This window comes from Drosophila bipectinata, chromosome 2R (assembly GCF_030179905.1).
Source record: "Drosophila bipectinata strain 14024-0381.07 chromosome 2R, DbipHiC1v2, whole genome shotgun sequence".
Lineage (NCBI taxonomy): Eukaryota > Metazoa > Arthropoda > Insecta > Diptera > Drosophilidae > Drosophila > Drosophila bipectinata.
In genome coordinates, this window is record NC_091737.1 from 18,400,854 (window position 1) to 18,538,747 (window position 137,894).

Here is a 137,894-nt window from a genome sequence, read left to right on the forward strand (position 1 = left end):
TCAGGGAGTGCTTAGGCTGCGATAATGTCACCGTGACTTTCTCCAAGTCCGACAACGTGCACGTCCTCATCTACAACGCGTTTTATGCTCCGCCAAAGGACCAGCCAGCTGTGACTCCGGTGGCCCAGGCCATTCTCCTGTTGACCTCTCACATCTATGCCGACGCACACTTGGAGAATGCGCCTTTCCTTAAAACTGGAAATGGCTGGATCGTCTTGTGCTTCGAGATGATCCCCGAGGGGAGTGCAAATGGTGGCGAGGCTGCCGCTGAGGAGGACGAGGAAAGCGATCTGGAAATGGATCCATGCACCTCGCAGCAGGCACTGGAGCGAATGAGACAGCGGGAAGAACGGAAAGAGCGCCGACAGAGGGAGGCTGCCAGAAAGGCGCATCAATCGAACAGTATCCAGATTTACGCAAAGAGGCGCTTTGATGAGCTAGCCTACTTGGACAAGGTTTTTGTGGAGATCGATGAGGGCGAGCTGGAGATGATGACAGTCAAAGACTTTATAGACCAGTTCTTTGTGAATCCCAACCACTCGCAAACTTTTCTAGGGAAAGCCCACGAGAAGTACGGTGGCAACTGGCTAAATGTCATACGCAGCGATCGGAACGACACCAGTCACTTCACGTAAGTTTATCTGACCCTTTCTGTGAATTACCATCAGCACCTGACTCCACCTTCGTCTCCCAGTGACTCGGACAGCCCCTTTTTAAACTTTGTTAAGCTCTTTGATCGCTCCGCTGTGAAGCCTCACGACCTGACCTGCCAAGTGGGTAAACTCTACCTCGAGGTCAACGAGAAAGTGTGGGTCCAGGAGCGCAGATTCGTGCTCAACCTTTTCAACCAGGTCCGCCGCATCTTTGAGTTTATAACGAACAGCCAGCACACCGTTTGGTTTGTGTTGCCTGACCGCCAAATGAAGGATACAAGGATGCCGATGGTAAGGAGGCTTTGCCCCTAGAACACTATAATATCCACTATATATCTATCTAATTAATAATATCCACTACTCCCAATTAGACTTTGGATGATCTGGACTTTTCAGAGGTGCGCTACTCCATCCGGGCCACGTCAGACAACACGGATGTTTCCTGCACCGACTCAAATCATAGTCTTAAGGATATCTTGATGGTGTCGTTCCAATTGGCGTTCGCCTCCAATGTGCGCCAGTCTGTGGTGGTACTAAGTCATATGGAAATTGTGGGTATTCTTGAGTGGTGTGTTTTTCACAAAGATGTAAGCTTTTCTTTCTCCATAGCTGTCTGAGTACATGACCATGCAGTACATCTCGGCCCAGTACATGAACGATCTCTTCATGGAGCCCAATGAACCTGTAAGTTTTCTATTCGAATCAGCTTATCCTCCTCGGGTATTGATTATTCCTCCTGTCTTCCGATTCAAGCAATGGATATGCCACAGCTACTTGCAGCGCATTGTAAACATGGCCCAGTTTCTAAATGCCATAGTCCTGATCGAGTTTCCCAGCGCATTTACCCTTCTCAGCGGAGGTCGCCAGCTCCTCAAGTGCTACCAGCGGCAGGTTGCTGAGGAGTGTGTCTGGGACCTGTTCGAAGACATCTCCAAGGAGGACAACTTCTCCGTAAACAACATGAAAAAGCACGTCGACTTACAGAACCATACCGAGTAGCTCTAAAGTCAATATGTAAGTTGGATTTCTCCGCAGAAAGCTTGCATTAATCAGCTCTTCGCGTGCTTTTCCAGCTCAGACCTCCCTCACCCTATCCCTACATCCCTCCACACGCAAATAGGTCCATTCTTATTTTCTAATTTTGCCAAATGCACTCCGGCAGAAACCCATTCCTTAGCCGTATTTCAATTAGGGTTTTGCCGGCTGTCAGTTTGAATGCTAGTTGAGTTGGGTGCTGTCCCTGGTGCCCTTCCTTCCCCATACCCGGTTGCAACTGAAACAACAATGGCTGTCAGACAGAAGAGGCACGCGTCATTTGCCGGCGAAAATGCATTTTGCGCAAAACCGAGAGCATTTTTAGCGAAAATCAACCGACAACGACCCAGTTGGGGGGGCCGTGTGCCCGCAAGATGCATCCTGATGGAATGCCGACTGACTGGCTAGCTGACGGACTTGAATGATTGGCGGCGGTTACTGAGGCCATTCTCCGGGCGCAGCTGAGCGCAATTCATCCGAACCCGAGGTCATAGATATATGTTTGAATTTTCCATTTAATTTTTCACAGTTAGTTATCCATGGAGTCATTTAATTTCTGAAAATTTAACGTGTAATTAATATTATTATTTTGATTTTGCAAAAATTATATAATTATATAAAAAAAGACTTACCAGTTTGTCATTATTTGGAGGCTGTTGATTGAGAAATTAGTTGCTGGTCGGCTGATAATGGAATTTGCAATTTATTAGCGAAACTATGCCGCAGGGTCAGAGTGGCAAGGCAGCTGTTCGTCTACGCAGGTCATAAATAATGAAAAAATGCAACGAAAAATGCATTAGACAGGTTTCGCTCCGCGATGCGTGCCACATTTCGCACCTCGAGGAGATCGCATGCCAGCACTCAGCAAAATGACAGGTGCCCCCTTCCGCTGATAAGCCGCCCCATCCCGTGGCAAGCCCCATCCCACACTCCGCTTTAATTGCACAAGCAAATAAACGTTGTATTTTCCAGCGTGAATATATTTCCTTGAGTTTCGCAATTTTGCTGCCGCGCTTTTGGGTTTTTCTGCTCCGGCAATCGGAAAGTGCTCACAAATGGCATAATGGCAGCGGAGGAGGTAGAAGAGGCCGGGCCGAGTTCATGAACACCAAATTAGTTTCGACTGAATATTATTTGATGGTTTTTGCCAGCAGACAGCTACAGATATTAGAGCTGAGGAACTGAAATGCAAATTAAGATTTCCATGAATGCCATTACCATTACCAGCTCCTTTTTGAGAGAATTTCATTTAAAATCATTTACTGTTTAATATCACAATTCAAAATGTAGTTTATACCTTCCAGAAATATTCATAATTTAAGAATGTAAACCCTTAAAAAAAAAGGGCCAACCAGTTTTTAATAATTATAAATTAATAAGCAGCCCTCTTGGCCTTCTTGGGCAGTTTTTCGGCGGACATCTGTGATTATAAAGGACCCTGGCGGAAGCTGCTCTCCTTTCACCTCTGCTTTCTATTCTCGTCCAGCCTTTTGGGCCGGACTTGTGACCCGGACTTGAGCCCTCTGACCATTTTTTTTCACAACCCACCACTGGCAGCTGCTAAAAGCTCCAACGAGTATTAAAAACTCGTTTCGACTAAATATTTAAACAGTTTATTATGCTGGAACCTCGATGCCGTAACATGCCACACATGTGGGCGTGACACAGCCCCCACAGTCCGCCCTTCACACCACCGCCCCCTCCTGTGTAAAATGGCGCGTGCAATGCGCCAAAAGGAAATTTAAATTTGAATTAATTATGATGCCACGCCTGGATGCAGCTCCCATGTCCCCGCCTCGCCACGTCCTAGTTCCCTTTCCAGAGTCCCGGGTCCTGCCACATATTGCAATTTGCAGTGTTCTTGGTGTTGTTGTCGCCATTGTGGTTCTGGTTGGTCCACGGGTGTCGAGGGGGGCGCATGTTGCATTTACCAAATAACAAATAATAGCACTTACCGCCCCTCGAGGCGGGGCGTGTGGCATGCGGCGTGCGGCGTGTGAGTGCGGGGAGATGTTATTTAATTTTTTGTTTCAACAAAATGCAAACAACATAAGCACCCTGACGCGGGGCTTAAAAGTTTAAACCGGCAAGTGAAATGTTTTGGAAAATTTGGCCAGCAAACAAGAGCTTATGCACACCTCCGGGATAGACTGAAAGGACATTTCAAGGAGCCACCCAAACTGTCATTACCGGGCCACTCTCCAAGGCCAGCCAAAGAGCAACAATCGATTCAAAAACACACTCGCATGTCCCAACAAAAAAAAGGATTAATCGAGCTGGCTTTGAATTCAATTCGAGGAACTCAAAGAGGAGGAATTAAAGTACGGGCCAGCGTTTGGTTTTTGCATTTGGGTTTAATTGCAAAGTAATCCAAAGCGACCAGTGGACCAGTTACAGGGACTCGGCGCCCGTGTCAGTGCCAATGATCCAGCCGTGGACAGGCCGTTGACGCTGCTAACCCAATTAAACTGTCACAACCTTCGGTTCGCCGCCCACTCATGCCCACTCCCCCCCTGTTTTAACTGCATTTGGCCCGGTTTTGGCGCCTTCCGTTGCCGACTGGTTGAGTAGCAACTGTGGGGATCTGCTGCGAACTGGCACTTTGCCCAAATAAACCGCAGGAGCAAAAGCCACGCAAACGCTTCCAGAGCCGGTCCTCTGGTCCTTTTGGTCCTCCGCTTCGCCGGGCTTCAATAGCAATTTGGTGGAATTCCTTTTTAATTTCAACCGCACTTCCATTTCGCCGCAGTTGACGCCTTCGGATAAAGTCAGCCCTAAAGGATGCGATGGAATGTAAGTTGACTAACCTGAACGAGTTCTTCGAGTTTCCCAACTTAAATTCTGTTCTCTTTGCAGATGCCTCGGCTTGAATTTCAATGTTTTGTTTTAGTTAAGATGCCTTCAACGCGCAACAAAATCCCGGCACCGATTTATACTCCCGATTCCCGCGGCAGGACAATTTTCGGCGCCATAAAACGGCGCAAATTTCATTAGCATCTGGCTAGACATCCTCTGGCGAACAAAGGGCGAAAAAAGATAACGAAGCCATGAAATACAACAATTTCTTTCACTCTGTCTGGGCCAAATCAAATTTGAAGCGAATGTGCCCAGGGTGCCGGTGCGGGAAGGAGCAACTTCTGGCTGGAAGATCCTCTTCAACGGGGAGCTCTTCTAATTGTCTTGACGGAGACAGGGTCCTCCTCCCTTGTATTTGTAATGTTCAAATATGCGAATATTGTTTTTCCTGCGTATATATTTTATATTATATTGTACATTCTCCGGAATATTTCTCAACTTTCTTCGTCGACGCTGTTGACTCTGCCGACAGTCTGTGTTGGCTTTTGTCAGCGGCCTTGAGCGAGGGCGGGCCACCCGACTTGTGTTCGACTTCATCAGAGTTGGGCAAACAAATGCATTTCTCTGTTCTCTGTTCTATGCTCCGCTTATGCAATTAGCCCGGCCGAAAAGGGATTGTTTTTCTTGCCAAATTGTTTGCATAACTCCCTTTGCCTTTGCCAGGTTTTCCAAAAGCATTTTTAATTACACAGTTTCACATTCAGTGTTGGTGTTCGATTTTGTTTGAAATTTGATTGGAAACGATGATTTGTAATTGATTTTCGCATCGAGTGAAGGGCATAAAATAAAACAAACAAAAAGTCAATAAATATTGTGATTTAATTAATATAAGCCTCCTATTAATTTGCTAATCCAAATCCTTGATTCTTGATTACGGTTCTCAAATATGCAGAAATAGCAATGAGTTGCCGTGAGTTGTCACTAGCCCTTGACATTTTTAATTTCCATTAGCTTTTTATTGTTCGCCATAATATAATATTTATTAAGTGTAAATAAGCTTGAACTGAATTACGCTGTACATTTGGGAATTTAATTATCAGCTTTTTATTAATCCCGGTGGCATTTGTTTTATTTTATCACGCGACTTGCTCGTAATTGATGAAAGAGTTTGCTGAAAAAAAAGAGCCCTCTCCGGGCTATTATCAAAATAACAATTACGGCCAAATGAGTAAATAAGTTGAGCGTTAAATTGCAAAAAATTCAATTTAAATAGTTCACCCCCTGCCCCTCCATAATTTGTGCAATTTTTTTTGTGTCTCATTGCAGCAGGACTTTATTTGATGTGAGACAAACATCAGAAATTAGAGCCCGTCGGCGGCTTGGTGGAGTGGCAGCCATGGCATACTGTTTCCTCCTAGCCCGGCCCGAAGGAGCATCCTTTGTTTGTAATTAATTTCAATATAGCAAGGCATTACATGAGAAACTCGGTAAATTTCAAAGTATGCTGCGAAGCCAATAAACTCCGGCGAGAGCTTTCCAGCGAGGTTGGCTGGGTGGCTGGGAGGCCGAAGCACATGCTGGGCCAAATACATTGTGAATGTTGCACACGAGACGCGTGAGATGAAAGAAAATGCTCGAATTTAAACCTGAAACACGTGGGGCAAACATCAGAGACTGGGTGGCTTGTGGGGCATGCCCCACACTCCCGCCACTAGCGGCGTATTACTTTGCCCATAAAAGTAGTTAAATTATGTTGACTGAAAAACAGCGCCAGTACTCTCGTGTGTGTTTGTGTGTGTCTGTGGGTAGAGGGAGGCATGGGGCACGGGGCGTGGCATGTTGGTTACACGCACACAGACACACACTGATTCGTATTTTTGCGCCAAAGCAGATAAAAGTAACTCGCACTCGCACTCGCCATTTTAGTTAAAATATTTGCACGTTTCGCTGGGATTGCACGTCCTTGCCGTGTCTGTATATGTGTGTGTCTGTATGTGTGCCAACAAGGACCTTCAACTGTTTGGTTTGCTGTTCATTTTATTGAAATTCTCGTTCGCATATTGGCTGGGGAATTGTGTCGGTTCCCCGCTTTTATTTTTTATTTTTCGTTCATTGTTCGGCGAGCTGCGAGTGCTCCAGCTGCCCCACAAAATCCCCGAAAACAAAGGACAGACAAACGGTTGGAGGGCTTTTATTTTGCAGAGTGGGTGGGATTTGAAAACACGACTGGGTTAGTTTTGGAATCAGCATACACACTTGATAATCCCACGCACCAAATGCTGAGGTTTTTCAAACAATTAAGCCATGAGAGATGTGAACTAGAATCCGCACCACAGCAACCACTGGGTAATATGAAATTCCGAACACACAGACTACTCATCACAACATATTTTTTATAAAAAACTCAAATTTTTTTGTATAATATATTTTACAAAATTGTAATGAATAATATCTACAAAGGCTTCAATCCTTTCAGCGACGGCGGCGGCTTTCGGCTCTCCACGAGGTCCAAGAAGTTCGGCGATGAGGTCAAAGACTACGAACTCGGCGGGGCGCCCACGGACTCCGTGAGTGCTCTGGAGTTCTCCGGGCCCTCCTGTTCCTTTCTGGGACTGTCAGCTGCTAGCTGGGACGGGACGGTTCGATTTTGGCGCATCGATCAGGAAAAGTGCGAGGCCGTTCCAAAGGCCATGACGAAGCTGAATAGTCCTCCTCTGGACACGTCCTGGAGCGACGATGGCACGGGGATCCACGTGGGCGACTGCGAGGGGAATGTCGTGACGTGGGATCTGATGACGGACAAGGTGCTGCAGCTGGGCCGCCACAGTAAGGGAGTGCGTAGCTGCCACTCGGTGACGGGATCGGGGTCCTCCTACCTGATGACCACCTCCTGGGACAAGACGGTCAAGGTAAGCTGGCTGCTGTGCCTAGAATCAGTTATGTAGCCATTATCTGTTGCAGTTTTGGGATCCTCGGATGTCGGCGATGGTCGCCAGCCTTCAACTTCCGGAGCGTAGCTATGCGGCGGATGTGCGCCACCCTCTGGCGGTGGTGGCCTGCGCCGACAGCTCAGTCATAGCCATCTCCCTGGAGAACGGTCCCGTAGAGAAGGGTCGGTTCAAGGTGCCGCGCTGCGGTACTCTGAGCAACCAAGTGCGTTCACTGGCCATCTACAACGCTGGTCAAGACGAAGGCGGGATGGGATGGGCCCTGAGCCGAATCGACGGCCGGGTGAGTTTCCAGAACCTGTTAAATAGCCAAAACAGGGATTTCATGATGAAGTGCCACGTGGACGTCGATCACAACGAAAAAAATGACGTGTTCGCGGTCAACGACCTCAGCTTCCAGCCCGGGACTCACGTCTTAGCCACGGCGGGATCGAACGGCCAGTATAAATTCTGGGACTACAACAACCGGCGCCTGATCAAGCAGAGATCCGTATCCGACATGTCCCTCACTAAGTGCACCTTCAACGGGAAGGGCGATATGTTCGCCTATGCTGTGGGCTACGACTGGTGCATGGGGCACGACTACTTCGACCCCAATTTTACTCCGCAGATATTCCTCAAATCAGTGGAGCACGTAAGGCATCGCAAATACCGACGAACGGAATCAGACGGGGAACTTAGTGTAAGGTATTAGTGAATAATTTTTTGGATACTTTTTTTAAAAATTAGTATAGATTTACCTTGGCTATGATTTCGAACTACAAATTTGTCGATTCTATTTATAATCTTGTACATTTAATGGCTCTTTCTAAATAGGATTTCTTAATTAAATCTTGGAGTTTATTGCTCAGCTTGCTAGTTGCAACCCCGAAAGCCGCAATTGCCACCCCATTACTGATCGCAATTAGGTTAGCTTTGTGTCGGCTCAAGTTTGATTGAAATATGACAGCCAATTCCATATGCAGCTTACGCCGGCTTCCTGAAGCCGAACCTGCTGGCAGCCTGTTTCCCGTTTTCCGCTTCCCGTTTGCCAGTTTGCCAGTTTCCCAGCTTGGCATTTTGGCGACAATTAACAAACAGTCGAAACTAATGCTCATAATGAGCTTGCACGAGATTAATTTTCCACTTGAGCTGCTGCCCCGTCTTTGTCTTGGGGGGGGGGGGGGGGGGGGGGGGAGGCTGTGGAGTGCACTCCATAAATCATATCCCATTGTCGCAGAGTCAGTGGAGAGCAGAAGTCGTTGGAGTCGGTGTCGGCGTCGGTGGGTTATCTGGCCGGAGAATTAGGAGGTGGCAATCGCCCCCGAACGACGACCCATCCAGTGGCAGGAGAGATCCCTCCACTTAATACCATTTTCATGCTGCATATCAGAGACTCACGTCAGATGTCACTAATCTAAATTTATGCAAATTGCCAACTGTCTGAGTTGGCTCACATGCGATTGCCACAACCAGTGGGGAGTGGGTTAGCCATCCAGCAGCCAGCCAGCGGTAGATTCCGGAGCTCAAGCTCAAGTTGAAAGAGACTTTGCAACAGTTGTAAAAATGCAGCTAAATTCAAATTTGACATGCAGCGAAGTCAGAGTTGGCTCGCGGAGGCTGCGGCCGAGGCGGAGGCGGTGGTGGAGCTATCGCGGACTCTTTTTTTATTCCACCCGATTCATTTGGGATGCAGAGCAGCAGCTACCAGTTACCAGTTACCAGTTGAATCAGCTCGCCTGGCAAGCTCTTATTAAATTAAAACGAAGGCGTTTAAGTGCCGCCCCGAGGCTGCCATGCTGCGACTATGGTTCGAGCTTATACCACCACGCCAGAGAGATCCAGAGACTCAATCTGATATGCAAAACATTTTTGAAATAACTCAGCCGTAAATAGAAGAGCCGGAGTTCGGTCGCAGCAGCATCAGCAGGAGCAGGAGCAGGAGGATATCCATGTCTCAGCCAAGCTCAGCTCGGAACCCAGAAGGCACAACTCAAAACTTCTCTCAAGCTTAGCCAAATTAATTGAAAAAGTTACACGCATCGCTAGCTTCACTGCCGTGCTCCCATCGTCCCCGCCGCCTTATGGATGGCAGGCAGCACGCCAAAGGAGTCAGAAACATTCCAGTTGGCCAAAAGGATTCGCACTTGATTAGTCCCGGCCGGTTTGAAAGGGCAGAACGATTGCAAAACCGATTACAGCATCCGGTTGAGTTGGGTTCCAATTTCATTTTTTATTTTTTGTAAAGAGTGTGATTTTTATGGAAGCGACAACTACATTTATTTTAGATTTAATCAAAGAATGGTTCAGGATAGTAATTCAGGAGTCTTGCTAACCTGTCTAATGAATTAATAACTTCCCAATGGACTTGATATTTTTAGGGCTTTAATGTTTAATAAACATGTTTTAAAGTTTAATGTCTTCCTCCTCTTTTTTGGCAACTTTCCTTTCGAGGACATCCCATTCCTGCCTCAGTGCCAGGTTGCTACTTTTTCAGAACTCAAAGCTCATGGTTCGCAGACTGCCTTTCGGTTTCATTATCGCGAGACCGGCACGCGATGCCAGATCCAGATTCAGATTCAGAACCAGACTCCCATCCAGAACCGAAAGCCAAATCCAGCGCCAAAGTCGCACCCAGCCAGCACGTTGCTTGCCATTTACAAGTCGGCGCGTTTGTAATCGCCTCCAGTGCCCTTGCCATATCCGCTCCTCTTCGGCTCTCCCCTTCGCTGTGCTACATGCTCCATGCCCCATGCCTCATGCCTCATGCTGCCAACTGCCACTTACGTGCCCATATGCAAAGCGACAAAGTGTGAAATTTCACTGGCCCGGTGCAGTGAGAGGGCAGGCAAGCGGACGGTGATTCGCCGCCACGTGTGTCTGGAGGGGCAGACTCCAGGTGGAGGTGACCAGCTGGCCGTGTTTGCCTAAGCTCCAAATACCAGCTATGGCCAAAGTTCTCTCTGCAGGCTAATTAATGCAGCCAGGCAGATTTACGGGCTTAAAGAGTGGCTGGCAAAAAAAATGGACAAGAAAAGGTATATGAGGAATGAAGTCAAAGTTTATCGCTTATTTCGTCCCCATTTAGTTGGAAACTGTTTCTTAAAGTATCTCCCATAAATGAAAGTTGAAAAAGACCGGGAAGAGCAGAAAGTAGTAATACATTTTGGGGAGTATCGCTGGCTGCACACAGTTTCCTCGATTTTGGCCAACATTTGTCAGAGGCTTGGCCCTTATTTTATTTGCACTTGTCTTCGGCAATCCCCGAACACCCCACCATCTTAGATATAACAATTCCAACCTATAATTTATTCAGCTAAATCCTTTTCCCGCCACGAGCCTCGGAGCCGGGCCGGGTTGGGCCGGGCGGACGGAGCAGTGAAAATAAATTAAATGGAAATCATTTGTCTTGCTCAACAAAATATCACGCAAATGGGCAAAAGAGGCGACCAAGGCGGTAGGTTCTGAGGGGCAGGGCCCTCCCAGAGTGCCCCTGCCTTTGGCACCCAACAAGTGGCAGCTCGGAGCTTGGAGAAAATTTGCATAAAGAAATAATATTCATTCTGCGCGAAAGGGGACTCTGTCTCTCTCAGTAAAAAGGATTTGAACATGTCAAAATTGTCCTTGACGGACGCTAAAGTGGATAAAACGATTTCGTTTTATTCCCCTGGCGTTCGTCCTGGTATTAACTCAAGTTTCCTTCTGTCCAAAGTACCCCAGAATTAAAGAGTCTCCTTTTTATGGGGATTGATTAAAGACGCCCGCAAGTATGCAACAAATTCGGAATTTGGGAATTTCTTTGTCGGACGGTCGGTCAGCGCTAAACCTTTAGGGCTTATCACAACTTAACTACGAATATCCGTCCGTTGCGTGGCAATTTTCTCAATCCACGCCCCCCAGAAGCGGTCGAAACTATCTGAAAATCTCAGCCCGGCCAAGAAGGGGCGATTAACAAGATTAAAAGCGCCATTAAATGCTTTGATTCGACTCCGAGGCTACACAGACTACATACAGGCCAAGACCACGCAACCGCAGATACGCAAATGTGGACTAAGGACGGAGGATGTGGATGTGCGGATACAAAGATACACACTGTCGGGTAGGAGGCACCCTATAATTTATCCCCAAACCGAAAGACCGCCTTCCGAAAGTTTCCTCTTGCTCAAGGGAACACATGTTTGTGGCTGCAGCCGCAACAAGCCTGTCGATTGTACGAGTATCCCTCGGATACCCCAAGACCGAGATACCCGAACACACAGATACATGAACCGGGTGTGCCGGCTGCTCCTTCTGCTCCTTGGAATGCCATCTGTTCTCCTCGGTTAGAACGTAAATTACGCAAAATTTGCTGTTAAGTAGTTTAGCGCCAGCGGCAGATACATTTGTATCTGGCAGTCGCCCAGTGCGTGCGTGAGATTGATTTGGGTTTTCGGGCCAAGCTTAACACTTGATCCTCGAATCGAATTAGGGCCGAAACGGCCAGGTTTTTCAGGCTTAACTTTTTGCAACAAGCACATGGGAAATTATAAATTCAGAAACATAAAATGGCAGCTCTTTTTTATTTAATTATGCTTAGTAATTCCGCTAAAACAAAACAATGTTAGAAATGAAATCGCATTTCAAATGCATACAGAGTTGCATTTGTTTTTATTGCCAAACTATGCCACATAATGGGCATTTCAAATATTAATGAATTTAAAACTTTCGCAATTCGGTTAGAATTCCAACAATTTTAAATAAAATTAAACAATAGGGCAGCGGCACAAATGAGCAAAAATAATTTAATGTTGCAGTGGCATCCGAGGCTGAAGGGAGAGGCAGTGGCAACTAATTTAAATTGAAATTAAAATTGATTGTTTTTTAAACGCGTTGCACAGGCAGCGGGCGAGGCACGGAATGGGTGAGTGGGTGGGATGTGCGTGCCTGGCGAAGCCTTTGCTCGGCAGGCTGCCACGTCATTTGCAAAAATAAAAAAAAATAAAAACACACACTGTGGAACGCTCTGAATGTTCAACAAGCAAACAAATTCGTTAACAAATGTTGGAAACTGTAACGGCAGCAACAAATGGCAGAAACTGAAAACAGTTTTTAAAACAAAAGCAGAATTGCAATTGCAATTGGAATTGGCCGGCCAGCAGTGGCCAGAACCGAGTAATGAAAGGATAAATGAGTTGGCCAAAATAAACGGTCAAGACTAGAGAATGCGCTTCTTTTAGAAATACAATTTTTGAAAAAACAAGACAGAGTTTAAAAAAGGCTTATACTTATATATTTAAAATTTTTTAATATATTTTAAAAATGTTTTTTCTAAAAAACCATAATAGTATCCATTGGGCGTTAACAAGGTATGCATTTTCTAGCCATTTCCATGGCGCGTGCCGTCACACTCTTTCTGGGCCTGCTGTCTCTTTCGCCGAGCCTCTGCCCTCTCATTCGCACCCACATCCTCCACTCAATTATATTGCGTGCCTTTTGTCGCTTTTGTTTGTTGTTTCTGCCTTTGGTGGCGGTGTCTGTGGGGCATGCCCCAGCCCCTAAGTTTTGTATTTTTAGGAAATTGTTGCTAATTTTTTGCGCATAGCCAAATTGAATTTTGCAGCTGCCCCACGTTGTGGGCCGCACGTGCAGATGACCCTCGCCGCCCTCGTCGCTGGCGCTCACCCAACCCACCAGTGGAGCCACTGTGGAGCCCATGTGTATGCATAATTGGCACCATCATCGCCATCATGGGCTCTAATATGGCGTTGGATTTCCTTCTCGGCTGCGCCCAATTAACTGGCTTAATGGTGTTGGTCTCTCTCTGGCTTTTTTGTTTTCTTAATTTCTGTGTTTAGTGGCTAATTTGGGTAAATGTTGTCAGTGCAGCGGGCAGGAATTTTATTTTATTCGCAGCTAATTGCAGGTCCAGATACGAACGGGACGTGCCCCTCGCGGAACATGACAAAGCCATCAAAGGCGGCATTGGAGAAGTATTGACTGTAAAGGACAAGGTGGCTAAAACAACTTATATTATCTATTAAATAAAATAAATTTTACAGAGCTCTTAGTTAAACCCCACTACAAGCTTTAAAAAGCATGTCCCTTAGTAGAACCATTTCAGGGACTCCCCACTGTATTTCTATTCCTCTCTTCATCTTCTTCTTCTTCCATGGCAGATCCATCAATTTCTATAACTTTCGGAAAAAGCTTTTTAAAGTCAAAACTTTCCAGAGGGGATGGTGAAAAGTGGAAAAGTTGAGTCCATTGTGGAGTTTCGATTCGTTTTCGTTTCCTTTTTTTTCTGCAGCTGCAACTTTACTTCCATCAATAGTTTTTTAATAATTAAAATTTCGCCAAAGCAATTAATTTTAAATTTAAAAAAAAAAGACTACACACCGCACTCGTACCCACGCGTTGGCAAGTGGCTCCCGCTCCGGCCAGCAGGGGGCACCGCTGCTGCTGGAACTGAAGGCGACTGCGGTTAGAAAATATGAGACATGGAGACATGGTGACACGGAGCCAAGTCTGGCGAATGTCACTTGAAAAATTTAAAAGCTCCGCAGACCCTGCAGCCACAAGGTTTAGGGGGTGGGGGGAAAGGGCACTAGGTAGGTATGATTGTGGGCGGTCGCGCAATGGGGCGTATGCTTGATGTTGGCAAAGGCGAAACTTAATTAATTTGAGTAACTTGGCAGTCGTCCGATCTGGCCCTCCCACAATTTTCCACCCACCCATTACCCGCCCACCCGTGGGCGTCTTTGTGGAACTCTGGGTGTGGCATGAATTCTTAATAACTGCTGTGCGAGCCCCTTCGGTGCGAGGTTGTCGCAGAAGCACAAAAAAAGCGGGGAAGCACACGGAAAATACTGCAACCGCCCCTCATTTTAATAAAAGGGTTGAAAAGAAAGAAATTACTGAAACTGACTATGTCAACATAATTAACTTTGAAGTGAGAAAGAGAGCAGAGACACACACAGAGAGAGACAGGACCAGAGGCGTACTAGAAGGGAGAGAGTATCCTGGCATCCAGCATCCAGCACATATGGATTCATTTCGTTTGCCAAAAAAACGCGGCTACAAAAAAGTATCCACATGCCCCCCCGCTCCAGCAACAATTTTTGCAAATGGCGTCGAGTGTTTCTCATAATTAATTTTAATGTGTTTTTTAGCGCCTTTCCATCCGGGCTGAGCTGCAAACGAGTTACAGAGGCCATTTGGCGTGTTCTTGTAATTGGCCAACTTTTGCCAAAAACAGAATCTGAAATCTGGCATGAAAGTGCCTAAGGAAGGACAGGTCGCAGGACCATCTCTAAAAGTTATATGGGATATTACTATATCTTTCGTCGGAAAGTCCTTAAAATCAATCTTTGGACAACAGAACTTCCAATCAAATCTGAGCTCCTCACCTTACCTGTTTGGCAAACTTTTAGATTGACCAATTTACTGCTAAGCTTAAAAATTTAAACAGCCAGAATAGGAGGGAGGAGCTGCTAACCGCCCGAGGGGGCCACATGTGGCTGGCTCGAAAGTGGCCAAGTCAAGGCCCCTCCATCCCAGTTGGAACATCTCTATCTGCAGCTAATGTGCAACAAAATAAATGAAGATACTGACAGATAACTTGGTCGGTGAAGAAGGTGTTCCTTCAGGTGCTCTTGGGGCTTCCATGACTCTTAAATTGCTTTGTTGAGGTGCCAGAGTGTCGGTTGAAAAGTTTATTTAACAGATGCATATGTAGGAACTCCCTAGAGGAGCTACTATTCCAATCATTATGATAGTTTTCGGGTATACCCTCCAGAGAGAGCTATTTGGAACATTTTTGGTTCCTGTCACCAATTGGCGCTAAACTTCCGCCCAATAACCTAAGCAGCTCACAGGCCAGACTCAATATGGCGCACTGACATGTCCAGCTTGTCCTTTGGCCAGGACCCTGGCCCCACCACCCGAAGCCCTGAAAAAATTCCCATAAAATGTCGCCCGGAAAGCGAACTCTAAGCTTCTGTCAGCAAGGTGGGGCGAGTGCGTTGAGTTGGGTGAGGGTGAGGGTTCGAGTTTGGAGGCAGAACTCTGCTAGTTGCAACATCATCGCCCTGACCTCGGGGCATCTGAAGCTGGGAGTGAAGCCATTTACGTGCTGCGTCGCAAAGTTAATGCTCTGTCGCAGATTAAAACCAAAACATGCGAACGGAACCGCCAGTCACTAGGTGGAATGGCAGGCCAGGAGGTGGTGTGTTTCAGGTATTTTCCGGGCTCGGAAAAGCTGCGTAGCTGTGTCATATTAGCACAACAGATTTAGTTGAATGTCTCCAGGAAGCGAAGGGAAAATCCCCACAGCTGCGATAGTTTCTCTCAATTGAAAACTTTATCCTCCGCATGTATTCGAACACACATACTATATAGTTATTCAGTTATAGGGAGAGAAACGCAATTAATTATTTAGACCTGCGGCATTTTCAATTACCCAGCCTGTTTACAAATAGAACTGGAGACCCAGTTTCCAAACGGAAGCCAGAATGAAATCGATTTCGTCGCCGCGTCGTTTTTTCAATTAAATTCAGCATTTTATTCGGCGCATCAGCTCCCAGCTTCCAGCTGCTTTCTCTATTAGCTTTTTCTTCACTTTAGGCCACCACCCTCTTGGGGGCAGACTTGCCCGTCCCCTGCAATCAGGAAACGGTTATTGAAATTGTTTCGAACATTTTACGCCTTCGGGGCGAGGTCACTTGATTCTGATGCCTAGATCCTGGGGGCCAGGGTCTCTGTTTTCCCCCCCTGGATGTTTGTTAGTATTTTATTGGCAGCTCAACTTTGTCACGTGTCAATAGGGAGAGATGGGTCCTTGCCAGGACTCGAGCAGGCGGATGGCAGCGGGCAGGCAGCTCATTTAAATTTTAATTTGTATGGAAGTCGGGTCTAGGACTGCCTCAGTGCTCCTATCAATAGCTGTGCCACTTTCGTCCTGGCCCAGGACAAAGTTTTGGGGGCTTTGACAGTTGCGTCAGTGTTGCTGCAAAGTTTCTGCGGAATTTCCATTATGTTTCAAAAGCTTTTCCGGTTGACTTTACGGCCGGAGTCATGAATTCGTTTTGGCTGGGCTGTGATTGAATAACTGAATGATTTCAGCCGGGATGGGGTTTGCAACTATTTACAGTTCAATATTAAAAAACACTCTGCACTAAGCCACTAAGCCATTTGAAGTGTTGATGCCATGAATCATTATTTATAATTTATTTGTCGCCATTTAATCAAATGCATTCTGTCAAAGCGCCACTCAGTGTATTGTGGATCGATCGTAAATCCCCAAAACAGATTTCATTAGGATAGCTGGCCAGAACCTTTTATATTTATTATGGTCTGACACCCACCTCCCCCAGCACATGTTTCGAATGTTGCGCAATGCAACACAATGGCTCCAAGTGGCTCCACAAAACAGAAAATAAAACATCTTTAATCGATTTATGAATTGTTGAACATGTCCGGCAGAAACTGCATATTGATGCATTGATTGTCCTGAATGATGCCCGACACGACACACCAAACAATGGACCAATTTCATTTAAATCGCATAAATTCAAATAAATAAATGGCAAACAGAAACTGAAAACTGAATTCTGGGCGATGGACGATGGATGCTGGCTTCGAGGGGCACACCGCACGCCAGTTTGCGAGCCAGATTGGGGCAACAAAGATTTAATAAAATGACACAAAAACACGCGGAGCAAACACAAAAATCAATAAACAATAAAGTTGATTTATGCGTCAAAGTGTCAATTGGCAGTAGCCAGTTCAGTGCCAGCAGCCAGTGCCGCCCCCCGCCTGGCTTCTCCGGGCCACCATGGCGTATGCGTAATTGCATTTGGCAGTCGAACCGACGCGTCGTCGGTCATCATCCAAGCCTGTGAGTTGCGAGTCGGCCCGAAACGCATTTAAGTGCTTCATTCGATATTCCACTGATGCAGCCACGCCCCTCGCAACCGCCTCAAAAGCCTACTGCTGCCTCTTGAATTTGCCATTTATTTCGGAATATTTTCCGCCATTGAATGAATGATTGAGAAATATGCTTTTGATTTTATTCCCATTGATCGGCAACAGTGGCAGTTCGTGTTGCACTTATTGTTGCAGAACCAAGGGGGGTTGGGGCTAGAGCCGAGTCCACAATTCATCTGTCAACCAAATCAATTTTGTGGCTTCAGCCATTTATCTTTGTTAGCGCTCAATTGACGCATTTGGTTCGCGGCAGCAGTGGCATCAGTGGCATCGGCGGTGGCAGTGGCGGCAGCTGCCTCCCCAGACGCAGATACAGAGGCAGTTAGTGACTTTCAGTCCCATTCTGGATCCGTTAGCGACTAGATCGGATCGGTTTCCAACTGGGACAGCGGCTAATTGAGGCAGGGCCTCGCCGCAGCCACAGCCACAGCCGCGCCTGATTGCAATTTAATTGGGTTTTTGCAGCTTTTGTTTGCTTCCCGCACGGCCCCGGATAGCTAGCAGTTGCACAGAGTACGCTATAAATATTTGATGCAAATTATGGAAATGAGTTGCACAAATATCGGGTTCAATGTGGTGTAAATTGTCCAGCTGCCATTCAGAGTTGGAGGGCTAGAAACATAATCGGATTGAAACAAGTCATCGGCGGCCTTTGTGTTCCGTAATTCATACGTGTGTCCTGTCAATGTGTCTGCCCGATCGGATGAAGTGCTTTGTCCTGATGAAATTAGAGGTTTTCGTTTTCCAGAGTGCCAGTTAATTGTAATTGTAGTAATCGATGGAAATATAACCGCCACAAGATCATGAATTCCAACGTTGTGTGTCTGTTAGTTAAAGGAGAATCACAATGCCAGCCCGAAACTGCAATTCATCAACTTGAAATCAGAAGAGACTCTGCGCTAATCCACTACCCGCCCAAGTCCCAGTCTCTGTTCCAATCTGCATCTCAGTATGTGTCTCCTGGCGGCAGTTGGCCCGTTTTGGCCCACCCAGAGTGGGTGCAAGTCAACGAGGTGATTTGCATGCAGCCAGAGGCCCGCAGAGGCGGGTCTCCTCGGATTAGGCGCGACACTGATTGCGCCAAAACGGAGTTATGGAGGCGGGATTGAGAGGGAGATGAAAGTGAATCTATCGTAATCCTTCTGAAGCTGATATCTACTTACAAGCTCGTAGCTTATTCCCTCTAAAGTCTAATGGATAACCAAACAAACAGTAATATCTGGAGTAATATGGTTCAGCGTAAGTTGGCTAAAAGGAGCCATGGCTGGGACCATTTCACTTGACCCCCTGCCCTGCCGGCCCTGGCATGGCACAAATAACCAGATCCCAATCCATTCTCAACCCGTTTCCCATTTCGGGACCCATCCGCATGCGTTACGCAAATTGAATTCGTTGTCGAAAATTTATGCAACGTCGCGTCGTCGTCGCTGGCCAAGGGTAGCTCTGCGGAGCACTACTATGAATGGGGTCGGGTACCTTCCACGAATGTGCACAATGTACTTGGCCCAAGTCCGATATCGACAGTGTTGCAGTTGCCACAGAGCCGCAGCAGCGGCAGCTCCAACATCAGCTCCAGCCGGCCAGCAACTGAGAAATTTATGCTTTGTTTTGCCTTGGAAACATGGAACATCAATTCTCGTTAACTTTTCATGCACGACCGGGCGATGGAACATGAAACGGATACATTCTCGATTCTTTGTACAGCCACTCGACCCGGTCGAAAGCCAGAGCCCAGGAATAACAATAAAAGTGCAAATGGGAAAAGCAAAATAAAATGGCCGAGCGCTGCTCTTAAAAGTAATATTTATCCATTTCTGATTTCCATCCCCTCACTGATCTCTTACTTTAACTGATTTGACTCTGACTTCTGACCCTGTTTAGGCCAATTTATCAATTCCAGGGCCTCGGCCCGGTTTACACACAATTGAGCACTGAGCACGGCCGACTTGTTAGGAACATAAGCCACAAATTCGTTTTATTAACTCACCCACGGAACCGCGTCATATAAAGCATTTTTATTTCCGTATGCATGAAAATGGGGAGTCCTTTGAGGGGGTGGTCCTGTCGAAAAATATGCAAAGCACCGTGACCTTCGTGACAAAGAGCACGGCGACAAGTCACAACAATTGCCTGGGCCATTCAATAAAAATGTAAATTAACTTATCAATTACAACGCCCAAACAACAATAAACTGCACGGCGGCCGTTGGAGGCGTAGGATGACTAGGCACGTGCTATGTTGGACCATCCCGTCCTAACCACCGAGCCTCCCCCCCCCCCCAAAAAAACCAACAAAAAACCAACAAATTTTCGTCGAATGGCGTCCAATCTTGTGGCCACTTCTCCGGCCGGAGTTCCTTTGCGCTCTCCTAACGTTTTTCTTATGCAAATTGCCAGCGCTAAAATATTCCAGTCTCATAATTTTTATTTCCGTTATTCGAGTTTCAAGATTGTATTGCATACTTGTTGGCGCATCGCCTGGTCTCTGGCTCTGGCTCTGGCTGAGGCTCCGGCGAGAGCTCTACCAGCGCCTTTTGGGAAATTTGCCTTGCTAATATGGCCGAAAGAAGGAGAGCCGAGTGTCTGCCAGGTTGTCTGGCTGGAGACTGGAGACTGTTCACTTCCCGAGGCAATCTTCCATTCACAAAGAGGGCCAGTCGGAGTGGGCGGGCCTTCAGATAACAGCAAACATAAATGACATAAGTTACGACTGTCAGATCCTTGATAGTATCTTAATTTAGAGTCAGAGAGTGGGCGGAAGGCAGAGTTCAATGTGTCCGGGGGGCCACCCACTATCGGTCTAAGTGATTGTAATGGCCCACACAAAGCACTGGAAAATGTAAATAGTGCCACCAACTTCTGGCCAAAATATATCAACATTGAAAAAAAAACTTAGGGGCTTTAAACTCTTAGATGAGAACTCAAGTTCGAGGGCTATTCCACTGCTTCTACAGAATTTTCACACACTCTAGTTACGGGTGCTGGTTCTGGCCTTCTATCTTCATTCTTCACGGAATTTTCCCCCAATAATCAAAGGTGGGGCCTGAAAAGTGGTCGGAAGAGGTAGCCAGCACGATGATGAGAGGTTCTAGCCTGGTCCGATGGTCATGCCAGGCGCACTTTTGCATTCACACCGATTGCGATGCTTTTCCAGCAAGTCGGACAAATTATGACCACGATTTTAGCCAGTATTTCTAGCCGGTTCTGGTCTGGGGAGAGGTTTCTACTGACGACTGCCTACTGCCGACCAGGCGATAAGCGTTTGCGTGATTAATGAAATTCGATGCCCATGCCCGCTCCCTCGAAAGTCGAAAAGTCGGAAAGAAAGAGTTGCGAAAGCGACTGGCGGTTGGGGCCTCTCCATAAATAAACAATTAGGTCTTGCCACCCGCAACCGCACTTGGCCAGTGCCACTCCAATCTTGGCTTACTGGCCGGCACAATGGGCGGCCTTTTCCCGTTCTCCTGCCACCCTGCCTCCCTAATTGACTCGCACTCGCCCAATTAGAACTCGTAAGCGAGCACGCTTTGCCCATTTGAATTTATATTGAAATTTAATTTAATTAATAGAGTGACTGCGTCAGGGGACTGGGACTGCGAATTCAAACTGGAGCTGGACTTGGATGTGGATGTGGATGTGGAGTCACCCACCAGGTGTTGTATCCATTTCCCATTTTCCTGCTGTATCGCAGCGGGAAGTGTCAGGCAGTCAACTCAATAAATGTTTATTTTAGCTGGCACATTTCCAATTTCGGCCTGGGCCTAGTTTGTCTCTTACTTCTTGTTGGTTGACTCAGTTTGCATTATTTTTGGGATCCGGCTTTATAGAGTCGTATAGTGTGGCTTTGGGTGCACCAATCTCTTTGTTGGCTAGCCCATTGACTTGGATATTTATCTCTGTGTGGCTTGCATTTCATTAGCCAGGTCAGTTTAGGTCTGCCAATTTATGGCAAAATAAAGTACTTATAAGCTTCGGGGTTTTTACTGATTTTTTAATCAAACTCTTGAATAAATTAGAAAACGAAATCTGCGTCAAATGCATCTGCTCAATTATCTGCTCAATTATTAAGTAATATATAAGGTTGTCAAATATCTCCCTTCCGCCTTTTTGTCTTTTGAATTTCGCGGCTATGTACAAAGCGCTACAGAGCTCGTATCTGGCAACACTATACATAATTTAAAAGGTATTGACATAACCTACAAAACGACGCTATGCATGATTAGTTTGGATATTGCGTTCACCAGTTATAGACGTGTAAACATGGAGTTCACTAACGCCGAAATTCGCGCTATTTTAAAGATTTCCTTCGTTAAAGGCAAATCCGCTAGAGAAACGTTCCGTGAGATTAATGGGGTTTTGGGGGATGGTACTCTATCACTTCGAACCGCGGAGGAATGGTTTCGACGATTCAGAGCCGGTGAAAACGACACCATGGATAAGCCAGCCGGCGGAAGACCTGTGACGACAAATACCGATCAAATCATGGAATACATCGAGTTAGACCGGCATGTGGCTTCTCGTGACATCGCCCAGGAGATGGGAGTTAGTCACCAAACCATTTTAAACCATCTGCAGAAGGCTGGATACAAAAAAAAGCTTGATGTTTGGGTGCCGCATGATTTGACGCAAAAAAACCTTGTGGACCGAATCAACGCCTGCGATATGCTGCGGAAACGGAACGAACTCGACCCATTCTTGAAGCGGATGGTGACTGGCGACGAAAAATGGATCACATACGACAATATCAAACGAAAACGGTCGTGGTCGAAGGCCGGTGAATCGTCCCAAACAGTGGCCAAGCCGGGATTGACGGCCAGGAAGGTTTTGCTGTGTGTTTGGTGGGATTGGAAGGGAATCATCCACTATGAGCTGCTCCCATATGGCCAGACGCTTAATTCTACCATCTACTGCGAACAATTGGACCGCTTGAAGCAGGCGATCGACCAGAAGCGTCCAGAATTGGCCAACAGGAAGGGTGTAGTGTTCCACCAGGACAACGCCAGACCACACACTTCGTTGATGACTCGTCAGAAGCTACGGGAGCTCGGATGGGAGGTTTTATCGCATCCACCATATAGCCCGGACATAGCGCCAAGTGATTACCACCTGTTCCTGTCCATGACGAACGCCCTTGGTGGTGTAAAGTTGAACTCAAAAGAGGCTTGTGAAAAGTGGCTGTCCGAGTTCTTCGCAAATAAGGAGGGGGGCTTCTACGAGGGAGGTATTATGAAGTTGCCGTCTAGATGGAAACGGATTATCGAACAAAACGGCGCATATTTCAACTAAATCGGATCACTGTAACACTTTTTATAAAGCATTGAATAAAGAGCAAAAAAGCGGAAGGGAGATATTTGACAACCTTATATGTAATTGTTTTATTATATTTATTAACAGACAGTAAAAGTGACGATGACTCACATGCCGAGTGAGTAGTAGAACGGCAGCGTCGCGATAGTGTGTCATAACTTTGAAAAAATTGAAAATATTGCATTTTAATAAATTGTGGATAAAGCTCAGTTCGTTTTTAGAGATCTGTGGAAAACGTTGTTCCTATTTAAGACCTAGAAAGTAAATAGAAGAAGAAATGGAATTAATGTTTAGGCTCTCTTTCCTGCTAACTCTATTGGTGATCCTAGGAAACCGTAGAGCAAAGGCAGACATTGCTAACTGCCATTTCTACGACACCGTGAACCTCACATCCAGCCAGAGATCCCAAAATGGATCTTACTTTTACCAGGGAGTGGAGATTCCCCCCAACCAGACGGGGGAGTATAGTTACATTCTGCTGCCCGACGGGGAACGAGAACCCGTAAAGAGTCATTGGAGAGGCTGTGCCTGTAAGATGAAGACCTGCATCCGACTGTGCTGTCCCCCTAACCAGTATATGGACGAGTATAGCGAGTGCACAGATGGCCTGGATGAGGACACGTGGTCCGGCCACTATGTGAACATTACCAGCGGGACCTCAGTGAAGAGACTGGACTTCCACAAGGATTTTATTCTTCAGGGGCATCTACCTCAGCCCTGTCAAAATATGTATAATCTAGAGGAAAATGAGGGAGAACTCTTTGAGGTTTGCAGGAGACTTTATTCGCTTAGTTTTTGTAACCCAAATCCCTTCTTCTCCAGAATGGAACATTCCTGCGTTTCTTCGACACCAAGAGCCTCTCCAAGCAGGAGTACTGCATTCAGCCCCGAAAGTTGAACGATTCCATACGAATTCTGCCGTATAACTGTGCCATAGAGACCGGTCCCGATTGGGGAAAGACAGTGGGTAAGCCCAGGGAAGATGGCTCTCCCTCAATGACACTTGTTGTAACACACTTTTCTACCTACACCAGCAATCAGCACGTCCTTGTTCTGTATTATTGTCACCATCGCTATTTACTGTCTGGCAGGAATGCTTAAAAGCTTCAACAACGTATGCCTCACTTTCTACATGGCGAGCTTGGGCTTAGGAAGTCTTATGCAGCTCCTGGATTCTTGGCACGTACCGACTAACACGCTATGTGAACCCACAGGTTAGTCCAGCGCTTCGAAAATCGACTTCCTACTAATAGTTTCCTTTGCCAGGCTACCTTGGTTACTTCTTTATAATATCGGCCTTCTTCTGGCTTTCCGTGATCAGTCGGAATGTGGGGAGGAGCATTGGAAAATGCGTGCCAATGACAAACCGTAAAGCTAGCATGAAGAAGTACTTGAAGTACAGCGGATATGCATGGGGCATTCCTGCCATCCTAACAACAACCATTGTTCTGTTGGATTTTACTTTGGACAGAGATGAATACGAGAGATGGATGCCAGGCGTTGGGTTCTACAACTGTTGGGTCAAAAGTAAGTTAATAAAATTGCCTATCAAGCTCACCAGTTACAGCCTTTGATCTTGAAGGTGAGGACAAGAGCGCCATGATCTACCTCTATGGACCGATACTGATTCTGATCACCTACAACATAACCGTATTCATCCATGCGGCCAGGAATATTGTGAGAATCAAGATGAAGACAAGGAAAACTTTTGATTCGGGGGAGTCGCACTTATCGACAGGAGTCGATTCGGATATGGAAATGTGTGTACTAGGTTCTACCCGTCTTTGCGTAGTCTATATTTTACGTTTTTTTTAGATTCTTAACCTGCATTAAGCTATTTTTGGTTATGGGGGTGTCATGGAGCCTGGTGATCATTTCCTACTTGGTGGAGAACGACGGTTTGTGGAGTAAGATTTTGTTGCCGAGCGACTACATTAACTACTCCCAAGGAACTATAATCTTATTGGTGGTTCTGTCAACAAAGTCCACCAGGCGTTGTCTCCAGGAGAGGTAACAGTATTGAAGAAAGTTATTTATGTCCATAATCTATAATTGTTTTGGTTTTAGATTTCAATCAAAGCCAGCCGCCAGAACCAGTAATTATTCCAAGGTGCAAGCTTTCACTGGGACTACAGAGTCGACATCGGCCTAGGAATATTATTAGTGTAGCCTGAATAATCGGAAACTACTATGAATAGTACTTATAATGGCTTCGACTCTGACTCAGCTTTGCGAGATATAGCTTCTGCCTGAAACTGAAGCATGAGCTTATCAATACTATAATTTTTTATAAGTATATTCATATAAAAAGTAATTAAATTATATTAGTCATATGAATTAATGGCTTCTGTTAGGTTATTATTTATACAACCCGAATAATTATAGGAAACATATGCAAAGCTCCCCTTTATTCGAAAGTCGTGTACGATCTTCGCCCACCTGATGTCGAAGTGATCGATTCCCTGGACATCAATTGGTATCCGTAACAAGCTTGACTCCCAGGCTCCAACGCCTCCACGAATCCGCGTCCCAATCCCAGTCCAATCCCATTTTTCGCTATCCATCCGCCCATTTGCTACCGTTTAGCCAGATTGATTTCGGGCCAGAAGCCGCACGACTCTGCCGATCACTTCTGGGGCAGTGTTGAGAGTGGGAGTGGGAGGGGCGGCTGCATCACGCCCACCAGAGTGTAGTTTTCCCATCGTCGGGGCCCATCAATTAATTTCGGGCGCAGGAGAACGGTGGAGGTGGGGGCGCGCTCGGCTTACCTGCCAGAGAATCCACCAGGAGGACGCGAGGCTTAGGCCTGCGGTGCTTTGGGCTGTAAAAATTGTTTCGGCATCATTTTTCATATCCGTGGCCGCCAAAATAAAACAAAAAGTGGCGAAAGCCGAAGCCAAAGCTTGAAAACAATATCCAGACAAAGGCATGGAAATCGAGTAGCATCCCAACAGCAGCAGTTGAGTAGAGTGATGGGAAATCACAAACAAATCGCAGGATTTTCTATAGTCGAATTATACAATACTCTAAAAGAAAGAAAAAAATATTAATTATATTGCATTTTCTATAATTTTTTTAATGGCTTATTAGTAAAAACTTTAATATTAAATACCAAAAAAAAAGGGTAAACAAATGTTTTTATTGTGAAGCCTCATACGTGATCGCTGCATTTCTTTAGCTTTCTGTTTGCAAAGCTATCGACACTCCCCTTGCCATCCAGTTTGGGCCTTTTTGGCTCTTGGCCCTGACGGGCGTAAGAGACAGCCTCTGCCAGCGAGAGAGAGAAAGGAAGGCCGCGAGAAGGTTTCGTTGTAGCGCGAATTTGTTGCAATTTCTCATTGTCAGCAAGCGCGTTCGCCGGTAAATTTTGATTAAACGCTCCCCGGGAATTCACTTTGGTTGCACTTTTTGTTTTTATTTACCTACCGATAGGAGGTGGCCTCCTCCCCAGCGCATCGCTTTCCCCATCCCAGTTGGTGGCCAGCTCTTTCATTTGAATTTGATAAATGGAGCTCGTTCGAAAGCGATATGTTATGCAACTTGGGGATTCTTTTCGGTTGAAAAATATCGAAGCGATAACTAAATGTTTTTACAACTCGCAAATAAATGAACTTGACTTCGAAAGGGTGTAAGAGGTGAAGGCTTCGGACATCAATTTCAAAAAACTTGTGGAAATGCACCAGATAAGCTCTGATTGTCACTTGTATTTCAGTGCCCATATTTCCTGTCTAAATTGATTTCACTAAGGAAGCAACTTGCCCTTGTTGAACGCCGATTTAAAGGAAACCAGTTGTGAAACACAAATTACAGACTCCGTTGAGGACAACAAATTGATGTCTGATCGACAGGGCCAATATTAATTTACGGCCAATTATTCAGCCCTAAATTGGAGCGTCAAGATTCCCACTTAGCTGCACTCTTAAAAAAAAAAATAAGAGAATGGAATAATTCCGAATCGCTTAGGGCCAGAACAAAATCGATTGCTGGATAATCTTACTCAGCCGCGCCATGCTCTTTATTTTCAGTGGTGCCATTTGCCAATAATCGAAATGGCTGCTCGAATTGACTGGCCGCATTGGCCGAAAAGCGCACCCAACTTCAAGCTGTAGGCTAAAAATTATTTTATTACCAATTTTTTTCCAAAATGGCCAAAACAGATGGTAATATTCGCTTGGGCAAGAACGAAATCAAAAAAGTTTCAAGCTTAGCACCCCACGTTCTTCATTCAGTTTCAGTGATGAGATTTTCTAATGAACGAAAGGCAACTCTTCAAATAGCAATTCCAATTGATGGGCAGCACTGCCCCTGAAGCGCAGCCAACTTCAAGTCGTAAGCTAAAAAATCTTTCTTTTTCTTCGAGAACGCCTGCGCAGCGGACACGAGGTCCCACACTTAGCATTTTACAAGTGAGTAAAAAATCATAAGAACATCGACGACATGTTCTAGCGTAATTATATTGAATTAGAAATGAAGCCACAACCTGCCACGAAGGATGCCGCCAAGGGCAAAGGAAAAACTCCAGCAAAGTCGAAGAAAACTCCTGCTAAGGGGGGAGCTTCCACCGGAGAAAATGAAAAGTCCACTGCGCTTCCGCCAATGAACTCCAAGAAGGTGGCCAAAGCCCCGACTGCCGCATTGCGTAAACTGAGTTTGGGCACAAATGAACCAGCGAAGCCGGCTGGGAAGAAGTTGGTGCCTCACTCGTCGTCGGCTTCTTCGGCCACTGTGGTGTCCAACAAGAAAGTGAAGGCTGAAGCTCCCGCGGCTCGCAAGAGGGAAGATACCTCGAAAACCGAGGCTCTGGCTGCCAAGAAACCTAAAGCTACTGCAGCTCCAAAGCCCAAAGCGGGTACCGCAGTGAAGAAGGAGACTGCTCCGGCTACTAAAGTTGCAGCCCCAATCAAGCCGAAGACCAAGCTTAACTCCAAGAAGTTGGCGCTACGCGGAAAAAGTGCTGCCAAGAAAAAGGTCTGGCAACGGTTCGAGATCGATTGCTCGTGCGTGGTCGAGGATCAGATTCTGGACCTTGCCGACTTCGAGAAGTACATCAAGACCCACACCAAGGTGAACAAGAAGATCAACAACCTGGGCGACATGGTGACCTTAGAGCGTTCCAAGCAAACTTCTTTGATCATCAACAGCAGCGTTCATTTCTCCAAGCGTTATTTTAAATACCTATCGAAGCGCTACCTGAAGAAGAATAGCCTTCGCGACTGGGTGCGTGTTGTTTCCAGTGGTAAGGACTCCTTCACCATGTGCTACTTCAAGATCCAGAGCCAGGAGGACGACGATGAAGAAGTGGTGGACAATAAGACCTAGACCCCAACAACCAATAAAATTTCACAACCGAACAGACTACAATGAAGATGTGCTGGACACGAACACCTAGATCCTCACAATCAAGCAAAAATATCATACTAAACATTCCACCTGAAGAATAATAGCCTTCGGGACTGGGTGCGTCTTGTTTCCAAGGACTCCTTCACCATGTGCTACTTCAAGATCCAGAGCCAGGAGGACGACGATGCAGAAGTGGTGGACCTAGACATGCAGACCTAGACCCTAACCACCAATCAAATTTCACTATCCGACATACTACAATGAAGATGTGCTGGACACCAAAATCCTCACATTCAATCAAAAATATAATAATTATCTTAACATTAAAGCGGTTTCACAATCTTCAAAATTTATTATTATTCTTAGTTTTAATTGTATTATTAATCTTACCTATCATAATCTTATTATTAATCTTACCTCAATCTTACTTAGTTTATCTTATTACTAAGCTTAGTTCTAGTTACAGGTGGAAATCAAATCTCAAAAACGACACGGCTCTAAAAATCTCTATGAGTCCATTCTTATCTCTCTAGCCATCTATTCTTATCTTAGTCATTTCATTTAATTGATCCTAAATCCAAAATTAATAAGCTGTGGACTCTGCCGATTCCATTCTTATAAAAAACCTAGATGCGGTTCAATTTTGGCAACGATTGCTCTGACATCAGCTTGGGAAGTGTTGCCCCCATATCCTTATTAGTTTGTAACTCATTAGATACATACATACTTATTAGTATATTTAAAAAAAAACATAGATATACGTTACGTTTACGATTGCTCTGATATCAGCTTGGGAAGTGTTGCTTCCATATCCTTATTAGTTTGTAACTTATTAGAAACATACATACTTATTAGTATGTTTAAAAAAACCTAGATGTTCGGTTACTATTGCTCTGACATATGCTTGGGAAGTGTTCGCCCACATATCTCTATTAGTTTGTAATTGCTCTTAAAAATACTCTAGAATCTTCAAATTCCAGAGACAACAAAAAAATTAAACAAATACGGTAACGACTGCTCTGCCCATTTGAATGAGAAGTGTCGACCATCAAAACTTATCCATTGTACTAGTTAGTAATTTTAGAATAAAAGAAACCGCTTTATATCATTCCTGTGTCTTTAAACTTCGTTCAGTTACTTTTTATTGATGTGTTGCCCTTGAAAGGCTTGCAAATTTATTTGTATTTTCTTTAGGCCCTTTTTACAGATGGCCTTAACTTTTAGCCGAACGATTGACATTTCAGAGAGGGTCTGCCTCTCGAGTGGTGCTCGTCTTGTTTTGATTGGGAGGAGCCCGACTTGTTTTCTTTACCTTTTTACGCTTTTGTAAATACCTTAAATTGCCCCATTGGTTGGGATTGTTTTCGATGCCAGTCGGCTTAATTGCTTCGCTGTGGGTCTCTGCCATTTGGCCAACTGGCCAAAGGCGGAACCGGGGAAGGGGAGAACCACCAGTTCTGTCAGCGGCGGCCGTAGGTGGTCCATAACAAGCTAATGAAATGCGAATCCAACGAAATTGCGACCAACTGAGTGAGTCAGGCAGCTGTCAAAATCGGAATCAACCTGAGCACTCGGCCCAGACTGGCTGAGTTTTTTTACCAACCATTTCATCTCTTTTAGGCCATAAAGAACACAAAGCCTGGAGAGGCTAAAAGGCATTCATGACTGCCGAGGAGGAGGCGAGTACAATGCGAAAATAAACATAAACGTCATGCAAATCGTATGGTAATTGCTGTCATCGCCGGCTCTTGTCAAAACGGGTTGAAGTGTTTTGTAAATGCCAGAAAAAATTAAATTCCCGACATGCAGACGAGTACCAATAATGATAATAATAATAAGGCAGTTGGAGGGACACGCACGCGATTATTATTTTGTCAAGCCAAAGAAATCGGAAGGAGCAGCTTTCTCTGTTGTGTTGGAAAACTGACGTTTGCCCAACACTCAATCGCAAAGTCATTCAAGTGGGCTTTTTATTGCAATTCTAATTAAACTCTTGTCAGATCAGGAATCTCCTGCAGAGTTATTTCCGAGGTTTGTTAATCCCTCCATCTGGCAAAGTTAATTAACACATCGATTACAACATTGCGCGGACAGTGTCGCTTTAAATTGATGATGCCCATTAAACCGTCTACGAGGCCTTCTGGTCTTAGCCATTGGTCCTGGCCACAACTAGTTGGTTCTATTTATAGGGCCCAGACCCTAGAGCAGCAGGTGCAGTGGCCACAGAAGCACAGGTTGCACATTTATGGCCCGAAGATGATTACATTAAAGAGGTGGCTACCAACCTGTTTGAGATATCGAAGATTAGCAGATTGCCTCGGCCTACGAACATATCGCTTTCGATAACACAATGGATTCACTTCTGGGCCACTATAGGGACAAGATATTGTGTTTTTGGCTCCCCAGGCGTTGACACTTTTTCGCCATAATCTTGGCTTGAGTAGGGTTTGTTTGGCTAGCTTCGACTTGGTCGAGTTTCTGTTTGGTTTTCAGGGGTATCGTTTACACACCCGACTCTTAAGATTTTTGTATATTCTTCACAGCTCATTTACCTAAACTTTTCAACTCGAACGCCCTTGGGATCGTCCAACCTCATAATGGCCAGCGCAGAGTAAGTGATTATGCTATCTTATATTTTGAACGAATTTTGAATATTAATGTCCACAGTTCTCGAGAGGACGGCACCATGGTGGGCGTGCTATGTGACGAAGGAATTCTACTGGCCACCAATTCAAGGGACAACCTACTTTGCCACCTGGACGAGCGCGTATAGTAAGGTTATATAGTAAGGCCATTAATCCAGATTCTGATACTTTTTTTCTCACATCAGTTGCTGTGCTCCGCGTGCCGATCGCGACATCATCCAGGACGTGGGAACCCAAGTGGACTACCAAACCAATGACAGACACCAGAAGCTTACCGTGGCCCAGGTGAAGGACATGCTGTGCCGCAAGTACGAGCAGGCTGCGACTGTGGATATCCTCGTGGCTGGCGAAGATCGTAACGGCCTTCATATGTACGAACTCCAGCCAAAGGGAAAGGCAAGCATCGTCCAGCAAGCAGCCAAGGGCGGAACGAAGGCCGAGGAAGTTCTGTTTTGCCTAGATGTATACCGAAAGGATCCAATGAATCTGGCAGAGGCCGAGCAACTGGTGCGGGAGTCCTTGCAGGTTGGGCCCAACGATTACGTGGAAATGTGCTTCATCTACAAGGAGGAGCCTAATGAAGTAGAAGAGGGGACACCCCCGGAGATACCTCCGGAAACGGAGTCCCAGGCTGATGCCGAAATACAGAGTGTATCTGGTAGATCGCCAGAAAGCATGGCTTAAACGCTGAAAATAAATAAATGACCGTTTCTGGGACTGCTCTCCCTTTAATTGGCCGCTTTTTTCTGCGATTCGCAAGTTGGCCAGAAATAGATTAGCTGCTCCTCCTACGAAGCAGAAAAAACGCAGCATAAGCACGCGTGATTTATACTCAAAGCTGGCCTGGATAATTAATAATGATTAAAAGCTGGCGCCCATCAACAAGCAGGCAAATAAAGAGTCCTTATATAGAGCCATTCTATATATTTTTATACGTGATCCCCACCACTCGCAGATCCGCTGGCAATCGCCTCCGGGGGACAGACATCCAGCTGTGCGGATTAACTTGAATTTATATGTTGTGGCTGCATTTGAATAATTTCATATTCGAGCCGGGCATTGGAATCGAGCTCTATCTCCGCCAGCCCGCTTTCCACAACTCTCTGTGCGTGACCAGGCTTCATTTTCTCTGTTCCTCCGTCTGCGACCCACTTGTGTGGTCTCCCTCCATTGACAGCTCCTGGGTGGCATTATGCTGTCCGGTCTGGATTTTCACTTTTCTGGCCAGCAAGTCCGACAGTTGCTAATTGATTTCTACGTAGATTGGGCTTCTTGTTAATCGTTCTGGCGGCGGTTCAACTGGAGCTTGAAGGGATACGATTTGCAGCCATTAAGGCAAGATAAATTGCAAAGGAAATTTCTTTATTTCATATTCATTAATGCACTTAGAGTTACACACATACCTTGCACCTAAGACAATGGTGTTTTTTTCTTAAACCCACCATATTTGGAGGCAAAAACTACTATTTATCTTCCTATTACTGCCATATCTCTGCCCGTAATTACCAAATCCTTGATCGATTCTGCATCCATCTGCATCAAAATCTGAAAAAATATTATTTTTGAGATTTTTTGTCAAAATTTCTGGATGTCCCCCTACATAGTCTCGAGAAATCCATGTGGAAATCCATGATACCCATATCTCTCCCAGTAGTTATCAGAACCTTGAGTGGAATACCTTAAACGATTTGTGGATCGATTCTGCATCCATCTGCATCAAAATCTGGAAACAAATTATTTTTGAGATTTTTTGTCGAAATTTCTGGATGGCCCCCTTCAAAATATCGAGAAATCCATGGGGAGCTCAATATGGCCCACACAGATAGCCATATCTCTGCCAATAATTATCAGATCGTTGAGCGGAATACCTTAAACGATTTGTGGATCGATTCTGCATCCATCTGCATCAAAATCGGGAAACAAATTATTTTTGAGATTTGTTGTCAAAATTTCTGGATGTCCCCCTACATAATCTCGAGAAATCCATGGGGAGCTCAATATGGCCCACACAGATAGCCATTTCTCTGCTAATAGTTATCGGATCCTTGAGTGGAATACCTTAAACGATTTGTGGATCGATTCTGCATCCATCTGCATCAAAATCTGGAAACAACTTATTTTTGAGATTTTTTGTCGAAATTTCTGGATGGCCCCCGGATCCTTGAGCGGAATACCTTAAACGATTTGTGGATCGATTCTGCATCCATCTGCATCAAAATCGGGAAACAAATTATTTTTGAGATTTTTTGTCAAAATTTCTGGATGTCCCCCTTCAAAATCTCGAGAAATCCATGGGGAGCAAAAAATGGCCCACACAGATTCCCATATCTCTGCCAATAATTATCAGATCGTTGAGCGGAATACCTTAAACGATTTGTGGATCGATTCTGCATCCATCTGCATCAAAATCTGGAAACAAATTATTTTTGATATTTTTGAGATTTTTTGTCAAATTTTCTGGGCGATCCCCTTTGAAATCCATGGAGCACACAGCCATGGCTATATATCTGCCAATAATTTTCAGATCCTTGAGTAGAATATCTTTAAAGATTTGCATATTAAACTCCTATTTATTCAAAAACTGGCGCAGTCTTTTTGTGTTTTTGTATATGATGGAAAGTAAAAAATCAAAAGGGAAACGTATTAATTTTTGAGATATGTTTGAGTTCAGCTTTCGCTTTCTTGTTTTGTATCTTGTATCTCATCTGTTGCTCAATGCATCAACAATAAGCCCCAATATTTTGACCAAACCAAGTCAGTTCCAGCTTTCTGTTGATAAGAAAATATTTGGTCAGTATCCAGTGCCCTTGCCCTTTAAAAATTCGAAATCGCAATCTCTGCCAAAAATATAGTTTCAGAGCCAGGTCGACAGGAGGACGAGGTGCAAGAAATCGAACATCAAATATTCACAATAAATTAAATGCGGCGAGTTCCGAGAAGGATCCCTGCCCCTTCCACACGTCCTTTCCCCCCTGAAAATATTTCGATTTCAATCGACAGGAAGGTGCGAAGGGACGAGGGGGATAGCAGGGGTGGTACCTCTGAATGCGAAATCGAGTTGGGCTGCCTTCTGATATCTTATTTTATCCGACTCTGCCGAAAAAAGATGCACAAAAATGCAGGCAGTGTCACCTTTCGGCGGCTCGAGGTGGAAATATATTTATGTGGCATGCGAGTTGCAAGGTGTGACAACATGAAAATTTATCTGCACCATCGCAGCAGCATCTTTATCTCCACTGGAGGATGGCTCCTCCCCTCAAACCCCACTGTATCGTGTACATTCCGGCTACTGCCGGAGGATTTATTTGCCAGCCGGGTCAGGGATTGGCGTCTTAATGCGACATTAACTCGGCGGAATCTGTGTATGTTTGTTCGGGCAAATATGAGGTGCATTGTGCATACAGTGGCTGATAGATGGTAGCTGGGCGGTGGAGGGGATTATCTATGGGGGAGACACCTGTTGCCCAGGAAAGATAGATATGATTCCGTTACTGAGGCAACAAATTGTGTTGCACTCCAGCTTCTTTATTCAAATTGGGAAATCAATTCCACTCAGAAGCTCGACACTTTTTAGCCCATTTTCTTGTCCGACTGTGTATGCATAATTATTTGTTGTTACTGCCACTTGCCACTGCTGCTTTGCTGGCATGACAGTGGCAAGTTTAATGAAATTGGACATGCAACATAAAGTAATTTATTTTTAATTAATTTATAAATGCAGCAACATCAAAAATGGCAGCCGAAACAGGCTGAGCCGAGAACATTTATCCGCTGGCCAGTGAACCGTGCATTAAGCCCCAGTCGTATATAATTTTTTGTATTTCGCAACAGTTTCTGTTTGCCTTTTTTTTCGCCCGCCCCTTGGCCTGCTCTTATAGATTTTAATTTTTTGTACGTTTAATTTCAGTTTTATGCAGCAAGCATGCAACAAGCGGCACGAAGTGTCGCTGACAGCCATGTCATCGGTAGGCAGTTGGGCGGGAGGGGCAATTGGCCGCCACGCCCCCTTTTATCGTATATAGGGGCGGGGCGTTGGCAATGGCAGCAATTTCATTAAAATTTACTGCACACTGCAGCAGCGAAAAAAAAAAAAATGTTGCGGTCAATTAACGTCAGCAACGCGTTGCCATCGCCAACACTCGGCCCTTCAACCCGCTCCCTTCGCCCCCACGGCTCATTAACAGGCGGCAGTGCGATTTTATTCCCATTTTTGCATCTCCATACTTTTCGGTTTATTGTTGCTGGCGTGAATAAATAAATAAGTTCCATTGACATATGCTCAAATAAATAATAGAGTGAGCTTAAATTATTGCCCCGCCTGGGGCAGGATACTCCATACATGGTAGCTGGTGCAGGTCAGGGGGGCGGAGGAGATATATCCTCCGACGGGGCTGTGAGTTATGATCCAGGCGGGGAGACCGCAGGACCCGCAGAGCCCCACAATAGCAATAAATGCTGCAGTCTTGGAGCCGATGAAGATCATTTTTAATTTTCCTTCAACAAAGGCCTCCAAACTGACAATGGACCTGGCCCAGTAGAAGGGCAGCCCAGCAGAAAGGTCTGCTGATGCCAGATTCGGTCATCTTTAAGGATAAAGACAAAGAAAACCTTTCTACATTTATACAATGTATTTAACAGATACTAGCTATCTTTGCAGTATCTATTCGCTAGTCAGAAATTCAATTTTGAGACGCGAGAGTATCATCAAAGCGAGAACCCAATCAAATGCAAGGCGCATAGACGGGGATCCCCCAGCCACTTAATTGATAAACTTTTTCCAACAAAACTAATTTGTTTCTACGCAGACCCAATTGAATTCCCTCAATCAGAGCGGAGAACAAGTGAAAAGAATTTAATTAAGCTGCTGAAGCCAAACAAAATGTTTGGTTGCCCAAATCTGGCAGAGAGAGAGGAGCTGGAGATGGAGATGGAGCTGGCGACCCCGAAGGGTCCCCCACACCCATCTACGCCTCTCGGACTTATTAGGCCCCTTTGCAAGTGGGCGTGGCAGAATAACAAGAACTCCCCTCGGCAGAGGAAATTGCAGATGACTCGCAGGGCAACAAAGCCGCAAATTAGTTTCGCTTTTGAAGGGATCTCACTGGCAGTATGTATGGCTGCGGCTACCAATGTCAAGCCAGACTACCGGGTCTGGGTCCGAGGGCCAGAATAAATATGAAAATATTGTTCAAGTAACCGGCAACCGGGGCCCGAGGCGTCTTTCCTGGAAACAGTGAGAGCAACCGGAATAACAATAACAAGAATCACCCCCAATGGACCCTGAAAAAAAGGGACTAATGCACAGTTAAAAAAATCTCTGGATTTCATAATCCCCGAACCACAGATATCTTGAGGTTCTAAGATCTCTAAAAATAATGGTCTCCTTTCAGATGGATTATGTTAGATAGTTGGAATGTCTCAGACTATTTAGAACTTATGTTCTGATCTTATTTATTTTCAACTGTAACCCTTTTCTTTCCTGATTTTTCTCACTCCTTAAATATTGATGCAGTTGTACTCGAAAATCGCTCCAAACGTTGTCATCGTCGGGTTGTTTGGTTGTCAGTTGTCGGTTGGCAATCTGCATCTGCATCTTGGCACCACGAGTGGTATCTGCATCTTGTGCTTGCGACTCCACTGCATCCATATGTGCGCACTTAGAGATGCCCGCGATGAGATAAGCTCGCCCCTGGCCCCACCACCTCGGCCCCTCTGGCCCGCTTCTTTTTGTTCATAAATTATAATTTTATGATCACGAACATATTCGTGGAATACTCGCTGGCTCCATTGTCGCCATCTGAAGCTCCACGCTTCCATGGGCGTTAAATATTAAAGTGTCTGGGTCTGGGCCATGGGGGCCCGTGGCTCTGAGGCTCCGTGGCTGTGGCTTTGGCTTTGGCTTTGGTCCATGGAAATTGGCTCTGTTCCTGGGACTCCGGTGCCGGAGAGTGTCATCGTTTGTGTTTACACTAATTGAAGAACTCTTCGGCAGAGCCCTTCAATGTCACGGATGCTTCCAGTTTTCTCCACACTCCTCTTTTTTCGCGCGATCGTCAACTTGGTTTATTGCCCTGGCCCGGGCTCTGGCCTGAAATTAGTTTGTTTTAGCTTAGCCGCCAACGAAAGGGGCCAGCACTAGTGGTGGTAATGATGAGTTGCCCTCTACGATTTTATTGAAAGTCGTAAATCAATTAACTGGCCCTCGCCCTCCATGGGGACAGCTGAAACTTGCCGATATTGGCTTATTTATGTGCTTTAATTAGCATGGCGAGAGTAATAAACACATTTTAAAGATTTTTACATTTTCCATCTGAACTAAGCTCCCATTTTTTTTTAACCATAACAGCTTTAAATTTCCATGTTGGCCGTCGATTCACTTTCCCGGCTAGAAAAATATTTGCTTTTTCCATATACAGGCTAAACACAACAAGCTTTTTGTTTGTTTTTAATTGGTTTCCATTTCCCAGCTGCCAATGGCTTACCCTTTATCCTTTTATTTTATTTAAACAAATATTTTGTTAGCTTCGACTGAAACATATCCAAATATTTTTAATTCAAGCGCCACTTATTAAATAATCGATTGCTATATGTGGTATTTTTTTTCAGGGTAGCCCTGGTACGCTTGGATCTATCGATCATCCCTAGATCCTGCTCTTCTTCTTTCCGGGAATTCTCGTTAAACGATTTTTATTAGAACTTTACGCGGCGATGAAATAACTCTGTTGGAAACTAAAGTGAAATTTAATAGTGCAGCAGTATTCCCGGCATAATTAGTTCTTGCCACGCAATTTTCATATTCAGCTTAATGAATTTACGGTCTTTGCTACAGAGAAGCACAGTGTTTGGTTTACTTTTTAAAGTTTCTGGTAAGTTTTTAAACATTTTTCCCTTTATTACACTATTACTTGGATAAGGGAAACTATGCCCCTGAGAAAGGTCCAATTAGGCTAAAGTTATTGGCAATTAACTCTTTTTTGTACAAATTATCTTTGTGCCAAATAATCCCTATTGGAGTTTTGCCGCCAAAAAGTTTTGTAGACGCTATTACCTTTAAACCATGATCGTGCTCACCTGTTAACCCTTACTGTGCCAAAGTCTGGATTATATAATTATGTTTTTTAAGCATTTAGTGTTTGTATACAAAAAAAGTCACACTTTTTTGTGATTATCCCTAAACTTTCGCTGAATCTTTTGTTTAAAAGTTTTGCTTTCTTTGCTGCAGAATTTCCCAGAAGTGGAAAGTAAATTAGCAGAAAGCGCGTTTCAAAATAAGAATTAAAGACTAAAACTAAAAGTTTGTGCAAGAAGACAAAAGGAAACACCAAATTAGTTCCAGAAAATTGAATTACTTGTGAAGTAAGCTCTGTGTGTGTTTCCCGCGCTTTTAGGTTTTCTATGAAATATTTGGTTCAAGTTGGCGGGCTTTCAGAATAAGTTTGTGTATTTTTCACACTTTAGGCATGAATTCGCTTAACCCTTGGCATCTCTTTATTTGCACTTCACATATCGCTCTCGTTTCGAAGGATTTGTGGTTTCCTGGAGTATTTGCCACTTCAGGTTCAGGTTCTCAACTAAACATCGCACTTTTGCCCTTAAATATTTCATAAAAATCCGTTCTTTATGAGCTGAGAATCTGTGCTTCGACGGGCTGCTGTGCTGCAGGGAAATTAATTAAAAACGCCCACATCTCGGCGATAAATCAGACGACAACGGCAACAACAACCGCAAAGACCGAGGGCCAGCCAGCAGTCACACACACACGCACACTCGAACGCACACCCATCTGGCAACACATCCTTGTGGCACCACCCCCTGGGCCCCCACTTTACGGTCAGCCCTTTGCCCGCGTGTTTGCTTAAGTGCCACTAATAATCCATTGTTGGCTTTTGTCCTTGTCGCTGTTGTTGCAGCTGCCGCTCAGACATGCCCCTCATGCCACGCCCCCTGCCTCAGTGGCCCCCTGTTCACCGCAGCAATCGAACCCAGGGAAACCAAAAGAAATTGCATGTTCAACGGCCAAAGGGAGAGAGTAACCCAAAAAAGAAAACAGAACTTTGAAAAACAAAAGTTTTCGAGTCGAACAAAAGTTTTCGAGTCGAGTCGGCTTTGTAGCCTTCTGAGTGCATAATTTCGGATTTATTTATGTTTCAGTTTAGCTTTTCGTTATTTTTTATGTTTCCCCCCAACGCTGGGCTTTACACAGAACAAAAAACTTTTCAAAACATTACCAGAACAAAACTTCAAATTATTACCTTATTCAACTAAAGAGGTTTATAAAAAAAGTAAGTATTTATCTTTTATAGCCATTTCTTTCAGTGTTGCGGCCTTTGCTTCCTGGGGCACGCAAAATGTGTTTTAAATTAAAGACACAATTTTCGTTGAAATATTTTTCGATTTATGCACATTCGCTTAAACGCTGACAGTCCGCCAGACAAGCCATAAATATTTGGCGCCAAGTGGCAATTCAGCTTTAACATGGCAGTCGTCCTGTCTCTGGACCTTAAAAATTTAAAGCGATTTGCGGTTTTGGGTTTTTAAATCTGTAGTAATGACATTTTTGCCGCCAAAGGGCTTCTATTTCCGGGAATTTAAAAAGGGCGCGCGCGCCAACTCAGCTCCAATCAGACTCCGATTCAATAGCAATCTTAACCTTAAATAACTGCAGAAATACTCACTCAAGCCTCTGCACATTCCTGGAATGGCCTCAAACACCTAGAAACTCCAAATTCTTACGTAATGCACCTGAATGGAGCACTCCGGCTTATAAACGTTGTGCTAAACAGGGCATTTAGCTTGTTAGCGTCGAGAATTATGTGACAACTCTATATTGGCTGCGGGCCTCGCCGGGCGCCCAGGGAGGTCCCACCCGCTCCTCCTAACTTGGCCAAGACCGGCGATAAATATTCAAGTGTAAATGGATACGGTCAAGGAGTGTGGGGAGTCAGTGTTGCCTTAATGGCGGTTTCAAAGCTGAATCAGCTATAATCAAGTACTATTTTTCATTATTTTTTAAGGATATTTTTATAAACTAACCATGCTCCTAATATTTTTAATTTAAAGCCTAAGGCTACGTGTTAAAAAAAAGATTTATAGTAATCCATTGCCAACACTGTCGCCAAGTCACCAACTAATAAAGGACAGAGGACAGGCGGACGGGCTTATAGACACAGATGCCGCCGCCGACGCTTTATTAGCCAGACTTTCTTGGCCTTTTTCTGATTTCTGTTGTTGTTGTTGTTGCTGCTGTTGTTATGGCCCGCCAGAGCGCGCGCCGCAAATGCGTTGCCATAAATTGTAAGCTTTGGCGCGGCGACTCTGGGAATGTCTATGAAGACGTTTACCGGCAACGCGGCGGCTCCACTAATGAAGATCAACGAGTCGGGCTGCGGTTCAGACTGCAGGTGGGTGGCTCAGCTCCCCCCAAGTAGCCCACGAAACGAACGCATTTCTATGCACATCGCACGAATATTTCATAAATTTCATTCAATTTTTATTAAACCCAAGAAATATGAGCCATTGGAAGATGGTGCTGGGCCCGAGCCTGGGCCTGGGTTGGCAAAAGGAAAAAAAAGAGGACGTGGCAAATCCTGCACCGGAAATCCTCTCATTACGCCAGACTTGTAATTAATCTTTGGGAAATTAAAAGCGAAGCGAAAAAAAGATAACAAGGGAATTTAGGAAAAACGCTGAAAACTTCTAGCCCATCGAGCGGGTTGTGTGCACCTGTTACACGCCCATCATTATAAATATTTTTTTTTTGCTTTTTTTTTGGGATGGATCTCGATCCGGTAGGGATTCTAAGGTCAGTCGGAAAGGTTCAGGTTTAGGATGTCTGCGATTTGTTGTGCTCGGTAAATATTTGCAAATGAGTTCGAAATTAAGCCGGTTTGCTGATTTTCTCCGGTTCTAAACGGTCTAATTAATTTTTCCCTTTCAAAAGGATGGTGGGGGACATTAATACTTGGAATTTGGAATTATTTTACCAATATTTAAGAAGAGATATTAACCCCAAGAAGTCTAAAGCCTTACTTGAAAGATTCGGGACCATTTTTAACTAGAAATTGGGGAAAAAGAAAAGCTGTAACAATAAGACTGTAAGGATACTTCTTTAACTAATTAATAAGACAATGAGAAGTATCCTTTAAAGAGGGTATTGCTATGGTCGCCTATGGGTTTACGCCTCTCCTACCCATTTGTTATTTATGGCCGGACTGAAGGCAGTCGCCAGCTGACATCTTTGGAGCGGACAACAAATCCTGGAGACAGGCTGACAGAAGCTGGCTGCCGCAGAGATTGAATGGCCAGAAAGGACGTCGGACGGGCGCCCATAAATTTTTATAATTTCCATCTTTTTTTCTGCCATTTTTTTTTCCAAGACCAAGACGGGATGGCCGGCTTTTGGATGTCAGCTCAAGTCGGGCCAATGCCAAGCTGTGTAAGTCGGGCCCGGGACTCAGACTGCCAGCTGCGTCTTTGGTTTCCATTCTCATCGGTTTGTTTTTCCTTTTTTTTTTGTTGCTCTTAATTTTTTGTCTCCTTTTTTTATGTTTTATTTTGTATTTTTTAACGCCTAAGCCGAAGGGGGGGGAGCGAGCTGGGGCGACACTTGAGTGACGCCTTGACTGGCGCCATCTAGCGAATGCCGGCTGCGCGTGCATAACTTGCGTTTCATTATAATGAGATTATCCCTTTTGCTTGTACAATGCCACTTTCCCGCCAGCCCCACCCCTCCGCCCACTTTCTCCGGAGTGGCACATTTCCATCTTCGGCTCAAGAACTGCAACAGCTGTTTGTGTTTTCTTATTTAAATTATTTCTTTCCCTTTTGACGGCTCTTGTTATTCGGAATTCCTTATTCCTTATCCTCTGCCAGTGTCCTGTTCCAGGCTGCCCGGCCACTGCAGGACGACGACAGGATTATTTGGATTGGGATTTGGGTCTTATTTAACTTGGGCAAATAGCTTTTCCCGTGGGTAACTAATTGGAAGCGAGATGAAGGAAGTGAACTCGAGCGGTTTCGGTGGGAAAAGGTATTTAAAAGACAGTGTTTCTATTTTTAAAAGCTTATGAGTTAGCTCTCGCTTTGCCCAGCCATCAGATGGGTTATCTATTATAAACCGATAAAAGACCACCTTCGAGGCATAACTCCGAAATTCATTTAACATGTTCGAGCCCCGAATTATGCAAAAATGTGTGAGACACGCTGGAAAAACATCGATTGACATGCGCCCGTTGTACGTTCATTTGTCAATTTGTGTTATTTTCTCCAATCATATTGAATATTTAATAAGACTGGGTCACGGCAAGGCCAAGCCCCAGGCCCAAAGCCCAATGCCTACATGCTCATGTCGGAAAACCAATTAGAGCCGCGTCTGGCGTTGCCTAAGCCCCAGCCACAATAACGCTAACAACACACATCAGCCAACAAGATCAAATCGTGTAATAGGCCTCATTACAACATCATTTTATAAATAAAATGTTTGTAGAGCTGGAAAAAGGTGTGAATGGTGCGGTTAAGAGCCACATGATCTCAGATGCTCACACCCCCGATATCTTTCAAAAAAATATTATATTTTCTATTCAAAAACTAGCTTTGAAGCCTATACTTTCAGATTTAATGGCAGTATTCTCTCTTTGATACCACTACTGGCAGGTCGTCCGAAATTTTTGGGGAAAATTTAGAAAGAGGGACAGTTAAATAATGAAACTACTTCGCACCTAGCCTATCTGAGACATTACACTAACGCTTCTCGTGGGGCTGGTGGTGGTGGTGCCGCTTCGGCTGAGGATCGTAGTTGAGGACATCGAATGTCAGGATCTTGTAGAACGACACCGTCCAGCCCGCGTCATCCATGCGGGGCATAATGCGTCCCGTGAAGGGCAGGGCCGCCATGCCTGGGTTCTTCGCAGATTTTATCTGTTCGATGAACTGCTGGCTGGGCTGGGGAGGGGATATGTTATGGGCGTTGGCCAGCGGGGGTCCGGCGCGCGAGGGCGGGCTGTTGAAGGGGAAGGGCTGGCCCGGGTGATTCCTGGCGGACCGCCGCGCGTCGGCCGTGTAGTCCCGCCGGAAGCGGATGAAGATCTCTGCGAACACTATCCGGTGCGGCACGGCCACTACGTCCGCTGGCGTCTTCAGCTCGTTGTCCATCCGGCGAATTATATCGTTGACCTCCACGACCTCGGTGGCAGTGTCAAAGTCCTTAGTGTTCCGCAGACCCACAAACAGCATGTCGATGAAGGCGTACTTCCGGCCAAAGTTCTGGCGCGTGGCCACCTTCATGGGGATGGCGCGGCGCAGGTGCTCCGGCTGGAACCGGACCAGCTTGAGCCGGGTGTCGTTCCGCGAGAGCAGCATGTCCCGGGTGATCTGCTGGAAGCCCACGGGGGTGGTGAACTCGCTGATCTTCTCGGCACTCTGCTGCCGGATTATGTCCGTCATCACAATGGCCGCTTGCTTGGCCCCCTCGACAAAGTCCGGCTCGCTGAATTCCCGGTCCCACAGCAATTTGAGCTTCCACAAATTAAACTTGGTCACCAGATACTTCCACGGATTGTGCAGATACACCAGCTTCGGAATTATCTTCCTCCGCTGCTCGTGAGCGGCGCTCTGGCGATCCCAGTCGTGGAGTGACCGGTGGCGCCGGATTGCAGGATCGCCGGAGAACGTCGGAGGACCATGGTGGTGGTGGTGGTAATGGTGGTTGCCGACCAGGTGGCTTAGTGTGGCATATTTACGTAGAATTTTAACTAGCATTGCGACTCCTGAAGAAGGACACTTTTCATTTTTGACTTCAAATCGTCGTCTATGCCCCGAACGAAATATTTACGAGAGTTGTGTCTCCAAACGAAAAATCAATATTAAAACCTGGAATTTTGACAACCATGGACGAACCTAACACAAACTACACAGCCTGATTGTTCTTAAAAAAATAAAATACTGTAAGGGGGGGGGGGCTCAACGATTTCCATTTCTATGATTGGCACGTCAACCTGTTGGAGATGTTGCCTTTGCCCTTCAGAGTCGCGTCAGCGGGGAAATTTATAGTCGTAGTCAGAGTTGAAATCGCTTTTCGGAGGAGGAGCCGTCCCACGCGGAATTTGGATGCCAGGTAGCACCTCGGAGCTAGCAAATGACTTGCCAAGATCGTAAAGCATTATTCCGCCGATACATAAATTATACTCGGACGTGCGTGAGTGTGTGAGGGCCGTGTGGGCTCTTCTTGGACTTTTTCCCATTTCCCCCAGCTCTTGGCCAAGTGGCTCTTACACTGCCCCCTCTGGGGCTCCAAACGACATAAAAATTAACAATGAAACCGATGGAGAGGAGAATCGACATGAAAAGCTCCAATGCAATTGTTGCGCTCCGCGGGAAGATGTGTATTTAAATGGCGCGTCGAATTCAATTATGTGTGAAGGTATTTAATGGAAAATTAAACAGAAGTTATGGCAGAGATGCGATGTGATTTAAATTCGATTAAGAGTCACTCTTAGGTGAAATCAAAACAAGTATTACCCAAGAAATAAGACACCCATTATTGGAAAATATTGTAGTGCGGGTGTGTGGCTTGAAACTTGATACAGAGTAGGCTCCGTCTCCCAGACCATTCTAACGCTTTCGGTTTATCAATTCGATATCCCCCAAGTGGCAGAGGGCAGGGGCAGGCTGGTACAGTCCCTCCCAGTTGACACAATATGCGTGGTCGTCATGGGGCATGACAGTGCAGGAAAACTCAATAAAAAGATTCCCAAGGTGGAAAGATATAATCATTTCTTGTGGACCGCTTGGCAGCAGTAGAAGAAGCAACAGTAGATACAAAGATAGTGGGCAGTTGGGGGAAACTCAGATTCAAATTCAAATGAAAATAAGTAATTCATTTCGATGCGGTTTCTCGACCTCTGCTGGCATCGTTTATCTTGTTGCTCATTAAATCATTCAGCTGTCAATCAACTCTTGGTTGCGGTTGTCTCGAGACTCGAGTCGAGTCGAGTCTTGGAAGTGAATTCCGGGCTTTGTTTTTCCTTCCAGACGTTGCATTGTGGAGGTGACCGACCACAGTTGTCGAGATAATTATATAGCCATTCGTAATGGTTCTAAACGGTAAATGCTTTGTGGATCTATTAGAAGTGGCTTGGATCGGATAGAGTGATTGATAGATTAGTTGGATTACTTTCAGAATTCATATCCCTGTTTGGAGAATACTCTTATGGGCATACATATTTTTGCATCTCTGGGATACAGCCCAGCGATCGACAGAGTTTTAAGTTTCGCTCCAAATGCTTGTTGTTGAACTCGCAATCAAACACAAAGACCTCCAGATACAGATATCGTTTGCATAAGCGCAAGTATCTGCTCGATTTCCATATCTTTGTGAGCCCAGTTCGGTGGTGGGGCTCTCGTTGTCTCGTTGTCCCGCTGTCGTACCTGTCAGTCGATTCAGGTTAAATCAATCATACACAAAGACCGAGGAACGGAGACCTGTCAACACGGTTCATTGTTTGGCTCGCCAGCCGCAGAGCGGCATTTAATGAAAAAGACCCACCGACCGAGCAAGGGGCTACCCCCTCCATCATCCCGCATTTATGGCCAGCCACACTATATAGCTATATAACTATCCTATCGCATCCAATCCTATCCGCGGGCCAGAGAGCATAGTTTGTAAATTTATGCGCGTATCTCACAAATACTTCGTGCAGTTATTTGCATTTTCCACTGAGCTCTGGGCATAGCTATGGCTGGGCTCTAACTATTGTCTCGGCGCATACACCATATACATATTTCACATACGGGTGGTCATTTAGCATATTTTGATATTGAGATTTATTGACAAGATTGGAGCGTGGCAGGCAGCAGCTTTGTCGGCACCAGAGCGGAAATGTTTCCGCCCCCGCCTCGCTGGCCGGCTCAATTATGTCCAAACGTCCACTTCCCTACTCCAAATTAATTGAGTTTGTAGCCGAAATTCGGATCGGGTTTCACACCGCCTGTCGTTTAGGCAGCTCCACCACAGAAACTGCACAAAACGACCAGAAATCAAAGCAAGAGCGTGCCACTGGAACAATGCCAAGTCCAGTTTCGGTCAAGAATAGAGTGGCGTGCACTTAAGGAAAGCCACTAGTAGCCCCATGATTATGTCTTCTAATCTATTTGCGTTTCGAAACCCTCTTCTCCCTGTGTAGTCAAAGAATACATTTCTGTTTGGAAACCTTGCAAAGTGCAAAAGCGGAATGTGGTCGCGTCGTTGTAATGCGATACAATACCTCCAGAGAGATCGTGAGGAATTGCTCATGATTTCCATGTACACTTCTAGGGTTTCCAAGCTGTCACTCCACTCTGCGGTGGGCTCTTCGCGCCGCGAGTTGCAAATTTCAATTTCCAAGCGTTCAGTTTGTACAATTTGTCTGGCAAATCGATCGCCACTGCGGTGAATGCGGAAACAGAGAATCCCATTCGAAACCGCCTGTCGATCAGGCAGGTTGGGGTCAGGTCTTTTCCTTTCGGTAATCGAATACCTTCACGCATTCCCTGCGAGATCCTGTGCCCTGATTGCTGTGCTCACTGAGTCACTTAGAATTCCTCCAACTCTTCTAATTTGTCAAGACAACACCGAGTGCGGAGTCACGTGATCTGCCTGCATTATGGCCACTTAATTTGGGGTTTACGGAGGGGGCCTGAAAGAGGAGGGGGTCCCAGAAGACAACCTGTCAGCCGCTGACACTTCACTTGTCGCCTGGCCTGATATGTGGGTCTCCGAAGTGATGGAACTGTCGCCGCTTCCAAGAACTGTCTACGGACTTTGCACCGCCTCCTCCCATCCCAGGCTGTCCTAGGCGATCCGATCCATTTGAAAACTGGGCGATTCGATTAATTTATGGCCTCGGATTCGAGGGCTTTCCGATTCAGTTTGCGTTCCAGCCATTGAGTGCCACCCAAAGCACGTCAGGGAAAACCCCAAATTGGTTGAGAAGACAACGAATACTCGATGCTCTATAAGAACCACCTTAAAGCTATATTTCTTCTTTTAAAAATAGAGTAAAGAAAATTAGGGTAAGGAAACATTTAAATTGGTGGGCGGTCTAGGCAGCTACGAGTGTATAATGCCAATGGTATCAATTTGGGACTCCGTGGGACTCTCCCACGTTATTAGAACATCTTCGGGGCTGCCATAATTTACAATGCGGACGAATTTCAGCTGCATTACCCACTAACCCAGATAGAATTCCAAGGGAAAGACATCAAAGCACAGCCAGAAAAGCAAAGTTCAGACAACAGGGAGATTTGCGGCACATATAGAGGACAGAATGAGTCGTACAAGTACACTAATATATACATATATCAGCGCAGAGAGCAGGAAAATAAGTCCCGAGCACCAGACCACGAGAGGATGTAAACAAAGGCCAGAACTGCCAGAAACTCGCTGCTGACAGTAGCCAAAAAAATATGTCATAAAGAGATAAGGTCTGCATCAATATTGACTCAGTCAACACGGGTGGTAGCTCGCTTTGTGGACTCGAGATGGAAAGGGATGGAGGTGGATTGCCCTTTTGCCCACCTGCTGGAAGACCTGCTGGAAGATGTGACATTGCAGTACAGTTTTCAGAGGGGTTTATTAGGAACACTTTCCTAGAAACAGGGCTTAGTTTTTGATCCACTTTCTTCGCTGGAAAACTATTCCCGCAGGGAGTTGGGATGTGGTGGGCGAGTTCCCTGACATTCTTCGGTTAAACTGTGCTACTTATTTGCACCCCCAACTGCCGCCAAAGGAGTGGGGCGAAAAATTCACGAAATTCCTTTATCGTTTGATAAATATTTATGTACTTTCAGTAGTGCCTGGCTGTCTCCCAAGAGCCCCCAAAATTCAACACGCGCATAACCAATGAGTGAGGGCGCTGCGGCTGCCGAAATACTAAAAATTTGACCCAATTTCGCAGAGGTTATTACTCTGTAGACCCCGGAGGTCCTTGGGGATAATCTTCCCCGCCCAGTCGCTAAATCCTCGCTAAATTATTCAATTTGTCGTGTGTTGTACTGCGCCTTGTTTAGCGAAAATAGCATTACATTCATCATTAGATGCACAGAAACCCCATCCTGGCAATATTAGCTAGCTTTGTGAATGTATCTAAAGCCCAGAGCATCGATTGTTTTCCCAGTGTAGGTATACCCTGTGACCTGTTTCATTTAGTTGTCACAATCTGTTGCAATTGCGCTAATTGCAATCCATTATTCAAAGCCCGCCGTGTTAACTCACTTTCGCAATAATTTTCACTCAATCCACCCGAAAAAGAAACCAGCACCACGGCCATGGGCTGACAGAATGTCGAACATAATATCCGCAGGATATCGCTTGTTGATTTCGCTTGAGACTTTGACAATTTATTTGCGCATTTATTTTGGTCGCTGCCGGAGGCATTCCCCACCGAGTCAGCGGCACACAAACAATTGTAAACACAGACTACGGGCCCAGATATATATTTGCGAATTCATGCTCTGATATATCATCGTGTTCCCCGATGCCCGATGCCCGGACGGACAGACACATGTTTATTAATAATGGAAGCCTCTCGCATGCCCGAGTATTTGCTTATTTACACTGCGAAAAAAGGGGGTGGTGGGGAGGGCGTGTCATATATTGGATATAGAACGCCCGGGGCTGCAGCTCGTATCAAGTTCTCCTCCTGCTTTTCCCCGACACCCCACTCGAAATTCATTTCGCGTTATGCAACTCTCCTTTAGAAGCTCGAGAGCTCTCTTCCTATGAGAAGACAGCCATGAGATAGGAGGAGCTGGCGGAGAAGGCACGGCGCCAGCGTTATGAGCCATTTTAATTCCATTAAGTGCTAAAGTGCTTGGCAATACTTTTAACCAGAAATAATAAACTTCAGTCAAGCAAGCCACATTCACAATCTCTTTCAAAATATCCAACCAAGTCCTTAATTTGATGTGCACTTGTACTGTTGCTCAATTGCAGGAATTTCAGCAGGATATCTATAGAATGTATAGAATTATTTAGGGCCAAATATTAGCAAGCCTGTTCTCCTCAGACCAGGAGGAAGTAATCGCCATTGTGTTTGCTTTTCTGCCACCCTGCTACGGCAAGGTGTAACAGGTCGCTATTGTCAGGACACACTTGACCCAATTAGCGCTGGATTGTTGGGACTTGACCCTCGCAACTGGCACAGTCTCCCAAGCAGGGATACACCTTAGGCTTTAAACCCCTTTAAGCTTCGTTGCTTCTATTTTAGACAGTACCTGGACCATCTATAATATCTTTTTTCCTGTCAGTGTACTTACATCCTTGGGAGGGGAGCTGGCTTTTGGGGCTTTGCTGCAAAATAGTTACACCAACTTAACCTCATTCAAATATTTTTCTGCGCTTGCATTGTTCTCTGCCTTGTCGTCCTTTTGCTCCTTGCTCTGCTTCTCCTTGCAAGGCATCATCTTGTTATTTTTCGGGACTTCCACCAAGAAGACCCTCCTTTCTGGGGCATCATCATACATTTTGCTTAATGCCCTCTCGCGCAGTGCCCCATAAAGTAGCACAGTTGCAAGTGGATGAGGCGGGCAGGTGGGTTAAGCTGAGGGGCGGTGGGGACGGTTTTTGGGTCGGTCAGGTGGGGAGGGGAGGAGGCAACGGTTGCATTTTGTATTCAAGTACAACGAAAATTGTTGTAAATTAGTAAAAATGTACACATTCCAGCCAGCACTGGCGAAGAGGGAGATGCCGAGGCACGACGAGACGGGGGCAGAGTGGGCCATCCAGGTGAGCACTGGTTGGAGTGGGGAGGGGGAGGGGAGGGGCAAAGATAAGCAGCAAGTGCCCGGTGAAGAGGCAGCACCACCACGCCGAGCTACCAACCTACGCAATTAAGCGGGCGGCCAGCTGCCCAGAGAGGTGGGCTGGAGGCAGGAGGTGGCCCTGCCACAGGGTTTCTCGCTCGCTCTCCTGGTAGTAGAGCCCTCATTGTTTGCTTTAAAGTCTCAGATGCTGCAGCCCTTCAGCCCAACACTGAAAGAAATTATACTTTAGAAGAGGAAAGGGGCTACAGACTTGTGTTTTACAGACTATCTATAGATATTTTTGAATGGAAAGAGGTTATAAAAAAGAGGTCTTAGGAACTAACCTTTTTTTTCTCCAAGTGTTCTCCCCCTTTACCCCCACCATCCAGCACTTGAGCAACTGCTTTGGCTGCTGCTTCCAAAAAGGCTTTCGGTAACTTAGTTTCCGTCGCATTTTACAACCTCATGTTTGCATTTTACCTCAACGACGAATGCTTGGGGTCCACACAGAGGAAGCAACAGCAACGGCAACAACAAGCCACCAGAAGAGGCAGCTCCACAAGTGGGTTGTCAAGCAGCCCAAAGTTGTTGTCAAGAGAAGTTGTAAAATGGTTCCCCAGTAATAATATACAACAATTTCGGAGATGGAAGTGGATTTGGAAAGCAAAATGCTTGCACAAGATAAATATTTTGTTTGTCGCCCGCCCGGCTTTTATTTCCCCACCTACCACGCTGGTGGAAGATTAAAAATTGCAGCCTCCGGAGATACTGGTCTATTGGTGATGATTCTGTTGATCTGAAACTCGAAAATTCTGTTGCCCCGTTGTTGTTGGCTATTTAATCTCAGAGATTTATGAATTTATGCCCATTTAGGGGCAACTGATCTCGTGTTTTATGGCCAATATATAACAACTACCAGGGCTTATCTCCGGCCCGACATATAACACCTTTATTTGGTACCGTTTTATGGGGCTATGGGGGTATTCTGGCCACAATATCGCTCGTGTGAAAACGAAAGTCTTGCTTTTTATCGCGATAAGCTCTCTGATGGCTTTTTTAAGCCAAGCTCGAGAAAGCCTCTTCGTAATCCGTCTGCAGCCCAGTGCGTGGTCGATTTATGGCTTTGCGTTTATGGACTGATCTCTATATACGAGCCCCGAGTTGTAAACACCCACCCGGGCCTTGTTTCAGAGAGGTGTGATTCTTGTCCGATTCATTACGTAATCGACACTATTCGCTGCTAGTTGACCCTGGCTCTGATAGCTTGATGGCTTTGGGTTTTATATATTTAAATATTGGATTTCGGTTCGGTAATCCACCAAAGTACCTCCCTTATCTAGGGGCCTGCTCCATCCCAGACCTTTCCTCGGAGCTCATAACAATTTCCCCCCGACATAAAATTTAATGCGATTTTAATTTTTGTGCCTTTCCAATTTGATGGCGGGCTGGGGAGCGGCAGGATCTCACCTGGGATGTGTATCCCTAACCCCATAAAATGGCATAAGAGCAAATAAATATTTCAAATAGTCATAAATATTGTTGATTGCCGTCGGCAGGGTGGAGCGGGTATGGCTGGCGAAAGGAAGACCTTTTAATTAAGGCAATAAAACGGAAATCGACCACGTAACCTTAGGAAAACATAAAGTTTACATTAAATCCACTTAATGTTCGAACAAAGTGCCGTGAATGTCTTCTTTATCGCCACGTGCTCAGGTTCAGGCTCAGGTCGAGGTCCTTGCCCCCTGTCCGTGTGGAGGATGTCCCCGTCATCCAGGCCTTGGCAGGATGTTGATTCTATGTCCGTGTCTCTCTTACAGCCACCTTAAGTGGATAGGGAAGAGGGTTAGTTGTACACCGAAAGAAATACTATACTATGTATGTAGTTTAAATATTTATTATTTTTTCTTTAAGATTTATAAACCACTTCCAAATATTTTATAACGTTTGGAGAAATATTTTCCAACCAAGTGACTGACGTAACTCGATAGACTTTCCACCAAGTGAGCAGCCGTCGAAGTCGTCCATCCACCTGCCGGATGAGCCTTCTCCCCCGCTCGGGCACCCTTCATATTTGATTTTTATTAGCCTCCATCCGAGGCCGTGTCAGAAGTTGGCGCCCCAGGCGTCGTCCTCCTCCCCACCGTCCGTGAATTCCTATTCCTCGACCATCAGCGGACTGGCCGTAAAAACATTTGGACCCAAGGTTGTCCAATGTTGATGTAAGTATAAATTAAATATTTCGTGCATTAACGCTCGAGTGTTTATTTTGGCCGCTGGGAGCTGGCTGGAAGAGATAAAAAAGTGCGCCAAAAGGAAACTCATTAAATTAGCAATGTCGATTTTAATGCCACCCACTTGCCCACTCAGCCACCTTGTTTTTTTTTTGTGGCTGGCATTCATTCGCTTGCCCTGCAGGATCCATGAATTATTTAACCAAAACTGAGAGAACTGCGGGTGGTAGGGCACTCTCTATATTACCTGAAATTTATTGATGAATTGGAAATATTATCATGTAGATTAGACTAGCCATTCTGAGTCAATAGTTTCCGTTTTTTGGTATCTGATTTCAATTCAAAGAGTAATCCGAGTTCGAGGCAGCTTCTACTCCAAAATGTTGGCAACTTAAGTGCTGCTGGCCAGACAGGCGGAAGAGGAGGCTGGCTGGCCGGCAACTGACCACTCCGACCTCTCCGACTCTTCATGACCCAATGACACTCTGACTAATTGAAAACTGTCAAATTGCAAGTCAAATGTGGTGGCTTACCTGCTCCGTCCGTCCCCGCGTCCCAGCATCCCCGCACCTGGCTCTCTTAATTGAATTAACTCATTAGACGTAAATATCTGGACATCCATCTATGCAGTCCTCTCCAGCTGCGCTGCACAACCAAATATTTCAGGCATTTTTCATTCTATATGTAAGTTTGTCTGCCGGATTTGTGTGTTTTTGGTCAAATGTCACTCCGGACAAACATTGCTTCTGGCTCTCGTTTTTGGCTCTAGACCAGGGACTTATTAATGACGTTTCGTATTGGGGTTAACATTCATTCAATTTAGTTGGGCTTCTACTATTTGGGAATTGTGACAGCACCGGGCACTGGGGACATATTCCTGAGGATAATTAATAGCTCATTGCGAAAATGTTCTGCTGTCACTGGTGATGTGGAAGGAATTGAGGTCTGCCGGCCAGCATCAGAGTGCAAAGTGAATTCTAAGGACAAGAAGGATTCAATTTAGTCGCCTTTGAGGGGGAAAACATAACAAGTCCCCCCTCCGGGATGACCGATCCCTCCGGGCAACTGGACCTCGAAAACAGAAATATGCTCGCATTTTTTATATAAATGGGCCATTCTCCCTGATTGCCATTTGCGGATTATCTTCTCGGTCTGATTGAGAAACCTCCAGCCCCCGGGGCTATAACTGATGATGATGATTCCATTTGCGGTTTGAATAATTTTCATAATTTAAACAACAGCCCCCAGAACCCACAGCCCACAGCTGGCTGAGGATAGTCGCTCACTCAGTTAGTCAGGCAGCCAGTCAGGATACGGAGGACACTCTCCTTTATTTTGGGGGAAAAAACAAAGGCGAGAGTGTAAATCACGGAGTGAAATGATAAATGGAGCCACGACTTGTTACGCATAAATTTTTGGCAAAAAAGCCAGGAGTCGGGCAAGGATTGAGGAGAGGACGGCGACGAGGACGTCATGTGCTCCGTCAAGTCCTCCGACTATGCCACTTTCCCTCGGCGAAAACAATATTTCATTACATTTACATATTCTCACTCAATTTTCATATTTTCACATTCTCCGGTGGGTGGTGTGGAGTCCGAGGGGATCCTGTTGTGCTTGGGCCTTTTGTTTCCATTTTATGGTAATGCCGCCAAGGTCCTTTAGTCCACCACCCGTCCTCCAGCCCACTGGCCTCCTCAAGTGTCGGTTCATTCGCTCGCCTTTCGTATGTCAGCATTTTAAATAGGCTTTCCATGTTCGAATTTTATTGTATTTTTTACGCTTTGCATTGGCCGCCTCACTCCGCACTCTGACCTCCCAATCGCCTTGTTTTATTTCGTTTTTTGTGCTCTTCCGACGCCGCTGCCCGACGAGTTCTCGAGTCGCATTGCCAATGTCCGCAGGCTACATTAAATTCCGCAAGTTGTATGCAAAGTCAGGCGTCCTGGCCCCCCGTCCTGGACCCCTCAACTCTGGCCTGACTTTATTAAATACAAATATTTTCCTTGTGGGGGACAATTGTGTGTCCTTCTGGTCGCTGTACGTTTGCGTATGTGTGCTGGTGGTACTGGCTGGATCTTCCTTCTGACCACATCCCTTGAGCAAAGTCTGTGGCTGTCAAGGACAACAAGTGCAGGTCCTTCCGCCTTGCCGAAATGGATAAGAACTTGTGTTTATCCGTGGCCTTGAGCCGTACAGAAACCAATTTGCTTTGGATTGTCTCCAAAGGCCCTCCTTATGTTAATATTTGTGTTGAATTGTTGGTTGTTTTAGGTTCTCCCTGGCAGGGCATTCGCAGTTCGTGTTGGCCGAGCACTTTCTCGCCATGCGAGTCCTTTATTTCTGATTCCTGTCGCTTCACTACTTCCTGTCGCTTTTATTTAAAGCAAATAAAGTGCCGAAAGGCTTAAAAGTGGCGTACAGCTGCAGATTCGCAGCAAATACTCACGCAGTGCCCCACCCACGACCACTTCCACCTACATACATACGTCATCAATGCGTTACAATCGCGACGAAAAAAAATAATTAAGGAGCAGGCAGCAAGGCATGACTCGAACCTGAACTCGAAAAAATTCGCGAATAAACAAGGCAACGGAGTGGGGCAGGCAAGTGGGAGGGGCTGGCAGCTGGGAAGGATTGTGGTGTCCTGCGGAGTCCGCGAGAAAACGGAGCCAGCGTCAACAAATATTTCATTCCTCATAAAAGCAGTTGGCAATAATTTTTACCTTTCAGTTCTTAGGGGGACAGTGTTGTCGGAAAGAGTGCTTATGGGAGGTAGGCTCTTAAGTTTGTTGTTTAAGTCTTTTGTTTTGGATTTAAAATCGTTCCTCCTTAGCCGTTTTAAAGCCGAGTTCCCAACACTCTTCACTCCTTAAAATGACAAAAGCAACTGCCACAGAGTGTGTGTGTTCTGGTACGAGTCTGGGTTCTGCCCCGGCGTGTTGCAAGTTGCCGTTTCCTGGCAACCAATCCTTCATTGCCTTAACCCGCCGATCCCTTAACTTCAGGATTGCTGTTGCTCTCCACTTTGGTCAGTGTGGAAGGATTTCTTCAAGTGCTATTGGGTTTCCTGTCGCAGGGCCTAACTTTGGCTTCAGTTGACCTCCTGTGACCCCAGAGGTTGCCCCAACAAGAGGGGTTTTCAAAAAACATTCTTTAATTTCAGACAGAGCCCGCTTCAGTTCCACATAAATCCCATTAGGGACCAGAGTTGTTAATGAGTTCCGAAGCCCGGAATCAGGCCAGAGGTGTGGCCCTACGTCCTCGCCCACTTTCACATGGTCCTTTGTTTCCTATATCCCTGACCTCCCCTCTCCCTACCTACTCAGTATTTCCTGTATTTGGCCAGTTGCCTGTCGCCTTTGCAATTTGGCCCGAGTGCGTCCCAGATATGATCAGAATTGACACTCGGCCAGTGAAATTTGTGCCTAATTTGAAGCCTCAGCGGGAGCGAAGAGCCCTGCTCCTGTTTCTGTTCCTCTTCCTTTTCCCCTGTCAGTGTCCCTCGACCCTCTACCCTCCGATTCTGTGTCATGTAACATCTAAACAAAAGATTAGCTGCATTCAGCAGAGGAAGATGCACTGGAAGAAGTCGGGAAGTGTTGCCAGGTCCATAAGTCTTGAAAAGGAGGGCTAGGCTCTAGAGAGCTGTGCCTTTCTCTCCTTACATCTTATGCTATTCATATCCCTTTTTCTCAGTGTAGGGACCACACACTGCAAATGACACGAACTGCAGTTATCGAAGGATGGATGAAATGGATGGGGTACCCTGGTGTGGCATGGTTGCTGACCATAGTCGGAGGGGGCAGGGGGGTGGCTGTGCACGCGTTTAATGGCAAACAGCAAACAGGACGGTGGACAGGACGGACGCCGGAACGCCGACTGAGACGGAGCTGGGCAAAAACAATTGTCAACAGACGTGGAAACGTGACCAACGAATTTTACGCACAATTTCACTTTATGCCAGAGTGTCCGAGCCCGACTCGGAGGGTAACAAAGCCAGTGCTGTGTGGTAGGAGGCCCTTTGACAATGGCCTGGCGAAAACAGAATCTCCACCACATTTATTGTTTAGAGCATGGTCGGCACCGGAGCGAGCCGTTCGGGAAATCCAATTAGCCACTGTGTCTCGGGTTGCGGGCCTGTTGACCAGGAAGTTGGCCAGAGCGATCGCAGAATATGATTCATATTTGCGCATTAGACCACCCCTTCCCCTACTCCTTGGCATTCGAGTCGTAAAAGGTAATCGCCAATAATCAGGCGCCGCTCTTTGTTTTCCACTTTGTTGCAATTATGCGAAAAGTCGAAAAGTGACTTCTATAGGAGTGGGTGTTTCTCGGGACTGCTGACGCTTCCTCTGCGATTTCCGATAATTGCCAAAGAGCCCACAAGGCACCGGCTTTCAAGTCTCTGGTCATGCCTGGGATATCCGCAAATTAAAAATGAAAACCTAGCCTCGTAGGTGGAGGAGGTTCTTTGGTTCAATAGCGCCCATACTCGCGTAGCCAGTGGGAGGTTGGCTGGGTTGTGCCTGGCATGGCCAAGTGCTGGACTTCCAGGAATTTAGAAAACAGGAAACAAATCAGATAAATAGTCCCGAGTAACTCGACTACTCAGTCATAAAAGTTGCGTATACGCAGAACTAGCTAGCTTGCAATTAAAGAAAAACAATAGTGAAGAGTCAAGACTTTCCTCATAAATCTACTCAAGACCGAGTCTTCTTAGATGGCCCATTAATCCCGCCATTCTGGATAATGTGATACCAGCGGGGGCTTGAAATTTCACCTTGATTCTTTTCGATTTCAATTGCAAATGTGTCGCCGTGAGGCTTGTCTCTCGATTCCCCCCTTTGCCTGCTTGCCTGGTGCGGCATGTCCAACTTTTTGTGGCAACACATGTTTCCCATTAGCCAATAGAAGAGGCAAAATAATAATAAAAAAAAGTTTCACCCGATGGACGTCTCACATTTCAGCCTCGAACCGACAGCGGACAACCGACAATGAGATGTGCTCCACCATGTAGTCCACCACGTAGTCGTGGATGAGGCTGTTTCTGGCTCGCTCTGTTGTTGTTGTTGTTGTTAATGATGATGTTGACACAACTTGTTAACAGAATAATTTATGCGACACTGACTGGCCAAATGCTTTAAAAAGTAAGAAAAACAAAGTTAGAGCCGGCCGAGGGAGGAGGAATCTATTGCATATTTAATGATGGCGCGAGCAGAGTGTCTCTCCTATCCGGAGTCCGTAGTCCGGAATCCGGATGCGCGTGCTGGCACTGAAACTAGAGATCAAATTAGGAGCAGTGGGGACTACTCTGGTGCCTTTTTACTTTGTTTCTCCTTTGTCATTTGTCAACGTCGCCAGTTTCAAGATTTCAGCCAAGCTGCAGATTCGGCTACAGCTCCCAGCTTCGAGTGTAAAAAATGATAAACGCATTCGCTTATGATGTGTAGAGCTTCCATAAATCATACTCTTCAAGAGTGGCTGCCTGGCCAGAGATCAGGAGGTCGTGGCCGGGAGGAATGGTGGAAAATACGGAATGCACGGAAAATACAAAGAGACAGCCGAAGCGGGAGGCGCCGGAGGTTGCCACGCGACAGCGCTTAGACAAACAAGTGTCGCCTTGGTTTCTGCCCCCCGGACCAGTGATGGAGAGTAGTCAGATTTGGCTGGAGGACGTGGCACTGTGACTAGCATAGTCCTGGCGATTTACGAGCGCCAAGTGGGTCACTAGACACTGGAGGAGCTCTGCCAGCTGGAGCTGGAAACAAAGGGAAAGTTGTTTGGCCAAATGACGGAAAAACTTTGAGTGATTTGTGGAAACTCTGGTTTGAAGGGGAGTTACTCAAGGACATACTCCTGAATGGAACAATCCTTTGGCAGGAATGCCTTTGAAGTTGGCTTTGTGTGTTTTAAGCTGATGCTGGTCTTTTCTTACTACTATTATAAGCTACAAATTACTATAGCAAACAGATACAAGCCCCATAGTTATTTCAATAAGGCCTCCGCCTACAACAATTGATCTCAAAAATATTTTATTTTCGCGCCAACCAACATTCCAATTTTTCTCTCCTACTCTCAGGCACTTATTTTATACCCCTGGTCTTTCAATCGGTATTTTACATATGCAACTTTGATATTTCTTAAATTAGAGAGTTCGGGTTTTCATTGATTCTATTTTGGGCAAAATAATACGACATACCAACTTTCATCAGAAAAGATAACTTTCATTGATGGCTATATCTTTCCCCATAGAGGAAAAAAATTGAAAAAAAAATCTGTAAAATATTTTGTGTCAGGATTTTCATGCAGAATGGTGGAGAATCGATCCAGAAATCGTTTAAGGCACTCCGCTTGAGAATCGGATAAGAATTGGGGAAGTTATAGCCATCACAGTGGGCCCTATAGGGGAAAACCCCATTTTCAAGGGATCCCATCGCGAAAAAAGGACAAAAAATCGAAAAAATATTTTGTCTCAGGGTTTTGATGCAGAATGGTGGAGAATCGATCCAGAAATCGTTTAAGGCACTCCGCTTGAGAATCGGATAAGAATTGGGGAAGATATAGCCATCACAGTGGGCCCTATAGGGAAAAACCCCATTTTCAAGGGATCCCATCGCGAAAAAAGGACAAAAAATCGAAAAAATATTTTGTCTCAGGGTTTTGATGCAGAATGGTGGAGAATCGATCCAGAAATCGTTTAAGGCACTCCGCTTGCGAATCGGATAAGAACTGGGAAAGATATACCCTCACTGTGGGCCCAATAGGGGAAAACCCCATTTTCAAGGGATCCCGTCGCGAAAAATGGACAAAAAATCGAAAAAATATTTGGTCTCTGGGTTTTGATGCAGAATGGTGGAGAATCGATCCAGAAATGGTTTAAGGCACTGCGCTTGAGAATCGGATGAGAATTGAGGAAGATACAGCCATCCCTGTGGCCCCTATAGGGGAAAACCCCATATTCAAGGGACCCATCACAAAAAATGGACGAAAAATCTAAAAAATATTTTGTCTCAGGATTTTGATGCAGAATGGTGGAGAATCAATCCAGAAATCGTTTAAGGCACTCCGCTTGAGAATCGGATGAGAATTGAGGAAGATACAGCCATCCCTGTGGCCCCTATAGGGGAAAACCCCATATTCAAGGGACCCATCACAAAAAATGGACAAAAAATGTAAAAAATATTTTGTCTCAGGATTTTGATGCAGAATGGTGGAGAATCGATCCAGAAATCGTTTAAGGTACTCCGCTTGAGAATCTGATGACAATTGGGGAAGATATAGCCATCACTGTTGGCCCTATAGGGGAAAACCCTATTTTTCCCCCAAAAATAATTAATTAAAAAAAATAATTTTAAAAATAACAGCGCCCTCCTCCTCGATTCTCATCGGTTGCAGTTAAGGGGACCCCCCCCATTCTCGATTAGGCCTGAATAGTTGGAAAATTAATTGTTTATTATACCCTTGCAGAGGGTATTATAATTTTGTCCAAAAGTGTGCAACGCAGTGAAGGAGACATCTCCGACCCTATAAAGTATATATATTCTTGATCAGGATCACCTCCTGAGTTGATATGAGCATGTCCGTCTGTCCGTCTGTCCGTCTTTCTGTCCGTCTGTCTGTCTGTCTGTCCGTTTCTACGCGAACTAGTCTCTCAGTTTTGAAGCTATCGTCTTGAAACTTGGCACACACCCTTCTTTCCTTTGCACGCAGTATATAAGTCGGAACGGCCCGGATCGGCCGACTATATCCTATAGCTGCCATATAACTGAATGATCGGAAATGGTATAACTTTGGTGTTTTTAGAGTTACAGCGTTCAAATTTGACATGAGAGCTATTTTTGGCAAACCATTACGACATGCCAAATTTCATAAGGATCGGCCGATTATATCTTATAGCTGCCATATAACTGAACGATCGGAAGTGAACCATCTTTCGTGTTTTTGAAGATAAAAAGCTGAAACTTGGTACAGATTATATGTTTGGCCAGTTGATCCAACCTACCAAATTTCATTAGGATCGGCCGACTATATCCTATAGCTGCCATATAACTGAACGATCGGAAATGGTACTTGGTAGATATATCAACTTTCGTATTTTTGAAGATAGAAGTTTGGGACTTTTTTAGATTTTTTATTTTTAGTTAATTAGTTTTAATATGATGTAATCATAAGGATCGGCCAACTATATCCGATGTTTGCGATATATATCCGGTTTTAACTGCAAGGGTATATAAACTTCGGCTCCGCCCGAAGTTAGCTTTCCTTTCTTGTTTTTTTTTAATTTTATTTATTGTTCGCTTTTGTTGTAAGTTTTAGTTTTTATAATTTTTTTGTTGTTGTTATTTGTATACCATTACTAAATCCTCTGTAATGATATACAAATTACAACCCCAGCACGAAAAATGGACAAAACATATACAAAATATTTTGTCTCACGTTTTTAATGAATAATGGTGGAGAATCTATCAATCGTTTAAGGTACCTTGATTGAGAATCGGATCAGGATTGGGGAACATATAGCCATCACTGAGGGCCATATAGGGAACTATATCCTATAGCTGATATATAATAACATCCCTCCTATTTTTCCCGATAAGTGCTTCTTTTTGAGTACATGCTATTTAACCATTATTAAGTAGCTTGTTGAACTTTCAATCGATATGCAGTTGGCCTGTTCTTATATTCTAATTATGTGTTCAGCATGTCACCCCCAACTCATACAAAATTGCTTGCAGCTTGGGGTTGAGGTTAGAGTTTGGGGTTGGAGTTGGGTTTAGCGCGGGTGGGTCCCTATGTTGCGGTTGGGGTTGGGTAGCCGACTGAGTCAACACATCGGTCGAGGGTCTGCACCCCGCAGCGCCCAATTCCCCACGGACCACCACTTATGAAATTGAATGTAAACAAATGGAGCCAAGTGGGTTGGCAAACCCCACTCCCACCCCACTCCTGGGCACCCCGACTGACATATCGGCGCCAAGCAGGCAATTAACATGCAATTGTCATAAATCCAGCTTCGGCCAGTGCACAGATTATTAAACATTCATAAAATAAATTACCCAGCAAGTGCATAACTCCCCGATTGATTTTCACGCATTGTTCGGGACGGAGGGTCCTGCCGCCCCAAGAAATCCGGCCACTGAGCTACAACGATGGCGGGCGGAATGGAAAAACATAAACATAAATTCCTTCAAAGTCTCTGAGCGAAACAACAATGGCTTTGAAATCAATTCCAGGGAAGCGTTCATGGGTTAAGTCCGTGGGAGGGGGACGAGGCAAATAAATTTTGTGGATGCAGCGAAGGGGAACAGCCGCCCCAATCGGGGTGCAACTGTTTTATGGCTGTTGTGGCTTGTAAGGGTTGAAACAAAGACTTCTTACAACTCCAAAGGGGCGACTTGAAGGAAAGAAGGCCATAAACTTGAGCACTGGTCCTTACTAGTCGGGTAGTTATTGAAATGTCTGCATAAAATATTTAGTGACCAGAGAGGGTTCTTAACCGCAGATTGAAATAATAATTTTTATTGAAAAATAGTTTCTAAATTGGCGCAATAGTTTGAAGCTATGTGTGAAGGGACTGGGCTGAATCTTGTTTTTTGAATGAAAAGTATCTCTTAGGTAGTTCTCTTCAAGCCATTAAACCAGACTTCATCCAACAGGAACCCAAAATCCAAAGCAAAATGAAACAAAATTACGAGAAACCCACTGAATGTCAATGTCCTCCAACCCAGCCCCAAAAGGCGGCTCCTTCTAGCTCCACTCGTCCGAAAACAAAGGAGAATGGAATGTACACTCAGTATGCACAAAATATATATGCTTTTTATGACATTGCTGACAATTTATGATGCAAATTCCTCGCCCAAGCCATAGCCCCGACAAATTGTCGAGAAATTGCATAAAAATGTAAAAAGTGAAACGAAAAATAATAAAAATGAGAAGAGAAAACAAATTGTTATGCCGAAATCTGAAATCTGTAATCTGAAGCAGTTGCGGATGCACTCCAGAGATACTTTTGGAGAGAGAGGGATAGAAGATGGATTGCAAAAAGAGACAGCATCTGTTCGGGGACAAAGGGCAACCAGTGGGTGCACAAAACTGTTTTGTTTTTGTGGATCTGCGGGATGGCTTTTTATTTCTGTTGATTCATCAGAAAATAAATTGAAATATTCTTGTTGACAAAACCAATCTGGACTCGAACACCAGAACTCTGATGCTGCCTCTGCCCCTACCGCTCGTCGATGGATGATTTATTTAATTTACTAAAACTAACACAACGTGCTAAAATATTTGATAATAAAATCACGTTCACACGCTTGCGGCCACAGATCCATTGGCTGACATCCGCCCGAGCCCCAAACTTCATTATAAAATTATTTGTCTTTTGTTTTCTATTTGTTGGAAGGCTTTTTATTGTTTGGGGCCCGAATTCGTGGAAATCCTTTGCTTCTGGCCTTCGGGGTCATCCAAATGAATCAGTCCCGGATCAATCGAGTCCCAGTCCCAATTCTTTCATCTTGTGCGGTCGGGTCGCTATGTTTTTTCGGGTTAATATGCTGCCAGCAAGTCACCAAAAACAAGCGCAACAAAAAAAGTTTTTTTATAAAAACACACTATTGGCATAATATTTATTGACGATTTGAATAAATAGCCGGATTTCTGCCATGTCAGTCGTGAGTGGTGGCTAACCGCAGCAAAGACCCGCCAAATAATCAAAATAGCAATCAGAATTGTATAATTAATCCAGAATATGACTGACCTAGTGTGGCTGGGAGGATAGTGTTTTTAGGAATTCAAAGAATGTAGAATTAGAATGAAGACTTTGCTTTCCCACACTGCCACAACGGATACCTCTTAACTGATTTCCATGTCATGGCTGTGGCCAAAACGTGGCACAATCTGTTATGAATTTTTATAGAGTTGTCTGTATTTTGTGAAAAAAATTAATTTATCGCCTTCGTGATTGTTCAAATAAAAGGCCAAAATCGAATTCGGCGATCGAAAAAATGGATAGAATTCGACCTGGGCCCCGGTCTGGCCATCATCGTCGTCATCCCGACATGGACATCGGCTCCGACATCGACGTGAACATCAGAAAGTCAGGGGGCGGCGGCGGGGACACGTTGACTGAATTTAAATGAACAAATTAATTGCGTTTGTCAGGCCTGTGGACAGGTTCTGGCCAACGAAATATCAGCCAGCAGCAACAATACGTCTGCCCACACCACTGCAATCGGCGAGCGGACAAAGAATTAATTGGTTTTCGGACACTGGATGAAATATATTTAATTTAGGCTTAATGCCGGCCAGAGATTGCGTTTTAGTGTCGTCTCTCAAGTGTCATTTGGCAGTCCTGTCTCCTATCCGTGTGCGATCGCCAGGCCATTAAACAGTAGACCATTATTCGGAGTTAATCGCCATCAAGGATCACCGCAGTTAGTGATCGAGGATCCCCCATAAATTATCACTTGGTTTTGGGTCTGACACAGCTGCACTGTGGAAAATAAATGGCAGTTCGTTCAGGGCATGACTCACACTATTTCTTTTCAAACTCTATGGCTTTTTCCCAAGTGGACTTCTATGTCCTGCCTTTGGGATACCTTTTTGTTCGATCTGAGTTGACAGTTTTATTATGTTGCTTTTTTGAATTAATTGAGCCGCCCCTTGGCATGGGATTCAAATGAAGTCGTTGTCTTTCCGAGGAATGTCGTAGAAGATGTCTCGGACTCATCTCCGGGGAGTGGAGAACCCGAACCCTTAGGAGGCGACCACACAGTGTGATGCAGACTCACGCAGTTCTTTTGATGAAAACCCCAAACTATTTCTATATAAAGTATATACTGCCTGCGGGTGGCAGACGTTGCCAATTAATAATAATTGATTGGAGATATTAACCAAAATTATGATGATTACCCCTCTTGGCTGGAAGCCCGCAGATACCTCGTAGATAATGGCACATAATTTGGTTGAAAGGCATGACAGATGACCTCATCGAAAGGGGCTTTAAGCTGCCAGTGCAGGGGGAAAATATTTTAATTGGCTCATCACAGCTTTAATGAAAGTAAATATTGCTCTACCTGGTCACTCTGTCAGATTTAAATTATTAAAAATACTCCCCCCCCCGTTCCAAATCAGGTCAGCCTTAATTTTACTTTCATTAATTGTCCAAAAATCACTTAGACAACAGAAGCACCCACCTGCTTCCCTTCTTAAAACTGATTTTCGAGAAATATTAAAAAAATGGGTCGTCGACGAGGCTATGACCATTCACAAGACCAGGACTCAAGTGGCCGTTCCAGAGCCAGGCCCACTCGCTCCGACTCGATCTATATAGATGGGGCACGCAAGGGCCGCCGGTTTGGCAGAGCCAACTCCTCCTGGGACGTCCCACCCGAGGGCTATTCCCACCTGACCCCCCTGCAGTACAAGTCCATGCAGGCCAGCGGCCAGATAGCCTCACGCATCCTGCCGGACCAGCAGCCCACGGCGGAGTCGGCCGCTATTGCGATGGTCACCCGCCAGGCGCGGCGGCTCTATGTGGGCAACATCCCCTTCGGCGTCACGGAAGAGGAGATGATGGACTTCTTCAACCAGCAGCTGGCAGCACTGGACAGCAGCTCCCTCAAGACGGACGGCAAGGCGGTGCTCACCTGCCAGACCAACCTGGAGAAGAACTTTGCGTTCCTGGAGTTCCGGTCCATGGATGAGGCCACCCAGGCCGTCAACTTCGACGGAGTCTCCTTCCGGGGCCAGACCCTGAAAATCCGGAGACCCCACGACTACCACCCAGTGTCCAGCATCAGCAGCTCCGAGATGGCCTTCGCCACCACCACGATAGCCTCGCCCTCGATCATGGTAAGCTCGACGAACCACGTGATCGCCACCCTAGTGCCGGACTCGCCAAACAAGATCTACATCGGGGGGCTGCCGACGTGCCTCCTCGAGGAGCAGATCAAGGAGCTGCTGCTTTCCTTCGGGCAGCTGAAGGGCTTCAACCTGGTCAAGGACTCCAACACTAGTCTGAGCAAAGGCTTCGCCTTCTTTGAGTACGTGGACCCCGAGGTGTCTGATCAGGCCATCGCCGGGCTCAACGGCATGCAGCTGGGAGATCGAAAGCTGGTGGTCCAGCGCTCCATCGCCGGCGGCAGGAACTCGATGGGCGTAACATCTGCGGTCCTGCAGGTGCCCGGGCTAACCGCCATCCCCAGCGCGTACTCGGCCACCGAGGTGCTGTGCCTGATGAACATGGTTCTGCCCGAGGAGCTGCTGGATGACGAGGAGTACGAAGACATCCGCATGGACATCCTGCTGGAGTGCGCCAAGTACGGGGACGTGCGCAGCCTCAAGATCCCCCGGCCCATTCCCAAAGAAGACACTCCAAAATCGGGCTGTGGCAAGGTGTATGTGCAGTTCGAGTCCGTGGACGACTGTCAGAAGGCCATGCGGGCCCTGAGCGGGCGCAAGTTTAGTGGTCGCATTGTGATGACCTCCTTCTTTGACCCCGAGAAGTACCTGGCTGACGATTTCAAATAATAAATGGAGGAATTTTATAGCAATATCTTTCTCAAGTTAGTTTCAACAATTAACTTATAAGTATCTTTAGCTCGTTCATAAGTATCTGTATCTGTATTCAGTGTATCCGTATCTCATTCTTGTCAACCGTTGAACTGCTGTGCTTAAGGCCAAGCCAGCGATAACGAACTTAATCCCTTTTGGAGCCAAGAACCGGCAGTGAGTTCATTGTTTCTGCTGTTTTCGCTTGTTGTGATTTCATCTGCTGCTTAGCGCAGGAATCGCTTTAAGTTATCTGGCCCCGCGATGCCAGGACACGCCCAGAAAGGCTGTCCCCGAATTCAATTAGGCTGGAAGACTTAAGCTGCAATCCTTAAAGCTGCTCCGAAGCTGACACCACCTCCTCCGACAGCTCCACCTCCTGGTCTTAGTCAGCTGGGCTTGGGCTTAATTAAAATTTTAAACTTTACGCTTTATCGCCGGCATTTCTTGGGAATATTCACACCTACCTTCAGCTTATTATGGGGAGCCTCAATGGAGGGCTTCTTATCTCGCCGCACGGTTGCATTTTCTCAGGTTTCACGTTTCGGGGGTTTTGGAGGCACTCGCTTTGGGGTTTTCTTATCTGGAGCTGGTCATTTGGGCGACGGCCGATCATCAATACTCGAACGCGTAATGAAATCGTTGCAGAGAGAGAAAATGGATTGTCTTTCCATTGGGGCTTAGAACTCTGAGCTCAGAAGTGATCAAAGAACTACTTCCAGTGCATGTTGTCTTAAAAGCCTCGAAAGCTGAACGATTTATCAGCGGCAACGACGTCCGCGAACTAAACGCTTTATCGGAGTGGTCGAGATTGCCCAGAGAAGAGGAGATGCTGAGTGGACGAGGCTGTGGACACAAATTAATTCAACGCCTTGGATGTTTGTCATTCACCAGAGGAGTGGCCAGTCGAAGGTAGGCCCTTTCATTCCCTCCACTTCCCCCAAAAAAGAGACTTCTTTCGATGCCGCCTCCAGCCTAGGTCGTCCCAGGGAAATCAATGCTTCGATGGGTAATTAATAAACGCCCATAAAGATGCGGATACAATAAAAATTCCAGGCATTGAGATTGGGCTCAAAAGGGTTCTTTGATTTTGTAGTTTCTCCCCTTCCTTGTTGGTTTTTATGGCCTGGCAGCTGCGCTTTGGGGATTAACTGGATTGACTTCTAATCTCCCCAGCTCCCGGCTCCGGCTCTGGCTGATGCTCCCCCGACTGTGTCCGAGGTTAGGGACTGGCTGGGTTAGGTAATCGAAATTAAGCAATCAAAGCCACAGTTGAGTGAACTCTGTCCCGGGGCTTCCATGCATTTTAATTGCATTCTCATCATTTCATTTGAATATGATGTAGTAGATAATTGTGGGGCTCCTGCCAGAGGAACGCCTCTCTCCGAGGAGTTCATTATTACAATAGGTAGCCCGAAAAGTATCAGAAGCGTGTTCCCCTTATCGGCTCCATCGTATCCCACTTAATTAGCTGGACTGTGGTTGTTGTAGGTGTCCACTAATGATGCTTTAGAGGCTGGAGCTGCGCATAAACTTGCCAAAGATGCCCGATAAGGCGACATCTCCATAAAAATTTGTTCTTCTAATGATCTGATAGTGATACGAGTTCAATTTGTTGGGAGTTAATCAAGATGTATGGAGATTTCAGACTCAAAGGTTAACCTAATGAGCCGGAATGCAAAATCCCCAAAGGTCACTGCCTAATCCATCTGATATCCGAGAAGAACTCGACCAATTAAGCAGCAAAACTTTCCCGGCAACCCTTTGGAGCCGAAGCTCGAATTCAATTACCAAAACCTGTTGCTTTGTTTGGCCTACCCCGCGGTTTAATTCACATTTCCGGTTGCCGGAGAAAAATAAATAAATGGAAGAATAAAGCGCGCACCAAACATGCAGAATAAAATCAAATAAACAAATATTGCTGTGCAGTTGCGCCGAATTCGTAATTTCCCTTCATAGTCCCGACAACAAAGGCTAAAAACAAATTACCAGCGCGAATAATTTCCCCGAAATTTCGACTTGGGTTGCGGGGTTTACGGGTTAGCGGATTGCGCGCGGCCTCACCCACTCCGGCTGTCACTGCCGTTCCAGCGTTCCACGTCGGTTCGTTAATGGCAGCGCAATTAATTCGAGCAAATCGTCTGTGAACCCTTTTTATGACCTCTAAGAGCTTCGCTTCACACTCATCCCCCCTCTCTCTCTCTCTCGACGCCTATGTCTGTCTCTTTTCCAGATAAAAATTCATTAAACGACATCATTGAAGGGCTTTGTTTCGCTTTGAACTGTTTGCCCGCCAACAACAAATGCGGAATAGGACGGGCAGAGCTCGAGGAGGCCCTTCTTAAATGTTTAAAGAGGTTTTTTGTCCACCCTTTCAGGGGGCGACATAAAAGTTGTGCCAAGTTTTTCATTTGTTTAGTTTAAGGATCATAAAAAATGGGAAAATATATAGCCATCTTAAGTTGTTACACGTATATGAATATAAACTTTTCTACAATTGGAATCTATAAGAATTGTTGAGGATTCGCTTTAGGGAGTTGAAACATTGTTGAAAACATTACGATTTTTCAAGGGGCTGGCTCATAAAAATTGAGAAAGATGCAGGTTTGGATAAAGATACATAGGAAATCTCCCCACAAATCAAGGTAGCTTCCTTGAAAATCGGATGACAGTTGGCCAAGATATGCATATTCACGTGTCTCATATATGGGAATCCTGGGTCTGGAAAGAAGTTTCCCCCCAAAAATAGGGAAAATGCAAATGATGCAAATTGACGAAGAATTGTTCTAGAAGTTGATAAAGGTATTCCTTACTAAGATAGTAGGTAAATTGGCCAAGATATGGGCATTCCAAGGTCCTTTACATGAAAATTCTGGTTTCAGAAGGGATTCCCCTACAAAATTTTGAAAAATATCTATCCAAAAAATCGTGTCGAGGTTTTGATGCAGATGATGAGGAATGGTTTTAGAAATCTTTTGAGGTATTCTGTTTTAGGATCGGATATAATTTGGCAAAAATACATATGCATGGATGTGGGTCATAACTCAAAAATTCGGGAATACTAGTTCTCGTAATCATAACAATAAAATAAACCATTAGAAGCCCTTAACTCTTTAGAGAACCTTGTTGAACCACAATACAGTTGATCTATTAGGCGGCTTAAGCGCCATTTGTCTCTGTAAACTCTTCCACAATTCAAACCAAATCCGGGACCAAAATGCGAGTTCGAAGAACCCATTAGAGGACACCCTACTGTGACAAAGGAAAACCAAAAGAAAAGCGGGGTATACTCGAGTAGATTTTTTTTTCAGCCGTAAAGATGGGAGAGAATCTTGCTCGAAACCATCCATATGAAGAAATTTAATTCCTGTTTTAGATGGACCTTGAAAAGGTAAACAAATAGGGGTCTGACCCATACCAAAAAAGTCTATAAAATAATAAAAACTCCCACGTACTTGCCTGATATTAACCCATCTCTAACACGGCGGGACCAGCGCGAAATAACCTGCGAGTCGAGCAGGCTTAATGAGGGTCGTAAAATCAAGCGCCGGGCTAGGCCTCCAGACGGAGACAGAAAGTCCGTCCCTCGGACACGGATGACCTAAAACTAAACCGGCCTGAGAGGGTGTAACAGGTGCCACAGCACTGTGTCTGGCAATGAAATCATAATGCCGATTATGTTCAAGAATGGTGTGTAATGTAGGTAGCTACAAAAAAGGACACTCAGGTCCATTCAGGAAGGATTTTCGGACAATTCAGTTACTATTTTGGGAACTAGCACTCTTTGATGTTCAGCCGCCAAGATTGTTTGATTTGAAATTCCGAAGGGCGACAGTCTGGGATGCGCCATGCAAATGGGTGTCAACTCTGACCTCAAGCGAGGGATAAGACGCATAATCCCGGAGAACTGAACAATAAGAACCAGAGGCGAGGCTGCTCAACAATGGAAAGCACAACTTGAGCTGCTCCAACTGCTCGACTTTCGACTGCTCGCCATAATCCAAACTAAATGTCCAACTTAATTTTGTTTTCAACTGTCCTGGCCCGGGTCTATAGGGCACTGAGAGAATTGTTTCTCCAAAGAGGGAGTGTTATCTTATGGTGGGGAGTGCAGTTCATGTTTTTTTTTTTTTTAAAGATAAAACTTACTTTCCCACTTTAAGTCTTCCTCCAAGAGTCCTAATAGTATTGCAGTCTATCTAGTATGTCTATGATTTATTCCTCAGTTCCTTTTGGTGACGGGCAACTTTGCTATCAAGACTGGCGTTCCAGTGCAGTATGCCTACCTATAGACCTGTCACTGGACTGCCTGCCTGAGGCTCTCGGTTCACTGACCTTTGGCCGGGCCTCTATTCAGAGCCCATTAACTATCTCGTATTTATTTGTTTATTTCCTCTTTTTTTGCTGTGTAACTCCGGGTCCTGCCCGCCGATGAATGCTAGCTTGAAGCATTTGTCCTGCCCTGGAAGCTGCCTTCTCCTCCGCCCTGTGCCCTCCGCCTGTCAGCGCACACAATTCAACTTCAACTTTTGATACTCATCTGAATTTGCATTATTTTCCCTGCTGCTGTTTACGCTGATTCTGATTTTAATCTTCCAGCAGCGTGGCTCTGCTTTTCTCTTTATTTAGTTGGGAGTGTTCTTCCTTCGACTGGTCGTTGGTACCTGCCTGCCTCCGTCCAGGTGAACAGGTTCCATTTCTTTTGTGAGTCGCGTTCTGCACTTTCAACGCACTCCCCACTCCTCTCCCTGCAAACGTCATTCATTTAATTCGAGTAAAAAATGCGCGGATGCTGCGTCAGGAGGAAAAAAGTATCCTAATTGGTATTAAAATTGGTGTTTTTTTTTTTGGGTTTTTAGTTTGCCTTGCTGGCCCATTGTATTCGGGGCATTTGTCTTTGGTCTTCGCTTTCATTCAAATCGCATTTAATGGGAAAACAAAAGGGGAATCAGAGTCAAGGGTCGTAACCGGAGAATACTGGAGCCACTTTGGCCAAAACGCATTTTTCAGATTGCATCGCTGACCAATAGTCGGAGATTAAATCGAAGAGCAAGCGTTCTGTTTCTCCTCCATTCGAATATAACCTTTGCCTCTTAATCATTTATTTTTAAAAAAATTGTATCTTTTGTTTGGCGCTTCCAGTTAAAGCCGATGGCATTGGGGACTTAAAAACGGATTAAGTTTAAATATCGCCACTTACACGTAATTAAGTTTGCCGCGTTTTTCCATTCACATAAATATAATGCACTGTCCAGGCACGCAAAAATAATTAAGCCGTCAATAAAATTGTATTAAAATTTAAATAGGTCTGTGGGAAGTGAATATTATTAAAGGTTTCAAAGTGGGCTTTAATAGAATAATGTGGTTGTTAAGGTGGTCAGGTTCAAGTTCTTACAGAACTCCGAAGAACAGAGTTCCCCTTTGTGGATCGTATTACTCCGAAAGTCTCTCATGCCTTTTTATAAAAGAGCTGTTAAATGGCTGACACATGTATTAGGTTTAAAAGTAATAAGAATATTTAAGTAATTTTTGAATGAACATGTAATATGGGGAATGGTAATGGGCTTACCAGTGGGAAGGTAAGAACTCTTACTTTACTCTCTTATTTTGTCTTATTTCTTATTTATTCTATTTAGGGACTTACATTTTAATAACACCACCGATTGTTCTGAATGTCTTGTAATTTTAATATTATGAGCAACCATTAAGAATTCTATTATTTATTAGTACAATAGCCCTACCAATATCCCACTTTCTAGCCAACAAACATGATATTACCAATAACAGAGGTTCCACTCCATAACATAGCTCTCTCTTTCATTCGCTCTCTGACATTTCCGAGGCGACGCATGCGCGGGCCCTTCTGTGAGCCGAACAGTATCCATGAGATACGCAGTGTATCCGAGAGATGCAAACATAGCATAACATGCGTTCCACACCCGATGCAGTCGCGCTGCCGATTCCCAGTCGAGTTCGGGTATCCGTGAGATACAACTCAGTGTATCCGAGAGATTCAAGCGTAGCGGTACTCGAAGCAGTCGGGCGGGTGTAGCGTTCATTCAGAAAGTCCAACGTCGCGTTTGTGGCCCGCGTGCGTCTTCGATTCGGAAAGATCCAATCTGAAGCCAGAGATCTACATAGAAACCCCATAAGTGATACAAAATTGGAAGAATTCAAAATTAAAAATCGCAAAAATAAGCGCAAGATCTTTGTGGTTCGTCGCGAGTTCCTTGGCACTTCGTGAGAGAAACACAAGGCCTTCAAAGCCAGAAGCTAATTGTTTGAAGCTCCCATGACAGCGAAAAGGTGAAAGAATTGAAAGATTCAGCTGCAGTGCTCAGTGTGATTGCCATTCGCGTGGCCTAGTGTCTGAAAGTGTGTAAACCAGAGGCTAAGGCCCCTCAGGAGGATTCCAAGCGGATTACAGAAAAGGATTAAATAACAAAGTAATTTGCATATCTAGAAAATAAATTAAAATCATGACAACGACTAGGCAGTAATTTATGCACGAATGTTCAGCAGGATCCCTCCGCTCCCCAAGGACCAGCGCCAGCGGATGTCCGCTCATGTCCATGTTGCGAGTCAATGAAATTTTTAATTGTGCACGCGTGTCCAGGGGGCTGACCCCAGCACCCTCCCTCATGGCCCCCCTTTGGTTACACCTGTCCTGGGGCAGGGGGTTTCTGCGGCTTTTCCAGCCTGGCGTGCCCGCTGGCTCCGCCCCCCTCGATGTTATGTTCATGTTTCCCGCATATTTGTCATGGGGATCGCTTGGATGGACGCCTGACAGGGCAAGCTCAATCCCGAAGGCAGTGGGTACTTGCCCCCGGGAGCCCTGGCGCGGAAAATGCAACTCTGAGGGATCGGGACTAGTACTACTTTTCTGTTTAATAAGCCCAACTTTGATAAAGGAAAATCCCTTTAAAACAAGTTCATTATAAATCTGGAAAGTGAAAGCTTAAGGACCTTAAATTTCATTCTATTATCCTCTATTGAAATCCTTTGGTGGATTAACTTGCAGGATCTGATTTTTCCGCCCTTCTGCTTCACTAACTTTATTAACCCGCAAGTGGAGTTTTCAGCTGGTTCCGCCCTTGAGCTTGTGCCCAAATCCTCACTTGTTTTCAATTATCATGTCATCTCGCCACCCCCGTTTGTGGCACTTTCATCCCCCGCCCAGGACCTACTCAGTGCTTGCCACAAGCCGTTGCACTTGAACTCCATGCTGGTAATTCGGAAAATCCCCCTTTTGTCGGACGGAGCAGAATTTACTATCGCCACCAATGCCAATTGTCCACGCTCCCTGACTTCCTTCCTGCCCCAGCTCCTGTCTCTCTCCCCTGCTCCTTTTGGCCACTTCCTCAGTCCCCCCTGTCGTTATGTTTTTTGCGGTCAGTTGAGGCCGCGTGCCAAGTTTCCATTGTGTGAGTGTTTTCCGTGTTTTCATTTTTTGTACCCATTAGTGGAAGACCTCAAGGGTATTTTGGAGTACAAAATAAAAAAGGAAATTAGGTACAAATATTTTAAACTAATAAATTGGTATTAGAAGAGCACTTTTAGAGAGGAATTTTGTATAATTATCTTTCAAAAAAAGAGGTTCTAGTAAGATTAGTAACGGGTATCTCACAGTCCTAACTAGAGTGTCATATAGTGTGTGTTTTGAAAGGACATGGAGCTCCTCATGCGTGCCTCCTGTGGTCCTCCTGTGTGTGCGAGGCAAAGAGCAGCAGCAAAAAGTAGGAGCAAGTGGGGGTCAGGGAGCAAAGGCCGCCACTGAGCTGACCTCGCGTCGCCTGCAGCGTTAATTTATAATTTACTCTCGACTCACTGAAATCGCCTAGCCACCCCCCAGCCCCTCCACCTTTGAAAGCTCCCACTTTTATTATTATTATTATTTCTGTGCGTTTCCACGCGCTTTTCCTTGCCCAAGTCCTGGCCAGGCCGCAGCAAAAAAAAGGTCCTTCCATCTGCAACTTTTTGCCACTTTTGACTTTTTTACATTTGCCGACGGGCCCAGCCCCACCCACTCCCACCTCCCGCCCCCTCTTTGTTGTGTTTTCCTTGTCGGGTTATTGTTGTTGTTGCGGTGTCCCTTCATTTACTCGCAAACACAGGACGAGGACAGACAGGACGAAGCATGGGGCATGGCGCAAGGGGCATGGGGCATGGAATTTCCACCAAAAACCTGCTCGCATTTTGGCCTTTTCCACTACTTGCTGCTGGCTCCTGTTTTTAGTGCCTTAATTTATTTGTCAGTGTATTGTTTTTGCTTCTGCGGTTTCTTTTTTTTTTTTTTGGGGCATGCTCCTTCATTTTTTGTTCGCTTTACATTTTTGACTTTTGACCCCGCGACTGTTGCTCCTTCTCTTCTTCGCATTTGCCTTCTTCTTGCTAGCTTGTTTGTTGTTTTAATTAATTTGTAAATTTACTCGCCCAGATTAAGGCAGAAGAGAGCCAAATTAGCCCGAGACCTCGCCGACAATGCAGATGGACGACAGATGTCAACTGGGGCTGAGGGTGGAGTCCTCTCGAGGGTGGTGTGAGGTCGGGAAAATAAAAATAAAGTGAGACATGGGCATTAAAAAACAAACAAAACAAGTTTCTTGTGGAAAGTTGGCCAGAGATTTGAGATTTCAGGAATGTTGAAAGTGGATTAGCAAAAAAGCTAAATGGATGGTGCTTGTTCAGTCATTTAAGTTGTTAGATAATTAATACTGCAATAGTATAGACTATTAAGATGGTAAAGTGAATCACATACCAGAAGCAAAAGGCGGAGTCACCTCCCAAAAGCCTCCTAGGCAAGAATCTCGGGTTTCTTAAGCAAACACTGTCTGGTATTGTTGTTTACCTATATGGCTGTGTTTTATCAAATGTCCCTGTCATTCTCGGCTTACATGCCGGTGAACCGAGTCTGTGCCTTCAGGAAACCCCCAGGCAGTCAGTCGTGCAGTCTTCAAGTCGGCCAATAAAATAATTCAATTTCCTGCACCGAGCAAGTGAGACAACAATTTAATTGTCCAACAAAGGCTGGCGGAATTAAAAACAGTACAAATGAGTACGCAAAATGTTGTGCAGCTGTTTTTTGGCCAGAATGTTACTTGAAGCATTAACTTGGTCTTAACCGCAATGGCGAAACTTTGTCTTAGGAGTTTGTGTTCCTTTGGCCGAAAGAGAAAGAGAGTCTATTGACAGAAATCCGAGGGCTGAGAGCCTCAGATGCCAAGGCAAATGAAGTCGGCCAATAAAATGGCTTGCGGTGTCTGGGCCAGAAACGAATTCCGAATTAAACAAACAAAAAACTCCCAAATGTGCAATTAAAAAATTTTACAGTCATAACTTTTTATTACGGAGCATAATTCAGGACCGGAGAGGGGCGGCATGGCAGGGTCCTTCGTGGAGAAGGACTTCACTGCGCGTGTTTAATTTCGTTTTCGTCCTGTTTTTCCAATAAATTTTCTTCCTTTTTGCACGCAATTTCCCCACTTGAACTTTTTCCCACTGCCTGCTCGTACTCCCCAAAGTTTCCCTCATATTTTTGGATGGCGGGTGTACGAGTGAGTAGCCACCAAATAGGTCCTACTTTTATGTGTCTGTTTCGTCAGTTTTCAGTTTGTTTACTCGCTGGTTTCACTTTCCGACTTTAGATCCCTATCGCTGCCCGGGCGGTCTCGTTTCATATTTTTTTATTGCAACTAAATGTCGACACGTGGATGGTTTAGCATAAACCTGCACACAGTTTTTATTAGATGCATTTTAATTGGAGCCTCGCCTGGGGGGTCTGCTGTGGCCATGTCGGGCGGCCGAGATTCTATCGTGGGATACAGGAATTGGAGCAATGGGCGGTAAATGGTTCAAGAATCTTAAATTACCATCTAGCTTCTGTCCATGACGTGATGTTTTAATCAGTTAGTTCGGCTAGAACATACAGTTTCGAAGGAAGTCACCCTAGTAACCCTATTCCTCCATTTAACACATGTGAAAGGCACTAACCCGCGCCCATTTAGCTGTCCTACAGCCAATAATTGTCGCTCCGACTAAATAATGCATAAATAATGCAGAGCCGGGCGGCAGGGATAACAAACTGAAACACAGGATCGGGCAGGGCGGACGGGGATATTAACCCGCTCCAGGGCCGTTAGTGGATTTGTCGACCAACAAAGTGAGAAAACCGCAACGGAGCGGCATAAAAAATGCATAAAACGAGGACAGAATAAAGTCATAAAGTAAAAATTGCAGACAGGGGAAAGGAGCGTCCCGAGACCCGGGGAATAAAGGAGTGTATGTGTTCTGGGTTGGTTGGGCTGGGATGAAAGGGGAAAAAAAAGGGAAACGCTGTTGTGGAGCTCGGGTCTTGTTTGAGGTTTCAATAGGTCATAATTCACGCCTAGTCGCCGCCGCTCGTCCTCCCTTTCAATTTCCCCCTCGTGCAGCCTGGCCTGTCGTTAACCGTCTTGGTTGGGAAAAAAAAGGAATATAGGAAGGCAGGCGTGGGTGTTCCATTGGCGCCACAACGTATTTATATAAGAAATAGACAAGCTACAATGTCAGAGGGGAGAACAGGTCGGGTGATTGTCCATAATATCTATAAAGGGTAAGAACAGTGGTACAACGGGGTGGTGTTAAAAAGATCATATTTTATATTCTGAATGGAACCAGAACCCTGAAAAGTACTACCCTTTCTTAACTTTTAAAGCTAAATAAAGGATGGAAAGTGAAAGTGTTATAAGATATGATATAAGAAAGAGAATGGCAGAAGTATCTTTACCCAAATATATCAAGTCACTAAATAGAACCTTAATTTCGTAATTCTAACTTTAAAACCTTATTTAATATGTAAAAAGTAGTATCTAGATGTAGATAGCATTATCTATTCAGCACTACTATTTACTACTCCTAGTAGGTAGTAGGAAGAATGGTATCCGCACTTTCTCGCTTCCCATCCAGTTGCCCCACTCTTGGCACTTGTGCAGTGTGCAAATTTGTTTTGGTCGCTGGTGTCGTGTTTGTTTTTACATTAGTTGTGGTCTGTCTCCGGCTGGCCACTTGGCGGCAAGGAGGTGGAGCTGACAAGGACCAGGGGCTGGCTGGAAGGTGGCAGGGCGGTGTCTGATGCCTGGCTTTGTCTTCTTTATGGCTGCTAACGATGAAAAATGTTTGCGTGGTGCGTGTTTCAGCGCCCGCTGGGCTGTGCCGGTGGTGCCCTTTCCTTCTTCCGCCTTTCAGCGTTTTTAGTTGCCCCGCAGGACCCAAGACCCTCTTTGCATGCGTGGTCTTTTGTGCATATGTCAGAGTCGCACTTAGGAGTCACAAAAACACCACAAAATATTATAACAGAAGCAGAGCAGTAGAGACGCATTAAATACCCTTTAAAGTTAAACAATTTTTTTAAAGAAAGTTACTGAGTATTTATAGTACCTTCCCAGCTTACTTTCAAGTCCTTCATGTTTTCCTGCGTTCCTCTTGACTTTAAGAAGATGTAAACGCTGTGAAAACTTTCATCCTACTTTCCCGCTCGTCGGGACTAAAGTTAATCCCCATTAGAGGGGTGGGCGTGGCCGGGGGCTGGCGTCAGCTTTAGGGTTGTCGCCCGCAGGTAGTCGCAGCGAGGGGTAAGTGGATAAAAAAATGGAGGGGTCGGGGGCCGCAGTCAATGGCACTTTGGGTTATGGCCATAAAGTGCCTGCCGTGGCCCGAACTCTGGCACAAAGTGGTCTATGTCTGGCGTGGCTCATGCTTCTTCTTAGAGGGGCTTACGCAATGCGACTTCTCACCTCCCACCTCATACCTCCGGCCTTTGAAAGTCCAGCGTACATAATTAAGATCGCGTGCCGAGCTTAGTCCGCTTAACTAACTCGACATTAGTCGGTGGGGGAAGTGGACTTTCTCAGATAACACTTCGTATATCAGTGGATATTTATGCAGGCTAATGCAAGTCCTTTTTTGGGAGTCAAGGCTCACCGATAAAAAGGACGATTAGCCTAATGCAGTGATGACAGATGTCTAGACGCAAAAGTCTCTTTAAAGCCACGATGGAGGGGAACCAAATCAAAGCTCGGCGATATTATGCAATCTGCGATAGCCGGTTGCTTTTTATGGTAATTAAAAAATAATAAAAGCCGAGATAAAAAGGAGAGAGATAAGGGGCGGGGAAATCCAATTAATTTCACACCGAAGCCAATTAAGATGACAGCCAGGAAGGGGGAGGCTGGATCGGAAAGCCGAAGAAATCCTGTTGCTCCTCTCGCCTGAGCAAATACCCACTCCTACCCACACCTCACACCTCCAGCATAGACCGCCAATTAACACACGTACGGAAACGAGACAGAGACGGGCAGAGGGCCGGGGAAAGAGATGGCACGTGCGAGGGAAAACCGCACAATGCAAACGCAATGAGACTTCCGCCCGAAATACAAAATCAACTCTAGGGCCGCATCAAAGCAACACCCACGCCTCGGCTTTTACGCAATTTTTGCCAAAGCGAAGGTCCTGAAGGGAAGCCAAGACTCGTACAAGAACAAACAAACAGCGGGCCAATAAAATACGCTCCTAACCCTAAAAAAAAGCTACTTGGTACGCGGCTTAAAGGAAAAATAAATATCCAAGTACATCGGAGTTTGTGTGGGAAAGTGTCACAGTTTCCCCTGGCAGCCGCCCTGCCTCCGAGGTTGCATTTGAAAATAATTTTCCAGGCATTTGTTATCCATATGAAATGTTTCAAGGATGTGCGACGACCTCCTGCCTGCGATGGTGTGCTGTGTGTGTGTCTGTGTGCCTTTTGACTCGCAATGCGGCTCTTTCCGGCAGAAATCCCACGAGTTTATCGGCTGCTGTCCTGATTCTACTCTGAAGGGTCCTCTTAAAAAGAGTATATTAGGCAAACAATCAATATTTTAAAGAAAAAGCAAAAGTTATTGCAAAATGGCTACAGAATTTGCAGTTGCGAGTATGTATAATATTTGTACCATACTTTTCTGTGCAACTTTTTGTCAAGGGTATGCGGCAGGTCTAGTAACTCCCACTTTCCTATTCCACCTCTTTGAAGGATAAAAATAAAAATGCATTTTTTAGTACTCTGTGCGGAGGAGGAGACTGTGAGCAGGGGGGGCCTCCTCCATTAAATAAACAATTTTTTTGTCATAGATACGCAAACACATACAGTGTATATATGGTACATGGGATATATGTTTTATGAGCCATCGTGTGTGCTGGGGAATTGTTGACATTGAAATTTAACAGCTCTGCTTCGCTCCCCCATTGTCGTGGGCCTCTGTGCACCTGCCCCCGTGCTTTGGCTTTTTGCTTTTAATTAAAAATAAATGTATGGAGAAACATTTGTGAAAATAAATACTCGGAAAATGAATAAATTCGAGAATATTTACCCAAAGCCTGTTTGCCCTGGCTTGCCGAAATACTCTTCAACTCTGTTTGGTTTTGGATCGGGGGATAAGCACTGGTCTCCATGGCAGGATGCTCCTAATTTCCCAAATTCGAAAATAAACTGAAATATTTTTGCTGGCCATATAAACCCATTGTTGTTTGCTGCGAAAGCCATTTTAATAAAAGATAAAGAGAGCATCCATGCAATTAGTTGCGAAAACAAATAAAAGTCCGGCTTACAGGCTGTCCTAGCAGGGATTTGCGACGCACTGTGACTCGACTGTGAAAATATTTCATTAAAAGAGAAAGGAGAGCCAGTCGAATAAAATATTAAACCGTATTATTTAAATGGCCCCGACGAGGCAACAAAAATTGTTTTTTGCTGGGCTGCTTGCCACTCGAAAGTCTGCAAAAAACTCTTTTAAAGAAGATGCTCGAGTGGAAGAAAAACAAAAGGCAGCCGGAGCGAAAAACGAGATTCGCTCCTTGGCTGGCAAGGAGATTGTAACGCGAGTCGGGCTGAAATAGAAGTTACATTCTATTATTAACAACGCCACTCGTTCCTGCCACTTCATAAACAGCAGCAGACTGCCGAGAATGAGAAGAGCAATATGAAACAATGGCTGAGACAATGGATGATGGCCAGGACTGGAGGACAGACTGGATCACAGACGACAGGACGACAGCAAGGAAAACAGCAACAACGACAAGGGTGACGACGTCATCATCTTCAACAAAGTGTTGACATCTTTTTGCCCATTCATTGTGTGTCGCCGGTCCATCCATCTCTTTGCCACCGTGTCCGTGTGTCCCTGTGTCCCAGTGTTCCAGTGTTCCAGTGTCCGTGTCTTGCCCTCCAACTCCCCCAACGGGCAACAATCCTTGACTAACGCTATTCGTCCTTTTTAATTAATTTCACTTACTGCAGTCTTGCCATCCTCTGGCTTCCTAACAGACATCTTTCTACAAGGAGAACAGTGAAAAAATCTCTGAAAACAAATAGTTTTCCTTTTGTTGAGAAATTTAATTAAAAATAATTAATATTTTACTCAGGGGGTGGTATTTAAAATTTCTATAACCTCCTAGATTTCCATGAAGCCTTAAATGCATTGATTTTCCTAAGTGTAGAGCTTCAATATGTCTATGTGACACGGTCCAGCCTTAGAGGGAGGTTCTGGGGAAGTTTCTTCATAAATTTATAAGCGTCACGTTGCTGACACTTTCACATATCTTCTCCACACACTTTTTGCAGCTAGTGGCTGCCTCTCACCTGTGCCCCAGATAGGCAGCCAGAGACGTGGGTGCTGGGATTGGGATTCGGGGCGCCACAGGATGCTTAGGGGCGCTCGATGGGGCTCAGTGGAACAAGAAGAAAGACCAAATCACTTATGCAAATTGGCTGGGAATTTCTCGCATTGTTCACTCCTTTATGCGTTTGTGAGATGTTCACAAAAAAATAAACATAAAACGTTAAGGTATAAGGCTTTTAAAATACCAGGATTTAAGGAAAAATCTTTCCTGAAAAGTATTTGTTCAAGACTTGAACTGAAGAAAGATATAAAAAACCCAGAAATTAATCTGATAATCTCTGGCACACTTAACACCTTTCTGCCTCGGATAAGTGGCCGTATCTTATCCAACCTGGTAGTCATTCCTTGCACCTGCCTTCTCGGCTGGCCATTATTTCGTCGGGAGTTACAGAATGTCCAAATTAAATAACCATGTGCTCCCCCCGTGAGTTATGGGTCGAGGCGCCCGCCCCTGTGTGCTTGCGGAGAATAAGATTTCCCGGACAACAGGTTTCCATTATGGGCGTGTTTTCTCCATTGTGCTGGATCCTGCAGGTCCCGCTTTGCATAATACATAAATATTTTCTATTTGCCGCCATATTCCATTCACGGCTTACTTACTACAGGGTGGAAAAAGGGTTCTAGATTGAGATTTATTTAAATATTTAAACTATTGTAGAGCTTATTAAAAATTACAGAAAGTATGTGGAGTATAAAGGATAAGTTTTGTCCTGAAATCCTTAAGTACTTGGCCCTCTTTTGGCTCGGTGTAGCAGCGTCTGGGGCCTCGACTCCTGGGACTCGAGTGGCAGCCATAGGCACAGCATAAATAAGCAGGTGGAGCCAGGTGGCAGGGTGGGTGGTGGCCTGGCTGCTTGCCACTCGTCACTCACCCATTTCGCCATTTGCCATTCATGCGTCGTCCTGTTCTCAGACATCATTCATACAAATGTCTGAGCCTGCCACTCCTGCTCCTGGCTCGAACGCCATCCTCCCTGCGTTTTTATTATTTATGTTACTCATTCGACTCGTATCCTGCTTGTTGATTGCTTTACCTACACGTGTAGTTTCTCCAGTGGCTCCTGTTCTTATTTACCAATTCCTGTGGCTCCCTCGGAATCCCCTTCTTTGCCTGCCGAGTGGATTGAAGTTGAATTTTTTCCTTTTTTCTGCAGGGGCTGGATCTGGGGCTGGTCCTTTGTTTAGCTCGCCTCGTCGCGCTAATATTATGAATGGCAACTCATCCATTGTAGCCAGTTTTCCGAGGTCCTTGCTGCTGATGTTTTGGGTTCTCCCCTGCTGTTTTGTGGAAAATTGTGGCCGTTCTTCCCACCTTGATAACTAGAAGCTCGAGGAAAGGACAGGAGCGCAGACTACAAACTATACTTAACTTTGGTTTAAAGCTTTTTAAGGAAAACTAGCTATACTCCACACTTTATACTCTCCTGTATGGGATCGAGGAATATGTTCACCCAAGTCCCCCTGGGTACGCCACTGTCCTGTTTTCCGCAAACCGTAAAAGTGTCAATGTAAGCTCCGACCTGCGTGGGGCATGTGCCTCGTATGGCTGTGTGGGTGTTTATATTAGATGAATCGTCGCAAGCCCCCTTTGACCAAACAAAATGCTGCTAAATTGCTTCAAGAAAGCGCCAGAAAGGAGGCAAACAAAGTAGGGCATATAAGTAACACACAAGCACACGTGGATGGGGTCCCAAAACGAAAGGGAAAGTGCCCGGAAGTTGGGGAGCAGATACTTAAATCCTTGTATTAAGTTATACATCACCTGGTAGGGAACTGGAGCCTCGGTCTGCGGCTGACGGACTGCGTGCAATATTTTCGTGTCCTCCCCCAGGACAACTTCCATTCGGCTGGCCTTCTGCCGGGTACTGGGTGCTGGGCAATAAAAAATCGAGGTCACTTTGTTTTGGCATGTTGAGAGGTTGACAGAAGCGTACTTTCGTAATCCATGGTGTGTCCCTTTCGCCCAGAGAGCGTTTGTCGGCTGACATTATTGTTAAATATAAAAATATTTATTTATTTATTATTCACACTGCTGTCAGGTAATCTATCAGCGATATGGCTCCCAGGATTCCAGTTCTGTCATTTTAAATATTTAACTCTTTGAAGAAGTGAGGATCATGGTCTCCTCTGGTGGTTCCTATATGGGAACTTTAAATTATGGCCATAAGACTAGAGGAGCAAAGACTTCGCACCAGAAATGCAAATCAGACAGCAGAGTTCAAGCAAGCGCTTCCCTGCTCCTATTTGCATTCACATTGAATTCCAATTCTGGCCAAATTCCACTTTGTAATTAAGCAAGCTTGATCGCACACATTCCAGCTAGCAGTATGCAGATTTCCAGAGTTTCTCCCATCAAGACCCCCATCCCATTATGCACTTTTCGCCACAAAACCATGCCCGAGATGGAGAACAAGTCCACTACATGCGTTTCTTTGATTCCATTTGCAATTCAATATTTTGTTGCTCTTTTTATTTGGCTGCTGGTCTGTTGTTTCAGCTTCTTCCCCAACTATCCCCAACCAAATGTTGCATAAATGAAAGCTAATTCGGCCAAATATCTTCGCTTTGTTTTAATGTTTTCAAATTTTCCATTTCCAGTGGCGAGTGTCAGCGGCAGCCATCGGAGGATGATGGAAAAATCGAACTAAGCGGCAAGCTAGAGCCAGTAACTCCGGAAAAGATGAGTATAGGAGTGCCACTAGCTGCAGCAAAAAGCGAGAAAAACACCAAACTGCAGCCAGACCAGCGGGGAAACTTATGAAAAACCCCAAAAAACTAAAGACCGAAAGCGAAACCAGCAAGAGGAGGAAACTCAAAGCAACAATTACCAGGAATCTGGGCCAAGAACCCAGGAAAGCACTCCAAGAAACCCGTAGCCTACCACTGAACTGAGAGCTCCGCCAAGGGACAGGATAGCCAGGGAATTAGCCACGAAAATGGATACATTTTCCGCCGGGGCCTGCCTTCTTCTAGTCCTGCTGGCAGGAGACCTATCGTCTGTCCAGGGCGAACAGCACCCCGCCACCGCCGACGAAGGTAAGTCCTACTTTTCCTATACTACATAGGTACATAGAGCAAACACTATATCATTGTGTGGGATATACACATTCGGGGGAAATCGACGGAAGTAGCACGGCATAAATAAATAAAGGAACCGTAAAAACAACAAACAGGAGAACAGAGCACAAACATTCGGAATTGCGTGAAAACCTCAATTGAAATATAAACATCGTAACCGCAGAAAACCAGTTGAAAATGTTTGGAATTTAATGCAGCGTTGCCACAACAACAGCGTCGATAACAAAACACGACCAATTTAGACATTAACACTTTCAGAGAGGGGGACTGGGACGACTCCTGGCTGTAAATTGCAATTAAAGCTGGAAAAAAAACTAAAGCTGAAATTCGTTTAGACGGGATTTTCCCAATTTTTTGTCGCGGCCCGGGAGTGCATGCATCAGAGAACAGAACACGAACCGAGCTCCATAAAAAATTCAACATTTTTAAATGCAGTTTCCCCCTCGGGCCAGGGCTCTTCCTGCCATAATGACATTTCACGGACATCCAAATGAAATTAGAGAACATGTCAATGGGTTTGTTTATATGTATATTATGCCGGGCGGTCCCAGAGCCGGGCCTTCGCGTTAGTTTTCCCATTAGGAGAGCGGAGGCGTAACCGACAGACCCAACATCTGGCGGTCTGAACTCAGGCAGTGGAGGGTTATTGCACGGGGAAATGGGAAACAGATTAAATTCTTGACTTTCGGGGATTTCGGGGATTGCAGGCCCAGAAAGTAAATATTGTGCTTGGACGCAGGCAGGCCCTCCCAGCGGGAGAAGTGGCCTGCAGCTGTGGGTTCAACGCCCGGTAATCATAGGACTGTGACTAACACTTTTTCTCAGCGAAGTCAAGGACATTAAAGTCATATTCGGAAGGATACCTATTTTGATAACTTTATAATTACTTTCTAGTCTCCCTTTCCGCTCGAATTGTGACATTTGTGACATCGTCACCCCTCAGCGCTGTGTCAGACACCCTCCCGATCGCGTTCGCCCTGATTGTGCCTTTGTCATCAATGTCAGAGCCAAATGCGATTTAAACTCGATTATTCTCAATTATTTTGTTACATGCATTTCATTTCATTCCAGCCCCCTCTACCGTCACCCAGAAGTATACACCCCAAAATAATTTTTTTGTACTTTGAGTTTTTATTGGTTCGCTTGAGTGGATGTGCCCTCGCCGACTCGCTGCATTTGTTTGATTGGAATTGATTTTGTCTCGCCTGCGGGGACTTGCCGGAATGCCAGACTCCGGGTCCAAAAACAGAGTACTTCGAGTGCTCTGCCTCCCACTTGACTCGCCCTGACTCCTTCAATAAAGATTAAATTCATGCCGAGCGGATATACATTCATATGGTAGTGGAGGGAGGACCTCTAAGTGCTTTCAGATGCTGCCTCGTTATGGAAGTCTTGCAGAGCCCCTCGCCCGAACATGTGACTTATTTATAACGCCATTCCGAGTGATTACAATCTTAATTGTAAGTGATGCACTTGTCCGCATGAGGAGACCTCCATCGGGGGCCACAACTATCCCACACAGGCCTCGCCCGCCTCGCCGTTCATGTCCCTAACGAGGCCATGTCTAATCAAATATTCAACCTTTTTGGCCGGCTAAACTGATTTCATGGCTGCGATAAGCAAATATCTGCCATTTCCAACAAATTACTTGTTAACAAGTGCATTTTAATGTTCAACTTTTTGGCCAAATTGCGGCCGTGTGTGTGTATGTGTCTCTGCCAGTGTTTTCTATGTGTGGACCGAGTGGCCACAACAGAAATTCATGTGGGCCATAAAAAAGCCATGGTCTAAACACAGGCCCTGCCCGGGTGTGCGTGTGTGTGTTTTGGCCAATTGGAACAGAAAATTGTGAAACGGTTTTTGTGCCTTCCGACAGTGACTGTGGGCCTTTTCCAAGCCACTTCTCGGGGCTCCATTTCAATGTAATTTGAACATGCAAGCCGTATGGCTAACGGCCGTAGGGTCATGGGCGTCGGTTCAGGGGATGCCGGGAATGGCGATCATGAACAGAGACCTCCATTTGACCCGGAAAACATATGTAGGGAAATTATTCTAAACTTTATTCGATGGACACTCTGGAAACCCAACCAGGCCTCTGATTTTTCCACTCAATCACTTTCGGGTCAGAGTAGACCAGACCCAATCAAAATATTTCCCGCTTCGGTGGGGTCTCTGGCCACGGGTCAAACGTCAAAGGGGTGCTCCATCAAAGCACCGATTCCGACCGGCATTCCTTTCTCCTGTGTAGTTTGAAATTGATTTTCCACACACTTTCCACCTCTGGTGGCCATTAGGCGGTTTAAAATCAAAATTGGATTCAATTTCAACCGATTTTCCAGAGTATAGCGTTAATTCCCGATCTAATTAAATGCATTGGCTTCGATTTCCATTGAAAAGCTTGAAATAGCTAATACCAGGGAGGGTATGGGGTGTACGAGTATCAATAAAAAAAGGTCGCCAATGTTTTGAATAATAATCCGAAGGGGGAAAACGTAAAAAACAAATCGAGCAGAGGTCGCAGCTGCTCCGACGCCCGAATAATCCATTAATTCAATAAATGTGTAGCCTGATTTTTGTCTTTTTTTCGTTCCTTGACACCATCCGCGGCGTCCTCTTTGAAAGTCAAATATTTGTACAATAATTTGTGGAAAAAATGCCGGCTTGCCGCCTGGTCTGGTCTGCTGAGTGGCTGAGTGGGTGGAGGCAGCATCTGGTGACGAAATCGAAACCCGAACCCTGATCCCGGGGCTAAACATTCTGGCAAATACCGTAGGTCTCTTCTCCCTATCGTCGTTGCTCATTTTAATCTTTGATTTTCGTGGCTATTGGGTAGCCCCGTCCGGAAAAAAAGCAATACAGCCAACAGGAGCTAAGCACACAGCCACCGACATGGGAAAATATGGAAAATACTTGAAAAATTACTCACCCGCAGCGTAGCAGCCTCGCAGATACGGATTCCGATTCCGATTCTGACGCCGATGCCGAATCCGAGTCTGCACAGCCGGCAGCATGAATGAATGAAAATTTTGTGGAAAATCCCAGGGAAACATTCTGAACAAACACATATCCCTGCATGTGGTGGCCATCAGCCAACGGCCATCGGCATTTGCAATGGCCGACAGGGCCTGGAGCTGGTCAGGGAGGAGGCTTGAAACTCAATGGGCTCAAAATATTAAAGCGCTCAATTTTCATGTTTTCCATGTTTGTGGAGCCCTCCTGCCGGCCGTCCGCCTCCACCTTTTCTCCATATCCGTGTGCAAGCTCCGATTCCCATTCAGAATCCGTTTCGGATTCCGCTTGAGATTGCTGTTTGTGCAGGCCGGGCCGGGCTGCTTTTTCGATTTGTAAATTGGCACTCAGTGAATCAATGGATACCGCTTCGTTTTCGCTTCGATTCTGGCCGCAACGGTCATCGAGGGCAGTCTGAGGGGTTCTAGACCATTATGGAGATACAAAGCATGAATAAACACACATGTAGCATGGCTTCTGTCTTAACTTTCCTTCATTTAATCATAGATTTTAGAGTTCTATCTTAAACCTTGATAGCTACCCCTCTTGGCCATATATGCTCCACATTCAAATCAGTCAAAGTGTTTTTCGGCCTTTCCATTGACTTTATTTTTTCAACACTCTTGACTTTTGAAGTCTGTTGATGCTGATGCTGTGGCTGTTGGTGTTGGTGTTCCTGTTGCCAGGTCTGGCCTGCTTTTTATATTTTTGTGCAAAATCTCTACGGCACTCTGTTTATAATGTACTTGACCCGGCTGGAAAACGGCATCTGGCAGACTTTGTCTAAGGCGGCACAATAAACCGACAAAAGTGCAGTCTGCCTTTCTACATTTGCGGTTTGTGTGACTGTCCTGCCTGTGAGCCTGTGGCCGTGACTGTGGATTCGCCTCGGGGGTCCTTCCTTCGCAGCGAGCGTGTGGCATGCTCCATTTATGGCCTGATATACGGAATTATGCTGAAATCACGTCCCACACAAACTCGCTCGGCAGGAAAAAACAGAGAACTAGAGCGGGTTAGGATAAGAGGTTTCCTTTCCTGCTGCATGCCGAGGAAAATCTCGGCGTGGAGGAGCCGCCAGGAAAAGTGCTTCCTGCATAAGCGATTTTCCGTCGACAGAGTGGGTCTTTCGCTCCGTTCTTGTTATTTTTGTGCATTATTATGTTTGTGTCTTTCCTGATTCTTTTTGGAAATGCTTTCAACTATTTCTATGGCAGCAGGAGTGGCTCAAAATCAAATCCTCTGTTTACTCGCCGGCCGGAAAATCGATAGTAATCCCAGTGATCGATATGCTGGCTCACTCCGGTCTCTTTCAGGGGGTATTTCCTCAGGGTGATTCGGTAATTTGACAAAATTATATGACATGGGAAGCTAACTGGGACGGGGGTACGGGTTAAAATTAATTTTGGGCCGATTGTGTGGTCTGACAAGTCATTGGAATCAATTTTTAATGTAATTAGGGAGGCAGGTCAAAAGGGCGAGTGGAAAAAGGGACACTTGACTCGAGAATACCCGGCAATCAAGGTTTATTATGACTCGAGGGCCCAAATATAGGTGTTGGTGTTCACAAAAATATGATACTATTTTTATGAGTTAGTCTATAATGATTTGTAGATGGAAATCCAATAACTTAAAGACCAGACCCTCGTAAAGTTTAAACGCTTGTAGCCATTCTCCCTAGACTAGGGCCAAGTTAACGATCACACCTTGAATGAGGAGTAACTGTCACCTCATCTCCATCACAATGGCCTGGCTCGGGAACGACTGCGGATTAATGTCTGATTGAGTGCGATTGGGCTGGAATGCCATCCGACGGATGGTGCCAATCAATGGACACTTTTATTGCCAGAAACATTTTTCCTAGCTTCTGCCGAGCTCACAACCTTTGTTGGCAAGAGTCACTTACTTAGATGATGGCTGGGATGCACAGGAAAAACACAGAATGAAGAGTGAAACATAGAGTGAAAGACATGTATTTCTCTAAGTGTTTCTCCAAGTGTAGTCCTTTCCTTTGACAAATGGAGGGCGTGGAAAAATCAGGAGAGAAATCACCTCTCCGAGGGGATGATGACATGGCAAGTGACATGGCCAAAATCAAATCATTGTCTCAGTGGGTCTGGGATGGCTCTGGCTCATGAAAATCCTTCTGCAGTCGCTTTTCCTCAAATTAACTCGAGAAAAATGAAGAGAAAGGATGCTAAGGCTCTGAAGAATAATGAAGATTTATCAATCGCATTATCTAGCCATCAATCTTGTCAAAAACTGATAGATGAGCCATTATCTGACAAATTATCTGTATCTGTCGTGTGTGTGTGCTGGCTGATGAGTTTGAGATTTACAAATTAGAGGCATTCGCCCATAAATATTCCCCACTCGATTGATGGGTGGATTATCTCTGGCAGTGGAAGTGCTCCTCCTATTCCCTAGTGCAATAAATAAATATTCATCTCAACAGGGAAATAAATATAAAAAATAGACTTTAAAAGTCAGAGCATGAAAGGTAATGAATATTCATTAACTGCCATCACTAAAATAATACTTTAAATGGCGTTGTGCTCTCATATAATTCAGTTTTCCTTGACTATCTCAAGTTTTCTTATTTAAATAAAAAGTTAGATTTATGAGACGCCTTTTTAAGTGTTTTTAAGGCCCTATCCGGAGAACTACCTATGAATATTCACAAATAATTTATAAATTAGTCGAGGGCCCTCCCTGGCTCTCATCTTTAATTTGTTAATGAAGTTATCAGTCCAGTCCCCTTCGAGCCATTTGCATATCTCGAGGAGCACCGCTTGTTTATGTTTATGGGACTTTATAATCTGCCTTTATAGTTTGTTTACTTAATTCTCTGTTCGGTTTTGACATTTTGCTCCAAATTAAAAAAGCACACACCACGACGAGGGTAATATATTAGAGCCATAGACTCCGAACCAGAGGGGGTGGCTGAAAGGCGCTGAAATATAAATATTCCCACTGCAGCCGCCCAGAAAAAATCCGAAACAAAAGCAGTTTCTAGCGGAAGTGGCTGCGCCGCTGAAACAAAAATATATGCAACGAAAACTAAAATAATAATCGCAGCCAAAAAATGGGGATATTGCTGTTCCAGTTCCACGTCTATCTAGGGCGAGGTTGGCCGAAAAAGTTGAATTAGAATCTCTGGAAAATATTCACACGAGCTTTAAGTTTAAAGACTTTAAGGCTAGGCTCCTGTTTTAAGCCCAGAGGTGGACGTTTTTTATACCCTTGCAGAGGGTATTATAATTTTGTCCAAAAGTGTGCAACGCAGTGAAGGAGACATCTCCGACCCTATAAAGTATATATATTCTTGATCAGGATCACCTCCTGAGTTGATATGAGCATGTCCGTCTGTCCGTCTGTCCGTCTGTCCGTCTGTCTGTCTGTCTGTCCGTTTCTACGCGAACTAGTCTCTCAGTTTTAAAGCTATCGACTTGAAACTTTGCACACACCCTTCTTTCCTTTGCACGCAGTATATAAGTCGGAACAACCGGGATCGGTCGACTATATCCTATAGCTGCCATATAACTGATTGATCGGAAATGGTATAACTTTGGTGTTTTTAAAGTTAGAAAGTTCTAATTTAACATGAGAGCTATTTTTGGCAAAACAATACGACGTGCCAAATTTCATAAGGATCGGCCGACTATATCCTATAACTGTCATATAACTGAACGATCGGAAATGACCCAACTTTCGTGTTTTTGAAGATAGAATGCTGGAATTCCATACAGATTCTATTTTTGGTCAGTTGATCCAACCTACCAAATTTCATAAGGATCGGCCGACTATATCTTATAGCTGCCATATAACTGAACGATCAGAAATGGTATTTGGTGTTTAGTAAAAATAACAACTTTGTTTTTTTTGACGATAGAAGCTTGGGACTTTTTTTTAGATTTTGTAATTTAATTAATTGGTTTTGTTATAATGTAATCATAAGGATCGGCCAACTAAATCCGATGTTTGCGATATATATCCGGTTTTAACTGCAAGGGTATATCAACTTCGGCTCCGCCCGAAGTTAGCTTTCCTTTCTTGTTAAAGTCTGAGCACTTCGGGGCTGTGATTAATTCTTGCCACAGGCACTTTTATTATTTCCTCGACGCTGACAACTGTCTGGGAATTGCTGTTACGCCCCATTCATGGCTCCTAAGTGGCCGAAATGTTTTTGTGCCACGTTATTAATGATCAACAAATTCCCCTGGCATTTCGTTTTGAAGTTGACACGTGCACGGGGCAGGGGCGGTAGTAGTACCTCGGAAAACTCAAAACTGAAAACTGAAACCGAAAAGTTAAAATTGTCCCGCGATCCACCCCCGGATCTGTGGCACTCCTGACTCGATTCTCGTATCTGTAGATGTCTCTTTGTTGTCGTGATCCAGTGCGTAGCGTTCCAAAGAGTCACATGCCATTCCGGCCCCCATTCCCCGGGCTCTGGCCGCCGTGGCGATAGAGAATGAAACGATTTTGAGTAATTTATTTCATAGTCGCGCTGAAGTATTTATTATTTTGAAAAACGCCGAACAATGCCATGATTAATTTCGCTGCATGTGGAGCAAGTGGCCGACCGCACGGCTGGCTGCCACTTTTTTTTGGGGCTCCCTAATCCCCCAGATTCCTTGCGGCATCGAAAGTATTCTTTCTGGCTCGGCTCGGCTCGGCTGCCACTGATTGCCGCACATATCTGGGTGCTCTGTTTTTGTAGGGGGCTCTTTTGGCGTGGCTGCGTGTTATTTATTCGATTTGATTTTGTTTCCGCAACTGCCTGCTTTGCCCCAGCAAACATATTGCAAAAGAAAGTTGCTCTGCCAAGTGCTACACATGAGTTCACAATATTAGTGGTTTTTTGAACCTGAAATACATTTGCGGTTATAAATCAGAAGAAATAGCAGAGTGTTGTAGATCCGATATGTTAGAAACAAGAGTTTATGGCTAAATAGAACTATGTTACTTACCCGATGAGGTAATAGGCCTATGAAAGTACCGGAAATTCGACAACCCAAGCCACTTTTATTGCAAATCGAAAGTACTAGACGTTAGAAGTTAGAATATAGACGTAATGAGGTAGTCTAGGACACTATAAGAAGATTACGAGGAGAAGGTGGGTTCTACAATCCCTGCAACTATACAGTATTGAAAATGAAGAGTATCACTGTGACTACTTTTAGGAACTACGAGAGTAGATACAGATACAGCTTTGCTATTGTCTATTAAGTCATCAAGAGGAGTAAATACCATGTATGCCATACAGCTCTAATCTCAAAGTACCGGGTATTGTACAACCTAATGAACGCCCTATTGTCTCAACCGTAGCTGTTTCCCGCTCTACTCTACGTTTTATTCCGTTTACTGCCCCTTGGGCTATAATTCAGAATCAATCGTTATGCTTTTGGCAGCTTGCAAATTTTTCTTTATTATATCATATTAATTTTATGAGTCTTGTTTTTCGTAAACCGCCCTTGGAGCGGCGAGGCTCCTCCCCGCCCCACTTGCTATCGCTTTCTCGTTGGTTTATTGCATTTAAAAGATATTTTTCATATCAATGAAGCTTCCACCGGCTCTCCCACACACACCCCGGCAAGGACGAAAGTAAAAAACCGAAGGCAAAACAAAGGAAAGGAAAAAAGTTTGCTAAATTTCCTAAAGTCATGCAAACATTTTTTACATATATCGATTTTTGGAAGGCGGCCTAGGAGGGCTAAGACCGAGGGCTGGTCTTGTTATGACAGGCTCAAATTGGGTGCTATCAAAATTATATATTATTTTGCATAATATCTTCTTCTCCGGCTGGGAGAGCTGTTCCTAGGATAGGTAATTCGATGCGGCATAGGTTTCATGTCCCACAACGATTAGGTTTGCCCCGCCGACAGAACCAATCCCTCCTCCGGCCCTGTTTATTTTGTTTCTTGAGTGGGTGCACTCCGGCTTTAAGGAAACTTTCGCCGAAAGCCGAAACGACGTCTCATTTGTTTGGGGAGCAGCACTTAAGCACTCTGATTGTCTGAGCTTTGTCAAAGGTGAAAGAGCAGGTGTTTTCTGTTTTCGGGGCGAACTTTCAGTCATTCATCCTAATGCAGTCTGAGAGCTTATTCCTTTTCAGTGAAAAAGGAGTAAGTGCAGAGCACTCGCAGATAGAATCACTTTCAAGTGCGTCCAGGTCGCCCCCGCCTGAATAATAATTCCATTTCCAACTTCGCTTCTACAAAAGGAAATTTCCGACTCGGATGTGGGGGCTAGCAGGAGAATTCCTCGAGGTGTCGAACCATTTATGGCCCTCCATAAACACGTGTAAATCCCGTTCATTATGGAAAAGTCACGATTCCTAGTGTCAATATCGTAAATAGAGACAACTCCGGTTCATGGTTCCGAAAGAACTCTAACCTTATGTGGCATTCCCCGCAAGGGTCGGGTCGGCGGGGCACTGGAATCGTAAAATTCAATTGAAGCTCCCACATAATCTGTACCCGTCCATCCGTTTACCCGTCCAGGGGACTATCTGGCTATCTGTCTATCCGCCCGACTAGATACTAGCAACCAGGCATCCGTATCTCGCGAGCCACACTCGATTACCCGCCCTGCGATCTAATCACTTTGAGTGATGGTCTGCGGCTACGGGTCTCCATATCTCTATCCGCTCTATGTCGCTCCAGACGGACTATCTATCGTCTTGCGTGTTCTGTTTGCATTTTCCAAATGTCAACAAAGGCAAATGCACTTTGAGGTTCTATTAGCGGACAGGTGGGGGCTGATGGCCGTGCTACGGGGCGCTGCAGTTGATGGACAGCCCCGCGAGGCGATAAGTGCAACCACCTCCTCCGGCGACAGTACTCGAAAAAATATTTATTGCCTCCAATCCATCATTTAATTAATTGAAGGAGTATTTCTCTCAGTGGAGTATCAGAGGTGGGTGGTTAGACGTCTATATGGATTTCCCCTACGTTTCCAGTAATCCATCATAAAATTAGTCTGACGGCCGCGAATGCATTGGACTTGAGATTCCCGGGCCAGTCGAGCGTCGAGCGACGGAAAGTAACAAATATATCAGCAGTGGAGGCGGTGGGGTTGAATAAATATTAATTCGGGGCATTACCTGCAGGGTCGGGCCTGCTCAGGCACTGGGCCGATGCCCGGATGATGTGGGTCAGACACGCTATTTAAGGAAGTTCCTGGAAAGGCTGACGCCAGAACACCAGGTGTGTAGGAGTGAAGAATTTTGAAAGAATTCCTCCGAGTAGGCCGTCTTTAACAGCCTCACTAACAGACCTTGACCCTCTCAAGCTCTCAAAGCACTTGCCCAAAAAGTCAATTTCGTTAGTACTTTTGGCCCCTCCCAGGAGGGAAGCCCCCCAGAGAGACTCCCTGCATAACAATAATTGGCCAGGCCCGAACCCAAAAGTCAATCTAATGAAAATCAAATAAAATAACTCGAAGCTTATCGGCTGGCGGGTAGAAGAACTGAAGGCTATCGAGTATTTTCCATATTTTACAACTTCCCGTGGAGCAGAAGTAACAAAAGAACTTTATTAGAGGGGTTCTCCGAAAGGAAAATTGAGGCCCGAGTTCTGGCTAATTTCGGACCTAATTTAGGTGAGTTTGCCTTGGCCACTTTGGACGACCAAAGGCAATCGGCAATCGAATTATTGGCATTATGGCCAGTGCCAGTAGCTACGGGGTAGTAGCCCCTCGGCAGTTTCAACTTCCGCCTACGACTTTTGGATGGAGGCGCCTCAAGCTCGACAAGTGCTGCCGCCTGCAGGAAATATTAAAGCCCGAACCAGCGACGGCGACCAAACTTGTTGACTCCGGGAGGTCATAAATGGACAGCAGCTCGCCGATTGTCATTGGTCACGTGCAGATTGTCAGGGAGCCCACTTTGTTGCCGCTGTTATTTGAAAATATAGAAATAAAGGGATCCGAGACAGAGAGCAGAGGCAGCCGAGGCAGCTGAGGAATAAAAATCAAAGAAACATTTTACGACAATCGCTGTTGATGTTGTTGCTGGGCTGTACTGTGCTGTGCCATGCCGTGCATGTTGCTGATGTTGATGTTGATGGCGTCGTTCAGAGTCATTGGCAATTTGTCGTCAGCAATGGCAATTGTTTGTCGAATCGCCGTTCAGGTGGGAGATGATTGAGGAATCGGCTTTCAGCCAGCAATTCCATTTTTGGATGTTTCTCCGCCACCACTCCTCCTCTGAAAAATGGATGGAAAAAGCATTATAAACATTTCTAATTTGATTTATTTCCTGCCGTACTGCTGTATGGTTTCTTCTATTTGTTATTCTTCTCGCTGCCACTGGCTCTGGCCCCTGCCCTTAGTTATTCAATTGTTGGCGCCAAGAAAGCAGAAAAGCTCCATCGATCTCACACTGCTTTCTTTCAAAGGGCTTTCTTTCTTCCGTACCAGCGAAGAGGCCCCGCGGCGTTGGGCAATACAAATGATCTGAATAATTACCTCATCGACTGGGGCCAGATCACTTCTAGCCAGAGGCGATTGTCAAAATATTTTCACAGTTGCAGGCAAAACAAATAAATAAACAAATAACCGGGAAGGCTGGACCGAGGATCGGGATAAATGACTGATTGACTGGATAATTGTTGGGCACTTAGCCAAGCTTTTTGTTTGTTTTCCCAGAGTTGAGTTCTAAATGAGCTTAGCGACTGGGCCTGCCGCCCCGGGTAATGCATTTCAACAAAGAGTCTAACGAGAATAAATGCATTTCCTCAAATGGAAATTCAATGCTTCCATTAGGCCATTTGCCTGCCAGTGGTGTTTTTTTCGCTGTTTATTATAAAATGTGTATTAAAATAAATTCCCATTCATGGCAAGCTCTCAGTGCTCTTATTTCGCTGAAAAACTCTGAAAAGAATCTAAAATAAGCCTGTGAAATCCCCATGCGACTATAAATTGTGTTCCTGGAGCCTGAACTGTGAACTGATATGAAATATGGGAAAGGGGTTTGAATATTTTATAGCCACGTTCCAAGAACTCCGAAACATGGACGGACGCATAACAAACATTGAATATGACACATAATTCCATATTCCTCGAACTTGAATGGGCTCCTAGGCCCCCATCGGAATTAGTTCTTTGGTGTAACGATCTCCATCATGGCCAGAATGTACATGAGGCCGAAACAACTTGGCCGTATCATGTTGACGCCCACTTAAAGTGGCACAATTATGGGGCGACAACAGCGTCGAGTCGAGACGAGGCACATCTTGCCTCGCGGCTGCGGCTCAATTCGTAGCGATCCGCTTAATTATAGCTACACGATGCGGGAAATTTGTAGCACGCACCATTAGCCGCCAAATGTCCGACACTCAGATCCAACAGATCCGACAAAATTTGTCAAAATAAAAATATAAATAGAGCCTGCGGAGGAGAGGCGGGAACACTGAAAGCCACTTCTGTCCGATGTCCGCTTGTCACACGAGCCGGGCGATCATTCCATCAACTTCAGATCGTGTGACAATAAATCTCCATTGTACTCCGGAGCATCAGCTTCCGGCTGGGAAAGGCCAATTGCAAAAGGCCAAAAACCCATTTGAATGCCGAACTGCGTGAACATTTGTTGGACGAACTGCAATTAGCAATCGCACTCCGGCCGTATCTGTAACTCATTGCGCTCTTCGCCTAATCGCTTTGATCTGCTGACCCAAATAGGCATTCCATTTCCACTGCTCTGGCCATAACAAATTGCATTTGGCCTCAATGAATTATATCACTCATCCGATTACCAATTGCTTGAATTTTATTTTATTTTTGTGGCGCCTCGCCCGCCTCCACTCGGCGATGGGCCCCTAATTTATTGGAGTGTGTTTATGCATATCGGAGAGGATTCGATTGCCTAATGGCAAATGTTACTTATGGCTCGGAAATCCGGAAGCGCCACAACGCCAGAATGCCGGAATCCAGAATCGAACTCTGGCGCGAAGTGAGTGGAGTGATGGGTAATGATTTTTCGGAACTATTTGGATTGGGAAACTATTCCAAACAAAGAACTAATTAGGACAACTTATTGCCTATCTTGTTTATTAATTAGTTTTTGTTTCCATTACAAGCCAATTACATACTTTTCATTTAGAACTTGTACTAATTGATTTAAAAGTCATTGATTTCTGCCCCTCCCCATAAACAGCAACAGCTGTCGTTTTTGCATATGCCTTGAATAAAACTCACTCTTCAATCATTATAAAATGCCCATTAATCGGGTAATAAGAACACATTAAAATAATTGAATTCCAGGCGGAGTAAACAGGAAGTGGCATCGTTGTTGTAGCAACGGGAGGGCGGCATACACAGCTAATCTAGATAAATATTGATTAATATTTGGAAAGCCATTCAACGTTCATTGGTTTCCCATTTTTAGGGCCTCTGCCCAGTTCTGGGGAGCTTCGCATTTAGACACGTACGACACGCCCTTACTGGTTTTTTTTTTTTATTTTGGTTTCTGTTGCTATTGGTGTTGCAATACAAAATATGGAAAATATAATTTGTATAATTACAATGTCTTTTCACAGAGCTACTTGCGGGGGGTCGAAAATACTGGTGGGTATAGACACCACCCACCCATGAATGGGGGATATCTATATACATAGTTTTCGAATCAAAAGAGAGCAGTGCTCTGCTAGTACTGGAAGGTATGAGATCGGGAAGGTCTCATGCCCTCATCGCCAAAAAGGTCGACGTCTAATTGAAGCCCCTGTCACCTTCCTCACAGTACGACTCCCGGCCGGGCGCGGCACCCCCCTCTGGGCTGTGGCACGCACAGTGTTGTGGCTGAACTCAGCTTAACCGAACTTAACGAAAACGCGACTGAGGAGGCGCCACTCGCTGCGCCGCTGACGGCTCCATGTCGGAATCCGCACAATGGAAGCGGCGCTCTTCGGGCACTTGGAACCCTTTCAGCGAGCGGGTCTTATCTTCAAAGGGAAATCAAACTGTCAGTCAATTTATAGTTATGGCTGGCACACAAAGGCGGAGCGAGATGGGGCGATAGGGCCAGGTCAGAGTTCACGTATTTCAATTAAGCCCGGAGGCCACAAAGTCCGAATTCAATAGCTCCAAATGCCAGCCGCAGGCAGTCATATGACTTAGTCTAGAATGGGTTATCATTATAATGGAAAGCACTTACTAATCCAAATATTTTTTATTTTTCCAGGACCCCTTTCTGAGGTTTTGACCGCCGTGGGCTCGGAGGTGGCCCTGCCCTGCGATCTGGTGCCCGGAACCATGATCGAGGACAAGGTGCAGATAGTCATCTGGTATCGTCAAGGCAATACGAAGCCCATTTACACGTAAGTATAGCTTGCCTTAAAGGCTTTCTGGCTCAAACCTCCTTCCACCTACTAAGCCATGTCATCCATTAGGGATTAGCATATTCAGAATGCGTCCTTAGACTCTGACTCCCCCTGAGATCGCTTCGCAAGAACGCCCCGCAAAGTGTCGCATAAATGAATTTCACTTAATAATTCTCCTTTTTTCACCCACCGTTAGCATCCCGTTGAAGTAATACTTTTTGGCATTAGCCAGAGACCCTAAATGAATTTGATTTCGATTCCGCTGGGAATGGCAGCCAATTATAAAGAAGCTCCCAGTGTTGAGCTCCAGGAGGGCGGGGCACACGCACTCGCAATCGCACACGTTGGCGCCCCAAAAGTAGGCGCAGGCTCATTATAAATTCTATTAACGTGAGGCATTTATGTTGAATTTGACGATATAAACATTACTTACAGGGAAGAACCTACGTGCCAGTCTCGGGGAGGGGTTAAGGTACTAGGCTTATGCCTCTGCCCCCTGTCACCACCTATTTCTCAAAAAATTTCTTCTCGCAGGCTCGATAGCTGAACAATTTTTTAACGAGCTCATCAGGACCAAGTAGGAGGCCCAGCCAGGAAGTGTCACAAGTGATGGCATCTGCGGGGCATCTTCTACGGCATATAATGTATACTTATTCCCATATAGACTGAATGATTGGCGGCAGCAATTCGGTTCAAAGGTCCCTGGATGCCAGGTCTCTCTCTCTCTTTTCCTTTACTTTGCCACTTTTCCCGGAAAAGTCTGGCAGAAAGCTAAGGAAACGGGCACTGATGTGGGAAGACCTGCCAGGTGAAGTCGAGTGGAGTCTCGAGTAGACAGCCGCGCAGTAGACCAGAAATTGAATTTTATTTTCCCGAAAACTCTCGATTCGCCGTGCCCTCGATAATGTCAAATCAAAGTGTCAGGAATGTGCTGCTCCCTGCACTCTCTGGCCTCGATTGCAATTACCATTTTCTGGTCGAGTGGCTGGGAGTACTTTTTATGACCACATAAAACCTCAAGTCCATGCAGATATCTGTTGGCCGGCTTCGCCCGCCCGCATCGCTTGATTGTTTTCCATCAATTTTAATTTCCTTTTCCCACACTTTATAAGTTCTACGGTTCTTGGCGGGCTAGGCGGGCTAGAAGCTCCGATGTGGCCAAAAAGCTGGCAAAGGTCGAGAGATTAATTGCATGGGAATTTGTTTTCCAATTTCCATGGATAACCCGTGGAGATAACCCTCCCGTTCACGAGCCTCTTTTCCAACATAATTTAATTATGTTTAAAATCCATTAACAAATATCCCATCCATCTTGTGCCACTTACTCCTGTTCTGGCGGGCCAGGCTTTCTAGTTTTCGAGTGCGTTTCCCCAATTGTGGGTCTAGCCCGAGTGATAAATCATTGGAGAGTAGAACGAGTGCCATGATCTGTTTAGAATGTGGAATAATCCAGCGCCAAGGCGATGATTATTCTCCAGAGAATTATTGCCATTTGGATGGGAGATCTAAGGAAAGTATTTTTTACTCATACTCCTTCCCAGGAACATAAAGCCTTGTGCTAATTTTAGTTTCCGAAACGAGATCAACTGGATGCTGAAACATAAACTGCCACCATGTGCTTTTTATCGCCCTGTGGCCTCTTTAAAGCTACTTAAAAATGCCACAGCATCGGCCTAAAAAAATATCTTTAATTCCTTTGGAAAACAGGGAAATGCAATAATAAATGGGAATCCGCTTAAGCCGCAAGAATATACACAACAGGGCTAAATTGATCAATTAATTAATTGAAGTGAACTATAAAGTGGATGAGGAAGGGCGGGCTTGCGGGCTGGTTCCATCGCATTAACATAAGCAGCAGAAATTTGTTCCGTGTTTTTGCAGGGCTTACGCCCCAGCCAGCCCCTCCTGCCGGCATACCAGAAAAAAAAGGTCAAACGAAGTGCTCCGGAAAAAAAAGAACATAATGAAAAATCAAATTAAAATACGCAAAGCGACTGAAACCAATTTAAATGCGACCATTTAAAATCCTAAAAAACGCGGACATAAAAAGCGAAAGCAAATGGAAATCAAGAGTTCTGTAAATGCATTTTACGATAAAGCACTGGCAGCCCAGATAACTAGAGCCCAAAGGCTCTGTTGACATTTAATGCGGCACTTTGTCAAAATGCATCGGACAAAGCCATAAAACAAAAGCGTTTGGCAATAACAATAAAAACAGAGTTCTCCCCCGACCATTCAGGCACTGCACTCCCCCCACTGGCACTATTTATTTCTGTTTCTATATCCCAGCTCGGAGTGCCTGAAAATAGCTTGACCGACCGACCGACCCTAAGGGAAAGCTAATTAAGTATTCCGATTTTAGTCGATTCCCTGGATCTGGCACACATTCCACTGGCCTGGCCGCCGATGTTGTCTCAATTGTTTGGACAATAAAATCAATGAACCGGGCCAGCGCAGTTTGTGGCTTATCGGCAACGCGTAATTGAAGGTGTGCGACTATTGGGGAACGTGTCAAAATGTCTGCCTTTTATTGCGGTGTTTTATGTTCCATTAGAGGTAGGGACAGAGGTTAAAAGGTTGTACTTATGACGCCCTTTTCGGGGTTAATGTTTGCCTTCCGCCCTCCTTGCCCCAACTCCATATGCAAATGCTGGCATTCCCTCCATCAATTGCTTTATTTCATGAATCGTTTCAGCTTTGACGCCCGCGGGCGCCCTTTGCACAAGGCCATACCCTGGGCGGACGAGAGCGTCTTCAACAAGAAGGCCCATTTCCACTATGACACCAATCCACCTGCCCTGCGGATCAAGAACATCCAGACCTCGGACGCCGGCCTCTACAAGTGCCGGGTGGACTTCCAGAGCTCCCCCACGCGAAACTGGCGCATCAACGTGACTGTCCTGGGTAGGTTCCACCTATTAGATAGTTATAACTGCTTCCTGATTACCTTCCTCCATTGTCTTCTGCAGTTCCGCCCACTCAGCTGACCATTCTGGACCATCATGGCGCTGAGATTCGCGACCAAACGGCTGGACCTTACTTGGAGGGCGACAGCATCGACCTCACCTGCCTGTCGAGCGGAGGAGTACCTCCGCCACGGGTCTCCTGGTGGCGGGAGCACGCCCTGATCGACGACTCCTTCCAGGTGCTGCCCGACGGCTCAGTGCGCAATGTCCTGCGACTGAAGAACATACAGCGCAAGGACCTGCTAACGGTAAGTCAGAGACAATGCTCCTTCTGTACTGTAATCCTTATTTATGACTCAAGTAGCACCTCCCTGATAGCCCTGTTAGCCATTTATTTTTGACCACAAAAGGGCCTCCGTTAATGGCTCGCCCTGGGTGGCAAGCCGTTCTAGCACAATGGCTAATAGAAATCAAATGCAACCTGCATTGGGAATCGTTCCTGGGTGGCTTGGTGCCCCAGAGAATCCCCTGAGAAACTCAAATAATAGAACCCCTATCTCCCGGGGGAATAACCTCCTCCGCGTTGCTCTCTTGCTTGGGGTTCTAAGCGGATTTTTTTGTCCATGTAATGAACATTATTGTTGCGCCGCTAATCCCGCCATTCAGATCTGACGGTTTCCGTCCCGAGGCCTGTCCCCTACAGTCCCCCTGAGGCCACAACAATTGTGAGCCGGTCAGGTCTTTTGTTGGCCTCGAGTCTGGCGGCTGTTGGCTGGATGAATGGCTCGAGTGGAGTCGTTTCAACGGTGTTCATGTTATACCACAAGTTATTAGCTTAGACCGAGATTAAAGTAAGCACAATGTTTTCGGTGATTTCTGGAGCTTAATCTTTAATGCGGTGAAATACTCATTCCATTTTATTGCCATTGAAAATTACTCTCAAGACTTGAACTGAAAAGTTTCTTGAACCCTTTTGTGGCACAATGAACACGTCTCAGTTTCAGTGACCCAGTGTGACACAATCCCGTGGAGCAACAGTGCCGGCCTGTGACCCCACAGTATCTTTCAATAACGCTAGATATTGTTGTGCAATGGAATAGAAATTTATGACCTAATTCTCCAAAAAGAGACGAGACTTGCTGTGCGGCGAACCCAAAAGTTATGCAAATATTTTTATTGCCAGACGGACGGCCCAAGGCTCAAGGAGTATCGGGTTACCCACAAGAAAGTGGATATCAAGTTTAATATATTGACATGTAAAGTGCAGCAGCTGGAAGCCCTTTGAGCTCCAAAGGTGAAATAATTGTGAGATGGTTCTGCTTTAAAATTAAACATTTCTTGACGAGTTTTGTGCATCTTATATGATGTTATTCCTTCGCAAATTGTCCTGAAATTGTTAATAAACAAGGACAAGACCCAGAAGCTCGGTTATTGTATCCCAGTAGCTGCCACTCCCTCGCTTTTTCGCAATAGAAGCAATTAAAATTAAATATTGATGATTTATCATCGTGCCTGGCTCCTGCCAGTGCTCCCCTTATTTATTGAACATTGTTGATGTTATTAGTTAAGGGGCAATTATCGTAATGAGCATAAATCATCGAATTTCATGAATTTCTCCCCATCTCTTCTCGTATTCCAGATGTACACCTGCCAGGCGACCAACGGCCACGTGGTTCCGGCGCTGACCAAGAAGGTTATCCTCGACATGAATCGTAAGTAACTGCCCAAAACGTCCTCCCCAACCATCGCTTAGCATAATGCAAAAATATTTTAGTGTAGGACGAACATGTTCAAGGTCGGTTTTGGCCGGCCAATGGATAGCACAGGGTTATTGTTTTTGTTCTACTTCGTGGGCGTGACGTTTTCATGGAAATTAATGTAATTAAAGTTTTGTCATTCCACCGCAAGGACACACGACCACTCGCATATTCATCCTCATCCATGCATTTATGGTTATGCGGGTGGTTGGGTGGCTTGGTTCCAGGCTAATCGGGTTTGCGGGTCCCCCGGGTAGAGTCCGGGTGGGTGGGCGTTGTGGGCCAGTGATGGGCATAATAAAATGTGACATAAATAATGAACATTTCCATAAAGGTTGGTTATAGATGTGCAGGAAATTAAGCGGCATCCTTGCGAAGCGGAATTCGCGCGGTGTCCTTGTTGGGTAATAAAGGAGTATCGTAATGTTAATCAGATGCCACGATAGGCCATAATGGGTGCAGTTGAATGGAACGGATCTAGAGATATGGATAAATGTAGTGTCCATTAAATATTCAAACAAGAGTTTTCACAAAAGTTGAATTTTGTGCTTCCACAGTGCCTCCACTCAGCCTGCTGCTTCAAGGACTGAACCACGCCGTAGTAGCTGGGACCAGGACTCATGTGACCTGCACGGCGATTGGAGCACGGCCACCTCCCGAAATTATCTGGTCCAAGGCAGGACAGATCCTCAGAGGTGCCACCACATCTGTAAGTCTTGAAAACACTTTCCAAAGGCTTTGATATCTACAGTTTTCCCCAAAACCACCTCAGACCTCCGTTGATGGCAATACAACGATGTCCGAACTGATGCTGATTCCTGTGCCAGAGGATAACGAACGACAGGTGGTGTGCTCTATATCCCTGAACTCGGGGATCACTTCCCAGCAGCTACAGGAAGGTCACACCACGGTAATGACCACCTTGGGCAATGGAAACACAGGATTGTATCTCAAGGACTCCAGAGTGCTGAACGTGACTCGTAAGTTGCTCGAAAGCTGGAACTTTGGGGCGAATAATGGACAGACCAAATCTATTTCAGATGCACCCATTGTGAACCTGAACTTGGGCGCTCCCCTTGATCCCAATAATCTCCTCAAGGGTTCTGACGTCTATCTGGAGTGCGATGTGAAGGCCAACCCTGCCATCACCCGAGTGGAGTGGTATCACAGTGTAAGTTTTCTTTAATTGCCTTAGCTAAGTTTTTATTTGGAAAATCAATAAACAATAACCACTAATTAACCAATATGTGCTTAACGTTGTTTACTCCTTCAGGACAAGCAATTGCATTCCTCGCGCGGCATCATCATTTCAAACCAGACCCTCGTCCTGCAGGGAATCTCCAAGTCCTCGCACGGCCAGTACTTCTGTAGGGCCAGTAACCTGCAGGGAAGCGTGTCCAGCAACGAGGTCTACTTGGACGTGAAGTGTAAGTTTCAACTATCCTTTCCACTTTGACCCTGCTAAAGAAAATTCCATATAAATTATAAAAAATATTAGAACATCTAACATTAGTACTTATTAGAACATAGTATTACTATCGTGTATCATTTCTCTCTCTGTGCCTTAGATCCTCCCGTTTGCAAGTCAGACTCTACGATTATACGTGCCGCACTCAAGCAGACAATCAACATCACCTGCGAGGTGGACGCGAACCCACTCGATAATCTAAATTACAAGTGGCACTTCAACAACTCGCTGGAGAGCCTCACGGAGCTGCCGCATTCGCCCGGATCCGCCTCCCTGGTCGCGGACCTGGGCGGATATTATCAGCGCCAGAAGCGGAAGCACGCGCACGCCGGAATGCAGCCGAGACTCCTTCACGGCCGCCACGGACGCATGGCGGCTATAAGGTTCGAGGACGAGGACGAGTACGAGGACTTCGAGGAGGAGTACGGCGAGGAGCAGCCCTCTCACCATCCCCACGCCCAGATGGTCTACTCCAACATGGTGCACAAGAATCACGTGGAGAACAACAAGCAGCAGCAGCGGAAGCCCCAGCAACAACAGATGCAGTCCGGCGGATCTGGCGTCGGAGAGGCCCATCACTCGCCATCGGGCGGCGGAGGGCTACAGCTGTCCGAGCGCAAGAGGCTGGCAGCTCTGCACAAGCAGCAGCACCACCGCCAGGCCATGGCCACGCCCCCCACAACCACGTCCGCACCGCCGCTGAACAACGTCTACAGCTACCACGTGGAGAGCTACGAGAGCTTCGGTGCGATTTCCTGCGTGGCCAGCAGTCCGATGGGCCACAGCCAGCCCTGCTGGTACCACATCCAGCCGGCAGGTGAGTTCACTCGGGTGTGTCCAAGGAGAGATAAAAATGGTGGCCAGGGAAAAGTTCAGGAAAATCAGAAAACTAAAATACCCTTTTGGGGGCTTGGCGGTGTTCAAGAGTCGTTAGACTTTTAAAAACTCTTAATTTATTTAACAGCTGGCAAAGTTGCACTTTTTTTTGGGGAATATTTACAATTTAAGCCAAAGGATTAAGTGATTTCATGACCTCCCGGCAAAGCCCACGGCAAGTTGTTAAGCCCGTTGGGGAAAAAGTGTAAAATTTAATTCATTTCACATCGAGAACAACGAAAACAACAGTCGTGTTTATTCGATTCTGGCTGCCTCTGGCCAGAGCTGGTCAGTAGATAATTGTGGCATGCAACACGCACCGGCGGGCGAATCTCTGCTCGTTATTTACATTTGGCCAAGCTCGGTGCGAAGCTGCCCCGGCATGCGGCAATTTAACGCTTGTCAGGGGCGTTTCACGGGAGGGTGGCCGACCAAAGACAGCAGGAGCCAGTGGTTGTCCGTCCGGTTGTCCCTGACGGCAATAAAAGCCATGTTTACCAACGCCATCTGCATGTTTGCTCTCCTGATGTGGCTGCCACTGTTGCAACTACTGCTGCAGCAATCTGTGTGCCGACCGATAATCTGATAATCAAATGCAATAAATTTCCAGGCTACATCATTTATTTATTTACGCATGAGACCCTACCCTCCATGTTCGAGCTTGGAGAGCTCCTTACTAATATTTAAACTATGTATATCCTTTCCTCCAGATCTTCCCGAACCTGTGAAAAACTGCACGGCCTTTAATGCCACAGCCAACTCACTGCAGATCCAGTGCATCCCTGGCTACGATGGTGGAATTCCTCAGCACTTTCATGCCCAAATCTACGACGAGCTGAACCGCCAAATCCTGTACAACGCCTCGTACAAGTACCCAGAGTTTACGGTGAAGCGTCTGCCCAGCGACTCGGTGTTTGTCATCCGGATAACGGCGGTGAATGCCCAGGGACCCAGCAAGGTGGCCTACAGGCTGAGGGGCCGCACCCTGTCAGCTCCTCTTCTGCGAACAGGTGAGTGTCTTGCGGAGGATATAATGTTATTGGTTTAAATTATAGCATAGGTTAGGTACATTCTTTGCCATTTAGTTCCATTTTCTAGTGAGGCGACTTTTGACCTTTCCCCTTATTTCATTTTCCGTCTTCCTTCAGCTTCCTCCACGGCAGTTCTGGTGCAGCTAACTCCACTGCTGGGCGCCCTGCTCGGCGTCATGGTCACTCTTATCCTGGTGGCTATCTGCGTAGTGATCGTTATCAAGTTCCGGAGTAAACGCGGCGGACGAAGGCACGGAAATGGCGGCGATGCCACCACCACGGAGGCTGACAAGGGAAGCGCGGAGCCCTTGTCCCGCAATATGGGCAGCCACTCGAGCCTAGAGGACAAAAACCCGGATGTGGTGCCGCAGGAGGCCAACAGCGAGGACGAGTTCCACCAAGAGGAGAAGGCCTTCGACAGATTGAATATGGAATCCCAAAGGATTTTGTACACACCACCCACACGTATTAGCACCGCTTCCCCGCCGCCGCCCTCGCTGTCTCCTACGTTTGGAAAACAGGTGAGTCTACTATTCTAATGCTCGATTTTTAAAGTCCCATTCTTCCTAGTCCCATATCTTTGCCTTACAAATTGAAAAAATTGTGGCATACTTTTGGGGATTCCATTTTAGTTAGGGGCTATATATTTACATCCGATTATTGTTTTTATGGGGAAGCATACCAAGGACTTTCAGCCAAATGCCATTTGATTCTTCCCTGGAATATCTCAAAAGATTTCTATAACAATTCCCCATCGATCTCCGTCAATAACCCGACAGTAATTGTTTGGCTATGGCGTAAACCTCATTCCGTAAACCTGACAACGTACCAACTATAAAGTACGGCGTATACAGTGGCGGATTTAAGGAAAAAGGCCCAGTGGGCAAAATTTTTTCAGGGTACATTGAAGGGTATTTTGAAGGGTACAGCCCAAAAAATTTGACAAAAAATCTTAAAAATATTTTGTTCCCAGATTTTGATGCAGATTTATGGAGAATCGATCCACAAGTCGTTTAAGGTATTCCGTTCAAGAATCGGATGAATATTTCCTAAGATATGGCCTTCGCAGTGGGTCATACGGGGCTCCCCATGCATTTTACACATTTTGAAGGGGACAGCCCAGAAAATTTGACAAAAAATCTTAAAAATATTTTGTTCCCAGATTTTGATGCAGATTTATGGAGAATCGATCCAAAAATCGTTTAAGGTATTCCGTTTAAGAATCGGATGAATATTTCCTAAGATATGGCCTACGCAGTGGGTCATACGGGGCTCCCCACGCATTTTACACATTTTGAGACAGCCCAGAAAATTTGACAAAAAATCTTAAAAATATTTTGTTCCCAGATTTTGATGCAGATTTATGGAGAATCGATCCACAAATCGTTTAAGGTATTCCGTTCAAGAATCGGATGAATATTTCCTAAGATATGGCCTTCGCAGTGGGTCATATGGGGCTCCCCATGCATTCGGCACATTTTGAAGGGGACAGCCCAGAAAAATTGACAAAAAATCTAAAAAATATTTTGTTCCCAGATTTTGATGCAGATTTATGGAAAAGAAATCGAAGGTGTAACTTTCACCACGAGGGGCCCTGAAAGCCTTTCGTCGGGGAGGCCCAGTGGGCAAGCGCGCCTTTGCCGACCTGTTAAATCCGCCACTGGGCGTATAGAACAAACAATATAACTAACTTTTAGTCTGTTTAATTAGCCAAAATAAAGAATTTTTTAAATTTATTTCGCCTGAATCCCATCAAGTGCTTGTCTAACCAACCAAAACTAAATCAGCGTTGTTTAAAATGTTCTCATTGGTTGGCTAGTTTTTTTTGTTCCTGTGGCATCAAAATTTGATGGCCCAATGCTTTTGTTTTCGTCATCTCCGAATAGAGTTGATGTTTAGCTTTTTGTTTAGTTGGACTTTTAGTAAATTTTTGCTGGTCTGTTTTGTGTCCCACCCAGTTGACAGAGTTCCTAACAAGCTCATTAGAAGTTCCTGGTGTTTGTACGGGTCAGTGGAAAAACTTTTCGATTAGAAAATGTTTTCGTCAGCATTCCGTCAAAAAGGTTGAAATTATTTTGTCAAAAATAAAAGAGAAAATTACATCAAACTTGAAGTAGAGTGTTTGCTGACTAATTTAACCTAACTTCAATCTTAATTTTGATTGGAAATGAAAAAGCACCATTTTAATCACAATTTTTTTTTTGTTTTATTGCAGTACGGTGAACTATCCCTAACCACGAACCCCGCCTTCAGCTTGTACAATACGCCCCAGCGTGCCCCGGCCGTTCAGCGCCCCATTTACACTGCCCCACCGCCCTTGCTATCCACAAGGACTCCCCCCAACATCTATACCCGTATTCCGGGTCGAGGAGGTAGCGGTGGACCTGGTGCCTCAGTTGGAGGTGGGCCGAGTGGCTACCATTTGCCCGCTTATGAGACCAGGACCTCGCCCACATCCCCCTATGGATCCACCACCACCTGCACGATGCCCCTGCTGGGCGGTCAGTCGAACGGATCGCTGCAGACCAATGGCAGCGGACTGGGCGTAGGAGGGGGCTTGGTGGGCGCCTGCAACACACTTCCACACCCGGGCAGCACCCTGCATGTGGGCGGAATCTCGGCCGCCCTAACAAGCTCGGTGACCAGCGGAAACATCACCATCGGAGCCGCCCAGTCGCTGCTCACCTCGCCACGCTCCCAGACGGCTACCTACAGCACCACCTTGGGTGCCGGCGGTGCCGGAGTGCAGTCGCCCCTGCTCCTGAGCGGTGGTGGCGGGAACTACGAGACGGTGAGCTCCTGAGAGTTAGCCAAAGAGGACATCAAGTGTCAGATCGTGTGTATTGGGGGGAGCAGTACGTGCACCACCACCACTCTGGGCGCCGAGCGCACCACCATTGTCTAAGAAGGTGTTTGATGCGATCGGAAAGTATCGCAGAGGTAATCCCAAAATCTGTATTATAGTAATGTAGTTAAGCTGCCGCAAAAACTCGATAAGACTTCCACACAAAACAAAGCAAACTTAGCAGGCAGCTGAAGAAGGTGTATTAAGAATCGATTATAGTTATAGTCTACCTTTATGGATAATATAGCACTGTTTTCGAACCCGACTAAACCACAAAACGAGAAGCATTTATCTAGAATCTAATTATGATATCTTTGTGCGCAACATAAAATGGAATACTTCAGTGAAAACAAAGAGCTATGCTTGTGAAATTACAGAATTAACAGAGAATAAATCTAACAGAAAACTAGTTGAATCTTGAAGCTAAGAGATTAGTGAAATCGAACTAGCTAGGCCTAAGCCATAGATGTGTATATATGTAACTTACTTTAGGATCAGGTCAGCTAATACTTAATCTAGTTTACGATTAGCCACTAAAGTAGCTTAAACTGAATTGAACTTAGTTAGTCACATTGCGAATCTACGAAAAGACTATCCCCCTGATCATATATATATATGATGTGTGTATATGATAAATAACAGAATTTAATGGCATATCTCTATATCGACATAAACATATAGCACAACTCGACAGCAGCAGCAACCTGCAAAAGATCCGAAATAGGCGCAAACTATATACATATATATTATATAAACGAGTACGATACGATACCACACCATATGATGTGTCATGAAATGAATATACTGTATATGTACTGTACTGTATGCATCAATCATATTTTGTTAAATGTGAAACGAAATTTTATAAGTATCTGTTGTCGAATCTTTATCAAGTCTATATATTACGAATATATCTGTATGTAACCATGACATGAGACGCCAAAGTTCAACGTGTCTCTGCCACCAACTGCCCAAAGAAACAATTTTCCAGTTCAACTTTATGGCTCTAAGAATTTTCCCATACTAACAGATTTCAATCCCGCCCACCACCACCAGCAACCCAACATGCAAAGTGCTTCTTCAATGACAAAATCAAATTAAATTGTGACTCGAATTATAAATTATTAAAAAAAAGAAACAAAACGGAAAACTTAATTTTGGTTTAGACTAGCAGCTAAGGAACTACGATTATGAAAAGTATATATTTTCTGGATTAACCCTTGTTTTGTAAGCGAGGAGAGTATTTATTTTGGGTGCGAACACCACTACTTTAGTTAGTCCCCTCTCGATGTAAAGAAAAGTTAATCTTGCTATGGAGCAGAAACAAGCGACAAAAATAAAGAAGAAAATGTGTATAAATTCATGAGTTTTTAAACATTTAAACTGGGGTAAAAGTATTCAGCAACTCACAAACACTTTATGCATGGGGAAACTACCGAAAAATGTTGTGAGTTTCGGCAGTCTGGTAAGTGGTTAGCTCATTGTCCTCAGATTTATTCCAAAATATTTTTCATAATTACGAGGAGCGAGGAGCGATGAGCAGGCGGGGCAAAGCAGACGGACAGAATATACAGACACCCGTAACAAGCCCATTTCACCACAGGACATGAGTTCGTGTACGCATATTTGTCCTTTTGGCATGACACGCAATACACTTTTGGAATTAATTAACGCAAGCCCAGACCACCCAGACCCCCAGACCCCAGAACCATCAGACCACCTAAAAACCGACAGAAAACAAAGCAACGACATGTGTGAGTGGCCGTGGAGTGGTGCCAGATGTACATACGTACGACTGTGGATGTATGAAAGGACATGTGTGGTGTGCTTGTTTGTTTGTCCACATCCTGCGGCGAAACTTGTCAAAGACTAATTTCGTGTCTCAGCTCATAAATTGATATTAATGAGCCGCCGTCCCGCCCACCCACGGCTCATTTTTCGCGTTTGCCTAACGAATATTTAACTTTCGGTTTGCTCTGCCCGTTCGGTTTCGTTTGGTTCGTTAGATTCCTGACAGTTACAAAGTGGCAGTCAAGTAGATGCGTAATTCCAGCAGGACACCCAAGGCAGCTCCTCTCCCGACATGAGTTGGCATTCAAATGAACATGCTCGCCCCATCTCGCTGCCCCGGGAGGCCAGTACGCTTCCTCAACTCCCCCGGGAGCCGCTGACACATTTAGCTGGAGACCAAAATTAAATGAATTTCTGAATTTGTGTGCTCATCACACAAGTAGCTACTTGACGTTTAATCAAGTTATTGAACGAACAGGTTAACAGCGAATGAAACAACCGCAAAGGACTATTCTGGTTGCGCCTCCATCTTCTTCTCCAGGGCATCAAAGTAATCGTTTAACATGTCCAAGGACTCGGCTTCCGCGCTATTGAGCTCCCCGTTCTCTCGATCTTGCATAAAGTTGATTTCTAGCTGACGGCTTTCGCTGATCTCCGTGTGACGATCCATTAGCACAGGTGCCTCATTGGCAACCAAGAACTCTACCGAAGCTCCTGGCTGGAAATGCTGCTTCTTTTCGTTTACCAGGTTGAGTTCCTCGTCCAACTCCATCTCAGTTCCATCATCGTAAACTGGATTTACCATTTCGTTAACTATGCCGGAGTAAGCGTCCATCTGTGGCCCATCGTCATAAGAAGGATTGGGATCGATTTCGTTGACTATATGTGACGGGTCCTCGGGATTCTTTTGGACAGCTTGTTCGGTTTCCATGTCACTTTCATCGTTCGAGTCCGGGAAAATTTTTGGTAGCTTCATTTTTGGTAGCTTGTTGCCTTTAAAGTCGATGTCGCTATCCTCGCTGGAGGTTTCGATGAACTCCGTGCTCTTGTACTTCTTGATCTGATTTGCTGCTTCACTGTCACTGGAATGGACCTCTTTCCGTTTCCTGGACGACTTAGTGCCCTTGCTCTTGTGCCGTTTGCGTGACTTTTTCTCGGGCACTTGGCGGTCTTTATCCAGATCCTCGTCATCCAGGTCATTCCGATGGCTTTTCTTTCCACGTCCCTTACGCTTCTTTGAGGATTTCTTCTCCGTCTCACTATTTTCTAGAGCTGCTTTTGTGAACATCTTTTTGGTGCGTTCAAGGACCTCCAACCTCTTCGCGAGCTGCTCCTCGCGGAGCTTCCGCTTCTCCTCGTCCTCTCGCAAGCGCTGCTGCTCCAGCTGCTCCTGGCGCTCCTGATAGCGTTGCGTCTGCAACCTGATGCGGGTCTCTTCCAGATCGTCTAGCTGGCGCACGCGGCGCAGCTCATCCGGCAAGTTAGCTAGCAAGCTTTCGCACTTCTTGGCCTGCTTGGCAGCAGCTCTCAGCGAGACCTCAGTTTGAAGCAAGGATGTTGAAAGGTGATCGAAGTAGCTAGAAAAGGAAGGTTAGCATTTGTTTTTAGGAATTCCGCACAAACCAACCTGTAGGAGACCTTGAGTTCCAACTCGGCTCTCACCAATTCAGCTATCTCGGGTCGAGGAGCCTGGAAGATCCGCTCGGAATCTTTTTTGATGGCCAGGCCAAGGTTGAACATCACCACCGGGTCTTCTGGCGACAAGTGACGGGCTTTCAGAAGCCAAATCTTAGCCTCGCGGGTCTTGCCATCCATGTACAGGGACTTGGCCAGAGGCACTATAATCTCCACGCAGTTGGGGGACAGGCACTCCTCCAGACATTGTTTGTAGGTCTGGCTGGCCTGCTTGTACTGGCCCTTTGTTAGGGCCGTGTGGGCAAAGTTCAGGGTGGCCGACGGACACTCCTTGCCAGCCTCAACGATTTGTTGGAAACAGGCCTCAGCTTCGGTGGAAAATTCGCGGCAGCTTAACGCCACGCCGATTCCGTTCGCCGCCCACATGTTCCGGGGGTTGCGCTCAATGGCCTACAAACAGGACAGAAGCTAGATAGAGAATGGAAGTACAGAAGATGGAACAGGGATCTTACTTTCTTAAATAATTGCACGGCCTTCTCCTGGTGTTTCTTGGCGTAATACCTGTCCCCATTGTCGAGGCACTTCTTGAGGTCGTGCAAGCAAATGTTACCCATGGCCACCAAGCCGTACGAATCTTCCATCACTTTGAAGTTGTACATGGCCTGGCTGGCAAGTCCCAGCTTTAGGTAGCAATTTCCTAGATAGGATCTAACCAGAGAGGATAATGAATTAAAGTGTGGGTGTTACTCGCCTTTCGAACTCACCTGGCGGGCAGATTGTTGTTGTCCACTTTGAGGACGTCTTTGAAGTACTCGGTGGCAATGGAAAACTTGTTCTGGCGCAGGGCCATCACGCCGAGGCGCAAGAAGCAATCGTAGTAGCTGGGGTACTCGTCCAGTATCACCTTGTAGGCTATTTCGGCCAGGTCGCACCTATGCAGGTCCTCCAGAATCCTGCAGCGATTGAAGCGCAAGGTCAACAGGTTCGTCTGATTGTGCTCGCCGGTACTTTCTTCGCTCCTGGCCAAGGCCTCGTCAATGGTGATGAGGGCTTGCTGGGGCATCTTGGCCAGCTGCTGGGTGGCTGCCAGATTGTTGACCCACTCGACGGGCACCTCTCGACCCGATTTTTTACAAATGCCCATGGCCTTTTGGTAGGCATCGATGGCCCGGAGCCATTGTCCTTTTTGCTCGTAGCCAAAGGCCAGAGTCAGCCAGCAGTCGCAGTTACAGCGTCCGAGGCGGCTCCCCACCACCCTTACCAGCATCTCAATGGCCTGGTCCACCTGCCCGGCGGCCCTCTCCGCCAAGTAGATCTTCGACAGCAGCACCAGTGCGGTGTGCTCTTTGGGCAGAACTTTCAGCAGCGTCTCCAGACAGCCCTTGGCCTCTTTCCGCCCTCCGCGCCTCAGGTGCATCTGGGCCAGGCCCAATTGGGAAAGGACATAGCCCTCGGGGGCCAGCTTTACTGACTGCGCGTAGAAATACTTGGCCTTGTCGAACTGCCGGGTTGCGTGGAAGCTCCTGGCAATGAGGAGGCAGTTCTCCGACTGAAGCTGCGGTATGTCCGTCAGCATGTAGGCGTTCCCGGCCAGTGACCAGACCTTCTCGTGGTCGCCGACGTGGTAGTAGTGCTTAGCCAATAACCCCAGGACGGCAGCGTGGCGGGGATTCAGCTCGAAGGCGGCGCTCAGCAAGTGGATGCCCTCGATGTGCGTGTCCTTCTGGCACTGGTTGAGCTTGAGGAGCGCCATTCCAAGCAAGGCGTTCTGGCTGCGGCCGTTCTTCGCCAGCGCCAACTCGAAGCAGCGCCGGGCACTGTCCACATCGCCCATCTTTAGGAAGCAGTGTGCTATGCCCACTCGGACGTCCCCCGGTCCGCGCGGCTGGTGCAGCAGCACGCTCTTGAAGAAGCCGAGAGCTGCCAGGTAGTCCTGCCGCGCGTAGGCCAAGCAACCGCGTCCAATCAGGGCCAGGACGTTGCTCGACGACTGCCAGAGGACGTTAACAAATAGAGCGTCGGCCTCTGCAGCTCTCATGGCAGTCAGCATAAAGGCGTAGCCCTTGGTCACCATGAGAGTGCGTTCTTGGACCCGCTGGGTGCCTTCCATGACCCGGAACAGATTCGTTAGCTTGGCCATTAGAAGAGCCCGGCGGTTGCCAAGCTCCTTATAGGCCTGCCTGGTAGTGCCAGCCACTAGGACGTTATACGCCCTTGCCAGGTCTTCTCGATAAGAGGCAGAGGACTTCATGCACCGCGAAATGGCCGCCTCCAAGACCTGCACGAAGTTCTCATACTGGTTGCTCGTGTAGAAGCTCAGCTATTGTGGGTTTTCGATTAGTATATGTATGTATATGTATGTTTCAAAAATTGTGGAACTAAAACTTACTGCGTGGTTTATCCAGTGCCGCAAAGGGAAGCGCTCGATTTGAAGCTTGCTTACCGGTTCCAGAATTTCAGTTTTAAAGGCCAATGCTTGATTATAGGCCATTTTAGTTTTTTAAGGTTTTTTTTCCTTTATTTTCTCTTTTAAAAAAACTCTTTAGGGTTCTCTTATTGTGAATAGACTTTTCACTGCAGGTGTTGAAAAAAGTTAATTTTCCAATAGTGTTGAAAAAGCCTTAACACAAGGGCTTTGATTGTCCAAAAATTAGGATAATCGATTGTTTGTCCTTCTAAGGGTACCATCCCTGAAACAATGAATTTAAGACCTAAAATCCATTGAATATTCTTAGTAACTATCATACGCCTTCCCCCCTTTTTCTATTTTTAAGCATTTTCAATATCAATGCCAAGGGCCCAGTTGAAAGACCCAGTTTGGGGCGCAAATGATTACACTGATTGGGTAGCCCCACTTGCGTTTTCAACTCGAGTGTAATTACTTCATGATTCCTCTTTGGATCGATTTTCGTTTCTGCGATTATCGAAGCTTTTTGCTACCGGCTACCAGAGCCACCAGCACTTTTTGCTTGTCACCCAACTTGACCCAAAGGTCCAGACAAACACCGAGCTCGCATTACTGTCAGTTGGTCGCTTTGTCGGTTGGTCCGTCTACTCGCTCCCCCACTCCGCTGGCCAATTGCTAATTTGTTGTCAAAGTGTAAAAATAAACAAACATTCGGGGGACAATGGTAATCCATTCGATGTGGTCCACTCGGATTAGCTTCCAATTCCACATCCGCATGTTGGACAGAACTTGTTCTGGGGTGCGGGTATATAAACTGGAGGTCTGGGCGGAGAACAGCATCAGTCAACGCACTACCAGTCTCTGAGAACACTCGTCTCTTACCAAAAAAACCAAAATCAAAATGAAAGTGAGTGAAGCGGACCATCGATAGTGAGAGTAGGTTTGATCCTTCTTATCCTCCTTGTAGTTCCTCGTCTGCTTGGCCCTCTTCATCGCCGCCGCCCAGGCTCATGTTGTGGCTCCCGTCACCACCTATGCCGCTGCTCCAGCCCTGACCTACGCCGCCGCCGCTCCCGTGACCACCTACGCCGCGGCTGTGCCCCGCGCCTACTCCGCCTACGCCGCCCCCTCGGTCTACTCCGCTCCCTCCGTCTACTCCGCCTCCTATGTGGCGCCTTCTGTCTATTCCGCCTACTCCGCCCCGGTCACCACCTACGCTGCCGCCCCTCTCGTCTCCACCCTGCTGAAGAAGTAGAGAGTCCTGGATCAATCAAAGTAAAGTCAGATTTGTCAACAATTCCCCAATGCTGAGAAACTAAAAATAAGTCTGGTCGGTGGCCAGTACAGGCCAGTACAATAAAAAAAACACCAAACTCGATAACTAGTATCACTTCTACCAATTCTACTAGTTAAGCAGCGAGCATAGTCGGTGAGCCAACCCTTCTTAAGCCAATTTATACCTTTTTGGCTTAATTCCCTTTGCACACCGTAGCTCTGACCTCCGGAATACGGTTTACGGCTAATTCGTTGGCATAAATATTTTATTTAAAGTTAGTTGCTGGCCCAGTTCGGAGCTTGGCATGTGGCTCAGATGATGGCAACCGCATGCTCGTTAATGTTATGCAAATAAATTACGACTCGACAGGGCTAGGACTGTGTGTCAGGCCCAGGCACGTGGCCAACATACAACACACTGCCACAGCCAGGATCAAACATACAACATATATACATGTGTCGTATGTGCACATGGCACATAATCCCCAACATAAGCAGCGCATAAACATGGACCAGGACTTGGCCAACAACTCCTGGTGCTGGAGTTGGAGCTGGGGCCTAAGGAGCTGGCTGAGTAACTGAGTTTATTGATTGTTTCGTAAAGCACTTAGGTAGACCGGGCTAGGTTCCCCTTTTCGATCAACTTCCGGCAGACGATTATGCAGAACAACAAAACTTTTTCCCGCTACATTTCCGGCGAAAAAAGGAGAAAACTTTGGCCTAAATCACTTAGACCTCGGCCAAAAACAAGTGTCGGCGTGTCGGAAAATCAAAAATCGCAGAGACTGTGAGTGGTAGTGGGAAAAAGTTTTTAAAGTTTTCGCATCGACAGTAGCAACAAATGGCTGCATAGCTGACAAAGTTGCGAAATCTACGGCAGGGTAAACGGGTGCCAACTAGACTCCAGCCCCGAAACAGAAGTCCTAAATAATTAATCACCATTTTACTACAGTTTGTCGGAGTAAATATTTAATTAACCATTTGGCCAATGACATTTTGAAAAACGAGCGCCAGCATCAGTCGTTGACTTGACAACTGGATTATTCAAAAGTCAACAAAGAAACCGGAGATTTGTTGATGGTGTGGCGTGGAAATAGATCGAGTATTGTGAATAAATAATAAACGGAGAGGCTGGCAATTAGGTGACCAGAACAAGCAGAGGGGAGGACTATTTGTGTAGCTGTTATGTTATGGTAAACAAATAAGCAAATTGCCCTGAATCACCGGAATAGGAGGTGAAAGCACTGGTGGGGCCTTTGTGCAGCTGCTTTCTCGCTTTTTGTACTTTTGAGGGAGCAGCAGGGACGTGACAATCCTGGCAGGAATCGCCATTGTCAGTGGCTGCGCTGGAAGACAAAGGAAACCAGAACCAGAGACACTTGCCACCCACTTCCCCGGCTCTGCCACTCGAGACGGAACCAAATGCCGCAGGACGTGTTTGATATGCGCTTGATTTTGGCATGGGCTTAATTACAATGGCAAGGACGACAATACAACAGTGTTGTCCCCTGCACAGGACATGCACACAGATTTTATGGCAAACGACTTCCTCGCAAGTCCCCGGAGCAGAGGGGAAACGTATATCGGATTATGGGGACTATATCTATTTGTTAAAAGCTGCTTTGCTGTCGGTTTGAATGACTGGCTTACTCGGCGGGTGAAACGGCAGTTCGATTCCGTTGAAAATTAATTCACATCAGTACAGGTCCTTGCCCAATTTTCATGGCAGTTTTAGTTCCTTTCTAGAAGCCTTTTCTCCTTAGCTTTGTGTGTAAATTAATAAAACATTTAACCAGTCTGAGTGCGTTTGCCGAGCAAACAAACTAAAGTTAACTAAAAATGTTGCGAGCGAAAACATTAAGCAAACAGCCCGAAAGTATGCTTCAACTTTGGGCATTACATAAATTCCGCACACACAGAAACAGGCACACACCCACACAAGCGCACGCAGCCGACCTACACAGACAGGCAGGAGAGTCCTTGGGATGGGAGTGTGGGCGGCCGACAAAGAAGCTAGCAAACAACCATAACATTTATCACGAACACTTAACTTGCCTCCAAAGGGGCAGAAATCTGGATGGAGGAGTGTGGAGCTGCTGCTGGGCGGTTTGTTAAATCAATTTGATAAACTGTCAATAATGGGAAATAATTTAATGCGCAGCCTCCTGTTGGAGTGGAAGTGGAGGGGGAAATCTGTTGGACAGACTGCCATCGACTCGTCGTCATAAGCAATTATGACGAACTCGAGCTGGCTCTGCCCCTGCTCTGCTCCGGCTCCTGATCCTGTGTGTTTGCTATTAGCAGTCGCTCAAGCCAAGACAAATTTTTGGTTACTTGGACAAGCGAAAGCCGAGATTTATCAAGGATATCACCGAGGTGGACCAGTCAACAATAACGAAGAGTGTCAACAGGATAGGCCAGGCAGACCCCAGGGAGGAGCTGGGAATGCTGGGAAAGCTGGTAAAGAGCTGAGAAGAAAAGACGCATAAGGAGATGAAGCAGCAAAGCGAAAGCAGGACGATAACAAAGCTCCTGCACGGCTAGAAAAGGTCAGCTCTGATTCCGACAAATCACACTGACACAGCAAGTACTAAATATCCTTTCTTTCAGTGAACTTTGTGAAAAGCCCCCCCGAGAGTCCCGGGTAGGTAATACAGCAAAAGGGGGTCCAGGATATGAAGCAGGCCTTAAGGAATGGGGTGACGACACTGACGATACGATGTCTGTGCGTGCGTGCCCGAATCCTTTTGTGCGGGCTGTTGGAAACGACCTTCATAAAACAAACACGCCGATAATGAGTGAACAGTCGTAGGACTCCCGTCGCAAGCGAATGCAAAGGATAAGGACGCCAGGGGACAGGGCACATTTGGTGCCAGGCCACCAATTGGTGCTGCCATTTCTGGCAACGACTCCCGATTCACCGGATTCCCCGGTTTCCTCTGTGAGTGCAACTAACTGGGCGATAATCGGCATTTGATTTGGTGCCGGCGAGAACTTTTATCAAGAGTCTACCCCTCCCCACCGCCGGAAAATTGTGAAGTCAACTCAAGCAAGGTCTGCTCCGGCCTTGGTTATGCGACATGGGATTTGTGGAGGCCTTTGGCAATCGATTCTGGTCTGGAGAAGTTTTAAAGGTTGAGGAAGCCGGAATGGTAATGATGTGTGGCCCGAAAATAGCTTTTCGGATAATTGTTGCGGCTTGCTACTCCGGAAATGGAAAATAAGCAGCTTAGAGAGTGAAGTTACTTTAATAAACTGATGAATGTGGCTAGAAACTTGTTTGGCATGAACTTGTGTGTCCTTTAAGCCATAAAGCTTTAAGCCAAAAAAGCATGATACTGTTAACTGTATTGCCTTTAACGTTTCTCTCTTTGAGCCAGCTTTAATCAAATAATTTTTCACATTTTTCGGGATTCCCTTTTGACGGAACTCTTTCCTTTTATTCGCCCTGCCTGAGCAACATTAAGCCAGTTAAGGAGCGGAAGTCATGTCAGCTCCGGCCTGCCACGCCCGAAGCAGACGCCCACCTACCAGCGCCCACCGCCCACCGCCCACCTGCTAAAATTTGCATAAAAGATGCTTTTCACTTTCCCAGCAGCAGCGGCAGAAAGAAGCGCAAGTATCTCAGGACGGCTTCCTTTTCGGCAGCCCTGTTGGCGGGTTGCCTGGCAGCTGGGAAATAAAGTATTTTCGGCCAAGAAGGAAAATGGAAAAATGAGGAAAACGAGAGGAAAAATGTAAACTAAACAGCAGAAAAGGGAAACAGCAACACATGGAGTCTCCTTGTGATATTTTTTCGCTTTTGTTTGGCTGTTGTCGTGTGGAATTAACTTGGCGGAAGCGGAAATGGAAAATGGAAATGGAAGCTGCTGGCACCGAGGCATATGGCCAGTGTCAGGACCCTGGCTGATCGCCGACAGCTGCTGGTTCCTCCTCCTCCAAAAGGTTCCCTTTGTTTCCCGGCTAATCGTCAACGGAGACGCGCAGCAGAGTGCTCTGCTGGTGCATCTCGAACTCCTCGCGTTGGCGGCGCCAGTGCGGCCGCAGGATCTGCCAATAGTTGCAGCAGTAGATCAGGAGGGCTGTTGGGAAACATAATTGATTCTCCGTCGCTTAGAGTCAGGGATGGGGGTCTTACTTATGAAGCTGAGCAGCAGCCAGGTCAAGGTCGCCACGACCATCATCAGATTGTTATGAGCCCGTTGCTCCTCGGACACTAAAAGCAGAGGATTTCTTATCACTTATGGCATGCTCTTGGCCCAGTTAGTGCTTGTGTACCTTCTGGCGCTGTAAAATTCTCGCTAACCGTCATTGTCTATAAAACGGAGTTACTGCTTCCCTAAGCGGTTCGGGTGGGACTGACTCCCGCCTCTAGCTGGTTTTAGTGGAGCTGTTTGAGTGAGCCATTGAGCAGATGTTTTTCTATCTCCGGCTAAACACTTGGGGTTTATGGCCAAGCTCATAGAGTGGCTCACAGAAGCAGCTGAGCCTTTAAAGACTTTTAATTGTGGAAGTCTGGTCTGCAGTCAGACCTTAACTTTCAATCGCATGTGCCGATACAATTTCATTGAGACGTCTATTTATACCTGCACTTGCCCCACTCACTCATCTCTTACCTGACTCACCTGGCCCGAATCCACCCAGTCTCCACCCCAATTGTGAGCGTTATTGAAGGCGTTGCTGTTTATCATTTGCCGCATTGCATGACTCCGGCCCGTACATCAATATCCAGGCTTCCACCTCCGACCCCCAACTGTCCCGCCATTGACACGCCGAAATAAAAGAAAATGGCTGAGCTACCAATAAAACCTCCTGCATTTACGGCCAAAACAAACAAAAATTATTGACAAAATTATGGCCGGCGCCCAAATATACAAGCTTCTAGTGTTTTACAAGTTTCTGTTACTTGAAGGGTTGCAAGTGCAGGCCCTGTTCCCAGTTCCCACGTAAGGTTCTCCTCAAAAGTATCACACAAAGTCCGCATTGATTAATGTATCGAAGCTGAAGTTAAACTAGGTATTAGGGAATACCCCTTGGAAAAAATTCGAAAAAATTAAAAACGATATTAAAGGAACGTTTTGAATGAGGAAAGTCGCTTCTGGGTTTGCTGATTACGAAATGGTACTTTATTTCCTGATCGGATACGAATTGGCAGAGCTATGGCCACCGGAAGGAACAAAAGTGGGAAAAATGAGAGAACGCTCAATTTTATAGGGGTACCCCTTGGAAAAAATTCGAAAAAATTGAAAACGATATTTAAGGAACGTTTTGAATGAGGAAAGTCGCTTCTGGGTTTGCTGATTACAAAATGGTACTTTATTTCCTGATCGGATACGAATTGGCAGAGCTATTGCCATCGGAAGGAACAAAAGTGGGAAAAATGAGAAAACGCACAATTTTATAGGGGTACCCCTTGGAAAAAATTCGAAAAAATTGAAAACGATATTTAAGGATCGTTTTGAATGAGGAAAGTCGCTTCTGGGTTTGCTGATTACAAAATGGTACTTTATTTCCTGATCGGATACGAATTGGCAGAGCTATTGCCATCGGAAGGAACAAAAGTGGGAAAAATGAGAAAACACACAATTTTATAGGGGTACCCCTTGGAAAAAATTCGAAAAAATTGAAAACGATATTTAAGGATCGTTTGGAATGAGGAAAGTCGCTTCTGGGTTTGCTGATTACAAAATGGTACTTTATTTCCTGATCGGATTCGAATTGGCAGAGCTATTGCCATCGGAAGGAACAAAAGTGGGAAAAATGAGAAAACCCACAATTTTTTAAGGGTACCCCTTGGAAAAAATTCGAAAAAATTGAAAACGATATTTAAGGAACGTTTTGAATGGAGAAAGTCGCTTCGGGGTTCGCTGATTACAAAATGGTACTTTATTTCCTGATCGGATTCGAATTGGCAGAGCTATTGCCATCGGAAGGAACAAAAGTGGGAAAAATGAGAAAACCCACAATTTTATAGGGGTACCCCTTGGAAAAAATTCGAAAAAATTAAAAACGATATTTAAGGATCGTTTTGAATGAGGAAAGTCGCTTCTGGGTTTGCTGATTACAAAATGGTACTTCGTTTCCTGATCGGATGCGAATTGGCAGAGCGATGGCCATCGGAAGGAACAAAAGTGGGAAAAATGAGAAAACGCACAATTTTATAGGGGTACCCCTTGGAAAAAATTCGAAAAAATTAAAAACGATATTTCAGGAACGTTTTGAATGAGGAAAGTCGCTTCTGGGTTTGCTGATTACAAAATGGTACTTTATTTCCTGATCGGATACGAATTGGCAGAGCTATTGCCATCGGAAGGAACAAAAGTGGGAAAAATGAGAAAACGCACAATTTTATAGGGGTACCCCTTGGAAAAAATTCGAAAAAATTGAAAACGATATTTAAGGATCGTTTTGAATGAGGAAAGTCGCTTCTGGGTTTGCTGATTACAAAATGGTACTTTATTTCCTGATCGGATACGAATTGGCAGAGCTATTGCCATCGGAAGGAACAAAAGTGGGAAAAATGAGAAAACGCACAATTTTATAGGGGTACCCCTTGGAAAAAATTCGAAAAAATTAAAAACGATATTTCAGGAACGTTTTGAATGAGGAAAGTCGCTTCTGGGTTTGCTGATTACAAAATGGTACTTTATTTCCTGATCGGATACGAATTGGCAGAGCTATTGCCATCGGAAGGATCAAAAGTGGGAAAAATGAGAAAACGCGCAATTTTATAGGGGTACCCCTTGGAAAAAATTCGAAAAAATTGAAAACGATATTTAAGGATCGTTTTGAATGAGGAAAGTCGCTTCTGGGTTTGCTGATTACAAAATGGTACTTTATTTCCTGATCGGATACGAATTGGCAGAGCTATTGCCATCGGAAGGAACAAAAGTGGGAAAAATGAGAAAACGCACAATTTTATAGGGGTACCCCTTGGAAAAAATTCGAAAAAATTGAAAACGATATTTAAGGATCGTTTTGAATGAGGAAAGTCGCTTCTGGGTTTGCTGATTACAAAATGGTACTTCGTTTCCTGATCGGATGCGAATTGGCAGAGCGATGGCCATCGGAAGGAACAAAAGTGGGAAAAATGAGAAAACGCACAATTTTATAGGGGTACCCCTTGGAAAAAATTCGAAAAAATTAAAAACGATATTTCAGGAACGTTTTGAATGAGGAAAGTCGCTTCTGGGTTTGCTGATTACAAAATGGTACTTTATTTCCTGATCGGATACGAATTGGCAGAGCTATTGCCATCGGAAGGAACAAAAGTGGGAAAAATGAGAAAACGCACAATTTTATAGGGGTACCCCTTGGAAAAAATTCGAAAAAATTGAAAACGATATTTAAGGATCGTTTTGAATGAGGAAAGTCGCTTCTGGGTTTGCTGATTACAAAATGGTACTTTATTTCCTGATCGGATACGAATTGGCAGAGCTATTGCCATCGGAAGGAACAAAAGTGGGAAAAATGAGAAAACGCACAATTTTATAGGGGTACCCCTTGGAAAAAATTCGAAAAAATTAAAAACGATATTTAAGGATCGTTTTGAATGAGGAAAGTCGCTTCTGGGTTTGCTGATTACAAAATGGTACTTCGTTTCCTGATCGGATGCGAATTGGCAGAGCGATGGCCATCGGAAGGATCAAAAGTGGGAAAAATGAGAAAACACACAATTTTATAGGGGTACCCCTTGGAAAAAATTCGAAAAAATTGAAAACGATATTTAAGGATCGTTTTGAATGAGGAAAGTCGCTTCTGGGTTTGCTGATTACAAAATGGTACTTTATTTCCTGATCGGATACGAATTGGCAGAGCTATTGCCATCGGGAGGATCAAAAGTGGGAAAAATGAGAAAACGCGCAATTTTATAGGGGTACCCCTTGGAAAAAATTCGAAAAAATTAAAAACGATATTTCAGGAACGTTTTGAATGAGGAAAGTCGCTTCTGGGTTTGCTGATTACAAAATGGTACTTTATTTCCTGATCGGATACGAATTGGCAGAGCTATTGCCATCGGAAGGAACAAAAGTGGGAAAAATGAGAAAACACACAATTTTATAGGGGTACCCCTTGGAAAAAATTCGAAAAAATTAAAAACGATATTTCAGGAACGTTTTGAATGAGGAAAGTCGCTTCTGGGTTTGCTGATTACAAAATGGTACTTTGTTTCCTGATCGGATACGAATTGGCCAAGCTGTGGCCATCGGAAGGAACAAAAGTGGGAAAAATGAGAAGACACACAATTTTATAGGGGTACCTTGGAAAAAATTCGAAAAAATTAAAAACGATATTTCAGGAACGTTTTTAACGAGGAAAGTCTCTTCTGGGTTCGCTGATTACAAAATGGTACTTTATTTCCTGATCGGATACGAATTGGCAGAGCTATGGCCATCGGAAGGAACAAAAGTGGGAAAAATGAGAAAACGCATTATTTTATAGGGATGACCCTTGGAAATTATACTTATTTTATGTAATACATATACTACAATATATAGCACAATGGAACCACTTACATTCAACTGCCAACCGTAGGAATAGCCTTTTAAAGCCTTTCATGAAAAGAATGCCAAGAATATTAAAGTCGGAGACCCAATTTGCGTCATAATTCTTTTAAGGGAAACAGAATACTGCGTACATCTGGAGTGCCTTGTCAAAACATCATTTCACATATTATTAGCAATTTCATAATTATAACTCTGGATTCCTGGCATCGCACAGGCCCCTCTAGGCCCTCTTCACTGCTGGCTCTTCAAGGAGCTCTTGGCACAATAAGGAAAAGCATTTCACGATGCAAGCCAAGTCAAAGGAAGGCAGCCCCATGGAAGTGGGCTTCCATACAGAAATACATAAAGCCACATAAATGTTTCCTTTCTCCGGTCTGATTCTCCTTCTCCCGCCACTTTTCCACTTCCTTTGCAGAGCTTCTTTTCCTTTTCAATGGCTGATGAATGCCTGATATCTCTCAGTCTTTGCCTCCCCGCGTATCCTGCACATCCTGCACGAGCGTATGGAGTCCTGTCGTAATGAAATTAAATATTTAAGCTGGCAATGCCTGAATGGGTCGAGTGCGGAAAAGTGCGCAGAAAGGACACAAAGCCAGCCATAACTTTGTGCCTTGTGTTTCGCAACACTCTGGGAGCGGGGCTGTGCGGTCTGGCCCTTTGAATGGCGTGGCTTAGGATTAGGATTTGGATTAGGAATGCGGAGTACCGTTCTAATGCTGGAGCTGCAACTACTGCAACATTTGCAGCTGCAACTGCCGGATTAGGGCACCAGCTCGCAGTTGTTACGCCATCATAATCAACTTTTCCGAGAGCGTCCTGCCCCGTGCCCCCAATCCATGTCCTCTGGAACGTGCTGACACCTCGCCAAACTCTTGCCAAGTTTCAACAGTCGATTATTTGCCGTCAAATCAGAATTTATTTGGCACTGCCTTCGATTTGGCCGGCGAAGGTGTTCCAGAAGTTGGAAGTGCTGCCAATACGTGAGCACAGGCACTCCACCTCTCCGGCAAACGAATAAAAAGTTTTTGTTTCAGAGCTCACCCAGTAGAGGCCATTACTTGAACTACATTCGAGTTCTTAAAGCGGGGTGACCTAGGAATTAAATATTCTCTTTGAAACGCGAGTCTGCTAATCCACCGAAGCTTAAATTCTTTAAAAACCCACCAGATATCCACGAAATACCACCCAGATACCCACCAGAGTGCCTCGAACTACATAAATAGCAGACGCATTCGAGCGGCAATGCAACAATTTTTAATTACCATTTAGGCGCTTCAACGAGCATTACGCCAGAAAGGAAAAATTAAGGATGCGAGTGGGTGGATCCAGGGCTAGATAGAGGAAATTGCTGGCAGCGTTTTGGCCTCGACTTTCAGCATTTTTTCTGGCTCTGCTTTTCCATTTGGCACGCGTTTAAAAAAATTAAAAGGCAAACAGAACCGGACTGGGAGAGTGGCAGGAAGAGCCAACAGAAATGAAAATACCCAGAAAACGAAAAGGAAAACAGCGCCAGGGAAATTAAGTCAATGTCCTGCGGGGTCAGTTGCGTTTTGGATAAATGTAATTAACCTTAAGGATCGAGAGCAGTGAGTTGGGTTTGAATGCGATGCGAGCTTCCAGATTACTTGGTGTAAATGATGGGTTAACATATTTCCTGGCTATATCCCTCCCAGCTTATCCGATCGGGCCTTATGCGAGATAGACCAGTGGGGAGTGTCTGTTTAGGGGTAGGAAAAGATATACTTGCCGTGTGAAGGCATTCGTCACTTTAAATAGACCACGAACCACATCATTAGGGCAGTCGCCTTGCAAATTAATTACAATCGGAGCGAGAGGTGGAAAGCTGGGTGGCAAGGCAGGCCCACCCAGGCATACGGAGCAGAATCAATGACAAACCAGGAGCCAAGAACAAGGCCCAATGGCCCTGCGACAGTGAATTTGGCCAACAGTGAACGCCTTGCTGTAATTACCTTCTGGCCACCCATACACCTTTGGACCCGTTTACCTCTACCCCCTTGGAGCCAAAGACAGTCACACACACACATAATTAACTCGATAATGAGGACAAAACCCATAGCCACACGTGCAGTCAAAGCCAGAAAACCCGAAACCACCCAAGTTGTCGCAAATGTATGTAATGGCGTGTTACAGTTGTTGTTCCTGCGGTTAGCCAGGGGGCCTAGTTGGCGAGAGGTGAGGCCCAAGGACCCCCCCACCTCCATCTCCATCTCCAGCGGATAGGTTTTGTTTGCCACGATAATGACTTCCGCCTCGACAGAGCCGGGGATGACAGAACCGGAATTCGTAATTGCTCCTAAGCGCTTGCCATTCTCGATCTCGATTTCCATCGTGCTTTGATTTTGCGGCCCAAAGGCAAAACTAACCAGTTGGCACCCATTCTGCGGGAATGTGGGCCTGTGTCTTGGCCCGTAACAGTTTGGAATTTATACGCATTTGACCTGGATGTCGTTGCGGAAAAAAGTCTAACAACCTGCAAAGGAAAAAAAAGGTGTGAAAAGCTATGCAGAACACTTGGAGTGTTTGTTATGCTAATTCCCGAACGGGTAGAATTATATTTATTGAAGTTGTGGCAATTTCCGGAACTAGTTTGCTGGAAATTTCAAATTACATCAAGACAAGACATTAACACTCTAAAGTGTGTAACCAAACCCTGCCTCTAAACAGAAACAATTCCTGAAAAAGAGACCGAATAAGACCCTTGGATTTCACATTTAATTTCCTTTAATTCCATCCATTCATTCCGAAATGAAAATAATAAGCGAAATCCCACAGGAGAGACCAGAACAGAGCCAGAATATTTCATGATTAAGAGCAATTGAATTACACATTACCATAGCCACGCTAATTCCTCTGGAGATGGCCAAGATACGAAATGGCAAACCCTTGCATTTATCGCAGTTTACATTCCAATTGCCATTTGGCAGTGGCGTGGAGTGGAGTGGCCCGGAGTGGAGGCAGACCCCGCTTGATTGCGGCAAAATGCTAATTAACAGAGCGTTGCTCCAGTTTGGGCCAAACTTTAACCCTCTGACAAACGACTGGTGGTCTGGCGGGCCAAGGTGGTTTGGGGGTTAGCGAGCGCTTTCTTTAAAGTTTTCGCGACTCTTTAACGTGGCCTAAATATTAATGGAAGCCTCTAGAATGGGTGACCTGTCCAGGGAATCGCCGGCCTTAAATCCATATCAAAAAATATATATATTAAATATTCTCTTGCACTGCCACTGCCGCTGGATTCGGGCGCTTTGCTTTAATATTTATAGCAAGGTCCCTGGAGAACCGAATGGCTTCTCTGGCGCGCTTTCTCCCGCCCTCTAGCTTTCTCTATTTGTGAAATTTAAGCACGAAAAGGTTCGCATATTAAATGCCCCGGCTGAGCAGCGAGTTATCTGTCCGTCCGCCTAGGGGCTGGCTCTAAACTTGCCGGCTCCATGGGGGGATTCGGTTTTGTTTGGTAATTTGTGGAGTGCCTGCCAGAGCTCGACTGGGAGCAGCTATTTCAATTGGCTGCGGACTTAATAGAGGTGGCGGACAGGGTCAGAGGTAAGCCCTATTGAGACTCACTACCTATCCCGGGGTGGATGAGGTTCACCTTGTGGCCCAGTCATCAAAAGTGTATTTAAATATAATTAGAAAGACGCGCTCTTCAGCTTTCATTGCCAAATTCTCTTTACTTTTATTGAAAATTAATTACATCCTTCCAAAGTGCATCTATTGATCAGACACCCATATCGCTCATTCGCCCTGTGAGCCCCAGTCGCCTGCAATTACAGCCACCGACCGCCAGAGGGCGAAGGGCAAAGGGCCGCATGTTGCACGTTGCATAGTAGCTACGCATAAGTGACACTTGTCAAAACACATTTTCCACACCTGCCCCGGTTTTCCCTTTGGCCGGAGGCAAAAAAGCATATTTCGAGTGCGGCACTTCATGTGCGTCAAACAGACTGTGGGGGCAGGCGGGCGGGGCATGCCACACACATGATGCACCATCAAATGCGAGCCGAACAGTGAACGGCGAACAGTGAGCAGAACTGAAAAAGTGCTCAAGTCGAAAGCCCTCGAGTTGTTTTGCAACATTTGAACACGTCAAGTTTTTAAGGTCAACATGTCGCTGGCAGGCAGGCCAGACATCAGACTATGGCTAAGTTAGGGGTTGTGCCGCAGGAGGGGTATCCTACCGTCCAGCTGGCTAAACGACTGATGCATCTGAATAGCCAGTGCTGGTGGGCCTTTATTTTAATTCGATTGGAGAAGTCAGGCAAGTAAGCTTAAATTTTAGAAAAAAATATCATAGTCTCTCTAGGAAAAATGAGTTATTTTGACCACTAATGCTCCTAGCCTGCTTGACCAAATGAACGACCGTCCAAATCCCACATAAGAACTCTTTTCTTCATTGATATTCCCAAGCTCTAGGAGCTAGCCTCTGGCTGGCTCCTTCAGCAACCCCTTTTCTTAGCTGAACTTAGCGTTACTTAGCTTTGGGCCAGATCCAAGGCTGGCCCTTAGCCCATCGCATCCTTGTTTACTCTTTGGATGTTCACGGCTTATACATGTGTGTGTGTATGTCTGTGTGTGCTCCTAAAAACACAAACCCTTCATGCTGCGTTTGTGTGTGTCTTGTCGGAAAACACTTTTTCACAAAATTTTCTCAAAAAGAATGTTAGACAAACCGCTTTGTTGGCAACAATTTGGGTTAAAACTTAAGTGTTTTGCTTCGAGTTGAAACCAAGCCACCATCTCTGGCCCCAGCCTGCCCCGGCAGCCCTCTTAAATTCTTTGGCATGCAGTGCTTCTGGCCCGGCTTAAAACGAAACCCACAAGAAAAGGCGACCAAGAAAGGCAACTAGAAGCGCCCCACAAAGTTGAGGAAAACGTGGAAATGTTTTTGTGCTTTTCCCTTTCATGCATTCCGGGCCAGGACGAAAAAGCAGCTGGGAATGGGTGTGCCGCACGAGAAACAAGGAGGTAAATTGTCCTTTTAACTTCTCTCGCAGCTGCTGCTGCTGCTTTCGTTAAAATTCAGGACTGCACTTTCACTTTCCCCTCCGTGCTGCCGAAAAATAAACCGTTTAAACAGACAATGAGCGCAAAGTATTTGAGGGGACTCCTGGCGAGGCTCCTCATTAGACAGACTAGAAATAATTAAGAGTCGTTACCCAAATGGAACTGCATGGCGCAGTTGGTACTCCACGACTTTTATTAATAATTTAATTCCAGCAAGACTTCTGTGCTGATATTGGTAATAATACCCCTCCGTCGTGCGTTCCATTGGGCTAATTTGATTGAAAGTTTTCGGATCAAGTTTGTGTCTGTGTGGCAAGACCTACATGCACCACAAATCCGAGACCACATCAAAGCAAATCTCGTTGCAAATATATGCCCTGCGCCCCAGACCCTAGACCCAGACCAGAAACCCCAAAACCCAGACCAAACCAAACTTAAAACTCAACCAAACCAATCCATTCAGATGTAAGTATGGCCAGGAGGAGTCGCAGATGAATTTGTTTGTTCACATTTCGGGGCTGCATTATTGGATATCTGAGCTCGAACTTAACTAATTTTAAAGTTTTCCAAATGAGAGATCTCTCTGTGCTATGGGTGTGTGTGTGGCAGCAAGTTGGGTAAAAGTTTACAGCCGTTCCTCCACGGAATTAGCTGCAATTTCCAGCATCTGGGGAAGATTTTACATTTAGTTGGCAGAAGCGGAGGACTCCGAGGCAGGAAATTGTCTACAGCTTGCGGTTGGGCTTCATCATCGTCATCCTCGGCGTTGACACATTAAAGTTCGGCAAGAATTTCCAGAAGTTCACGACTCGGTAAACAATTTGCAAGATATTCGTAATGAGATTCCAGGCGATAGTTAACAGGGCGATTGTCCTGAAGAATCGTTTTGAGGCATTGTTTCATTATCGGAGAAAGTGTGCCCTTGTGCTTTTGACACATGTCCTAAAATGCCACAGTCCTACAGTCCTACAGCCATACTTTTCTACTGTCACTTTGACGTGTCGTTGTTTTTTTGCCTGAGAGTTACGCCTGAGAAGATGTTGTGTTTCATTAATTCTTTCCTCGACCTCCTGGAACTGTGGTGAGCATCTCGATTTCTTTCCTAGAACCCCAACAAATGCAGTCACTCCTCCTCATCAGTTTCCTGCAGCTCGTGTTGAATTGGCTGAGGGACTTGGCGGACAGGTGGCTGCCGCCGTTCATTCTGACTGCCATCTACTCGGGCAGTGTCAAGCTGCATAGTCTCTGGACTTGGGTCTACGGCCAGCCGGAGTGGAACGACGTGGTGATCTTCAACGAGCAGCCCAACAGCAGCCCCGGGATTCACGCGGAGCCCGTCTGCCGCAAGAGGATCTGCGAGTCCTGCCGCACCAACCGCATCTTCCACTACATCAACCAGGCAAAGTTCAGCATGGACCTGGCGCTTCTCACTTTCTCCCACCGTGGCATCTACGATACCGTCGTGGCAGCCTATAAACGCGGTGTAAATATTCGCGTCGTCACTGACTCTCAGATGCTGTCGGTGCGCGGCTCCGTGATCCAACGCCTTTGGGCGCAGGGAATTCCCGTGCGCGTGGCCTCTTCCCGTACCATGATGCACCACAAGTTCGTGATCTTCGACGGCCAGGAGCGCATTATCCAACTGGACAGGGAGAAGAAGAAGACCGTCACTAGCTTGTGGGGCTGCCGCAGTCTGGTGATGACCGGGTCCCTGAACTGGACCAAACAGGGCACCGCCAGCAACTACGAGAACGTCATCATCTGCTCCAACCCAAATTCGATTGCCCTATACCAGCATGCCTTTGACGAGCTGTGGCGCACCTTCGAACCCCTGTCCACCGACGTAGCGACCTACGAGGACCTGTGCGTTAACTCCGATGGCAAAAATCTTTCTTAAATCTCTATTGAGAGGCTTCCAATAAAGGCAAAATGAAGCTAATGCTACTAAACAGAAAAGAAACGTCCTCTTCAAATTATTTCAAAGCATCTGCCTATTCCCCAAGACCGGGAATGACTTCTCCGGTTATTGCTTTATTGCGCCAAAAGTTTGGCACTTTTTGTGGCAACCAGGTCTAGGACCAGGTCACACATGATGCCAGGTATACTGACTGCTAACCAAGTTAACGAGTCTGTTCTTTGTTCGTCCCTGTTGTTGATTACTCTTCGGCCGGCCATAAATCTGTATCGGAGAAAGTTGGCTCTCCAGGCCAGGAGGAAGCCACACAAGAATGTGGCAACAAAAGTTCACCCTGCCCCCTCGGCGAGTTGAAAAGTGAAACCTGAGCGATGGAAGGAAACTAGCCGCAGAGACGTAGTTGATTTTCATGAACTGCTTGTTTATTGAATCGGAATTTGAGTCCCAAAACTCGTAAAAGAAAAGAGACAAGTGAGGTATAAAATAAATAGGCACAACGGCTGGTTCTGGGTGGCGGCCCGAGCGGGGATGAGTCCTCAAATCTGCATCTCGAGCTCCTGCTCCTCCTCGATGTCCTCCTCGTCCGGCCCGTCCTCCGAATCCGGATGTTTCTTAGCGCAGTCCTCTTCCAAGATGGTTTCTGGCAGCACCTTCTGGATGTTGCAGTTGTCCACCATCTTTTTTGTGAGGCTCACCATGCTATACATCTCATCGAAGTGGGTGGAAGCGGAAAGGAGGAAGGCTGGGTACTCGTCTTTTGTCTCCATATCCCGGTAGCGGCGCGTAAAATCCTCGAGGTAGTCCACCAGGGCTCCGCACTGCTCGGCCACCTGCTGCAGATCCAGCAACTCTGACTTGGATTGGAATTGGCCCTCCTGGCTTTTCTCCAGCTGCGTTATCGAGTGGCTAAGCTCCAGGTCGCTCATGGAGCATGGCGAAAAGGAGCCGCTGGCCTCCTTTGGGGACTGCTCTTCCTCGGATATCTCCGGCTCTGAAGATACTCCCTGGTCGTCTCCGTCTGCGGCGAGCTGGCCGTCGTCCCCCTTGCTGGCCACAAGTTCCTTGACGCGGTCCGCGTAGCGGAGGGTGTTAAGGGTGTTCTCCACGCAGGTCAGGGCCGGCGAGATCATGGCTATCATGCAGGTGCGGTTTTTCTTGCCGCCGATAAAGGAGTCGCGCAGCACCTGGGTCAGCTTGGAGCCGCGGAATGGCAAGTGGTGGCATTGCCGGCTGAGGGCGCGAATGCACTCCTTTAGGGCCAGCAAGGACCTGTTGATGTCGGCGCCCTCAATCCGGGTTTGGCGGTCCGCGGATTGAGTATCTGCGCCGCGCTCGTTCCCGGCCAAGTCCACAAAGGAGCACTTGCCGAAGGGGCCCCAGGAGTCGGGCAGGTGCAGGGCCATCTGGAAGACGGCGTGCGAGCGGGAGGACTTGGCGTTGGCCGAGGTCTGGCCTGAGGTACGCTCCCGGTTGCCGACCTCAATCAGATGCAGGACGTCCTCCACTTTGGTGACCGGCATCTCCGTTAGCCCCACTACTACCACCTGCTGGCGCCCGTCCTCCAGCACGCGAAGCAGCGGCTTGCCCGGGTGGAGGAGGTCGAACACCTTCGAGCCGTAGATCTCAAAAAAGCTGCACGTGATCTTGGCGCCCATCTGGCGGTACTCTGGCCGCGACACCTCCTCGAAGACGTCCCGGGCGGCCATGGCGTAGATCCCGCCTCGGCAGTCCTGCACCTTGCCGCAAAATTCGCCGCCCATGGTGTGGGTCTTGCCGCTGCCGGTCTGGCCGTAAGCGAAGCACGTGGCGTTGCCGCCCTCGAACATGGTCCGGATCAGGGGACGGGCCGTGTGGTCGTACACCAGGGCGTTAGAGCACTGCTCGTCGAATGTGTAGTCGAAGCGGAAGCGGTGGTGCTCCAGGAACTTGGTCAGGTCCACCTTGTGGCGGAGCTCGTGCACGATCAGCGAGTCATGGGTGGGCACTGAGATAATGTCCACGTTTCTCATCTTTAGCTCCCGCCGGCTCATCGGGCGCTTTCGCACGCACACCGTAATCTGTTGAATAGCAGCTCCGTTGGGGTCAAGGCTGCGCAGCGGATTGAAGGTCATGGTCTCGCGATACTTTCCCAGCATCATGGAGACCTCCCAGTTGGGGTTGCCCGGGTCCTGGCGCCGCTGAGCGCTCATCTGAAGGCGCTTCTCGGCCTGGAATGCCCGGCGCAGCTCGCGCTGCTCTTTCAAGCGTTCCACTTCTCGGACGACACTGGAGCAGCGTATGTTGGACTTCGACTGAGCCTGTTGAGACTGAGGGTTGCAGCCGTCGTTGGTGTTGCGGGACAGCGAGGCCCGGGCAGTGGAGGCTCCTCCGCTACCCCCAGTCGGCGACGCTCCTCCACCACTTCCAGCCGAGGGCCGTCCCCGCGCCGTCGACGAACCATTCATCAAGCGGCGACCCGGCGGGGACGGCAGGCTGCTGCGAGTAGCGATCTTGCTGGACGATGCCCGGAGATCCACGATCCGCGAGCGCTCAGTATACGGATTTCCGGTCGGGGACCTGCGATAGGAGTCCGGCGGCACCTCCGTCGGACTGCCATCGCGCGGTCGCGGAATCAAGGAGCCCGACGCAGTCGGCCTGGGACTCGAGGCCATGTCTGTGCTCGATGTCGGCATGAACCGACCCGGATCGCAGTTCTCGGTCTGGAAGATCTGTTGGTTGAACTCGATTAGCTCGCGAATGGGCACCTGCTTCTCCTTAACACTGAATCCCTCTGTCCACTCGCCCGTGATCGAGTCCAGCCCCAGGTTCTTGGCCGTGCAGACGGCCGGGTGCACGCGTCCGTCGCTCCTCGGGATGTTGAGCCTCTCGCCCAGCTTAATATGTTCCATATATGGTCGATGTGGGGAGTTGCTTCTGCTCGGTACAAAAGTCGAACTATTTTAGGATTTTATGTTTCGAAAAAAATATATATTTTTTATCAAGCGGGCGACTCGGTTCCTTTTTCTATCCAGGATGTGCTGCTGTAATTTACTGTCGAGTGTGGAGTTTGTCAAGCTAATGACTCTCCGACTTTAGGACTTCTGCACTTACGTTCTAGCACCGGCCTGCTTGGCTTTTTGGGTTTTGGGCTTTTTAGTAAAAAAATATATCCAGACTTTTTATTAGAAATTCGAAAAATATAACATTTCTGGTGGGCTCCAGCATCCGAGTGGGGGCTATCGTATGCTTTCAGTACTCAGATCGAATGAACGACGGCAAATGCTAGGCCCTCTTCCCTTCCAGTTGGACTTGAGAACGAAATTATTTTCAAAGCCAACTAAAAGTTTGAGGTCCCATTTTATGGCTAAGATGTGGGTGTTGGCTCGTAAATTCCTTGCCAGCTGTTTTTTTTGGGTGCCTTTCCAGGAGACTCCTTTGATATATGGCCATTGCTTCGTTACGGGTTAGTACTTTTCAAATTAGATTTGGGCCACCTACTTCTGTGTGCATCATAAACCCAGGGAACCTTTCTCTGTTTGTATTTGCCCCGAGCCCCAAGGACACTTTGTTGTCTAGACACCCGAATCCGATTGGAGGACAATTAAGAAGCACATTTCGAGGGGATGGCATCCCTTCGAGGGATCAAACAGCATGCTAGCCAGAGCCCTAACCAGTCAGGTGTGGAAACTAATTTACAGCATCTCCGGAATGGACAAGGGAAGTGAAACCACTCTGAGAAACCGCAAAATAGAGTTCTCATTTGGGCCAATATGGCGAAGGATGCAGGAAAAAAGTATTATAATGACTAACCTTGTTCCGAGAGCCATTTTCCCGCACTTTCCGTCCCAGTTTGGATATCGGTTAGTGGACTTTGAGTCAGCAACTAGGGTAGCCCATAAATCCCGGGCTGCTGGCGCCTGCAATCAGAGCCTGCAATCTCAATCTGCATCAGAAATCAGCGGCAGTGAGCAGCGAGCGGCGAACAGTGCCAACTTGTCAGGGCCAGATAGATAGCGGCCAACTGGAAATGGCGTCAAGGGCGCCATAAATGAGAATTTCCGTTTCATTTCCGCCCGCTGGTTTGTGTGTGGCGGTTCATTTGTGGCACATAATGAGCAGGGAAAATGTCGTGGCTCTCGGTATTGATTTTCGTTTAAAGTGCCAGCAGAGCAGGCAGTCGGCAGCCCGACCTAATGGCGTTCTGTGTGCCGAATTTATGGCAACTTGACCTCGGCCATTTGTCAGCATTAGAACAAAATTAGGAGCCGCTGCAGCCAAGGGCATCATAAATGGGAATCAGCAATATGGGTCACCTAGAAGCGGAGTAGTCTTGGTCCACAGTCGTCATGCAATTCAATTAAAGCTGCCCCATCCGAGGAAGACCTGGAATATTTATGTGGCCGCAGGAACCTCTGGTGGAGAAAAATAAACCTCATCCCTAAGCAAGGACACATAAATCTGTGTGGCTCCCGATGCGATAAGCGCGGGAACATGCTGATATGGAGGCGAAATAAAATATGTCGCCTGAATGGAGACCCGGCAGGGAAGATTTATTCGGAAATAATCGCTTTAGGCCATAAATTATAGCCAGGCCGCATGCATAGTCGCCTTTCTATCGATTTCCCTTCGAGATGTCAGTCACAAACACGAACACACGACAGCCTCCTCACACTTGTTATACTTGATGTTACTTCACCACAAAGAAACACTTATTTTAATGAAATTAGCGAACAAGACTTTTGGACTTACACCGCGAAAAATACTCAGTCAAAGGCGGGATGTTTTCGGACTATATTAAGAACGTATGCCGCACCCGCCGACACACACTTCCCAAGAACGATGACCAATAGTGGGATTATTTCTCCCAGAAGTAGGAACGTATTGTTAACCTTTTTATCATTGCAGTAGCGACTATTCTGGGCTTTTAGAAGATGGTACCAGTATGGGATCGTGCTGCAGGCGGGTCGTGTCACGGTAAGCACGTAGCACTACCTTTTCCAGGAACTTTCTCAGTACAGCCTCCACCCATCGCAGCACTTTTATGGTGGTATGGGACTACAAGCAGTTCCTGGCTGCCCGCGCAATTCAGCGAAAGTGGCGCAAGTTTCGGTGGTGGACAAAGTACAACCGGGAGAACAAGGCGGCCACCATGATTCAGAAACACTGGCGGGGCTATGCCGCCCGAAAGAACTTCTTCAAGTTCGTGGAGGACAAGCTGCAGCAGCAGGTGCTGGACCACTTCGACCGGGCGGCCACAAAGATACAGGCTCTGTACCGAGGACACCGTGTTCGCCAGATGATCCACGACATGGGCAGCCTTACAACCATGCAGGTTTGCGCCGCCGAGGATCTCCTCAACTGCGTCGCCTTCAAACTGCACCACCTTCTGCGCACCTACGCCATTCCCGGCGTATACTCGCTGAAGAACTCCAAGTGGGTTTCCCTTCTGCTTTAAACTTTTCCCAAAAAACTCAATCCTTTTTTCGGTAGCTGCCTGTCCCGGGTGGAGAAGCTGATGGCCAGCCTGCACTTTCGCTATTACAATGGCAAGGCGGTGTCCCAGAGGGAGGCAACGCTGGCCAAGATCGAGGAGGATCGGAAGCAGTTTATGAAGGAAGGCCACTACACCCGCTTCCCGTTCCCGGGCCCCAACTACTGGAGCCGGTGCTCGCCCAAGTGCGAGGCGGCCCTGACCCTCAGCAAGGACATCGATAAGCGCATGTACAAGATCATCGAGATGTACGATGCCTCGCAGAAGGAGGCGCACGCCGCCTTGGTTCAGAAGCGAAAGGCTCAGAGTGGGTTTTCCTTTCTAAATCTAACCAGAAACCAGGTCAAACCTTGTGTTTCTTTTCAGGGAAGAAGAAAAAGCTGATAAGCCAAATAAAAAAGTCGCTGGAGAATCACAAACGCGACTTTTGCGGCGACGTGATTGCCAGCATGCGGAAGTGGAAGTTCCTGGCGGATAACCACGTCACCGTGGACAAGAACATCTTCAGGAATCCCGAAAACTTGCAGAGTTTCATAAACGATATTTCGGGTTTTGTGCGAGAGTTTGAGGACTGCACCTGCTACTGCCGAATACCGGCCTTTGATCAGATCTACTGCACCTGAGACCTAAATTCGAAATGTAATAAAACATTAGATCCAAACAGATCCCAAGAACAGACTTTGGGAAGTGGGGGTTGGAGTACTGAGTCTCCAAAAATCAAAAACATATCCAGATCTATTGTAATTATTTAGGAAAACATTTATTGCATTGGGACTTTTCCACAGATAGCTCAAGGGGTACAAGAAGTGTTAATCGAAAATTGTATTAAATACGTCCACTAGAAAAAAAGAAAGGATACTATAGGGTACTTGGAGACTTGAGGACAAGCTTCGGTTTACCGAAAATATTGCCAAAGAAACGCAAGAGGACGGTAAAGAACGAGGGCCGGTTCGGGTCCATCCATTTATCGGTCATATCCTCTGAGGGAAAAATAGATATTTAATGTGGAAAGACATGCTTCTGTGGGCTAAGTTACCCAAGTTGTCGCAATCCAGGCGCTCGTTGTCCAAGTTGTAAGTGCTGGACGGAGAAGGTGGCTGGATTGTGATTTCTTGACTGAGATCCGGATCCGCCATGTTCTTGACTTTCCAAAGCCTTTGTCGAAGCCGGAGGAACAAATTTTTTTAGAATTAACTTACACAAACAATTTGGATAATTTGAACGTGTATGATTTCCAATTTCTGTGCTCCGTGTGTAGAGTGTTTATAGAGTTCTGAGAACTCATGACTGTCACAGGCCAGGATCGGGTTGCTTGGTTTCGGGCTTGAGAGTTATCTTTATGAAAATACCACGTTTTAAGTCCTCCATTACCTGCAGGCACAGCTGCGAATTACGATCCATGTCTAGGATTTATGCCGTAAAGTTTTCAACGCAAAACATTAAGCATTCGGGGAGAACACGAGCTCGAAAAACATTTAGCCAGGACACGAGTGGGTGGGCTGTGGTGGGGTGAGGGCGCTCTCGGAACCTGTCCCTGAACGAGCATAAATTAAGGGGCCAGTTGCTGTTGCTTTTAATTAGACACTGAAACCGGCATTGCCAAAGTCCGTAGGATCTCATTCTGGCCACGACATCAAAACAGAGTCTCGCCCAGCAGGAGACTCTGGTAATTGTAC

The 137,894-nt window shown here is 45.9% G+C and overlaps 15 protein-coding genes and 1 long non-coding RNA gene across 26 annotated transcripts in view; 10 read left to right on the forward strand and 6 right to left on the reverse strand.

The window, feature by feature from the left end:
- The window catches only part of ord (orientation disruptor), a 2,475-nt gene extending 197 nt beyond the window's left edge, over positions 1-2,278 (forward strand). Inside the window, exons 2-7 of one of the 2 annotated variants that reach the window (XM_017241027.3) lie at positions 1-631; positions 695-944; positions 1,025-1,204; positions 1,263-1,337; positions 1,407-1,667; positions 1,732-2,278. The exon at positions 1-631 is cut by the window's left edge and continues 7 nt beyond it. In XM_017241027.3, the coding sequence (XP_017096516.2) occupies positions 1-631; positions 695-944; positions 1,025-1,204; positions 1,263-1,337; positions 1,407-1,652 (1,382 nt within the window). In that variant the 3' untranslated portion in view covers positions 1,653-1,667; positions 1,732-2,278. Of the gene's footprint in view, positions 632-694; positions 945-1,024; positions 1,205-1,262; positions 1,338-1,406; positions 1,668-1,726 lie in introns of both variants that reach the window. The other variant, XM_017241026.3, reaches the window with a different exon arrangement.
- A 4,548-nt stretch (positions 2,279-6,826) lies between these two features.
- On the forward strand, positions 6,827-8,210 carry LOC108125037 (protein Rae1). The gene is made up of 2 exons (XM_017241047.3): positions 6,827-7,393; positions 7,446-8,210. Exons 1-2 carry the CDS (start codon positions 6,926-6,928, stop codon positions 8,124-8,126), a joined length of 1,149 nt encoding a protein of 382 aa, XP_017096536.3. The 5' UTR covers positions 6,827-6,925; the 3' UTR covers positions 8,127-8,210.
- Positions 8,211-22,844: 14,634 nt separating this feature from the next.
- On the forward strand, positions 22,845-25,008 carry LOC108125047 (G-protein coupled receptor Mth-like). The gene is made up of 7 exons (XM_017241057.3): positions 22,845-23,446; positions 23,503-23,647; positions 23,715-23,894; positions 23,947-24,207; positions 24,263-24,440; positions 24,496-24,690; positions 24,748-25,008. The coding sequence occupies exons 1-7, from the start codon at positions 22,958-22,960 to the stop codon at positions 24,830-24,832; spliced, it is 1,533 nt and encodes a 510-aa protein (XP_017096546.2). The 5' UTR covers positions 22,845-22,957; the 3' UTR covers positions 24,833-25,008.
- Positions 25,009-26,926: 1,918 nt separating this feature from the next.
- RpL22-like (Ribosomal protein L22-like) lies at positions 26,927-28,373 on the forward strand. 2 transcript variants are annotated; one of them, XM_043210730.2, is made up of 3 exons: positions 26,927-27,086; positions 27,146-27,995; positions 28,236-28,373. In XM_043210730.2, the coding sequence occupies exons 2-3, from the start codon at positions 27,148-27,150 to the stop codon at positions 28,237-28,239; spliced, it is 852 nt and encodes a 283-aa protein (XP_043066665.1). In that variant the 5' UTR covers positions 26,927-27,086; positions 27,146-27,147; the 3' UTR covers positions 28,240-28,373. The 2 variants fall into 2 exon arrangements, with proteins under 2 accessions (XP_043066665.1, XP_070134647.1); XM_070278546.1 differs by having other exon boundaries at positions 26,930-27,086; positions 27,146-28,373.
- A 1,260-nt stretch (positions 28,374-29,633) lies between these two features.
- On the forward strand, positions 29,634-31,494 carry yip3 (yippee interacting protein 3). Of its 5 annotated transcripts, none has more exons than XM_070278548.1 (4): positions 29,634-29,699; positions 30,564-30,631; positions 30,688-30,792; positions 30,851-31,487. In XM_070278548.1, the coding sequence occupies exons 1-4, from the start codon at positions 29,682-29,684 to the stop codon at positions 31,347-31,349; spliced, it is 690 nt and encodes a 229-aa protein (XP_070134649.1). In that variant the 5' UTR covers positions 29,634-29,681; the 3' UTR covers positions 31,350-31,487. The 5 variants fall into 5 exon arrangements, with proteins under 5 accessions (XP_070134649.1, XP_070134650.1, XP_070134648.1 ...); XM_070278549.1 differs by lacking the exon at positions 29,634-29,699 and adding an exon at positions 29,850-30,051 and having other exon boundaries at positions 30,851-31,412; XM_070278547.1 differs by lacking the exon at positions 29,634-29,699 and adding an exon at positions 30,118-30,231 and having other exon boundaries at positions 30,851-31,494.
- Positions 31,495-42,230: 10,736 nt separating this feature from the next.
- On the reverse strand, positions 42,231-43,584 carry LOC108125033 (uncharacterized). Its single transcript, XM_017241043.3, has one exon. The coding sequence runs from the start codon at positions 43,419-43,421 to the stop codon at positions 42,405-42,407; it is 1,017 nt and encodes a 338-aa protein (XP_017096532.1). The 5' UTR covers positions 43,422-43,584; the 3' UTR covers positions 42,231-42,404.
- A 20,221-nt stretch (positions 43,585-63,805) lies between these two features.
- LS2 (Large Subunit 2) lies at positions 63,806-65,217 on the forward strand. The gene has a single exon (XM_017241042.3). It carries the CDS (start codon positions 63,908-63,910, stop codon positions 65,198-65,200), a length of 1,293 nt encoding a protein of 430 aa, XP_017096531.2. The 5' UTR covers positions 63,806-63,907; the 3' UTR covers positions 65,201-65,217.
- Positions 65,218-71,208: 5,991 nt separating this feature from the next.
- On the forward strand, positions 71,209-109,555 carry side-V (sidestep V). Its single transcript, XM_017241323.3, has 14 exons — positions 71,209-71,667; positions 82,507-82,944; positions 97,175-97,310; positions 100,009-100,217; positions 100,283-100,527; positions 101,859-101,931; positions 102,534-102,685; positions 102,749-102,956; positions 103,017-103,147; positions 103,250-103,403; positions 103,545-104,261; positions 105,031-105,330; positions 105,469-105,872; positions 107,567-109,555. The coding sequence occupies exons 2-14, from the start codon at positions 82,845-82,847 to the stop codon at positions 108,152-108,154; spliced, it is 3,417 nt and encodes a 1,138-aa protein (XP_017096812.3). The 5' UTR covers positions 71,209-71,667; positions 82,507-82,844; the 3' UTR covers positions 108,155-109,555.
- Positions 80,606-81,982, reverse strand: LOC138926136 (uncharacterized). Of its 2 annotated transcripts, XR_011442497.1 has the most exons (4): positions 81,843-81,982; positions 81,671-81,780; positions 80,943-81,454; positions 80,606-80,882 (listed from the first exon to the last, which is right to left on the reverse strand). It is a non-coding gene; the product is annotated as an uncharacterized lncRNA (long non-coding RNA). The 2 variants fall into 2 exon arrangements; XR_011442496.1 differs by having other exon boundaries at positions 80,943-81,780.
- Positions 109,556-110,431: 876 nt separating the features above from the next.
- Positions 110,432-114,203, reverse strand: LOC108124996 (RNA polymerase-associated protein CTR9 homolog). The gene is made up of 5 exons (XM_017240960.3): positions 114,012-114,203; positions 112,387-113,942; positions 112,135-112,330; positions 111,615-112,072; positions 110,432-111,564 (listed from the first exon to the last, which is right to left on the reverse strand). Exons 1-5 carry the CDS (start codon positions 114,111-114,113, stop codon positions 110,496-110,498), a joined length of 3,381 nt encoding a protein of 1,126 aa, XP_017096449.2. The 5' UTR covers positions 114,114-114,203; the 3' UTR covers positions 110,432-110,495.
- Positions 114,204-114,778: 575 nt separating this feature from the next.
- LOC108125056 (cuticle protein 16.5) lies at positions 114,779-115,299 on the forward strand. The gene is made up of 2 exons (XM_017241065.3): positions 114,779-114,936; positions 114,997-115,299. The coding sequence occupies exons 1-2, from the start codon at positions 114,931-114,933 to the stop codon at positions 115,282-115,284; spliced, it is 294 nt and encodes a 97-aa protein (XP_017096554.2). The 5' UTR covers positions 114,779-114,930; the 3' UTR covers positions 115,285-115,299.
- Positions 115,300-118,740: 3,441 nt separating this feature from the next.
- LOC108125060 (uncharacterized) lies at positions 118,741-119,689 on the reverse strand. The gene is made up of 3 exons (XM_017241071.3): positions 119,583-119,689; positions 119,443-119,520; positions 118,741-119,386 (listed from the first exon to the last, which is right to left on the reverse strand). The coding sequence occupies exons 1-3, from the start codon at positions 119,614-119,616 to the stop codon at positions 119,268-119,270; spliced, it is 231 nt and encodes a 76-aa protein (XP_017096560.2). The 5' UTR covers positions 119,617-119,689; the 3' UTR covers positions 118,741-119,267.
- A 10,067-nt stretch (positions 119,690-129,756) lies between these two features.
- LOC108124967 (mitochondrial cardiolipin hydrolase-like) lies at positions 129,757-130,793 on the forward strand. Of its 2 annotated transcripts, none has more exons than XM_017240932.3 (2): positions 129,757-129,914; positions 129,974-130,793. In XM_017240932.3, the coding sequence occupies exons 1-2, from the start codon at positions 129,781-129,783 to the stop codon at positions 130,728-130,730; spliced, it is 891 nt and encodes a 296-aa protein (XP_017096421.2). In that variant the 5' UTR covers positions 129,757-129,780; the 3' UTR covers positions 130,731-130,793. The 2 variants fall into 2 exon arrangements, with proteins under 2 accessions (XP_017096421.2, XP_070135045.1); XM_070278944.1 differs by having other exon boundaries at positions 129,766-129,911.
- A 355-nt stretch (positions 130,794-131,148) lies between these two features.
- Positions 131,149-134,006, reverse strand: Klp59D (Kinesin-like protein at 59D). Of its 3 annotated transcripts, none has more exons than XM_017241380.3 (2): positions 133,839-134,006; positions 131,149-133,661 (listed from the first exon to the last, which is right to left on the reverse strand). In XM_017241380.3, exon 2 carries the CDS (start codon positions 133,634-133,636, stop codon positions 131,285-131,287), a length of 2,352 nt encoding a protein of 783 aa, XP_017096869.2. In that variant the 5' UTR covers positions 133,637-133,661; positions 133,839-134,006; the 3' UTR covers positions 131,149-131,284. The 3 variants fall into 3 exon arrangements, with proteins under 3 accessions (XP_017096869.2, XP_070134196.1, XP_017096867.2); XM_070278095.1 differs by having other exon boundaries at positions 131,149-133,682; XM_017241378.3 differs by having other exon boundaries at positions 131,149-133,778.
- A 1,339-nt stretch (positions 134,007-135,345) lies between these two features.
- On the forward strand, positions 135,346-136,901 carry LOC108125029 (uncharacterized). The gene is made up of 5 exons (XM_017241036.3): positions 135,346-135,576; positions 135,633-135,701; positions 135,762-136,160; positions 136,218-136,525; positions 136,585-136,901. The coding sequence occupies exons 1-5, from the start codon at positions 135,506-135,508 to the stop codon at positions 136,839-136,841; spliced, it is 1,104 nt and encodes a 367-aa protein (XP_017096525.2). The 5' UTR covers positions 135,346-135,505; the 3' UTR covers positions 136,842-136,901.
- Positions 136,902-136,952: 51 nt separating this feature from the next.
- LOC108125030 (uncharacterized) lies at positions 136,953-137,504 on the reverse strand. Its single transcript, XM_017241037.3, has 3 exons — positions 137,255-137,504; positions 137,118-137,198; positions 136,953-137,056 (listed from the first exon to the last, which is right to left on the reverse strand). Exons 1-3 carry the CDS (start codon positions 137,352-137,354, stop codon positions 137,028-137,030), a joined length of 210 nt encoding a protein of 69 aa, XP_017096526.3. The 5' UTR covers positions 137,355-137,504; the 3' UTR covers positions 136,953-137,027.
- Positions 137,505-137,894: the final 390 nt, after the last annotated feature.

What these genes read in the sequence shown, in the direction of transcription:
- LOC108125037 (XM_017241047.3), top strand. Translation starts at nt 6,926, where the DNA reads ATGAATAATATCTACAAAGGCTTCAATCCTTTCAGCGACGGCGGCGGC. An exon ending in CCTGGGACAAGACGGTCAAG is followed by an intron (nt 7,394 to 7,445) that starts GTAAGCTGGCTG and finishes TATCTGTTGCAG; the next exon opens with TTTTGGGATCCTCGGATGTC.
- LOC108125047 (XM_017241057.3), top strand. Translation starts at nt 22,958, where the DNA reads ATGGAATTAATGTTTAGGCTCTCTTTCCTGCTAACTCTATTGGTGATC. An exon ending in CGATTGGGGAAAGACAGTGG is followed by an intron (nt 23,648 to 23,714) that starts GTAAGCCCAGGG and finishes TACCTACACCAG; the next exon opens with CAATCAGCACGTCCTTGTTC. An exon ending in GTCGATTCGGATATGGAAAT is followed by an intron (nt 24,441 to 24,495) that starts GTGTGTACTAGG and finishes CGTTTTTTTTAG; the next exon opens with ATTCTTAACCTGCATTAAGC.
- RpL22-like (XM_043210730.2), top strand. Translation starts at nt 27,148, where the DNA reads ATGAAGCCACAACCTGCCACGAAGGATGCCGCCAAGGGCAAAGGAAAA.
- yip3 (XM_070278547.1), top strand. Translation starts at nt 30,130, where the DNA reads ATGATGCCCATTAAACCGTCTACGAGGCCTTCTGGTCTTAGCCATTGG. An exon ending in CCCAGACCCTAGAGCAGCAG is followed by an intron (nt 30,232 to 30,563) that starts GTGCAGTGGCCA and finishes TATTCTTCACAG; the next exon opens with CTCATTTACCTAAACTTTTC. An exon ending in CACCTGGACGAGCGCGTATA is followed by an intron (nt 30,793 to 30,850) that starts GTAAGGTTATAT and finishes TTCTCACATCAG; the next exon opens with TTGCTGTGCTCCGCGTGCCG.
- LOC108125033 (XM_017241043.3), bottom strand. Translation starts at nt 43,421, where the DNA reads ATGCTAGTTAAAATTCTACGTAAATATGCCACACTAAGCCACCTGGTC.
- LS2 (XM_017241042.3), top strand. Translation starts at nt 63,908, where the DNA reads ATGGGTCGTCGACGAGGCTATGACCATTCACAAGACCAGGACTCAAGT.
- side-V (XM_017241323.3), top strand. Translation starts at nt 82,845, where the DNA reads ATGGATACATTTTCCGCCGGGGCCTGCCTTCTTCTAGTCCTGCTGGCA. An exon ending in AATACGAAGCCCATTTACAC is followed by an intron (nt 97,311 to 100,008) that starts GTAAGTATAGCT and finishes GAATCGTTTCAG; the next exon opens with CTTTGACGCCCGCGGGCGCC. An exon ending in GGTTATCCTCGACATGAATC is followed by an intron (nt 101,932 to 102,533) that starts GTAAGTAACTGC and finishes GTGCTTCCACAG; the next exon opens with TGCCTCCACTCAGCCTGCTG.
- LOC108124996 (XM_017240960.3), bottom strand. Translation starts at nt 114,113, where the DNA reads ATGGCCTATAATCAAGCATTGGCCTTTAAAACTGAAATTCTGGAACCG. An exon ending in CCGTGCAATTATTTAAGAAA is followed by an intron (nt 112,073 to 112,134) that starts GTAAGATCCCTG and finishes TCCTGTTTGTAG; the next exon opens with GCCATTGAGCGCAACCCCCG. An exon ending in GAACTCAAGGTCTCCTACAG is followed by an intron (nt 111,565 to 111,614) that starts GTTGGTTTGTGC and finishes TTCCTTTTCTAG; the next exon opens with CTACTTCGATCACCTTTCAA.
- LOC108125060 (XM_017241071.3), bottom strand. Translation starts at nt 119,616, where the DNA reads ATGACGGTTAGCGAGAATTTTACAGCGCCAGAAG. An exon ending in GAATTTTACAGCGCCAGAAG is followed by an intron (nt 119,521 to 119,582) that starts GTACACAAGCAC and finishes CTCTGCTTTTAG; the next exon opens with TGTCCGAGGAGCAACGGGCT. An exon ending in GCTGCTGCTCAGCTTCATAA is followed by an intron (nt 119,387 to 119,442) that starts GTAAGACCCCCA and finishes GTTTCCCAACAG; the next exon opens with CCCTCCTGATCTACTGCTGC.
- LOC108124967 (XM_017240932.3), top strand. Translation starts at nt 129,781, where the DNA reads ATGCCACAGTCCTACAGTCCTACAGCCATACTTTTCTACTGTCACTTT. An exon ending in CTCGACCTCCTGGAACTGTG is followed by an intron (nt 129,915 to 129,973) that starts GTGAGCATCTCG and finishes CCTCCTCATCAG; the next exon opens with TTTCCTGCAGCTCGTGTTGA.
- Klp59D (XM_017241380.3), bottom strand. Translation starts at nt 133,636, where the DNA reads ATGGAACATATTAAGCTGGGCGAGAGGCTCAACATCCCGAGGAGCGAC.
- LOC108125029 (XM_017241036.3), top strand. Translation starts at nt 135,506, where the DNA reads ATGTTTTCGGACTATATTAAGAACGTATGCCGCACCCGCCGACACACA. An exon ending in CCCAAGAACGATGACCAATA is followed by an intron (nt 135,577 to 135,632) that starts GTGGGATTATTT and finishes TTATCATTGCAG; the next exon opens with TAGCGACTATTCTGGGCTTT. An exon ending in TCAGAAGCGAAAGGCTCAGA is followed by an intron (nt 136,526 to 136,584) that starts GTGGGTTTTCCT and finishes GTTTCTTTTCAG; the next exon opens with GGAAGAAGAAAAAGCTGATA.
- LOC108125030 (XM_017241037.3), bottom strand. Translation starts at nt 137,354, where the DNA reads ATGGCGGATCCGGATCTCAGTCAAGAAATCACAATCCAGCCACCTTCT. An exon ending in CCTGGATTGCGACAACTTGG is followed by an intron (nt 137,199 to 137,254) that starts GTAACTTAGCCC and finishes TTTTTCCCTCAG; the next exon opens with AGGATATGACCGATAAATGG. An exon ending in TTTCTTTGGCAATATTTTCG is followed by an intron (nt 137,057 to 137,117) that starts GTAAACCGAAGC and finishes CTTTTTTTCTAG; the next exon opens with TGGACGTATTTAATACAATT.